Raw genomic sequence first — 144,179 nt, 5'->3', positions numbered from 1 at the left:
CACAGTCACCGAGAAATTAAATACAATTAAAAATCTTTTCCCATCTCACCGTACCCAATGTTAGTATTATACATTATGAAATGAACAGAAAACTGGGGACTCCTCCACGCGACTGAAGGGCCCCCTGCCGCCGAAATGCCGCCGAAGATCCAGACCGCTGCCGGGTGAGTACAAGCGCCGCAGCTCCCCCGCTTTGCCCCAGGCCCCCTGAATCCTCTGGGCGGCCCTGGGGGAGGTTGTACCATATCAGCATGGTTAAAGCACCAAAACTTTTTGTACACATACAAAGTTGTTCAGTCGGTGTAGGTCCAATATAGGTCTCCACCCCCCGCCTTTCTTTTGGGTTAGAAAGTAGTGGGAGTAGAATCCTTTTCCCCGATGTTGTGTTGGTACATGTTTGACTGTTTGACTAAGTGGAGAAGATGAGCCACCTCCACGCAGAGAAGGTGCTCGTGAGAGGGGTCCCTAAGAGGGACGGGAGAGGGGAAAGGGTGGGTGGGGGAGATAGGAAAGGGATGGAGTAACCTGACTGAGCTATTTCCAGGACCCAGCAGTCCTGCGTGATCTGTTGCCAGACATGGTGGAAAGCCTGGAGGCGGTAGCCAAATGGGCAAATAGGCGGCGGAGTCAAGGGGTGGTCGGGCAGACCCCAACCAGCACTTCAAAATTGTTTGTTACCTGATGGTGGGAAGTAGTTTGTTGCGCCTCATTTTGCCTGCACCTATGAGATCTGTTGTGGTTTTTCCCAGTGTCATACTGTCTGGACTGGGGTCGGTGATATTGTTGTGCTCTGGGCCTCTGATAAGGTTGATACCCTGGTCTCCTGGGGATGAATGGGTATATGCCCAATGTGTGCAAAGTGGCTCTAGAGTCTTTCATAGTGTTAAGGACTTCATCTTTTTTTGTTGTTGTTGTTGGAAAAGAGTTTATCTTTGTCAAAGGGGAGAACCTCCACTTTGGACTTCAAATCTTTGGGGATACCGGATGCCGAGAGCCAGGAAGAATGGCACATCACCACTGCAGTGGTGCGGGCTGCTGGATCAGCCATGTCCATGGACGCTTGTAGTGCCGTCCTAGACACCAATTGACCTTCGACGAGGACTAACTTGAAGTCCGCTCTCCTGTCCTCCGGTATGTGGGAGGCAAATCAAAGAGCTTGTTGTAGTTGTCATGGTCATAGCTTGCAAGGAGGGCATAATAATTTGCAATTCTAAATTGTAGAGTAGAACAGGATGAAAAACCTTGCGGTCTAGGAGGTCAAGGCTTTGAGGTCCTTGTCCTTTGGAGTGGGCCGGTAGTGTGGCTGCTTTGTTCTTTGCATTGCTGCTTCCACCAGAATAGAATTGGGTTGTGGGTGGGAAAATGAGAAATTGACGTCCCTCGTGGGCATGTGGAGGCATGAAGGTGACTTCTGAGGCTGATGGCGAGGCAGGACTATAATCTTAAGTCAAGGCTAATATAAAATCATTGAAACCAAAAGGGCCTGGTTCTTTGGCTGGAACTTGATCCAACTAATTTTTATTTTTGATAATATGTAACACAGTAGATGGTCCTTTTTCCCTCTTTCATACAACAATGTATTTTCTTAATAGGAAATTCAACTTTCTGCTGGTTTGCAGAACAGTCTGCATAAGCATTCTTCTTCATATCTATTCTTGAAGAAGAAGAATGAGAAAACATTGATCTCCTAATTGTTTGTCATATACAAGGTCACACTTTCAAAGTCCTGTCCAATAACTGAGCCATGGAAAATATGCATGTAAGTGAGTAAACTCCATGTATTCCCATGTGCACAGATACACAGAGAAATGTCATAGTTACACAAACGCATGTTTATGCTCACTCACAACTAAGGTATTTGATGGGTACTGTGCACATTGTGTGGCATATCCATTGCAGAGGCCATGAAACAATAGGCCCCCCAGACTACAACTTAGCTTGAGAATCCCCATTTATTTTAGGCTGGATAATCCCGAAAGAAACAACTGTGTCTTTTCCATGCTGCAAGAGACCCAGAAGGCTGTGGCTGCAGAGCAGGTCAAGTTGACCCATTTGAGAGTCACTGTGCCCTGCACAATAGACTTCCTTCTCACCAAAAAAATAAAAAATAAAAAAATAATTACCAACATTGCTGAGAAGGCCCTTTGGGTCAATGGGTGAGATATCTGCAGTGAGGATTCCTCAGTGGTGGAAATCACGTTCTCCATCAGCCAAATTCAGACCTGTTTCGAGTGCAGTTCTGTTGATTTCAATGGAGCGGCAAACTCTTTTACAGCAGTAATGAATCTGGCCAAATGTGTTGGTTTCTGTTTGCTAATTACAATTTGACTGAATTTAAAAATATATTGGAGAGCCTCCCTTCAGTAACTGATACCTGAATGATTTGTTTTGCTGGTAATAGTTTTATTGCATCTCTATTTACATTCAGAAATGTCATTACAGAACAACAACATTCCTATGTTGGGGCATTGTTTGGTTTGAAGGCAAGAAAATGATTAAAGGCCAGATGATGATCTGGGCTGAGTGGAAAGCACAGGAGCTGACGCGGAGCATGACACACTCTCGCCATGCAGCCTTGGTAGGCCCTGGGTCCAGGTATTAGAGGTTGGTGAGTGCTGTGCACCCACTACTCCCCATCATGGGGAACAGATCTTATTTACTGGGTTAGCTAAACATTTAGGGGTCAGTTCTTTGGACATGCGCACACACGCACTCTCCCAACAGCATCAACTGAAGCTAGCAGCTTCAGTACCACAAGCTATTCGTTCATGCTGACAACACAGGAGATAGCGCCCTCTCAGACAGTTTCAGGCCAGGCAAGTTTTCTGTACAATTAAAGTTTTATTTATTTCGTACATTTTAAATGTTTTGTTATAAACCCAGCGTTGCAAGCACATATTTCCAAGGTTCTTTTCTTTATTGTAGATCAACAAAATAAAACCCTCCAACACCCTTCAAAATCCGCTCTTCTGCTAGTAATGCTCAGCTCGATAACAGCTTCTTCTCCTCGCTCTCCCCTCCCACTGATCCCTTTCTAGTTGCTATAGTGCCACCATGTACTCCAGATCTTTACTCAAACCATCATTGTGCTTTTTAACACAGATCTTTTTGGTCAGCTCTCTCTCTCACTCCTATCCTATCCTATCTCCTAGAACTGGAAGGGACCTTGAAGGTCATTGAGTCCAGCCCCCTGCCTTCACTAGCAGGACCAAGTACTGATTTTGCCCCATATCCCTAAGTGGCCCCCTCAAGGATTGAACTCACAACCCTGGGTTTAGCAGACCAATGCTCAAACCACTGAGCTATCCCTCCCCCAGACACAGACACAGACGACTCTTACACAGACTCACGCAGACACAGACGACTCTTACACTTCTTTAGGTATGTTGGGTCAAATCTTGCCCTTAGCACAACGGGAATCCTGCAGAGACTGAAATTACACAATAGGGGAGTACGCCTACATCACTGTTGTCAAAGAAGTAGTTGAAGTCAGGGCCTCTTTCATCCCTAGGCTCTAGAGGCTGTAAGATAGGTTTCCCTCCTCTTCTGAGAGCTTGAACTACAAGCTTTTTTCTTGTCAAGGGGATCTGCAAAACAATATGAGTAGCATTAGATTGGAGCCAAACCACCTTAATCCCTATTAGGGTCACTGACTATGCAATGAGGTTTACGAAAGGCAGATCGTGCCAAACCAACCTGATCTCCTTCTTTGAGAAAGTAACAGACCTTCTAGATAAAGGAAATGCGGTGGATCTAATATACCTCGATTTTAGTAAAGCGTTTGATACTGTGCCGCATGAGGAATTATTGGTTAAATTGGAAAAAATGGGGATCGATATGAAAATCCAGAGGTGGATAAAGAACTGGTTAAAGGGTAGACTGCAGCGGGTAGTACTGAAAGGTGAACTGTCAGGTTGGAGGGAGGTCACCAGTGGGGTTGCTCTAGGTTCGGTTTTGGGTCCGATTTTATTTAATCTATTTATTACTGACCTCGGAACCGAATGTAGGAGTGGGCTGATAAAGTTTGCGGATGACACAAAGTTGGGAGGTATTGCCAATTCGGAGAAGGATCGGGATATTCTGCAGGGAGACTTGGATGACCTTGTAAATTGGAGTAATAGTAATAGGATGAGATTTAATAGTGAGAAGTGTAAGGTGATGCATTTAGGGATGACTAACAAGAATTTTAGTTATAAGCTGGGGACGCATAGGTTGGAAGTGACGGAGGAGGAGAAGGACCTCGGAGTCCTGGTTGATCGCAGGATGACTATGAGTCGGCAATGTGACGTGGCTGTGAAAAAAGCTAATGCGATCTTGGGATGCGTTAGGCGAGGTATTTCTAGTAGGGACAGGGAGGTGCTGCTTCCATTATACAAGGCGCTGGTGAGACCTCATTTGGAGTACTGTGTGCAGTTCTGGTCTCCTATGTTTAAAAAGGACGAACTCAAACTGGAACGGGTACAGAGAAGGGCCACTAGGATGATCCGAGAAATGGAAAACCTTTCCTATGAAAGGAGACTCGAGGAGCTCGGTTTGTTTAGCCTAACCAAAAGAAGGCTGAGGGGGGATATGATTGCTCTCTTTAAATATATCAGAGGGATAAATACCAGGGAGGGAGAGGAATTATTTCAGCTCAGTACTAATGTGGACACGAGAACGAATGGATATAAACTGGCCGTGGGGAAGTTTAGGCTTGAAATTAGACGAAGGTTTCTAACCGTCAGAGGGGTGAAATTTTGGAACAGCCTTCCGACGGAAACGGTGGGGGAAAAAGACCTCCCTGGCTTCAAGATTAGGCTAGATAAGTTCATGGAGGGAATGGTTTGATGGGATAACGTGATTTTAGTCAATTAGGCAATAACGTGCCATCGCTGGTAAAATGAGGGTCCGGCTGGAGATTTTTGCCTGTATGCTCGGGGTTCTACTGATCGCCATATTTGGGGTCGGGAAGGAATTTTCCTCCAGGGTAGATTGGCAGAGGCCCTGGAGGTTTTTCGCCTTCCTCCGCAGCATAGGGCAGGGGTCGCAAGCTGGAGGATTCTCTGCGACTTGAAGTCTTTAAATCACGATCTGGAGACTTCAACAGCTGAGTTAAGGGAAAGTGGGTGGGTCAGCTTTTGTGGCCTGCATCATGCGGGAGGTCAGACTAGATGACCACAATGGTCCCTTCTGACCTTAAAGTCTATGAGTCTATGAGTCTATGAGGTGAATGACGTGAATAATTACAAGACATTATGCTATAATGGTGCCAAAAACTATCGCTATGTGGACAAATAGTCCAGTTTAATAGCTGCATTTCACATCCTATGTGGAGGAAGAGAGAGGCTTCATAAAGCTCATTTACCACCATTCCACAACAGGGGTGAGCACTGGGAGATGCACCACATAGCTTGGTACCAGGACCACTGTCGTTAATGGGGAGAGGGCTTTGTAGGTGCATAAGTTTATTTGCTATAGCTTATACTTTGCCTCTAACAGTTCCTCAACTTCGTCCTCTTCCACTGAAATTATGAAAATTGTGGTCATCATTCTAACATTTGAAAGAAAAAAAAGACGTAAAATGATACATTTTTCCTTTTCTTAACATTTAGAACATTCTCTTCTTATGTTGCCCTATATCATTTCCAAGGTTTCTCTCTTGCATTGCTGAGTCCAAGGGCTCATGTAAGTGACATACAGATTGTCATGAACACAGCAGCCCTTACTTGAATGCTAAGTCTTGTCCCGGCACTGTTGTGCTATTTTCAATTAAACAAAAACAGTTCTTGCCAGAATTAGCAATTTATGGTCATGATGAAAGAATGACTAAGGGCTAGGAAGTGATTATTTGAAACAAAACTGAGCTAAAAAGGTTAATTTTGGTGGTGTCACATCATGGGCAAGTTTTGAAAACAGCTCTGCTCATTTAGACTTTCTTGGCCCCCTGTCGGTCTCTGTAGTTGATCAGGTATGTCCTTAAAGCATAGAAGTCCTTTTCATGTCAACAGTTTGGCCTAGAATTTTGTAGGGAAACTATTATGACCAGAATCAACACAAGAACAAAGTGCATGTCCCTTTCACAATTTAAATTTTGGCCAGTGTTAGAAAAGCAGCATAACTGTGTCTTATGAGGCTACAGATGTGTACGGGGAGACTTTGGCAAACCAGTAAACCTTCCCAGATACTTTGAAGAGGTTAGACTGGCAGAGGCACTCACAAGATATTCCTTGTGCATAGGAGAGTGTAAGGGCCATTTTGTGTCCAGCCCCTGCATAGATGAGGAGGCTGTTTGCACCCTCTGTACCTAACCCTGTTCCCTGATGTAAACACAAAGGGCAATGTTGGCAACTGACTAAGAGGGACTACTTGAGGTAGGGTTGTAGGACTGGACCCTATGAGCCTCAATTGAAGCTTGAAGTGCTTGAAACCACTATGGCTTATTGTTAAAAAGCAACCTAGTCAGCAGGCTGTAAAATGGCCATGCAGCTTGACCAAGGCAGGAGGGGAGGGGGTTTTGGGTGCCACAGAAAGGGCAGCTTGACCCCGCGTCCTTCCTGATAAGAATTGTGTTGAAGTTGCTGATACATGCGTTTTAAAAGAGTAGGATATGCCCCAGGAATGTCTATTGAGGTCTCAAGGCTGCAAGTTCTGGAAAAACCCACACCTGGTTAATCAATAATCAGAAGGAACCTCTTGCTTGAAACTGCTTACTTCACAAGGTTTCTTTAAGGGACATGTCATTCTATTACTAATGTATAAATAAGGGGACTCGTTTGGGGACTCTTTGGGACTGGTCTCTCCCTCTGGATGCATCTTGTGTTCCCCACTGGCAGACGGGCTGCCACTGTGCCACTCGAGAGCCACACTCAGCTTTGGTAATTATCAAGGGTTGGGGGTGTTTTACTAATCTTGTTGCGGACGTGTGTAAGTGCTGAGACTAAGTAAAGGTTTAGCTTTAAGTGAAAGCACTCTTGTGTTGTCCTGTTTGTGCCAGCCATCTATCGGTCGGATGGCCGTGTCTCCCCTGATTTATTTCCTGACACCTCCTCGCACAGAGTAAAAGTTACCAAGAGCTTTGGGTTGAAAGAACCCCGGGTAACAGATGTATGCTCAAAAGTACAACCCTATTCTAAGCCAACCCCAACAAGCCAATTCTTACCCAGAGTAGGAATAATCTGTAGAGAGAGGGAGGAGGGATATTTTTAGCCACGTATTAATATTCAAATCATGCCTTCATGCCCTTAGCTATGCTATGTTACACTCCTCTGAGGTTCAGAGACAGTTTACTGAGTAGTGTCTCAGCAATGTTTCAAAGGGCGTGTCTACACTGCATCTGCTAGTGAGCTTTCCAGCCCAGGTCCACAGACTTGTGCCAGTGGGCCTCATGCTAGTGCTCTAAAAATACACGTGTAGACCTCGCAGCTCAGGTTGGAGCTCAGGCTCTGCAACCTCAAAGCACTGTCTACAAAGCTATTTTTAGAGCACTAGCAGGAGCGCTACTAGCACAAGTCAGGAAGGCTCACTTCCAGATGCAGTGTAGACATGCCCAAAGGGGAGTCAGATACTATTCCGACATATTCAATGCTGCCCATATGTTTGCTGATAAATTCCTAGCTACAGTGTCAGACAGAGTTCTGGACCATCATATGCTTTCATATGTTTACCTAAACCTGATAATCATGCTTCTTGAGATTTTGGTCCAGCACTCCTTATACAGTCCTATTCCATCATACATCAGTTTTAAGCAAACTCCTCTTTCCTTAACATAGTGCTACAGACTAATGAACTACCTTTATATTCCTAGAGGAAGTGTGATAGTGAGGATAACAAACATTTTTTTTAAAGCGTCAATGATAAAATACTATGAGTGTATTACAAAACATGACACTCCACAGGGATGAAATACTGCTTTTTTTATTTTTTTAGAGAGCAAGTACAATAACGTTGCATTAACTTAATGCTATGTCATAGCTGTTACAGCTCTGATAGAAAAATAAACAGCTCACAGTACACTACTGTGTCAATTCATTAATAAATATAATCAAATAGAAGTTAGTAGTCAACTGAAATGAATAAGCAGCTACAAAAGTATACTAATTTAAACAAAATAGTCAGAACATTTTCAGACAAATTTAAGTAGTGATTCATTTAAAAAAAAAAATGTCATTTCAAGCTGGAAATGAACAATAAGAGTTACAAATCTATTAAAAACCTGCTTCCCTTTCTAAAATGTTCTATGTATCAAACTTTTTAAATCTAAAGAATTATTATATATCCACATACTTCTTTTTTTAATCAAAAGGCAGCACATTAAACATGAAGATAATCCCCACATTATATTAGTCATTTTATCACTACTTTGCTAAATTAGACACTTTAAAGTAGTTTTATTTTTTGAAAACAGTAGTAGTAAGTGTGAAATAGATCTTAGCACAGTGAATGTGTCTAAAACGAATGTGTTTGCAAACAGGAAAAAAAGGTAGGTAGCTGGGGTGAAGCTGTAGCACCAATGAAAACTCCCATTGGCTTGAAAGGGGACAGGATTTCAACTCACATCAACACATGCCAGACATTTTACTGATTTTTTCCTAACTACGTACCTTGTTTCAAGAGTGTGCAACAGAAAAATAAAACAAAGAGGAAATGGTAGCTAAAGAGGAATTTCTAAAGCAAAAGAACTTCCTGGACATTTATTTTCAGAAAGAATCATCTTGAACAACATTAAAATATACTGGGCTTTAATTCTAAACTAGCTTGCACTCTGTGCAACTGCACTGATTTGTCCCATTATATACAAATTATTCCTGCTAGGTAATTTTAACCCATTGCTGACATCAATGTACAGTACACTCAAATTTCCCTTGACTTCCATCAGAGTTCTGGGTATAGAGCAATAGCTAAAAACAGTAACAGTCTTCCTAACTACTGCTTCATTATTGTTTACCATATAAGTCTTATTTTTATATTTCAAATGCATGGCATAAACGCTACGGATACATTTAATTTCTAATTTGATTGGACAGTTTGTTGCATTCAGCATTGATTGATTGATAAATATAGTGCAATGAATCAATAAAATTTCTTGCTCCACACCTTGGCATTTCCAACTAAAAATCAAAGCGGATGTATCGTTCAGAAGTGCATTTTTCTAACTGTGAATTGTACTGCTTACTTAGGGCCTGCTCCAAAGCCCACTGACGCAGGGCCAGTGTAACCATTTAGGCGACCTAGGCGGTCGCCTAGGGCACTAGGATTTGGGGGGCGCCATTTTCTTCGGCAGCGACCGTGGCGGCCGGATCTTCGACCGCGGCGGCCGGATCTTCGGCCGCCCTGGTCGCCACCGGCATTTAGGCGGAGGGAGCTGGGGCAATGGAGCGTGGGGAGGGCTGCCTGCAGCGGGGGGGGAGGGGCGGCACGCAGGGGAACTCCCTGCCCCAGCTCACCCCTGCCCCGCCTCCTCCCGAGCATGCTGTTGCTGCTTCACTTCTCCCGCCTCCCAGGCTTGCGGCGCCTAAGCTGATTGGCACCGCAAGCCTGGGAGGCGGGAGTAGTGAAGCAGCCACGGCGTACTCGGGGAGGAGGTGGAGCAGGGGTGAGCTGCTTCACTTCTCCCGTCTCCCAGGCTTGCGGCGCCAATCAGCTTAGGCGCCGCAAGCCTGGGAGGTGGGAGAAATGAAGCAGCGACGGCGTGCTCAGGTAGGAGGCAGGGCAGGGGTGAGCTGGGGCGGGGGGGTGCCTCAGGGCGGGGGGTGGGGAGCTGCCGCGGGGGGGCGCCTCAGGGCGGAGGGGAGGAGCTGCCACATGGGGGGCACCTCAGGGTGGGGGCTTGGGAACTGGGGGGGGGGCGCAAGGTGGAAGTTTCACCTAGGGCGCGAAACATCCTTCCACCCGTCCTGCACTGATGTCAATGAAAAAATTCCCATTGACTTCAATGGGCTTCAATTGAGGCTCATAGTGTCCAGTCCTACAACCCTACCTCAAGTAGTCCCTCTTAGTCAGTTGCCAACATTGCCCTTTGTGTTTACATCAGGGAACAGGGTTAGGTACAGAGGGTGCAAACAGCCTCCTCATCTATGCAGGGGCTGGACACAAAATGGCCCTTACACTCTCCTATGCACAAGGAATATCTTGTGAGTGCCTCTGCCAGTCTAACCTCTTCAAAGTATCTGGGAAGGGCCATGGTTTCCTGTACTGACTAGCAGAACAGGTTGGGCGCAGAGGATGGATACTGTACTCTCTTCAAGAGTGCACTCAAACCTCGCTCCCCAAAGCTCTTGGATGCATTCTGCCTGCTTTAGACACTGTGCCTCTTCAAGCCCCTCCTAAGGCAGTACATTTCTGCACATCCCTCACCCCGAGCTGTGCCTTAAAGGGCATCATAAAACCCAACGTGGCTAGTTGGAAGAGTAGGTGTTGCCTGAAAGTAAGTTTCACAGGTTCACTGCCGTAGTTAACAACACATTCACAATCACACACATGTATGGGGAAAAAGAACTAATTCCCCAGTGTGCCTTGAGAAAGCAAGGGTATCATAATATTTTACCACCTACAGCAAATTATTTCTTCTAATACAAAACCATACTTTACATAGGAGATTTTTGAGCCATCACACTGAAAAAAAATTAATACAATTCAAATAACTGATTACATGTAAAGTATGGCTAGACAAATGTGGTTTCTTTTTAAGGTCCTCTTTAAACACCGCTTGTGAATATATGGGAGTATTTCAATCTGTCACAATGAAAATTCCACATACATCACGTGCACATTTTCTGAATGAACAAACCATTTCCCCATACTCATTTGTGACACTATAATAAATGTATTCATAGAGCTTGGAAGTAATTGACACTGAGTCATTGTAATTCTGTGAGTGTTATTAAAAGGCAGTGAGAGGTTTGTGGGTTTTCTTTAGGAGGTGGGTCAGAGTGGAGTTTTATTTAATACTAGCTGCTAATCTCTTGCTGCCTTGTTTTTAAATGATGAAAATGGGATTTAGACAACCTCTGGGAGGGGATGCAATCCAGCATCACTAACTCTGGTTATTGCTAGAACACCAGCTTTGCTTCCTGATTTATATACGTTAGTGCAGGGCTGATTCAAGCACATCCATGGCCCCCTGAGAATCACCTCAGGTTTATCCCCTCCTTCCGATGTAATAACTTTTTCCTCCTGCCTCTGGGATTATAATTAAAACTGTATGTTGCCTGAAATAAAAAGCTACTAGTTTGATAGCATAAATGGGCTGGCAGGGAGGCTGAGAGAAGGACAGCTGAGGGAAACGTACAAAAGCGCAGCATTGAGCAAGCTGTGGGTTTGAAGGTGCAGAGAAATGTTGTGGAGAGAAGGGAGGAAGCAGCAGGAGCACGAAGCAGCAGGCAGCTCTAAGTGGCAGGGCAGTGCCAGAATTGAGGGAAGGGAACTGCCACAATAAGACAACAGGTGCCGTCAGGTGTAGAGGGCAAAAGTGACAGGGGACCCAGAAGGAATCTTCTCACCTGAGCAGCAGGAGCCACTTGGGCAGAGGTTGGCTCAAATCACCAAGTTCTTGAGGTCAGCAGGTGACAGGAAGGTTGAGGAGGAGGAGGGTCACAGAAAACCCCAGTGAAGGCAGGAGGTGGGCAGCAGGTGAGGGGAAGTGCAAAGGAAGCCCTGGTCAGCGGTAGTGGATCAGCCTTGCAAAAGGGCCAGAGGAAGCCCCATTTGGGGACAGGAAAGCAGCTCCATGAAAAAGATGAGACCAGCTCAGGGGAATAACCTGCTGTGAAGGAGCAGAGCAGTATCCTCAAGGGGGGAGGGGCCCTAGATCAAGCCCAACCAGGGGCTGCAGACCCCTGTCAGAAAGGGTCTGGTAAAAGGCTCTGATTAGGAAGGAACAGCCACCAGGAGGGGGTGGGAAAACTCCTCAGCCAAGGGCTACAATAGGAGCATCATATAAGACACCTGGGAGGCAGGAGCCACAGCCTCTTCCTAGGTAGTATTTTAATGCCTTTCTCCTTGACCCCCTTTTTTTCCTCTTAAATCTTCCTTTTCATTTATATCCCAACAGTTGTGCACGTGTGGCTGGGCTGGTGCCCCAGTGCTGGGGAGTGGCAAAATCTAGCCAGAAGGGTTTTGAGTCTTCGAGATACAGCGAGAGGTTTAGCTCAGCTTGCTCACACTGTCCCTTTGCATGCAGTACAGAGAGGGGAAATGAGGAACAGGAGCAGAACACTTTCTCAAAGCCTTCCTGTGAGGGGTCCCTCCCACCCAGGGCCAGCTCCAGGCACCAGCGAAGGAAGCTGGTGCTTGGGGCAGCCAATGGAAAGGGGTGGCACGTCCGGGTCTTCGGCGGAAATTTGGCAGCGGGTTCCTCAGTCCCTCTCAGAGCGAAGGACCCACCGCCAAATTGTGGCCGAAAAGTGAAACCGGCGCGGTGGAGCTTTATCTTTTTTTTTTTTCCACTTTGCCGCTTGGGGCGGCAAAAAAGCTGGAGCCGGCCCTGCTCCCACCCCAGGTGCAGCCTGTCACCAGTGGGTCTGCAGCTTCTGACACATAGGTCTTGCAGGATCAGTACTAGACTAACAAAATAACCAGTTCTTTAAAGAAAGATTAACAATGTTGTTAGATGAGTTGAGGGTACAACTTGTCCTCACCCACAACCACTTCAGATTTGGGGACAACTTATACCTTCAAGTCAGTGGCACTGCTATGGGTACCTGCATGGCCCCACAGTATGCCAACATTTTTATGGCTGACTTAGAACGCTTCCTCAGCTCTCGTCCCCTAGTACCCCTCCTCTACTTGCGCTACATTGATGACATCTTCATCATATGGACCCACGGAAAGGAGGCCCTTGAAGAATTCCACCTGGACTTCAACAATTTCCACCCCACCATCAACCTCAGCCTGGACCAGTCCACACAAGAGATCCACTTCCTGGACACTACAGTGCAAATAAGTGATGGCCACATAAACACCACCCTATACCGGAAACCTACTGACCACTATACGTACCTACATGCCTCCAGCTTCCATCCAAGACACATCACACGATCCATTGTCTACAGCCAAGCCCTAAGATACAACCGAATTTGCTCCAACCCCTCAGACAGAGACAAACACCTACAAGATCTTTATCAAGCTTTCGTAAAACTACAATACCCACCTGGGGAAGTGAGGAAACAGATTGACAGAGCAAGACGGGTACCCAGAAATCACCTACTATAGGACAGACCCAACAAGGACAATAACAGAACAACACTGGCCATCACATACAGCCCCCAGCTAAAACCTCTCCAGCGCATTATCCACGATCTACAACCTATCCTGGAAAATGATCCCTCACTCTCACAGACCTTGGGAGGCAGGCCAGTCCTCGCTTACAGACAACCCCCCAACCTGAAGCAAATACTCACCAGCAACTACACACCACACCACAGAAACACCAACCCAGGAACCAATCCCTGTAGCAAACCTCGTTGCCTACTCTGTCCCCATATCTACTCTGGCGACACCATCAGAGGACCCAACCACATCAGCCACACCATCAAGGGCTCATTCACCTGCACATCCACTAATGTTATATATGCCATCATGTGCCAGCAATGCCCCTCTGCCATGTACATTGGCCAAACCGGACAGTCCCTCCGCAAAAGAATAAATGGACACAAATCGGACATCAGGAATGGTAACATACATAAGCCAGTAAGTGAACACTTCGATCTCCCTGGTCATTCTATTACAGATTTAAAAGTCACTATCATTGAACAAAAAAACTTCAGAAACAGACTTCAAAGAGAAACAGCAGAACTAAAATTCATTTGCAAATTCAACACCATTAATCTGGGCTTGAATAGGGACTGGGAGTGGCTGGCTCATTACAGAAGCAGCTTTTCCTCTCCTGGAATTGACACCTCCTCATCTATTATTGGGAGTGGACTACATCCACCCTGATTGAATTGGCACTGTCAACACTGGTTTTCCACTTGCGAAGTAACTCCCTGCTCTCCATGTGTCAGAATATAATGCCTGCATCTGTAACTTTCACTCTATGCATCCGAAGAAGTGAGGTTTTTACTCACGAAAGCTTATGCCCAAATAAATCTGTTAGTCTTTAAGGTGCCACCAGTCTCTTTGTTGTTACTTTTATACTTGACTTGCCAGATTTTATGCTCCGTTCTATTTTCCTCAGTAGGTGTTGACTTCCATTTTTTAAAAGATGTTTTTTTGTCTCTAACTGCCCCTTTTACTCTGTTGGTTAGCCATGGTGGCATGTTTTTGGTCCTCTTACTGGTTTTTTTTATTATTATTTGGGAGTTGTGATAAAATTCCTCCTCTACCTTGGTGGGTTCTGCGCTTTCTGGCAGATTTGTTCGCCTCAGAGGTTTTTGGCAGTCCTCGGTTTGGCTCCTTTTGTTAGTGGCACAAACCTTCTGTTCACATGGCTAACCTCATCACTGGCCAGCATGGGGAAAAGGATGAGAACAATCCCTCACAGTCTCTGCTGGCCCACCTAATGGGTCGGGGAACAGGCCAGAGACCTTCCCCTCTGGTGAGACCCACAGTCCACATCAACTCCTCGAATATCAAATAGGGAGTTGGGGGGTTGGGGAGAACCCAGGCCCGCCCTCTACTCCGGGTTCCAGCCCAGGGCCCTGTGGATTGCAGCGGTCTTTAGTGTCTCCTGTAACAGCTGCGTGACAGCTACAACTCCCTGGGCTACTTCCCCATGGCCTCCTCCCAACACCTTCTTTGTCCTCACCAACGGACATTCCTTCTGATGTCGGATAACACTTGTACTTCTCAGTCCTCCAGCAGTACGCCTACTCACTCTCAGCTTCTTGCTTCCAGCTCCTCACACACACCTCACTAACTGGAGTGAGAGCCTTTTTAAACCAGGTGTCCTGATTAGCCTTAATTAATTCTAGCCGCTTCCCGATTGGCTACAGGAGTCCTAATTAGCCTGCCTGCCTTAATTAGTTCTAGAAAGTTCCTGAGTGTTCTGGAATAGTCTCTGTTATCTTACTGAGGGAAAAGGGACCTGCTTAACCTGAAACTAATGTATCTACTTTCGACCACCCTCTTCTAGCCATCTGGCCTGACCCTGTCACAGAGTACACATGTAGTTTGAGTCTCTATTATGATGTTTTAAAGTTTTCATGAAGCTTGCAGGCATTTCATTCTTGTGATTGTTCCTTTTAATTTCCATTTAACTAGCCTCCTCATATTAGTATAGTCCCCTTTTTTAACTTAAATGTTACTGTGGTCGGTTTCTTTGGTATTTCTCCCTCTACGAGGATGTTCAATTTAATTATATTATGGTCGCTATTAATTGAGCAGTTCAGCTATATTCACCTTTTGGACCAGATTCTGTATTCTATTTAGGATTAAACCAAGAATTGCCTCTCCTCTTGTGGGTTCCAGGACTAATTGCTCCAAGAAGCTGTCATTAATGGTGTCTAGACATTTTATTTCTGCATCCCATCCTGAGGTGACATGTACCCAGTCAATATGGGGATAGTTGAAATCCCCCATTATAGTTATTGAGTTTTCTGTTTCTGTAGCCTCTCTAAGCTCCCTAAGCATTTCACAATCACCATCAAGATCAGGTGCTCGATAGTATATTCCTACTGCTATACTCTTATTCAAGCATGAAATTTCTATCCATAGAGATTCTATGGTAGTTTGATTCATTTAAGATTTTTACTATCATAGAATCATAGAACTGAAAGGGACCTCGAGAGGTCATCTAGTCCAGTCCCCTGCACTCAAGGCAGGACTAAGTATTATCTAAACCATCCCTGACAGGTGTTTAACTTACCTGTTCTTAAAAATCCCCAATGATGGAGATTCCACCACATCCCTAAGCAATTTATTCCAGTGCTTAACCACCATGACAGTTAGGAAGTTTTTCCTAATTTCCAACCTAAACCACCCTTGCTGCAATTTAAGCCCATTGCTTCTTGTCCTATCCTCAGAGGTTAAGAAGAACAATTTTTCTCCCTCCTCCTTGTAACAACCTTTTATGTACTTGAAAACTGTTATGTCCCCTCTCAGTCTTCTCTTTTCCAGACTAAACAAACCCAATTTTTTCAATCTTCCCTCATAGGTCATGTTTTCTAGACCTTTAATCATTTTTGTTGCTCTTCTGTGGACTTTCTCCAATTTGTCCACATCCTTCCTGAAATGTGGCGCCCAGAACTGGATACTCCAGTTGAGGCCTAATCAGCATGGAGTAGAGGGGAAGAATTACTTCTCGTGTCTTGCTTACAACACTCCTGCTAATACATCCCAGAATGATATTCGCTTTTTTGGCAACAGTGTTACACTGTTGACCGGGGCGGCTCTATGTATTTTGCTGCCCCAAGCACGGCAGTCAGGCAGCCTTCGGCGGCGCGCCTGCGGGAGATCCGCTGCTAACGCAGATTCGACGACATGCCTGTGGGAGGTCCACAGGTCCCACGGCTTCAGCATACCCGCTGCTGAATTACCGCCAAAGCCGCGGGACCGGCGGACCTCCTGCAGGCAAGCCGCCGAAGGCTCCCTGACTGCCACCCCCACAGTGACCGTCAGGCCGCCTCCCATGGCTTGCCGTCCCAGGCACGCGCTTGCTGCACTGGTGCCTGGAGCCGCCCCTGCTCTTGACTCATATTTAGCTTGTGGTCCACTATGACCCCCAGATCCCTTTCCACAGTACTCCTTCCTAGGAAGTCATTTCCCATTTTGCATGTTTGCAACTGATTGTTTCTTCCTAAATGGAGTACTTTGCATTTGTCCTTATTGAATTTCATCCTATTTATTTCAGACCATTTCTCCAGGTTGTCCAGATCATTTTGAATCCTATCCTCCAAAGCACTTGCAACCCCTCCCAGCTTGGTATCGTCCGCAAACTTTATAAGTCTACTCTCTATGCCATTATCTAAATCATTGATGAAGATATTGAATAGAACCGGACCCAGAACTGTTCCCTGCGGGACCCCACTTCTTATGCTCATCCAGCATGACTATGAACCACTGATAACTTCTCTCTGGGAATGGTTTTCCAACCAGTTATGCACCCACCTTGTAGTAGCTCCATCTAGGTTGTATTTCCCTAGTTTGTTTATGAGAAGTTCATGTGAGACAGTATCAAAAGCTTTACTAAAGTCAAGATATACCATGTCTACCACTTCCCCCCATCCACAAGGCTTGTTACCCTGTCAAAGAAAGCTAGGTTTGACATGATTTGTTGGTTGGTTTGACATGATTTGTTCTTGACAAATCCATGCTGACTGTTACTTATCACCATATTGTCATCTAGACATTTGATTGCTTTATTATTTGCTCCATTATCTTTTGAGGGAGTATCCCTGGCTCACTATCTCTCTGACCCATTTGTCTATGGTCGATGAAAACCATTCCTCCAGGAAATGGGGAATCCTGCCCCATAGCTTCAGTTCTGGGCAGATGTCTACAAGATCTTTCTCAAAGTAAATTTTGGGGGAGGAGAAAGGGCTGAGGTCCCTCCAGACTATCCCCTGGGCCTCTATTCCACCGTGTTCCTTTGGGGAATCTGTCATACCTTTGCTGGTACCTCTGTGAGGATGAGGCATGAAAGAAGCATCTTTGTCTGAAGGCTGGTCTATACGCTCTCCAGTGGGCACTTAGTGGGGCAGGGAGAGACTGTTTGGTTTGTGCCACATTGTCAGCCAGCAGCTTCTCCAGCTTTTCTCCAAAAAGGAGGAAGCCTGTAAACTCGGCCAAGCATAGGACCTCCTTAGAGTTAGTGTCCATCTTCGAGGGTCAGAGCCATAGCTGGCAGCTGGCTACATAGCTTGGGTAGAGAAACGTATTGCATCCATTGAAGCATTAGGTACAAATGCTGTTGCTAAGGAGACTTTTGTTAAAGTGGAGCCAGAGTCAGGGTGTTCTTTGTCCTTTAGGCTTGGAGCCCTTCCAGCCAGGAAAGGAGCTGCTCTTACAAAGCGGGTAGCTGCCAGGGACACTCAGAGGGTGGCCTCCGTCTTTCTATCCTTGGGATCCTTAGGGTAGAACTCCCTTCTGAGGGAATAACCATATCGCTGGCGAGGGATGCTACAGTGGCGCCAACCTAGGGTATTTTGTAGCTGTTTTTCAGCACCATTGCATCTATTATCCATGGCGTAACTTCTAATGTAGATCGAGAACAGGCATTTTTGTGTCACAAGGGTAGTTATTTTCCTAGTGTAGACAAGGTCTTTGAGAGAGATAAGATGAGTGAGATAATCGCTCTTATTGGACCATTTTCTGGTGGTGAAAGGGACAAGCTTTCGAGGTTACACAAACGTTACACAGAGATCTTCTTCCTCCTGAAGAAGAGCCCTGTCAAAGCTTAAAAGCTTGTCTCTCTCACCAAGAGAATTTGGTCCAATAAGATAGATTTTCTCGTCCCCCTTGCGTCTCTAACACTATGTCTCCACAGCAACTAGACACCCCCGGCTGGCCCACGCCAGCCAACTCTGGCTTGCAGGACACGGGCTTCGGGGCTGTTTCATTGCTGTGTGGACTGTGCTGAAGCCTGAGCTCTGGGACCGTCCCATCTCACAGGGTCCTAGAGCCCGAGCTCCAGCCCAAGCCCAGAAGTCTACACAGCAATGAAACATCTCCGCAGCCTGAGCCCTGCGATCCTGAGTCGGCTGACATGGGCCAGCTGAGGGTGTCTAGTTGCTGTGGAGACATATCCTAATATCCTGGGACCAACAGGGCTACAACAACACGGCGTACAAGGTCTTTGAGAGCACTTTCACTTCAAACTCTCCAGCAACAACAGGTGAATAGACCTTAACGATTCTGAAGAGTATTTTCATGGTTCCCCTAATTGGGAAAAGTCATATCCCATTAACATTTAAACAGGCCAGCTCTTGAGTGACAGTAATTTTCCTAACTACTGGTATGTCATAAGACCGAAAAGCTCTCCATTAGTCAGACATATTCACAATTATAAACACATAAGTAAAAAAGTCATTGGTACAATATATGTCTATTACAGCCAGGAATAGACAGATTATTTATCGCCTGTCATGGATTGTGTCACAGAATTTCATAAACTCGCTCAGAATTTAAATTGGACTCATAAAGCTAATCCCTGGAAAATAAAGACACACTGATTTAGCATTTCAGCTGAATTGAATAAACTCTTATTATTTTTTCATTTCCCTAAATTATAGCAAATCTGTTTTTAACAGGGAGAAAGTTTCTAAGGATCTGAGGGTTGCAAATGGTGATTCCAATGAAATTCTTCCTTATCCCCATAACGCCGTCACAAAGTAGCTTCTTTATGGAGTTATACAATCCTCGGCAGTTTTGAGATTGGTGTGAATAGGAGTTTTATAGACTGTAGAGGAGGTGAAACATTTGGGAAGGAAATGATGCTAAATGTTAAACTCAGCTACCACTCTGGAAATTGTTTGGCTGACAACCTGGTGACAGGTAATCCAAAAGTATAGCTATCAGGGGAATGGGGAACTTCAGCACCCATTGGGACTGTCCTACACTAATGCAAATAAGAATACAAGGACATTTATCTCCTAAACACCAGCAGAATTGGCATCTCCTACTATCAGTTTGTCTAAGTATTTATACTATGCTCCTCACCATGGCTGCAGTTTGAATTAGCATGTATCAGTGTAAATTTGATTCCTGACCCCAAAGAGCTAATCAAATTTGACAGCAATTTATGTTGAATTTACAGGTGAGTTGAATGGTTAATTATGTTATGGCTGCTCTCCAAAATCTTGGCGCACATTTGCTCTCTCAGGACTTCATACTTTAGCAATAACCCAGCATGCTTAGATAAGGACTGACCAGATGTCCCGATTTTATAGGGACAGTCCCGATTTGTGGGTCTTTTTCTTATATAGGCTCCTATTACCCCCCACCCTCTGTCCCACTTTTTCACATTTTCTGTCTGGTCATCCTAGCACTAACGTAACATAGATTGTGACATACATGTTTTATGCCCCTCCCCCTTCTTCAATGGGTTTGAGATGCCATTAGAGTCAGTGAGTAGATGTGGGCTGATGTTTTTTCCAGAATGCTGATGACAACCAGCATTGTGGGCCAGGCTCATGGCCACACTGGTTCAAACTGGCCACATTGGGCAGGGGAGGAATCCTCTTAAGTAGGGGAACCCTCTGGCCGTGCACCCCAGACAGCCTGCAAACTGGCCAAGATATGATCTAGTGCTGCAGAGCGGCAAAGATGCTGCCCAGTGTAGCAGCTGTGGCCAGGCAGAAGCGGGTGGGGCTAAAATGCCATTTTAGCCTACAGGTCCTCCGGCGTGGCTCCTGTGTCTTGTACCAGGTTGTTGACTGTTGGTTCCAGAATTGGCAGCTGCAAAGGTGGCTTAATACCACATTTGCCTCTTCACTGCTGGCCAGTATCTCGACCAGTTTGCAGGCTGTCTGGGCCTGTCTCTCCAGCTGATCTGGACTGGAAAATGCAAGTGGGTCCTTCAGTGGTGGGGTAAGACTGGAGTAAAAATGAGAGCAGGCTGGTGGGGGGTGATTATGGTGCATTGGGAGAAGCTATCAGAGAATATGGCTGATTATGGGACCCCCGACATGAGTGGGAGTGTTTGGCCATTTGTTAGCAAAGCTTGCAACACAGAGATCTGGTTAGATTTATGCAGTACAGCCCACATACTTGAACAGGCATTTGATTGTGTGGGGTTTCTTTTGGAAATCTGAAGAGGTAAAGAGTTTGTTCTGTTTTCTTGGTCACTGGCTGTTTTATGTCGTCTGGGATTTGCTTTTGTTGTGTTGTGTTCTATTGCGCTGGATTGTAATTATAATGGGAGACTGATATTGGTGTGTTTTATTATGTTTACACTGAAAATAAATAAATATTGGTTCTTTTAAGTAGTGGGGGTGTAGAATTGTGGAAGACAAAGTAAACCGACCCATGTTACCTTCATCATATTTGCCATTTTCCTGTTAAATTTCGTCCTTCGTAATACAAGTGAAGAGGCCAGATGTATACAGTGGGAGTGTAACAGGGTGCTGCCTAGGAGAAACAAGCCAGGCCCCTGTTAGCCCTGTTCCACAGGAAGAAGGGTATTAGTTGGGCTGGCTGAGGGGCCACACCTTAATTACCAGAGTGGATCCACCTGCAGGCCTGGGTAGCCAGCCTGCCCTATAAAGCTGGCTAAGAGACAGGAAGCAGGGGGAGACAGGAAAGGGAGGAGGGTGGGCTCTATATCCCTGCTGGCTGGGAAGTTAGTAGTCTCCCAGAGTGTTGGTCTCTGTAAATACCTGTAAATAATAGGTGGTGGGAATGGACACAAACAATAAAAGGACATGGGTGGCTGCACTTCCGTTGGTCTCTGACTGCATTTGTGGAGGGGCCGGTACTTCATCAGGGAGCAGACCAACACCCAAGCACAGCTCCTACAGCGGGTGGTGAGTCTTGCGGCGAGTGAGGGCAGCCGGGATCCGGGCTGGGGACTATGCAAGATGAGCCCGGCAGATGACCCAGATGCATTCTTGGGGTCATTTGAGTGGGTAGCCACGGGCGCCAGGTGGGAAAGGACAACCTGGGCCCTCCGGCTTGTGCCATACCTGGTGGGAGAGGCTCAAGCCACCTGTATGGTGCTGAGTGAAGAAAACGTCTGGGATTATGGGACAGTACGGGCCGCTATTCTAGACTGGGCGGGCCTATCAGCTGAACGCTACCGGCAGAAGCTGCGGGCTGCTTGCTGGACAGCGGCCGTGAGGCCCCACGCCTTTACCCAGAGGCTAATGGACTGGGCGACCCATTGGTTACGGCCCGAGACACGAACCACGGCGGAGATTATGGACAGTGTGGTCATGGAATAGTTGTTACAAAGCCTCCCCGAGACAATACGGGTCTGGGTGAGGCGGCACCAGCCGGAGACTGTAGAGGCTGTGGTCAGGTTAACCGAAGAGTATATAGAGGCCAAGGGACCCCGGAGGGAGGACCGGTCCTGGAGGGATAGGGAGCCGGGGAGGAGACTACCCGACCCGTCCTCCGGGGCGGCCCCAGGAAAAAGGGGCGAGCCCCGAGGGACACCCGACCGACCGGCCAGGCTTACCTGCTGGCAATGAGGCAAACTGGGACATACAAAATGGGACTGTCCAGAGATGGAGTGCGGGTGGGCCGAGTTTTGTGGGTGGACGCAGATAGCGGGGCAGAAGGGACGGAACCTGACCACTGTCCCTGTGAAAGTGGGAAGAAAACCCCATGCTGGCTTGCTGGATACAGCATCCGGCTGTACGCTTGTACAGCAGGCGTTGATAAAACTGCATTGGCTGGTCCGGGGGTCAAGAATGGCCCTGGGGTGTATACATGGGGACAAAAAGTTTTGCCAGGTGGCCCAGGTACCCGTGGAAGTGAAGGGCCGCTTCAGGTGGAAGCGAGTGGGAGTCCTGGAGCAGTTACCGTATCTAGTGGTGGTGGGCAGGGACTGAGGCTCACTACCAAGAAGGAAGAAAGGGGGTACCCCCAAAAGGGGGGCATGCCGCCCGAGCCAGGGCGCTGTTGGAATTGGGGACGGACCTAGATCCATCGAGGCAAATGAAACTCCTAGACAACCGAGCCCAGAGCGGGCAGGTCCATGGGAGGCCTGCCTGGGGGAACTCACGGGCTTAGGCCCCTCAGGGGAAGGGCCGGGCCCTGCCGAGGGCCCCGGGGAAACTGCACCTGTGGATGAGGTCCTGAACCCACATGAAGATGTGGGGGAAACTGAGGCAAGGAAGACCCCGCCGGATGAGGGGACAACTTTCTAACTCGTCCCTCAGGTATAGTAGCAGGGGTTGGGGCCCCTGCCGCCGTGTGATTGGTGTGATGATCTGTGGGCGGAGGCAGAATTAGGGGGCTGCCGTTACCTCCGCAGTGTACCTTCTGTGGGAAGAGGATAGAGTGAATGCTGGTGGAGGGGGCTGGGGCTCAACTGGTTCCGGGGGAAACCTTCCCCGCGGCAAGCCCCACCCCAAGTAAAAATAAAAAGCGAAAGGGCCGAAAGGCAGGTGGTCCAAGGGCAGCTGGACCGTATACCGCTTAAGGGGGGAGGGGTATAACAGGGTGTTGGCTAGGAGAAACAAGCCAGGCCCCTGTTAGCCCTGTTCCAGAGGAAGAAGGGTATTAGTTGGACTGGCTGAGGGGCCATGCCCTAATTACCAGAGTGGATCCACCTGCAGGCCTGGGTAGCCAGCCTGCCCTATAAAGCTGGCTAAGAGACAGGAAGCAGGGGGAGACAGGAAAGGGAGGAGGGTGAGCTCTAGATCCCTGCTGGCTGGGAAGTTAGTAGTCTCCCAGAATGTTGTAAATACCTGTAAATAATAGGTGGTGGGAATGGACACAAACAATAAAAGGACACAGGTGCTGCACTTCAGTTGGTCTCTGACTGTTTGTGGAGGGGCCGGGAGCAGGCACTGCTACAGGGAGGTTTTCCAGATTCATTTTTTAAGAAGTGAGGTTCAGCCACAGAGTCATGTCCTTTCTCCACACATAAGATCAGCATCATCACTGAACGCACACTCCAAGCATAGACTAAAATACACTAACTAGCAAGAGCTGGTTGTTCTGGCCCCAGAAACTTCTAATCCCACAATATTTTAAAGAATGATCTGATACTTGACACTTCCAGGCCTTTTATGTCAAAACAATTTTTCCAGCAATACAGACTTGATTGAATTTGGCTGGCTATTGCCACAGAAGAATGCACTGATGAACAACATTAAGCAACATGCCAAGAATGATGTACGTACAATCATCTTCCTGTATGTCATATGTAATGCTGATACCTTTCTCTAAGATGGCAAAATGATAGGACCACATGTCTAATGGATGTGGCAGCTCATATGTACTGTCGGTTGACCAAAGCAGAGCCCTTTTCTAAACCTTTAATGTCCAATTGTGCATGTCTCCTCAAATGTTTTGCCCAGCTCTATTCAAACAAGTTCAAAATTAACAGATTGGAAGCAGATTGAGCAGTGAAGCATTTTGGCCTCTGCTCTACATTATCTGTGTTGATGTGACTATGAGATCCCATTAACTAGCTACAGATGTTCTATAGTTCATATATTACATGGTCTTAAAATAAACTAAGTTTGGCAATCCTCTCTGTGTAATATTTGAATGATTTTCCACATTATTTATTATATGTTTCACCTTTACAGTAAACAGACTTAACAATTGGTTCCAGTGTAAAAACAAAGCCAGACAAAGGGACACATTTGATCCCAGTTTGGATAATGGGGAAATACTGTGAGAACAGCCATTGATTTCTCTATGACCAGAGGTGGAAAGTCACTTTCCTGCACACGTCACGGTGGTGCCAGCAGAAACTGACCAGCCCTTCCCAATGTGTCTACAGAGGCTCAATGCTCCATAGTGGGAGTAGCCCTTCCTGGTAGCTGCTGAGAAAAGCTGATTGGGGATGAGGATGAATGGGGAAGAGTGATCATATGTATTTTTAGGTTTCAGAGTAGCAGCCGTGTTAGTCTGTATCCTCAAAAATAACAGGAGTACTTGTGGCACCTTAGAGACTAACAAATTTATTAGAGCATAAGCTTTCGTGGGCTACCCCACGAAGTGGGTTGTAGCCCACGAAAGCTTATGCTCTAATAAATGTGTTAGTCTCTAAGGTGCCACAAGTACTCCTGTTATTTTCACATGTATTTTGGTGAGGTTGAGAGCAAAGTTTAAATGTTTTTATATTTTGTTTCCCTCATAGACCTAGAAGGAGGGAAACAAAGGAGCAAAAGACATTATAATTTTTAATTTCTGTCTGTCACAAGTAAGCAGAAGCATCTGAAAGTGTGAAATATTCCAAGCTCCTGTAAGGTGTAAATACTAAACAAAAACCAAAGGTGGTTTTGATTTTGTCCTTGGCAAACCAAAAGGTGAGTTTGCCAGAAGCAAACCCAAAACAGGGCTGCCCGAGTCTGTCTGTCTGTCTCTCTCATGACATATGTTCCTCAACTGTTGTTTTAAGCATGATGGTTGACTATATTAAGGGGAAAAAACTCTGATAATAAAATATTATAACAGAGCTGTGTAAACCACTATGACTATAGAAGGTTCGATCAACATTTCTAAAACTCCATTTAAAAAGCTGAAAAAAATGTTTAAATCTAACTTCATATGGTAACCCCACCCCAGTTTTTTGCTTAATGTCAACCATGTAAATAGTTATTTATCAGCTCCAAAAGGAGCCATCATGGTCACTGGGCCAATAATAATAATTTTTAAGTCTTTTTGAAATAGCCTTAATGATTTCAAAAGAACCAGTAAGTTCCGTTAGGTCAATAATACAGGTTTTAACAATAATTTATAAACAAACAGTTTGTGATCTATTTTGTCAATATATATTTCCATGAAAGGCTTGTAATCATTAATATAAAAGCAGTTTAAAATTAACCAACACGCCCCAAAGGATTTTACCAATAGGATTAAGTAATACTAAAGCTGTGACAAAAGGAAAAAATAAATGTCTCTTCTCTGTTTTTTACTACATGCCTGTGTTTTGAACCTGCAGACATCTCAGTAATGAGGTGCATCCTTAATATTACTTAGCTGTGGGTTGTGTGTGTATTTATATAAATAGATTAGTTTGTAACATTAATGTTAATGAGAAACTTGTGCATTTACAAGTGCATAGTAATGTCCTTCCTTTGCCAGCAGCTGGCTGTGAGTCCCTTGTTCCACTACTTTTCCATTATGAATCACTGCTATGACATCAGCGTTCTGGACGGTCGTCAAGCGGTGAGCAATAATAATGCAGGTTCGACCCTTCCTGGCATCGTCCAAGGCTTTCTGGACAATCTGCAGACAGATGCAGAGAAAAACTTATAACTTGGAGAATCTTCCCGTTCACCTTTGCCTTTATAGTTCACATTATCACTTGGGTGTTCCTCACTGGGGTTTAGGAGTCAGTACTTCCCATGCATGAAGGAGGCCTCAAACACAGGGGCCTGATATTCCAACCTTTATTTGTGTGAGTAATTCGACTGAAGTCATTGAGACTACTCTCATGAACAAAGGCTAGCAGAATGAGCTCCATAAGGATCTAGTTTGGACCAACATAAAACTTAGATTAACATGCAACACAACTAATTTGCAGAGGTGTAATGAATTGTCTGTGATATTGGCTGCTTACCAAATGTGTGTGTTATATTTGACATTGCATGCTGTCTGTTTCCAACTACATGCCAAATTTAGAGAAACTAACAACCTCTGACCTCCCTGCCATATGCACTTGTCCACGTGTTTGTCAGTCAGACATGCACAATACTTAGATCAGTTTGGAGAAAGCAGACCAGCCAAATACATAGACATGACTAAAACTTGCGTGTTCATTGATAGTACCAGCAATGCCAGATACTTCTTGTTGTCCATAAAAATCCAAAATTCAGGATCCTGACATCTGGCTCACAACTGGATGGCGGTTTGCATGGTGGCATTTCTCACTTCTACTGCACCCCCATCCAAATGAACAGTTTATTCGTCCCTATGGAGTCTCCCCCTCTCCTGGAGATGGTGGCTGCAGTGAGGAAGCTCAGCCAGCTCAGCAGCAGAGGACAGCTTAATTACTCTCTCTTCACTGCACAACATCTCCTGAGAGGTGGGAGGTGTTGCTGAAGCCTTTTTTCCAAGCCAGCTGCTCCTGCATGTCACCTCTTACCCTCTGAACGCAGGTGGATCAAAGGACTGGGAAGCGGACAGAGGCAGGACAACATTAAACTTCTTCATTGTTCCATTCTGTCCTGACAGCCAGCAGTTCTACTGGCAGAGTGGATCCCTCTCGGTCTCTGTAGCAACACCTGTTCACCCAGACAGAGCAGGAAATAGTGCAGAAAGAGACCCACTTTGCTGCTAGTGCTGCTGGCTGAAGGGAAGAGGACAGAGCTGGTGACTTGCCTTACAAGGCCTCCTCTAGTAGATCACAGTGTACTGTTTGAAGACACCTGTCTCAAACTCAAAGCTGCTAATTATGAATGGGATTTTCCAAAGTGCTCAGCATTGGCCTAACTGTGAACCCATTAAAAGTCCCATTGATTTCATAACTGACTTTGAAGGAACGGAGGCAGGCCCAAACTGAGGAGTTCTGAAAATCCCACTTTGTCTCCAGTCCCAAGTGTTGCTGACTACCATCAACTTCCAATTTAGACACCAGGAGTTGAAGGCACTCTACACCTTGCAAAAGCAGGCCGTAGACAGAGAGTGAGCTAAGGATTGTTCTGTGAAACTTTCAAAGTTGTATTGTAGATGGAGCGCCTGTGCTCTTGCAGTGAAGCGTTCGAACCCCGTAATTTTGTGTATATTATAAATGGTAGAATGCATATTACTAACCTTTTCACTTTCCGTGTCAAGAGCAGATGTGGCTTCATCCAGAAGCAGAACTGCTGGCTTACGAACTAGAGCACGAGCAATTGCTATTCTTTGTTTCTGACCTCCAGAAAGTTGTGCTCCTTTGTCACCCACTCGGGTATTATACTTCTGTATAAGTAAATATTCATTGTGAAGGAAAGTTAGAAACAGAAAGTTATATTTTTAATAGCAGATAATGTACTATATTAAGCATTTCCACCATGAAAGAAAAAAGAATAATGTAATGGTTTTTAATAAAAAATAAAATTTTATAAGATCTTATTAACTGTTTGAATCAAAATGCATATCTACAGCTACACGTATTGATAACTGCTCTGTAATGAAAATTCATTTCAGCATTAGAAAAAGACTAACTCCCAAGTGGTGCAACCACTGATGTGTCTAGTCAAAGACACCTGTACTTAAACATATAGATCTCAAGAGACTTTTATAATTTCAAGGCCCTAGAGACCCACACTCAGGAGGTGACCGTTTATTTCTTACACATCCAAAACTTTCTTCTAAGTACATTTTCAAAAACTAGGTGGTAATGAAAAAGAAATATTGTTTTTTTCAATTCCATGCAACTCTACAGGAAGCCCGATTTCTCTGGGCTTTTCCAAGGTCTTTCTCCACTTTGAGAACTAAGTCCATGGCAAACATGAAGGTTAAGATGTACTTGAAACATTTTACCTTTCAGATAAGACTAAAACTAGAGAAAGTTTCTGCCAAAAAAGAAAAAAGAATTGGCAAAGTTTATGAGGAAATGAAAATAAAGGTTTAGAATCGAATGTCTCTTTTATAGTTGTTATATAACATCACTGTGGTAGAGGAAAACAAGAAAACTGGAGCGCAGATTTTGCATTTGAATTAGCTAATTATGACTGCGTATGTGTTAATACATATTGCAAGTTACATTTTTAAACATCAGCTTCCTATTTTCCTCTTTGAGAATTGTAAACACAAAAAAATAAGCTTTAAAAAAAAAAAAAAAAAAAAAAGCATATTGTTTTGCATTAATGGGAGTTGCTTAGATAAGTCACAGTGAGTATTTACCCCACACTGAGACTGGAAAGACTTTTTCATTTACCTCTGGGAGATTTTCTATGAAGGTGTGAATATTTGCTGCTTTAGCTGCCTCTTCAACTTCCTCCTGACTGACAACCCTACTGTTGTCTCCGTACTGGATATTTTCAGCAATGCTGCAGTCAAACAAAATAGGCTCCTGTGACACAATACCCAATTTGGACCTTAACCATTGCAAATGCAAAGACTTGGTATCGAACCCATCTGCAAACTAGAAACAGAAAAAGGGAAAAATCATTCCCTGCAGATTGCAATACTCCTCCTCAGGTGTACAATGTAAATGTGAAACACCAATCTGTAAAAATCCTCTGACCTGTGTTAGAGTTACAGTAAAAGTAAAGTGGTTAGTGAACCACTTCTGATGAAATAATAGATGATCAGATCTTTCATCCAAACTTGAACTGAACCAAAACTCTGAAAATTCAAAAGAAGATCAGATAACCTTTTCTTCTCAGAAGTATTTTTTTGTGCACGTCTGCTCTGCTAGCTTCCGTAATAGATGTGGAATTGCCAATCTATAATGAGATGTGCCCACAGAATTTCCATCTTTACTGATGATGGCAGGTACCAGAGATCTCATGAGAAAGTCTGTTCATGAGCTTCTTAGACCTAGATGGTTGAAGAGCTCCAATAAGAATCCACATCTTTGGGCATTTATTCAAACGTCCTTTGACTCACCATCTCTAGGCTATTCTTCTTGGAGCTCTCATCATCATTAATAGGACTTGCATCAAAAGTCTCATCAAGTGATGAATTAGACCTCAAATTGTGTCATGTTAACATGACTACAGGACTAGTGGCAAGGGTTACATTATGGGAAGTATATTCTAATGTCCCCTCCAATATATCAAGTAAATCAACCAAGAGATGCCTTCCAGTGATCTAAAGCCAGGATGGGGAGTCAGAAGATCCAAAGTTCTACTCCCGGCTCTACCTTAAGGAAGTCCCAAGTCTTCTCTGCAGTACCCGGACCTGTAACAACACTTATCCACCTCAAAAGGGGTGTTGTGCGGATGATATAATGTTTGTAAAATACTTTGAAGAACAGTTCTATAAGCTCTTAGCGTTAACAGCTTCACAAATCTTTTCTTACCACTTGTCCTGCCATAGGGTCATAAAATCTCTCCAGCAGCTGAATGGATGTGCTTTTGCCACAACCACTGCTCCCCACCAAGGCTAGCGTCTGTCCTTTATTAACCTTCATGCTGAGTCCTTGCAAAACTTGAGCTTCTGGTCGTGTAGGGTATATAAAATGGATGTCCCTGAATTCAATGTTGCCATCAAACTGACTCTGGAAACGGTAGAAAATACAAATGTATGACAGAAGACCTGTCTATCTTGTACTGAAGCATCAAACACAACTCATTATGGTCATTTAAATGAAGGCGTGACAAGTCAGTTTATTATTGCTTAAATATGCAGTGCGATTGGATTGGTATCTTCTGTGTACGGGACCTCCTTCTTGAGTGGTTCTTTTCTGCATCTCTCTCTCATTTATATCATTCCTTTTCAGCCTGGTTCACAAGGACTATCATTACTTTAGGTAAGTAAACAACCCTAATACCTCTCTTTTATGTCATCATTGCATGTAATCCAGACACTATCATTGTGTGTGGAAAACATAGTTCCTGCCCCTGGGAGTTCACTCTCTAAATAGTGTCATTTAAACACATAGTACGCAGAATGAACATAGTACAAGGCGAACATCAGATCTCAGATTGGGTTAAACATTTTTACTTTGGTGGATTCTTCATAGTTTTCAAGGACAACTATGTTTTAAGTGTAGGTTTGAATAAGGAAAGGGTAGCTGATTGTCTCTTTTATGTAGGAAGGGAGCTCTGAGTATAAGAGGTAGCAAGGAAGAAGACTTGAAGACAAGGGTGAGTGAAGGAGATGTTAGGAGAGACTGTGGAAGCCTCCTCTGATGCCTGGGGGATGGGACAGCTCTAGGACCACAATACCAGCACTGCGAGTACAATGGGCTCTTACAGCACCTAGAGAACTGGACTTTCAAGGTTTAAACTCTTTGGGCCAAATCTTAGCTTCCCTGAAGTCAAAGGCAGCTGCTTCACTGGCATCAGGATTTGGCCCAGAGTGGTTTCACTTTCAATTAACATCTTTATCCGCAAGAAGATATTTCCCCTGGAGCATTAATAGTCTGGGCATGTGGAGCTGATTCAGGAAAGTAGTCAAGCACATGTGTGACTTAAAGTTGTGCACATGAATTACTGGCATGCTTACAGTATGTGCCTGAGTCCTTTTCTGAATCGAGGCCACTATCCAAAAGCTAGAATTCTAAAGCAATTTCAAGTTTCTGAAAGGCTGGTTCTGCTTGTAAAAGCATTTATGAAAAGCACTGAGAGACAATATGAAATGTATTCAGTTTACAAATACAAAGATGAGTTTCTAACTGTCAACACTGGACTTTGAGAGACAAGCTGGGTTCTTTCCATCTCACGTATAATCACCAGGAACAAAAGGTTCTGCAGGCCAAGTTACATCCTCATTAATACTTGTTCAACCCCTTTGACTTGAATGAGGTTACACAAATGTTGTATGCAATGTTGTTATAGCCATGTCTGGATATTAGAGAGTTAACGTGGGATATTAGAGAGTCAACGTGGGTGAAGTAATATCTTTTATTGGACCAACTTCTGTTGGTGAGAGAGACAAGCTTTTGAGCTTATACAGAACTGAAGAAGAGCTCTGTGTAAGCTTGACAGCTTGTCTCTCTCACCAACAGAATTTGTTTCAATGAAAGATATTAACTCACCCACCTTGACTCTCTGTTACACAGATGTAACCGACTGGAACTTAGCAAACAAGTCTGCTGATAATGCACAAGAAGGAATAGACTCTAACTCACTCTCCCCCACAGCTGCATAGTTTACAGGCCTAAAAAGCAGCGAAAACATACTTGTATTACTAAAGAAAGCAGTTATAACTCTGGGCTTGTCTTCACTACCAGGGAGATGGACACTGCTGCAACTGATTCAGCGGGTGTCGATAGCGGAGTGCTCTCTGATAGAGTCTGGTACTCCACCGGAACGAGAAGCGTAAGGTAAGTCGATGGGAGAGCATCTCCCGTCAACGCAGCACAATGAAGACACCGCGGTAAGTCGACCTCAGCTACATCGAACTCAATTACATTATTCACATAGCTGGAGTAGCGTAACTTAGGTCGACTTACCCCGGTAGTGTAGACAAGGCCTCAGAATACATCCAACGGACAGAACAGGTGAATGAAATGTCATTCTTCCAGTCATTTTTCAAAACAGAACCGCACTTAAAAGTATTCTATTAATTTCTCAAGCAAAAAGGTATTAAATGGCACTGGGCAAATATAAAATTATTAAGTTATTGCTGTTAAATTTTACCCTACCTGTCTGGTCCTGTCTTCTGTGACATTGCAAAAGGCAATTTAATAAGATTAATACAATTAAGGACAATACAGTACCACCAGGTTTGTTAGTTTCAAGGACTTTCTGAAGGGCCTTACCAGTTTTGTACCCTCTTCACTATAGCTGTCAATTAAGGGTTTCCGATCCAAAAGCTGAAAGATTCGTTGGGAAGAAACTTTAGCTTTGCCAAAATCTGGTGCCAAAGAAGTGGACTGCCCAACATTTATAACACCGTATAGAACTGAGAGGAAGGCTCTGAAAACCAAACACAAAACATCTTTCAGTTCGTCTAAAGAGAGACTTTTTTATTATTGTTCATAAATTACAAATATTGTTTTCCTTATTTAACACTATCTATAAATCTGAGAACTGTGACATTTTTACAACTTTATGGTTTAGAAAAATTACACACAAAGGATTAGAAACAGAGGTTTACAGCTACAAACATTTTTAGGGGTGACTTAGGCCTGGTCCACACTACGAGTTTAGGTCGACTTTAGCAGCATTAAATCGAATTAAGCCTGGACACGTCCACACGACGAAGCCCTTTTTTTCGACATCTTTATTAAGGGGACATTCAGAGGTGCCCGTTCCTGCTCGGCTGAACAGAAATGTTCCCCGCTGTTAGCCACGCGGTGGGGGGGAGGGGTGAAGTGATCATCCCAGAGAATTGGGTGTGGGGGCGGGGGGCGGGGTAGTTGGGTTTGTGCTGCATGTTAACTCGGAAACCGCAGCCCCTCCTTTTACATTGCAAACCCATTTTAAATGGCCAACCCAACGGGTCCTTGGTATGGGAAATGAGGGCGCTGCTGTTTGAAGGTTAAAAAAGCCAAAAGACTGTGGCTTACCATGGCTGCCTGCAAGCCGAATTCTGTTGCCTGGCACTGCGTGAGTGATCTCTCACACCAAACCGGCAGGCCCTCAATATAAGAGGAAAAATGCGACCTTGTAACGAAAGCACATGTGCTGTGTAATGTGAACAGCAAAATTTAATGTGAAAGAGTGTACCCATTGTTCTCTAAAATGTGTCTTTTTTTTAACTACCACTCCCTTCTCCTCCACCAGCTGCAAATGTTTCTCCTTCGCAGAGGCTAGTGAAGATTAGAAGGAGAAAATGGCGGTCTCGAGATATGTTCTCGGAGCTCCAGATGTCCTCCCACGCTGACAGAGCACAGCAGAATGCATGGAGGCAGTCAATGTCAGAGTGCAAAAAAGCACAATATGAATGAGAGGAGAGGTGGCGGGCTGAATCGCGGGCTGAAGACAGCAAGTGGTGGGCTGAAGAGGATAGGTGGCATCAGCTTGCTGACAGAAGGCAAGAGTCGATGCTCCGGCTGCTGGAGCATCAAACTGAAATGCTCCGGCTGCTGGAGCATCAAACTGAAATGCTCCAGCGTATGGTTGAGCTGCAGGAAAGTCATCAGGAGCAGAGACCGCCACTACAGCCCCTGTGTAACCAACAGCCCTCCTCCCCAAGTTCCATAGCCTCCTCACCCAGACGCCCAAGAACACGGTGGGGGGGCCTCCGGCTACCCAGCCACTCCATCCCCGATGGCTGGCCTTCAATAAGAGTTAAAGTTTTAAAGTTTTAAACTGCAGTGTATCCTTGTCCTTCCCTCCTCCCCCACCCCACCCAGCACTTCCCTCCTCCCCCACCCTTCCTGGGCTACCTTGGCAGTTATCCCCGTAGTTGTGTGATGAATTAATAAAGAATGCATGAATGTGAAGTAACAATGACTTTATTGCCTCTGCAAGCAGTGCTCGAAGGGGAGAGGGGAGGGTGGTTAGCTTACAGGGAAGTAGAGTGAACTGGGGGTGGGAGGGTTCATCAAGGAGAAACAAACAGAAGTTTCACACTGTAGCCTGGCCAGTCACAAAACTCGTGTTCAATGCTTCTCTGATGCGCACCGCGCCCTGCTGTACTCTTCTAACCGCCCTGGTGTCTGGCTGCGCGTAATCAGCGGCCAGGCAATTTGCCTCAACCTCCCACCCCGCCATAAATGTCTCCCCCTTACTCTCACAGATATTGTGGAGCGCACAGCAAGCAGCAATAACAATTGGAATATTGGCTTCGCTGAGGTGTATTCGAGTCAGTAAACTGCGCCAGCGCGCTTTTAAACGTCCAAATGCACATTCCACCACCATTCCGCACTTGCTCAGCCTATAGTTGAACAGGTCCTGACTCCTGTCCAGGCTGCCTGTGTACAGCTTCATGAGCCATGGCATTAAGGGGTAGGCTGGGTCCCCAAGGATCACGATAGGCATTTCAACATCCCCAACGGTTATTTTCTGGTCCGGGAAGAAAGTCCCTTCCTCCAGCTTTTGAAACAGACCAGAGTTCCTGAAGACGCGAGCATCATGTACCTTTCCCGGCCATCCCACGTTGATGTTAGTGAAATGTCCCTTGTGATCCACCAGGGCTTGCAGCAGCATTGAAAAGTACCCCTTGCGGTTTATGTACTCGGTGGCTTGGTGCTTCGGTGACAAGATAGGGATATGGGTTCCGTCTATCGCCCCACCACAGTTTGCCAATCCCATTGCATCAAAGCCATCCACTATGGCCTGCACGTTTCCCAGAGTCACTACCCTTGATATCAGCAGGTCTTTGATTGCGTTGGCTACTTGGATCACAGCAGCCCCCACAGTAGATTTGCCCACTCCAAATTGATTCCCGACTGACCGGTAGCTGTCTGGCGTTGCAAGCTTCCACAGGGCTATCGCCACTCGCTTCTCAACTGTGAGGGCTGCTCTCATCCTGGTATTCTGGCGCTTCAGGGCAGGGGAAAGCAAGTCACAAAGTTCCATGAAAGTGCCCTTACGCATGCGAAAGTTTCGCAGCCACTGGGAATCATCCCACACCTGCAACACGATGCGGTCCCACCAGTCTGTGCTTGTTTCCCAGGCCCAGAATCGGCATTCCACACCATGAACCTGCCCCAGTAACACCATGATTTGCACATTGCTGGGGCCTGTACTTTGTGAGAGGTCTATGTCCATGTCAATTTCCTCATCACTCTCGTCGCCGCGCTGCAATCGCTACAATCGCCTCCTCGCCTGGTTTTGCTTTGGCATGTTCTGGCTCTGCATATACTCCAGGACAATGCGCGTGGTGTTCATAGTGCTCATAATTGCCGCGGTGATCTGAGGGGGCTCCATGATCCCAGTGCTATGGCATCTGTGCTGAAAAAAGGAGCGAAACTATTGTCTGACGGAGGGAGGGAGGGAGGGAGGGAGGGAGGGAGGGGCGAGTGACGACATGGCTTACAGGTACAGGGAATTAAAATCAACAAAGGTGGCTGTGCATCAGGGAGAAACACAAACAACTGTCACACAGAATGGCCCCCCCAAACATTGAACTCAAAACCCTGGGTTTAGCAGGCCATTGATTTCACGGAGGGAGGGGGAAGCAAATGAATACAGAACAAATCTGGTCCATCTATTTTTTACATCTTAAGCTGGCAGCAGACGTTGCAGCATGACTGATAGCCATCGGCATCTTCTGGATGCTTGGCAGAAAATGATGTACTACTACTGCTAGCCATCATCGTCAAGACGGTTCAATAGGCCAGGAGACAAAACATGTCTGCCCAGGTGCCTCTGATTGAACTCACTGAGGAATACGACGATGACGGCTACCAGTCATACTGCACCGTCTACTGCCAAAAGGCAATTAGCTGCTGCTGTGTAGCAATGCAGTACCACGTCTGCCGGCACCCAGATGACATGGTGACAGTGAGCTGAGCTGAGCTGAGCGGGCTCCATGCTTGCCGTGGTATGTTGTCTGCACAGGTAACCCAGGTAAAAAGGCACGAATCGATTGTCTGCTGTTGCTCTGACGGAGGGGGAGAGGCCTGACAACATGTACCCAGATCCACCCACGACACTGTTTTTGCATCATCAGGCATTGGGATCTCAACCCAGAATTCCAATGGGCAGCGGAGACTGCGGGAACTGTGGGATAGCTACCCACAGTGCAACGCTCCAGAAGTCGACGCTAGCCTCAGTACTGTGGACGCGGTCCGCTGACTTAATGCACTTAGAGCATTTAATGTGGGGACACACACAATTGACTGTATAAAACCGATTTCTATAAAACCGGCTTCTATAAATTCGACCTAATTTTGTAGTGTAGACATATCCTAATGGTATGTAATTTCTCCACGCAGAAGCATTTCACAAAGCCCGTTGTCTGCAATGAAGTGTCAACAGTAAAAGTTTCTCCATAGTAAATAAACTGAGCCAGGCTCTATACATGCCAACACACCTGTTTCAAGCTTCCTCTCCCAGAAATAACTCTTCTGCCTGAATTGAACTCCTGACCAGATTCTAAACTGTTGGACCTCTTGCACTATTGCCTTAGTAACTAGACTTATACACAACTACCATGTGTTGAAATCACTGTCTTTGGACTGATGTGTACTCACATAAATACATTTTCAAAGTTTGTATAACAATTAGCAATGAGCCATGCCCCGAATCTGAAGATTGCTGCCTCAAGAAAGTAGGCTGCACATTGGGCTATTCCATAAGTAAGTCCATATAGGGGGGCTTTTGTTAGAGAGTCCCTGATAAAAAAAAAAAGATTTATGTTAAAGGAAAAAATTGTCATGAAATGCCAAGAACAGAGACTGGCCGGGAGAAGGTCAGACCTTTGGATTAGGGGTGGCAAACCATATACCTCAGTCACTCAAATAATAAATAATAATTAATAAAGCTGCATGCTAGGGGCTCCATGAAGGTGCCTCTGGAGAGAACTTATGGCAAATGAGACTCCTTCATCCCAACCAGCTGTTTGTTGGATAGGACCTTATGATAAAATTCCCTTTAATAGTCATAACATTTTAACACTTGAATGCTGGTTTCCAGAATAAATGTTTATGGATGGCCAAGGATCTGACACAAAGCAAATTGATAATTTCGATAAGTCTCTTATGATCTTTGAATGCTTGAATTTTTGGACAATTTGGATAAATGTAGTGGTCACCATAGAACAGTCAATGTGTACAACACAGCATAACTGAAGCACTGCAGATATTGCCTGTTCTGAGTACAGGAGGGGAAAAAGTAGCAACTCAGACACCCTGTACAGTGGTGACTTTTAAATGGTGACCAATGTTGTTGTGTGGGATGGTAAAACTGGTTCACCTTAATTATGTGCAGACCTTGCTGTGACAAAGAAACTGGCAAAATGATTTTTCAACAGAAAACGCAATTTCTGCATATTTGAAAATTTCCATTGGGAAAAAGGTAACAAAATATTTTATTCTGGGTTGGTTTGACCTGAATTGAAATATTTCTGCTTTGCATGCATAGCCATGTGACTCCGATAATGCATTATGCCAGTCAGTCAGAGGGGAGACCACATTGCATCATGGGAGATATACTCCAACCAGGGAGCCTGGCCCATAAGAGAGGCAATGTTCCAAAACAGGGAAATGCAGTTTGATGTTGAACTAGATAGAAACAAAAAGTTTCAGGTCAGTTAAAGAAAAGAAAATTAAATATTTCAATTATTTGGGAATATAAAAATATTTTGTTTGGAGAAAAAATGCAAAAATGGAATGATTTGCCATTTCTAAATTGAAATTTTTCTAAAAAACTTTTCTTTCCGTGAAAAAAAATTTATATATTTTCACATTTTGTCCCACTTCAGAGCAAAACAGAGGTGGAAATATTAGAATTTCCCACAGGATAGAAATTCAGATTTTCACTCATCTCTAGTGCTCATATATTTTTAAAATGTTTTTCAAAATAGTTTCTCTAAAAATCATAATATTGTGATACAATGATCTGAGAGGACTAGAGACAAGTGCTAAAGCTGAGAATCCCATTTCTCCAATGAAATATAGATTTTTTTTCTCATACTGATGGTTTATAGAATATTGAATCATAAAACTGTCATTGGCAGAGGACTATAATTTTCAATCCCTACTTTTACTTAAAGCATATTTAAGGGGAAAGAAACAAAATGGATGGTAGATCATTTCATTTAAATAAAATGGAGACTAGGAAAATGTCTGACATATTTGGATATTAGAAGTTAGCCCCTGCAGTGGTTAGCTTGTCGAGTGTGAATGAAAAGGCCAAAGGGGAAAAAGAAATGCACCTTATTTCAAGACCTGCAAGTCCTTACTTGTAGTTAAAGTCATAATATATGGTGACGTTATGTAGTAGAAAGTCTTTGCCACTTGATCCATGAAGCTCATTCTGCTGCAGTACTTGTGAAGCAAGTAAATATTCCATATTCATGTTAATAAAAACTTTATACCAGGTCATTACATTCTTTCTCACACACAAATATTACATCACACACAATAGCATCTAAGAATGTATTTTAAAGAAACAGAGTAAATACATTTTACCCTGCCAAAATCTTTTCAAATCATTTATATGTTTAATATTTTCAGTCTGAAAATGAATGTAATATGAATAAATCTTGAGTTGTTTTAAATTAAGAAAATATGTATTCATTGCTTTTAAAAAACAGCATTGTCTGAGAGCAAATCCTACCTGTATGGACCATTCAAACTTGCATTATATCTCTCATAGAATGCATCTTCACTAGTTAATGAAGCCACAGTTCTTATATTTTCAACCGCTTCCATTGAAATCTAAATCGGGAGACAAGACAGCTATGAAGTATTCTCTTATGTTTGAGTCTCCTCCTACCACAACGTAGTTAGCACATCTGTAGCACTTTTCATCTTTCGCTCTCCAAGTGTTTTTCTTTTAAAAAAAGGAGATTAAGTATCATTCACAGGGAAACTGAGGCACAACCATTAAATTATTTTCCTAAGGTCACACAGTGGTCTTTCTACTAAGCCAACATGGCTGCTGTGTGATTCCTAAGTACTCCTCCCCCCACCTGTACATTTTGTTGCACAGCAGCATTAGCTGGCACTATAGAAGCCATTAAAAGGTAAGAAGTTGCTCCTTGCTCTGAGTACACATATCCCAGGCAGCAGCTCACTGGAGGGCTGCATGCTACCTTGGTTATGCAGCTTGAGCGGCACATTGAGCTGGGTGAGCCCCACACTCCTACTACCCACCCCCAGTGGGGACTCCTGCTCCTGCTTCTGCCAGGCTTTCCCAGCCATGTGCCAGGCCCAGCCAGTCCACCCCCATCCAAACCAGGCCCTTCCCCCACACACTTTGGCCAACACTCCCACGGGGGTGACGTGTATCTTTGCTTTTCATTTTCTGGATTTCAGATGTTTGAATTTGCATATTCTTTAGCCCTCCTGATCCTGGCTTCATTGGAGGGCAAGGTGAGAGGCTCAGACACTCCAAGAAGAGCAGGGTCCCTAGATCCCAGCTCACATGGAGGAGCAGGGCTCCCCTAGATCCAAACACACACAGAAGGGGAGAATTCAGGGCTGACAGCCCACCCCCAAATCCTCAACTTCCTCTGCCACCCCTCACATTCCCCATCCTCTCCCCTCACACTCTCCCAATCCCCACCCTCCCCCTTATTTGAGCCCCTAACCCTTCTTCCCTCCCCCACCACCCATCCTCATTAATCCCCCTCCTCATGTGCCGGCTTCCTCCTTTCCCCAGGGGTGCTCAAACCCCCGCTCAGCTCCAGGCCCCACCCCCACTCCACCCAGTCCCCCAAAGCCCCACCCCATCCCGCCTCTTCCCACCCTGCTTATTCCCACCCAGTTCCTCCCCCTCCCCCAAGCGGACCTCATCCCCACTGCTTTCCCTTTCCCCACAGCATACCGCGGAACAGCAGATTGTGGTGGGCAGGAAGCGCTGGGAGGGAGAGGGAAGGAGTTGATCGGCGGGGCCACCGGTGGGTGGGAGGCACTGGGAGGGAAGGGATGGAGCTGGCTGCCAGTGGGTGCTAAGCATCCACCAATTTTTTTCCACCCACAGAGTCAGCACCTATGCCCCCATCCCTTGCTCTAGACCCCAAACAGCCCCTTCTTCCCACTTACTCTTACACGGCAATCACCCCTTGTAATTAATTTTCTTTTCAAACATAGTTTGAGAGCCTTCTTAATTATCAGCTGTGCTCAGATTCCATTTCTCCAAATTAAAACAAAAGTTTACATTTCATTTTCAGATTTCTGCTCAGGGTGAGCTTACAACTTCAAAGTTGCTAAAATCTGTGAACTTAATTTTTTCCCCCTGGAGGCTGTGGGGAACCCCATACTCAAATGACCCATCTTTGGATCACTCACCCTACCCTATGCTTTCATGACACATAGCAAATTTCAAGACAATCTGTGTAAACACACAGATTTTAGCATACTTAGTAGTCATCCTTTAAACAGGAAGGGCTTCCCCACCTTAGCTAGAGAAGAGCTGGTGCTCAGTTGACATGCTGTATAAAATTAGAAGGCCAGTGTAGCAGAGGTGCTCCACACATTCATCAGCATCATAATAGTCTCAGAGAGCTGTGAAATGGCCCATTCATTTCAATGAGATGTTCTCAGCTGAAAGTGAACACCCAGCCTGAATTCAGCCAGAATCTAGCTCTGAGTAGGGTGACCAGACAGCAAGTGTGAAAAATCGGGACGGGGTGGGGAGTAATAGGCACCTATATAAGACAAAGCCCCGAACATCAGGACAGTCCCTCTAAAATTGAGACACCTGGTCACCTAGCTCTGAGACATATGAACTGCATCATTCATGCCAGTGGATTTTTCCATTCCCCCTCCCCAAGACTGTAGAGTTTCTGACATGCCCATTCTCAGCTCCTCACCCCTCTCTCAGCAGTGTATTCTTGGGGCATACTCTGAGCATGCCTGTTCTAAGCTTCCCACTCAGAGCACCCGGATTTCCCTGATCCAAGCTCACATGGGGAGAGGTAGAGAGAGGGGGCCAGACTCCCTTAGAGGGACAAAGCACCCCAGATTCCAATTCATGTGAGGAGGTAGGGAGGGGGGCTTAGATGTCTCCAGAAAGCAATGCCTACTGCAGACCCTGGCTCACATGAGAGGGGGCATGGAAGGCAGATAGATCCCCACGGCTGGGCAAGGTAGCTTCAGAGCCTGGCAAACAGAGGGGGGTCAGGTGCAGGGCTCAGACACCCCCAGAGAGGCAAGCCCCCCCCCCCAATTTCCACCTCACATGCAGGGAGTGGACAGAGAAGCTAAGACTCCCCTAGAGAGCTAGGGGGTCCCCGAGATTCAAGCACACACACAAAAGGGACAGACGGGGAGAATGTGGAGCTGCCCCTATTCCCTCCAGACCCTCTGCAACAAACCCTCATGTCTGCTTCCCAGTATCCATTCCCCAAACCCAAACTCCTCTACCACCCGTTCCCATTTATCTCCCTCCCCATAATCCCCCCTCTTCTCTGTGCAGCCCCAAACCCCTCTCACCCTATTCCCTTAACTCCTCCATCCCCTAAAATGCTCCTCTCTTGCCAGCAAGCATTTGCACGCCTATATTTTAAAACAAAAATACTTTGATGACATTACACCCTCCTCCAAAATAAAAGCCTGATAGTAACAGATTTTAGCAACATGCCAGCCAAGCTTTCCCAGGTTTTCAGCAAAGGGGGGCCGTGAACTGTCACTAGCTGGGGGAGTTCAGGAACAAACACTTACTGTGCATCTCTTCAGTCTATCCAGCTGCTTTGACCATATTCTACCTGCAAATCCTTTGGGGTTCTTTTTACATACGTGCTCAGTGTAACTTGTGGATTGCTTGACCTTTACTCAAGAGCCTAAGTCGATGGCCAAACTCTTTTGCTGATAATGTTCTGAATCTTGCTTCCCCCAAAGGGCTAATGGATGCCATGCATTCTCTGGAGGTAACCCTCAAGTGAGTGAGACCCTTGTGCCAGGATTAGACCCGTGGTCTGATCTCTAGATGTGGGCAAAAAAACATTTCTAGAACGAACCTTTAGAAAAGCTGATTATTTGGTGGGAAATAACATCTTGTAAACCCCTTGGTCAAATGACCCCAAATTTGGATCACTACACGTATCTTGCACCCCCATAAGGTTCACCAATTTATAGTGGTGCACCTCAGGAGATGGTAGGGTAGGGTTAGTGACCCAAACTTGATATCTGTTGAGCCAGACGTTCTGGAGATATAAGCCCTAAAAACAGCCATTTTTAAAAAAAAGTTTCTAGGTGGTGGGTGTTTAAAAAAACCCAAAAATTTAGAGCTAGAACTCTAGATCTAGAATTCATAGGTAGATACTAAGGACTGGAAGATGAATCATAGACCACTGGATGGCTGTGAACTCACCCTTCAATTAACACTGCTAAAGATAAGTTAATTACAACACCCACCTAAGACAAAAGGAATTTTGAACTGAGTGGCTGGAGATTGCTACAATGTGAGAGTCATAGGAGGTAATTTCATTTTGGGAGAAATGCAATCAAAGCATTTGGGTGGAAAATTGGATGTGTAAACTTTCTTGGAATGAGGGTTGCCACTTGCCAAACCTCCAGGATTGTCCTGGAATTTCCCAGAATTAAAGTATCAGAGGAGTAGCTGTGTTAGTCTGTATCCACAAAGCCACCAGACTCCTCGTTGTTTTTCAGGAATTAAAGATTAATCTTTAAAGATTGTGTCATGTGAGGAAACCTCCAGGAATAGGTTCAACCAGAATTGGCAACCCTGCTGGGAGGGTGGATTGGGGTAACTAGGAATAGGTGGTAGGGGAGATAAGCGGTTCAGGTGATGGAGGCACGTGACCCCCCAGCTCTGCCAGTGCACCCCCAGCCGTGCACTGCAACCCATGTGCCCCCTTTGCCAATAAACTCAAGCCATCCTGCACCTCAACCTTCCTGCACCCCAACCCCCAGCTTCGTCTTGGCATCCTAACTCCCTGCATCCCACAGCTGTCTTTGCACCCCAACCCCTCATGCACCCCAACTTTCCTGCAGCCCCAGCCCTTCCAGTGTACCCCAACCTTCCTATACCCCACCTCTACCAGTGCACCTGACCCATTGCACCTCCCAGCTCTGTCAGTGCACCCCAACACTACAGGAAAGCTACTGGACGCACATTAATTGGAGGGTTCATGGCCGACCAGAAACCATTACAAGCTCTGACATCACACTGTTCTTGGAGATGGGGCACATCTATCGGAAAGGGGTCAGAGGATTTTTCTCTCAAACATAAAATTGTCGGTGTTTTGGAACACAAACCCTATCTGTGATTTCTCCACCAGCCTGCTACAAACTCCACCCTCTAGCCATTCTGAAACACGACCAGGAACACTATGCCACTGGAACACAGCTGTCCTTCACCCCAGGCACTGCATGTGAGTCAGATTAGAGGAGGGAGGAAGTGACAGCAATAGAAAAGTTAGTACACAGGGAGTGAAAACTTCAGGGAGAGGTGTTCCCTGCTTGCAACAGGGAGGCCTCTGTATGGTAGTGGGGACAGGGGAATGTAGTGAATGGGTCAGAGGCATGCTGGGGGAGGTGTGCTGAAGCAGGGCTGGTGAGGCACAGCTGATGAATGTGTGTGTCAGGGGGTGCAGCTGGCTCAGTATGCTAATTGTGGAACACTAGATGTACAACTACCTATATGGCCACTACCTCCTAACACCACCAGAGCTTTTCCTGTTTAAAAAAAAAACAAACACAAAAAACCTTGGAAATTCCATGGCAAAGAACGCTGTTAAATGCAGAGTTAAGGTTGCTTGTGGGTATGTCGTACCCCTGCAGAATGCTGTGTGGAACAAAACTCAAACTACTGAAAACCAGGAGATGCACAAGTAAGGTTGTGCATGCAAGCTTACCTCTGCCCTCTTTCCGCAGTGCCCAGTTAACACACATACCTTTGCTCTGCCAACCCCGCAGCCGCTGACATGTACAAGCTCTTCACGTCCTTTTAGAGCCCATTCACTGTCACCCACAGGATTCCATCTAACAATATTACAGGACAAGAAAAAAAAAATAAAAAAAAGGCTGCCCACCCCATGTTCCATCTGTTCCATGGAGCTGGCAGTAGCCAATGGGAATTATTTGCATATACTCCAGTTGCAATAAGGATGCTAGGTGTACCCACACTAAATGGTAGAGACGGTAGTTGGGCCTGCTTGGTAAGTGTGTTGGTGATGTGAGGACATGTGGAACACTCTGAGGTATGTGAGAGAGCACAGCAGAACTTCGGACAGGAGGAACTCTGTGTTTTCCACCCTCCGATGTCTGAACAAAGGGAGGAGCTAGGTATGTACCTTCAGAATCCTGTGTGCATCAGTACAGTGCAGAATCATTAGCAGGGCACAGGGGCTGTATTAGAAAGGGTATTTTCAGTAGCGAGCTGGCATATGAGCAATCTAAGCATTTATTATCTATGCACACTCCAGGCAAAGTGAGTGTGCTCAGTGGCAGATGGAGCTGTACTGAAGAGTGGAGGAAGTAGTTAGCTCTGCTTGGTAGGTGTGTTAGCGAGATCTATGGATGACTTGGAGATGTCTGACAGAGCTGTGACTGAGATATGAGGAGATCTGTGTGTGTGTGTGGAAAGGCACGAGGTGGATGTGTACCTTCAGGATGAAGTATGTCTCAGTTCTATGTGGAATTGTGTAGGTTATGTCAGTAACAGGGCACGGGGCTTTAATTATAAAGGATATTGTCAGCTGTGAGGTGGAATTTGAAAGGATTCTAATGCTTTCAGGATGGCTAAGTGAAAGTGTAGGTTGAGATGGTATCCTGTATGTAACAGTCGCCCTACACTTAAGCTGGGAGGTGCGAGTCCCAGCTCGCATAGATGTACCCACTGTGCATAGCTAGGGTGGCACGAGCAGTGGCTTGAGCTACCCGCATGAGTACAAACCCACCCAGACCCCCTGGGCACATACTACTTGTGAGGCTCGCCCAAGCCACCGTCCTGGCTACACTGCTCTTTTTAGTGCACTAGCTCAAGCAGAGGTAGCATGGGTATGTCTATGAGACCTGGGAATCACCTCCCAGCTGAGATGTACCATCAGGGCACGGGAGCTGTAAAAGGCTGTAAAGCGGTTCTCACATTGTACATGTATGATATTCTTTCTGGGGAGTTCGCGAAGTGTGACAGTGAAGTGGAACCTTCTGAATCTTTATAGTGCCACGGGCCAGTGAGAGTACATGCACAGTGAGGCATAGCTGAAAGAGGCTAGAGGGAAGCTAGCATGGTCAACCTTCCCCTACCCGTTTTTGTCCTTTCATAGTGTTAGATGGAATCCTGGGGGTGACATTGAATGGACTAGAGAAGAAAGTGAAGAGCTTGAATATTTCAGCAACTGTGGGGTCGGCAGAGTAAAGGTACGTGTGTTAACAGGGAGCACTGGGGAATTACTGAAAGAGGGCGGAGTTAAGGTTGCATCAGCAACCTTAACTGTGCAATTCCTGATGTTCAGAAGTTTGAGTTTTGCTCAACTCAAGGTTCTCCAAGGGGACGACATGCCACCAAGCAACCTTAACTTTGTGTTAAAATTCAATAGCAAAAAAATGATGTTAAGGCAATATGAGTAACTGTGTGGATTTTAAAGCAATAAGAAAAGTCATCCTCCCCCTTAACTAGAGTGGAGCTAGCATCCCACTATAATAGAATGTCTCTCTTTATCACTGTTTTATTTAATATATTTCAGAGTAATTTCTGTAGAAAATCATCACTGACAATGTTGTCCTTAAAACGATATAACATTATACCCATTTAGTTTATATTGGAGATCTTACTCTGCCGGCCTCTTCCAAAGCTTTTTGATCTTTTGATGCCTGACCAGCCACAGAGCTCAGTCGAATAGCACTTGCAGCAATAACGAAAGGAATGCAGGCCAGGATAAGCAAAGTTAATCGCCAGTCATATACAAAAGCAATAATGATGGCGGTCAGAAGGGTAGAGGCAGTCTTAGTGAACAAGCCAAGTCGGCTTCCAGTAGCCTATTAAAAGCAAAAGAGTCCAAAGTTAGAGTTAATTCCTAAGACACAAAATAGAGATCAAATGTATGAAATCATTGTTCACTCAGGATCAAATATTCAGAGGGAGAAGAATCGTAAATGTTGTGCATTTAAAATGGACAATTGTATATGCAAAAACCCATATGGACAATTACGTATGCAAATACCCCTAGCTGTGGGTGAGGTTCAGGAAGCCTGATGAAAATGTGGCCACATGGGCTCAATTCAACAAAAAATATCAGGGTCCTCCTGTGCCACAACAAGACACAGAAATCATGAAGAGCCAACAGCCTCTAATTTGGGGCATGTCAGTTATTGGGTGCCCAGCTTAAGGCACCTAGGGCCTGATTTTCATAGGTGCTGTATATCAGCTGGAGATAATGGAAGCTGCAGGTTCCTTTAATTAGGTACTTTGTTTTCAGCAGTGTTAGCAGCAGGAAATGAGCGTTCACACCAAAGAGCTCTTCTCTCCCTGAGGATCTGCACATCCATGTCATCAAGAAATGTAAAAGTGATAAATGGCACAAGGGATCTATGTAAACTGTGACAATACTCACGGCTCAGCTGAGAAAATAGTGGATTTTCCAGCTGGGGACCAAAGTGGAAAATGGGTGGGGCGGGGGGGGAGGAGGGAAATGATTCGATTAGCTCTGAAACAATAAAAAAAAATTTCTTTGGTCGAATAAAAAATAGTAATTTCAAATTGACCAAAACATTTTGGTTGACTAAAAACTCCTCCCGCCACACACACAATTTTTTTTTGATTGATTTGGCCATTTTGCAGTATTTTTCTTCTCTTTTTTATTTGGTCAAATTTGAAAATGAAATGCCATTTCAAAACAAAAGTAGAAATGGCATATGTTTAAATGGTCAAAATGAAACATTTAGACTTAAATCAAATCTCCCTTCCTATCTCTTTTGACTATTAGTCACATTTTACCTGAATTCATGAATAGATTTGGGGTCCCTAAAAATACATATTTCAGCAAAAATACCATTCACTGAAAACATGTTGGTCAGTTCTACTCATGCCTGCAGATGAAATGGAAAGTTCTGTGGAAACAATCCATCTTTCAAATATCGCACTGTGGACAAACCAAGAAAACCTTGGGTGGGAAGTATGAGTCTTTCTTTGCTAGCCAGAGGCTTTCCTGCTCTCAAGAGACTTGTGTTCAATAAAATTATAAAACCAAACCAATGCCAAGATGAATTATTGCCATGTACTCTAGGGGCTTATACATAAAGATCACTGTGAGACTTCAGCTAGCACAACATACTTAGTTACTTAGCAGTAGCCATGTTGGTTCCAGGTGATTAGAGATACAAGGTAGGTGAGGTAATATCTTTTATTGGCCCAGCTTCTCTTGGTGAAGAAGACCTAAAGAGCTCTGTGTAAGCTCGAACGCTTGCCTCTCTCACCAACAGAAGTTTGTACAATACAAGATATTACCTTACCCACCTTGTCTCTCACTCACTGATATTTCTTTGTTCTCCGGAGCAGGGGCTCTCACCCCTTTTCTTTCTGAGGTCCCCCCCCAACATGCTATAAAAACTTAATGGCCCATCTGTGCCACAATAACTGGTTTTCTGCATATAAAAGCCAGGGCCAGCATTATGGGGTAGCAAGCAGGGCAATTACTGGGGCTCCATGTCACAGGGCCCCCCACGAAGCTACATTGTTCAGGCTTTGGCTTCATCCCCATGTGGTGCGGCTCAGGGCCTTGGGCTTCAGCCCCATGAGGTGGGGCTTTGGCTTTCTGCCCTTGGCCCCAGCGACTCTAATGCTGGCCCTGCTTTGCGGACCCCCTGAAACCTGCTCGCAGCCGATTGAGAACCACTGCTCCGGAGAATGCAATGTTCTGATGTTCATTTTGATCTATTAAGCTTTTTTATAGTTTGGATCCCATGCACCTGTTTTACCTTGACAGCTGGGATGATGGACTTTGTCCTCAAGAATTAAGTTGCAGTTTTTAAAGATTCAAGTAATTGTACGTTTGGTCAAATATTTGATTGATTCCCACCCTGTGCTGGCCAGTAAAGAGGAGATGGGAGGGAGTATGAAATCTAGTGAGTCTGAGGATCTAATGAGTCTAGTGAATCCGGGAGTCGAGGAAGCATTTTTTTTATTTTGTTAAGACAATTGAAGTAGAAATTTAATTTTATTTTAAACTATTGAATAAATAAGGAAACTTATTACTCTTTGCTCATCAGTGAATTTATTTTAAAAAGAATGGCTGATGCGTCAGAATTTTTTTGATGGAGTCGTGGTGGGGAGGAAAGGGGAGATTGGCAAATTCTGCAGAATTTGCCACTGACCTGCAGGATTTTCAGTGGCTCCTATCCTACACCACTCCCCCAAGTCACACAGTCTCTCGTGCTTCTGCCATCACTGATACTCTGTATTAATGACAACTCACTTCACCCCATAAAGCCCACATAAACCGTCTTTCTGTGTATGAAATGCAGTGGACAGAGCTGGGAAGAAGAAATGTACCCATGTCAACATGAGTCCAGGGCATTGGCTGCAATGCAATTCTCCCACACTACAGCCCCTCCAAGCAACTGAAGTGGGGCTTTAGGGCCACTTCATACACTGAAGACTTTGCTCCATCATGCAGTTTAAGTGGTGCAGAAGTGCTTACACTGGCCCTTGGACATGGCTTACTTTTAGAGTTACTAAGGTGTTTACTTAGCCACTTACAGCAAGGAAATGGAAGGTGTACGAACATCTGCGGAAGCTTTAGAATCGTCACAAATTGGGACTAGTGAAACTGTTTCCGAGACGTTGATAGTGTGATATTTAAATGTGTCAGCCAGTCTCTAGAGTAGATTTACCAACTCGTTTTCCAAAATAACTTCATCGTCCCTTGCCAACACTGCAATTCACATTTGTAAGCAAAACATACAAACAAAAACAAACATACCCCTTTGACTTGTGAAGCATCTGTAGCTAGTCTGGTTAACAAAACCCCTATGGCGTTTTTAGGATCGTCGTACCACCCAATCTCCTGCAAAGGAATAGATGGTTCAGTTATTTTTGCTTTTGCAAATGAAATGTTCTTATCGTAACTCAGACTTGTCAGGGTCATTAGTACAATGTATGGACATTTAAAGCTTGACTAGCACGTGAGTGTGGGGAAGAGACAGAGCCAACATAAGCACTAAGATACTCACTCTTCTTTTGTGATGAATAACATTTGTCAGATAAACTGAAAACAATCTTAACATAAACTATTCTTACCCTCAGAACATTAAACTGTTAACAATCCAGCTGCTAACAACTTCAAAGATTTTAGAATTTAGAGTCAAGTACATGTCATGCACCATAATGACAGGTTTCAGAGTGGTAGCCGTGTTAGTCTGTATCAGCAAAAAGAACAAGGAGTACTTGTGGCACATGTACTCCTCGTTCTTTTTGCACCATAATGAGAGTCCCTTCCACGCCCATACCAACATCTGATAGGCACAGTGCTCCTCTCCTACACCTTTTATATTACACTGACTTCTGTAGAGCTATTCCTGATCGATATGGGTGCATGCGGGAGGAGAATCAGCTTTATTATCCTTAAAGGTAGTGGAAAAGAAGGAGAGGTTTGGGTTTTTTTGTAATTTTCCCTCTCCTCCCCTATCCTCTTAGAATGCTCCTGTGCATATGCAGAACCCTGTGATACCAAGTGCTACCAATGGGTGTGCAGGGTGCCTAATCGTTCACCCACAGAGAATCCTCTGCAAGGAACAAATAGAGGAGTGTCATTCCCAGGGATCCATCAGCAGGGAGTATACAAGGGCAGTCATGTTGCAACAGTATTATTGTAAATCATTCCTGATCCAGCTGGTCATCTTGACAAGAGAAACCACTCTAGAGAGCAAAGATAATGCTTTGAGAACATATACCTGTTATGATATGGTCCATTTGCTATGGAGTTTGATGCAAACAGACCTAAGCCTATTTATCTAAACATTTATATCATGACCATCAGGGTGAGATAGAGATTTAACTTCTGTTTTGTTAATCTTTGCAAATATACCAATGCATTCAGATACGTGCATGTTTTATACACTCTTCAGTATGGTCGATATTGAAAGAGATGGCATCAAAATTAGACAGCTCTCCTAGCAGCACTGAGTTAATCTGTACATGCTTTTGCTTTATTTTGTTTCGCATGTGTGCTCAGAGACTTGCCGCTTGTGCATTGTTAAAGTTTCACTAAAAGGATGGGTTCTCTTGAAGCTGTATTGGAGGGAGGCTCTACACAGGCTGCAGGGAACCAGGAATTTTGATGGTGTTATACAAACATCAGCCCACAAAAGCCATCTGGCTCACTTGGCAGGAGTGCTGCATATTTGCTCTGACCCAGAAACGTGGCCCATACCTGTTGAAGCAATGCTTTGAATGACAAAGATCGCAATCTCTTGGTCAGAACTTCTCCAGAATTTCCAAACATGAATCCCTGAGAAGGCAGAATGGGAAATAAAACAGTTGAACTGTATGTGCTGGGCTGTACAGTCATATTTAGAACAACCTGCTGTAAATGTGATGATATTTCAACCACTCAGCCACACAGTTTACACAGTGTTTTGAGATATAGTTTCACATGTTAGTTTAAAGCTGGTGAAAGGTACCACACACATTCCTGGAAACTGAAGTTTCCTCATACTGCCCCCCCCCCCCCCCCACGCTTTTGCAGCCAGCTGCAGAGGTCAGCAGTGGAGTCACCTTCCCTGCTTACTCATTCCTTAGCCTCACTACTCACTCTGCTATCTAACAGTGCCGACTGGGCCGGTGTTTTTTGTAACGTACACACCAATGTAGTGGAACTGGGCTGTGCCCAAACACATTCCCCCAAGGACACAGAACGGTCAGCAGCACCTTTCAGACATTGCTGCCCTGGGCTGCTTTGTAACTGGCAATCGGGAAGGGTAAGGCTCTGTATTCCATACCAGCCACTTGAGTCATTCAGTGGCTTGGCTCTGGAACAATTTTTAAGAAACATAGTGCATACAAAGTTGCATTATGTCCCCAACATAGCCTCTCAACGAGATCTGAAAATCTTGACCATAATGTATGTGACCAGATACTCAGCTTTGACTTTTCAATGTCGTGACGTTTACCTGGATTATGTGTGTTACTAAGCTGATCACTGCCAGTACAAGACACATTAGAGAAAGCAATGTGGTGGTTTTGCTCCTTTTTTCAGGATCTGTTTCTTGAAAAGCCTATGTAAGAAAAGCCAAAGTGACCACCAGTTACAATAGCTCAGGAAACACTGTAGAAACTATTGAACTTCACCTCCTCTCAGCTCTTCCCCGGGACCTGAACTCTGCCACCTCTCAGCTTTCTGCTGCTGGCCAGGAGGTCACTCCACCTCTCCCAGCTGACCTGCCTTGCATCAGCTGCTCCTTCTCCAACCCTCCACCAGACCCTCTCCTCATTTGCCTGGGAGCTGCAGTTCCACTAAACCCTGCCTCCAGGCTGCCACTTCAGCTCTTATCTGCCTTTCACTGAATGCTGTCACTCCGTCAGACCATCCACCTCCCCTCCAGCTGACTACAACACCTCTCTTCTCTTGCCTGAAGATAAAAGATTCCCTCAACATCTTGCTCCAACCATTCCCCTTGGCTGCTGCTCCAACTCCCAGCAGCTTCCAACAATCATATACTGGAATCCAAAGGAAGACTCCATTTCTTTCCTGCAATGATTCAGGAATTAAGGGGTTAATTATTCAGACGGTCCCATGGATGTCCCTGGTACTTACAACCATGTTGGAATGCAAGGTACCTTGAAGGAGTTTACTGTCCGAAGAGAATGGGTACAATGCAAAGAGTAGGGTCGGGTACAAGGCAGGGAATGTGCACAACAGTGGAGAGTGGTAAATGAAAACTGAGTTTGATAAGGGAACGTGATTTGCTTCACTGGAAAGGTGAAGTCATTCCAAATACGGGGCTGGAAAATAGGCAAGAAATCTCAAGTGGGGAGAGGAGATCAAGGGCTTGATCAAGTTCCTACTAAAGTCAATGGAAAGACTTGTAGAGTTCAGTGACAGTGGGAGTAGAAGGAGGCTCTAAGGCATCACTAGAGAGGACTAGCTGGAGGGTCGAGCTGGATTTAAAGTTCTGCATTTGTGCCTGGTTCGTTAGTTTACCATACAGTTCTGAACTTACCCCAATGATTTTTCCATATAGAACAGAAAATGCAGGGTGGATGCCACCAGAGAAGGCAGCAGCAATCACGCCAAAGAATATATGCAGCCACTCAGGTTTGTTCAGAGCCAGAATTCTGGAATAAGGCACAGCCGGGAGATTTTCCTCCTATATAAGAGATAAAATTCAACTGTTCCCTGAAAGTTGTGGAACATGACAATTTCCTCAGCTAGGGGGTAAATCAGTAAACTGTCCTAGCAACTGTTCACAGATAATTCGCCCCAGTCTCCAATGTACACACTGAATGAGCAAACATATTCAAGATTTGCCACTCTGTAATTTAAGGTCTTAAAACTGCAATTGCAAGTCAAAAAAATCTGCAGGCATAAATTTAACAAAAGGTTAACTGGGGGGTGGGTGGGATAGGGTCTATATAGTTCAGTGAAATATCAAATAGGGTCAGTGACCATGGATTGCAACTTTAACACATGAATCATTATAACGACCTAAAAGTCTCACTGTTCTGAGCACAAAGAGATCAGTCTAGTTCAGCCCCTGCTAAATGCTAGTGGGTTGGCAGTAATACAATTGGGTCTACTTATGTCAGTTAGTCTGTTTTGTCTTTTACAAAATACAGACTATCATTACCAGATGCAGGGAAAAGGCATATGAAACAGTGATTTAGGCTTCATCTCCCTTGAAAAATACATGGCAGCTCAGTTCAGCTTCACTGAACTATTCAAAATGTCCATACATTTGTTGAGGAAGTTGTGGAAAATGAAATGAAAACATAGGAACTGGTACAAATTATTAGATGAGGTTTTCAGCCAGTTGCGATGGCCTCGCCTGGTTATCTTTGCCTGTGTTTCAGAGACTGGAAAAGCCTGTCCACACTTCAACCATACAAGCCTGCTGAACTTTGTGACATCAAAAATTGCATGTCTTCCCATCTGATTTCTTCACTTTACTGCAAACAGTATGAATTCTGAAGCCATGTATCTTGCCATCTATTTCCTCTGACAAGGCCCAAATGCAACGGTTATGAATAGATAAAAAGTGTGTTCTGGACTTCTGGGCATTGTAAGAATGCATCCAGTCCTTATTGTTTGCATCGTGTTCTACCAGTAGACTGTACTATAATAAAAAAAGAGCTCCTAGAGCAGGGTTTCTTCACTGGTGGGTTGCGACCCAAAATCGGGTCATCTGAACGTGTTAAAGGATCACAGGGCTGGATGGGCTCAGCTCCCCTCTCTGGCTTTGTGACCAGGTGCACGTGGTCGCAATGCCACTCTCACAAATTTGGCCTGGTTGGCCCCCTCATCAGGGAGGCCAGGCCAAACCTGAGCAGTGCTGCAACTTCTGAGGTTGCAACACCTGGAGTAAGGAGCCAAGCCCAGCTAGCCCTGCGGGACAGGAGCTGGGAGAACAGCTGGTATCCCAATCTCTGGTAAACACTGGCTCCCTGATGTAACCCCCACCTCACAGCTGGGCAACACTCCCTCTTCCATAACCCTTGTCCTGCACCCCATTTTGGACCCCATGATGTAGCCTTCCCCCACAGCCAAGTGATCCTCCCTCTGTCATACCATGTATCCTGGCTCCCAGCCCCCTCACCTCCTTCACTCAACCTCTCACTGTAACCCTTGTACCCCAAATCCCCCCACTCCTTTACCCTCTTCTCTCCAGGGGCTGCATCACATGTCTGTGGTTTTTGGGGAGCTATCAGTTTGCCACCCCTCCCCTAGACCTGTCTGCCTCCATATCCTTCCCCCAGCCCCCAACTGCACCTCCACACCCCTCTGCCCCCATTTCCTTCCCCAGACCTTCCAACTTCTTCCTCATTACATCCCCAGAATCCCAGTCTCTCCATTTTACCTTCAGCCCTTATTCCTCTCCACCCCTTATTCTCCCCCCCCCCCCCCATGGGCTGTGTGTGTGGGAGGGTTGTGTGTTTTTGGAGGGGGTGTCTTGGTTTACCACCCCTCCCCCCAGTTGCTGGTGGGGGGAGTTCCCCAGCTATTTACATCTGGCTAGAACATCTGGAATCTTAGCTCTGAGGCCCACCAAGCCCCTGACGGATCCCTGCAAAGGGGGTGGAGGGAGGAGTATTGAGTCTAGGAGTGTCTCAGGAAGTCTCTGGGTCATAACAGACCATTACAAATAGGGTCTGAGCTGAGAAAGGTTGAGAAACAAACAGAAACATCTGGCAAGGTTAGGTACGTTATGGATTCTGAAATTGTATTCACTAATCAAACCTTTTATTATAGGAGAAATCCCAGCAAAACTCCCATTGATTTCAATGTCAGCAGGATTTCACCCTAAATTTATATTCTAGCTCTTTGCACTGGCAGATGATTCAAAAATGTTCTGTAGGTCTTCTACAACCAGCCTCATACAAGGATGTGAATAATTATACTGTGTGCAGTTCAAACTATATATATTCTGCAATAAAGTCCTTGCTTGGCCCCATGGCCAAGGTCTAATCCAGGGACCACTGAAATTCTTTTAATTGACTTCAATGAGTCCATTGAAGCAGGGCCTAAAACCTGAAGCCCTTACCTGGTTTTTATTCAGTTCTAACTCAGGCAAAATACCTTAACATGAAGGGGAATTTTGTCTGAATAAAAATAGAGTAAGGACCTCAGGAGCTGGCCCAATTGAAACAGAGAGAGAGGTGGTTGGAGAAAAAGGTAAACCTTTTCTATCGTTTTAATTTAGGCTGCATTTCAAAATAGAGTTTTGAACATTTTCTCTGTTTAGTATGTGACCAACACTATTATTAATTTTGATAATTTCCATTTATATAGCACCTTTCATCCCAAAGTGCTTTAAAAACTGGTATACATATCACAAGGATCGTCTCATCCACTGGTAAAATGCCATGTCTGTGTAAGTAGGTATAATTTAATTACTTGAGTAGGAACTTGGCCAGGACAGTGGCCTTAACACCGTAATCTTATGAAGTTTGACAAGAGGTTGAGAACTTGTTTGAACATCTTAATAAAAAGATAACAAGCATAAAGCTCCTTAACACCATATTGTGTATCAGGTTAATTTGGTCTCAAGAGGTCAGACTGATTTATTTAGACCTGTGTTCTCCCTGAAGATTCCCAATTCAAGTATTCACCCAGGTCAATGATGCATATGACAGGATCATAGCAAAGGTGACATGGCTTAAGGCCTTTTAAAAAAAGAAAACAGAATCACCTTTGTTCCTATTCTCACAAGCTATCACTAAACTTTAGGATTAAACTAAATTTTAACACTAACCTCTTTCTCCTTTGTTTTCTTCTTCTTTTCAGACGACTTTTTCTTAGAACAGGTCTTTCTGCTTTTATGCCTTCTGGATCCCTTAGGAATGCTTCCCATCTCAATGATTCCTGGTTCTTCAAAACCACCAACATCAGTTAGGTTCTCCATCCTGAGATCAACTAGATCCTCTTCCTCATAGTCTTCATCTTCTGACATCCCATTTTGAGTGTTTCCACCATGACCCTAGTGACAAGCAAAGAACAGTGATACACAGTCACAAGACACTCTGCAGCAAGGGGAAGGAACAGTATACTTGGTATGGAAACAAACAAAAACACTGGTTTCGTGGTCACTTTCACATTGTAATTTGTATAGGCCAAGTTCTCTGCCAGGATAAGTTGGTGCAGTTGCAACTTAAACCAGCAGAGAATTTGGCTCTGTATGTCCCCCCCCCCCCCGCTGCTATCTATATAGGTCAGTCAAATCTGGGATCTAACAGCTCTATGAGGTCATCCACCTCTTCTGCTCAGTTATGTTTTGACTCATTACTTTGGGTAAATGTGAAGCACTGCTACCGGTGAAAAACAACCACTTCCAACTCATAAAGAAGATTGAATGATCAACTTTCACTCAACTAGAAAACATGCAGAAACTGCAAAGCGAAAATGGCCCAGCTGTTTGAGTGCAGAACCTGCATGTGTCAGCAATAGTATCAGTGAGATCATAGGCGCCGACACTGTGGGTGCTCCGTGGCTCAAGCACCCACCCAAAAAAATAGGGGGTGTTCAGCTCTCCCATGGCTGGATAATGTTTTGTGGGCTCCTGGGCTGTGGCTCCGCCCCAAGGCCCCGCCCACCACTCCACCCCAGGGCCCCTCCCTTGATTGGCCTCTTCCTCCCTAAGGCCCCACCCGCACTCTACCCAGAGGTCCCATCCCTGCTCAGCCTCCCCCTCTCCCTCTCCCTCTGCCCCCCCTCCCCCCGAGTCCCTGCCCACAGGTCACACAGGAAGGGCACCCACCAGCGAATACAAAAATCAGCATCTGTGAGTGAGATATACAGATAATTTTCTGGAGTAGAGAGATGGCCAGTACATCTGAAGCATTTAGTCAGGAGTGCTCGACCACATCTCATTACCTGCTGCATCACAAGAGAATAGTAGACACCCTTCTGTGTCATGAGTTCATTGTGTGTTCCCTGTTCAACAACAACACCGTTGTGAAATCCAGCAATAATGTCAGCTGTCCGGATTGTGGAGAGCCGGTGAGCTATCACAATGGTGGTACGTCCAGCCCTAGCCTTACAGGGGGAAAAAAACCAAGAGATTTACTTTAAAATGTGGTGAAAAAAAAAAAATCTCTACCTAACAGCACAGCAATAGTGTGGAAAATACAAGCGTAAAAGCCCTTCTGACCCTTTATAGCTGATCATTATTTCCATGCATACTGTCTGATTTAACAGCCAAAGGACACTTCTGATTACAAAATTCACATTTATAGTAATGACAGGGAAAAGTGGATTAATTTTATAGGCTACTATGCAAGTACCAATTCCTATAGCTAAGGTTGCCTGACACTTCCAATTGTAAGATGCTTATAACTTTGCCAAGATTTAATTATTTGAGCTGAAACTTTCCATGCTGGTAAATGCCTCGGCTGTCTTTTTTTTTTTTTTTTTTAATTTCAGCAAAAATGGTTCAATGGTTTCTCAGAATGAGGTTAGAGAAAAAATAATGTTGTTTTGCACATATTAAAAAAATTCTTATAACTGTTTAATTGAGAAGCTTTATCACCTAAATGCTCGAGAGCAGGGACTTGAAATTTGGAGGAGATGGGCATGTCTCACTGGTTATCAGGGATGTGCCTTTTACCATTCCCATGAAAATCTGTCCACATGTGGCCGAGTTATGAGGCTCTGAAAATCTCAATTTGCATGTGTTCAGTAGAGACTTCTTAGAGCTCAACAGCTAAATTCCCCAAAGAGACAGTCTGAGCTCGCTGCTTTGTATGACAGGAGTGCACATGCGCCATCCCCACAGAGAGACTAAGCATGTTCCAGCTCAGGACTGTGGGGCCTGAGCAGGACTTTGCCTGCAATTTCTCCTCCCTATAGTCAGGGGGAGTTGTGGTTCCAGGCACAGGAAACAAGAGTAGGGAGAGCAAAATGAACAGTGATTATGGAAGGAATCAAAGTTATGCAGGAAACCCACCTTATTTGTTGCAGAAGTTGTAAGGTGTGTAGTGAATGAGGCAGAGAATTGCAGGAAAAGAAAGGATGGTCTCATTGTTATAGCAGTTGAATACTGCCCTGGAGAACTGGATTCTAGCCCTGTCTCTGCCACAGAGTTACTATGTAGGGTGACCAGACAGCAAGTGTGAAAAATCAGGACAAGGGGTGGGGGCAAATAGGAGTTATATAAGAAAAAGACCCAAAAATCATGACTAGCCCTATAAAATCGGGACATGTGGTCACCCTATTACTATGTGATGCTGGTACTAATTGTGTAGTCCTCATTTTCTGGATGCCTGACTTGAGGCAGTGGGGTCTGATTTGCAGAAGTGCTGAGCACTCACGGCTGCAACTGAAGTCAATGGGAGATGTACTTTTAACATATATAGCGCTGTATAATGCACAATTCTCTGAAATATTGAGTCCTGGGCAACGCAGATCATGCACCCAAAAGTAGTATGAACTTTCAACATTAACATCTCTGTGTCTCAGTTCCCCTTCTGTAATATGGGAGTAATACTACCACCTTACCTGTCGGGGGTGTTGTGAAGATAAATTCATTAGTGTTTATGAAGCACTCAGATACTAGAGTGATGAGAGGTATAAAAAAGCCCATAAGAAAGTTAATAATTTTGCTTTCAGAGCAGGGTTTGAATGGCATGGGGGCATACATTGAATGCTGAGGATAAAAAGAAATATTGACTAGCACTGAATGTTGAATAGCACCATCCTGTGCACTGAATGAAGCAGGGGCCCTGTGGAAGAAATAGTATGTGATTGTAGCAATGGGACTCACCCCTGCAGCGCCTCCTGCTGTCTCTTCTGGCAATTAGCTCATCCAGCCTCTCGAGCACCCTCTGCTGGCCGGTGTCCCGCTGCCGTTTGGCTCCATGTCCCTCCCTGGACTCTAGTGCCCCTTTCATCTCTCTCTCTCTCTCTCTCTCTCGGGGTCTCCCCTCCCCGGGGAACTCCCATCCCCTATCCCTACTTCACCTCAGTTGTAGGCTACTGCCAGTCACCAACTAGCTCCCGCGCCCTGGGGCAGACTGCAGTGTAAGCCACTCATCATAGGCAAGGTTGGGTCTGGACCTGCTGCCTCTCTCTGCAACCCAGTGCCTCTATGGAGCCTTGGATAACGCCCTGCAGCCTGGGGAGTTGCCAGCTTTGAGCTCCCCAGCCCCTCTGGCCTTTCCCCAGCCCTGCCTCACTCTAGGCACCATGAGCTTCCCAGCAGTCAGGCCCTTCTCTCTCTGAAGGCAGAGAGAGACTGCCTGGGCTCCTCGCTCGCAGCCTCTTATAGGGGTCAGCTGGGCTCTGTTTGGGGCGTGGCTGCAGCTCTGCCTGCTTCCCCCCCCAATCAGCCCAGTGGCTGCTTTCTCCTCCCACAGCCCTTTCCTAGGGCTGTTTTAAGGCCCTCAGGGCAGGAGCGGGTGTCCACCCTGCTACAGTGATCATGTAACCGAAGACTGTCCCCTAATGCAGACACACAAGGGTTTATTAATGCTGACCAAGCAACTTTAATTCGGTCATTCCCTAAATTTTGAGTGCTTGACTTTGGAATCTTAATGGTCTTTTCATGTAGTGTGTGTGTGTAATTCAGTATAAATAATGATATTATCTATGCAGAATATAAGGGCTCAGCACCCAAATACTACCCTCAATTACACCGTGCACTACCGCTGATATTAGGGTTGCCAACTCTGACTGAAGCTATTCCAGGAGATTTTTTTTCCCAACACGACAATGTCATTTTCTTAAAATATCCCATTAAAATCTCCTGGATTGCTTCCAATGGTCACTGGGAGATCGATGCCGATTCTGGGAGACTCCAAGCCAATCCTGGAGGGTTGCAAACCTAACGGATATCAGTGTGGTCAGATGGGTATAAGTGAAGGCAGAATTTAAGCCCATAGACTTAAAATTTATTGCAGATAAATGCTGGGGGCCATATAGTGCCCTTGAGCCATGCATAGAACTTATGCTATTCTGTGTTTACTATTACTGAGTACTAGTGGGAGGCCGGCTTTTTTATAGAGCTTATTTTTAGGATACACCACTGGTTATATACAAATACACATCAGAAACTTAAAGCAGTGCTGCAGCCCAGTCCTGTAGGCCTCACTCAGGCAAAGCTCCAGATTCTGTCTCCGACTCACCGTGTGTCCACTTGACCTGTCCGTGCCTCAGTTTCCTCATTTGCAAAATGGAGAAAATAATTCCTAAGTCCCAGCAGTGTTATGAAGATTATTAAAACATCTGTTTAGTGATTGGAGAAGACACAGTGCTGGATAAGCACAATGTATTTTTATTATTGCCCTGTAGAAATCCATACAATGCTGGCACCTTGCTTTGATAATGTAGGAGTTAAATTCCTGATGCCACATTCACAGTTTACCACCAGGCAAGCAATTGTGATGTGAGGCAGGATGTGGTGCAGGCCAGCATTAAAGAAGACGACTTCTGTCCACATGCAAATATCCTGGCAATCAGGAATGACGCTAACAGAAACAGAGCCTGTGATTGCTTTAGAGTTACCACCTGTCTGGGTTTTATCCAGACAGTCTGGCTTTTGGCTTCTGTGTCCAGGTGCGATTTAGGGTTTCCAGGTGCCCAGCTTTTGGTGACTTGGCAACCCTATGGCACCTGAACCAAAAGCTCAGTTACCGCAGGGCAGGGAGAGTGCCAGGTCATTAATGCGTACCAGCCTCTGCTCAGCCGGGCCACCTCCTACCTGCAGGCAAGCTCCTTGAGATGGTACAGCGAGCAATGGGGGGCGTGGGGAGAGGAGCGAGTGATGGAGGCAGGGCCTCTGGGAAAGAGGTGGAAGAGGGGGAGGGGCTTCAGGGGTGGCAACCCGAGATTGCTTAATGGAGTTTTGATTAAATATTACAGGGTCATAGCCTGACACCAAAATTTGAGCATGCATCCCTATTGATTTCAATGCCCTCCTTGAAACCAGTGGAGAGCTGTGCTTAAAAACGGATGGCATGCTATAGTCTTTAATGTCAAGCTTGCCATATGGTTGTTGTGCTTCTTAATATTGATTGATTGATAACTCTAGCAATAGGATTCCTACCTTATCAAGAGCTGCTTGCACAATAGATTCACTCTGAGTGTCCAGAGCAGACGTGGCTTCATCCAGCAGCAGAATCCTGGGATTCCTTGCCAGGGCACGGGCAATAGCAATTCGCTGTTTCTGCCCTCCACTCAACTGAGCTCCCCTTTCCCCCACCATGGTGTTAAATTTCTGAGAAAACAAGAGGAGCATAGAGATTGCAGAAGGGGTCAGTTGAAATCCTTTTACACCCCCACTCCCATCATATTGTTACCATCACAAAGAGAAATTCCCTCTTTTAAAAGTTTTATGATGGATACTCCAATAAACGCTTTAAGAATAATTACTTCTAAAAGAACTGTCTTGGCCAATTACATTCAGTGTTTTTGGTAAAAAAAATCTCTCATTGTCCATAGAAATTCCTTATCCACCCTATTAAAAAATGTTGCCACGTAACATACAGTTAGTATTGTAAATTAAGAACATTGTGGGCCAAATTGTAAATTGGAATAAATGACAAAACATTAGTGAAAAACTAGTGAAGCACCGTCTATTTGCACCAGCAGAGAATTTGGGCCACAAAAATTCAGAAGAACCGAGAGAGAGAGAGAGAGAGAGAGAGAGAGAGAGAGAGAGAGAGAGACCAAAGAATCCGTCATAGTTATAAGGTGCTCAAAAGTACATGAACTCACATCAGGCAGTCTGGATATAAAATCAAAAGCATTGGCTTCTTTAGCTGCTTTCTCAATTTCATAATCAGTAATACCCTCTCTGCCACAGCAAATGTTCTCAGCTATTGTTGTAGCAAACAAAATAGGCTCCTGGCTTACAAGGCCAATATGTTCTCTTAGCCACTTTATATTAAGTGTCCGAATATCTCGTCCATCTAAGGTAATCTGAGTGGAAAGGCATAAATGAAGAGTTTGAGGAAATGTATTATGTTTAAAATAATTAGTTGTTATAATGGTAAAATAATAATGATATAATAATTGACTTAAGTATTTGTTTAGCAGCTTCTCACATGGAATAAAGCAATAACATTTAAACAAAATGACCAGGAAAAATTAAAAATATATCTTCACGATCACCTCAGATTAGAAGAATGGAAGGAGCAGGATAAACAAAAAGGATATTGTCGGAGCAGTGTTTTATCATTGTACTTTGAGAATTAATGTATGATTTGATTTCATCCTGCCAGCCACCCTTTTTGAATAGCAGAAAGGAATGACAGACCAGAACAATCCTTATGATTGATTATGGTCACCCTTTTGTTTTAGGATAAGTTATAATGTCTACTATGGTTTCCTATATGTATTTCAAATTAGGCACTCTAGTTAAATATACATTTCTTTGTTTTAAGGTTTTAGTATGTAAGAGACAGGATCTTGTATTGTATCTATGTTAAGGAGATTAGAGGAATGTTGAGGGCCTAAAGCCCCAATGTGAATTGTTTTAGTTATAAGATTTAGCAAGGCTTGATTTACAACGTATTCTGCTGAATATAAAGTACTGCTGTCTCTATACCTTTGAAGGTTTCTGTAAGAGATTGTTTGTGTGAATGAGGAATGCATGCATCAGGAAAAGGTAAGGTGTGAAAGCTATCACAAATGTCCAGATGGTCAAGAAAAAGTGAGAGACTTGGAAAGACCAGGAGACAATCAGTAAACATCCATTGTATCTGATGCTAAACATGTTAACAGCATTGACGACCTCAAAGGTGAGGCAGGCACCACCGAAGGTGAGACAACAAATAGGAGATAACGATGGGAAGCCCGACAATAACCATCAAATGATAACAGCAGAAAACCCCAAGATTAACACCACTTAAGGACAGGATGACATTGCAAAATTCATGGACTCAAATGGGAATTTAGAACTATAAAGCTGGGGTGTTTTGTCATGGAACTCTGGGTTCAATCCTGCAAAGCCTCGGAGCACCGGATCGTGATCGACTGAGCCCAGCTCCACACTCGTGCTCAATTTAACTGGCTATTAAATTGACTCAAGCTACAACTAACTGGTAACTATCAACATAAACTGGCAGGAGTGTGTGTGTGTGTGTGTGTGTGTGTGTGTGTGTGTGTGTGTGTGTGTGTGTGTGTGTGTGTGTGTGTGTGTGTGTGTGTGTGACTAAAAAGCATATGCTAACTGTTGTATTTTCAATAAATGCAGTGTATTTGCCTTTTCTCCCTCAAAAGATCCCGTGTGCTTTGTATAGCATAACAATATCCTCAAATATTTAAATCCAAATTTTGACTTCCCTTAATATCAGTAAAGTCCTATCTAGGTTTTTACAATATTCTCATCATCATGGCATACAAGTAATGAAAAATCAGTTTCAGAATTTCGTTGGATGCTACGTATCTTTTGTTCTTTTAAGAATCCAATTTTGTGTAATGTCCTTTTAAAGTATAGGTGTAATCTAGTCAGGAAATTAATCTTCATCCTAGTAGCCAGGAATATCGACAGTTCATGCAAACTAACCTCTCCTTGGACTGGATCATAGAATCTCTGTAGCAGCTGAATAGCAGTACTTTTGCCACAGCCACTGGAGCCAACCAGAGCGATGGTCTTCCCCGATTGAACTTTCAGGTTCAGGCCCTTGAGAATCTGGAAATATAATCTTTATAGGTTAGTCCAGTAAATATAGAGCTACTTAAATAAATGGTTTGTTTAGAAAAAGATCTATTAAGATGCTTGGCATCATGATCAAGCCAATAATGAGAGGTCTGGTCTAACAGTGTATTGAACTCCCAGGCCTGCTTTCAGTCCTTTGTTCCAAACCTGGTTGGAAAGCACTTTGAAGATGACAAGAAAAAGGTTTTATTACTAATAACAATCTTGCTTTGTTCTCTTCTTATTCTATAAAGACTGCCCTAAGAAAAAACCTTTGGCTCTGAAAACAAAGTGGGTGTTTTAATATCCCCAATGGAATGAAGAGTCAGGGTTTGACAATCTCTAGAATTTACTAGGGAGGGATTAGTTATGGAGTAATGACACTTTTGTTGCTATGTTCACATTTAGGAACATTTTACCTCAGTCCGTTTATCCCATCTTATAAATGTCTAATATTATTAGTGGCCAAAATATTTGTCTCCTATGGGAACTCTTATGTATATTGACATTTAGGCTGATTTATGACTACACTTTTTTTTGCAATAGAAGATCAAAACAACAGTAATATTGTTCTCGTCTCCTTATACTATACCAGAAGAGCTCCAGTTTTCCAGTAAGCTGATAGCAGATAAGCTTTGGTGTTTGCTTGACCAAGCAAGAGCATCATTCTCCACCCCTTTAACATCATTTCTCATCACGACCATCCCATCTCTAACCTCCCTTTTTAGGTAAGGCAGGAAAGGGCATGTCAAGTTAACGCTGACAATAACTAGAATCTTCAGCTCTCTGTGACCCGGTTCATTCCAAATTTAGGTACGAAATGGAGATTGCCTTGATCTTGTATGTTGATCATCTTTGGCTGGTTATTGATGAGAACCAGGTATCCAGGATGATTCTTTTAGCTTTGCCAGCTACCTCTGATACCATTGATAATGAGCCACTGCTGACACAGGGTGAACTCTGGAAGGGATGGATGAAATCATTCTTGAATGGCTCCATCCCATTCCAGCCACAGGCCCAAAGGGTGGCTCATCCGGTCCAGAGTTTCTCTTGTGTAGAGTGATGTGGGATTCTGTCTTGTCACCCTCCTGCTCAAATTTGTATGCAAGACCATTAGGGGAAGACAGTGAGAAAGTACAGACTACACTGTCTTCAGTATTCAGATAACATAGCTCTAGGTCTCTGTTTCATCAGACCCAGCTGGGAGAAGTTGACTGGCTTAGCCAGCAAGTTACAGGGTGGGTTTGATGCAGGCAAGTCAGCTATGACTCACCTCAGAGATGACTGAGTTTATGCTTGTAGGTTGGAGGAACCCATCCGAAGAACTGGCACAGCTAACAGCAGCACACTCAAGTGAGTTTGTAACCTGTTGGATCCACAGCTGCTTTTGCACGCAGGAAGCAGTAATAGCTAATAGCATTTTGTTTGTCTTTTACACTTGGCCAGAAGGTTCTGAACTTTCAATTCTGGTACTGATGTCAATCCAGAAAGAAGTATTGGATTACTGCAAAGTACCATACATGAGACTGTACAACAAGATGACTCCCCTCACAAACTTCAGCTGGTGGAGAGTATGGCAGTCTGTTTCTTAGAGGGCATTATCTGTAGGGAGAATCTTACCTCCATGCTCTGTGATCTGCACTGGCTTCCATTTCATTGTCAGGAGTGATATAGAATAATGGCTTTAACCAATAGACCTTAAAATAGGTTGAGTCCTGGCTATCTCCAAGATTACCTCTCCCCACATGGGATGTCACAGCAGCTGAGATCTTCTGAAGCACTGACACAAACAGCTTTCTGGATTTAACCACATGAGGGCTGGAGGTGAGGCATTCTTGGTGAGAGAGCTTGAAAGAAGAATTTGCTTCTGATTCAATTCACCAGAGGCCAAATTTACTCACCTTCAGGTTATGCTGTAAGTCCCATTTGTTCTCCCTTGCTTTTTCCAGCAGGTGAAAATGAAGAAAAGGTGGATGATGGTGGTGAAGACAGAGCTTTAGTTTTGGAAGGACATTCATCCTGCATTATTGTTGTATTTTTATAACCAGTATAATAACATTTCACTCTCACATAGTACATTTCATCCATATATCTCAAAGCACTTTAAAGAGGAGGTCAGTATTACTATTCCCATTTTACAGATGGGGAAACTGAGGAAGAGAGAGGTGAAGTGACTTGCCAAGTGTTACTTTGCAGGACAATGGCAGAGCTGGGAATAGAATCCAATGTTCTTTCAACTAGACCATACATCCAGAGTACAGGATGGACATTTTATTTTAATTCATTTTTTTTAAACACATTAAATTGATAAAATATCAGTTTTCTTTTTGGTCACACAGATAATGGCAGCAGCTTTTCACTGCAAAGATTAATTTAATAAGAACACTTACTTTAACATCAGGTCTAGATGGGTAACAGAAATGGATGTTTTTGAATTTAATGTCTCCTTTGAGCTTGTCTGGTCTGTATCCTTCCTTGGCACTGCTATCTAGAAGACGGTGCTGGAGAGAGATTTTGAAAAGGTATTACACATTTTTGTGATTTTACAGTTGTGGCTTTTGATGGATAAGTTGTTTAGGACAGTAAAAGAAACACTGCAACACTACATAGCAGTTTAACTGATCAGTGGTTGCTGAATTTCACTCCAGAGGATTCTGCATATCAGTGAAATGCAATCCTTGTGTATACCCTGCAAAGCATTTTGGGATAGGGGACATGGGAAGAACAGGAGTAACTAGAATAATAAAACATCAACTATACCTTAAATCATCCATCTCCCAACATTTACAATGGGCCCAAATCCCTTAGCTCCCTCCCAACATCTGCCTAGGCAGAATGTGGGTTGAGAACTAGTTCTTGGAGGAATGATGCAGCCTGTAATTGTTGGTGGGCTTAAAATGCACAATCAAAATAAACAAACTGGGGATTTATTACAAAGTCTTCACCCCTAAAAAGATACCATCATCCTGAGGCTCCCTGGTCTGAAGTCCAATGGAAAATTAGCCTGGCGCTAAACAGCCTGACCTCCAGATCTCTGTTGGACTGACACTTTTCAATGACCCAGTAACCACCGGCAGAGTTCAAAACTTCTCTTTGAGTAGGAATGGGAAGATTAAAGGTGACCTCCTCGGCTCTCTCTGCTCCACTCCAAGACCAGCACAACCAAAAATAAAACCAAACCCTTTGTCTCTGAGTTCTGGTTTCCGATTGGTTCTGGTAGTAGCTTCCTGCTTGTTCTATCTCCATCCAGGACTCTGCCCTTATATAAATCGATGGTATGCCCACATTTTGAATACTGCGTACAGATGTGGTCTCCTCATCTCAAAAAAGATATACTGGCATTAGAAAAGTTTCAGAGAAGGGCAACTAAAATGATTAGGGGTTTGGAACAGGTCCCATATGAGGAGAGATTAAAGAGGCTAGGACTTTTCTGCTTGGAAAAGAGGAGACTAAGGGGGCATATGATAGAGGTATATAAAATCATGAGTGATGTGGAGAAAGTAGATAAGGAAAAGTTATTTACTTATTCCCATAATACAAGAACTAGGGGTCACCAAATGAAATTAATAGGCAGCAGGTTTAAAACAAATAAAAGGAAGTTCTTCTTCACTCAGCGCACAGTCAACTTGTGGAACTCCTTACCTGAGGAGGTTGTGAAGGCTAGGACTATAAAAGCGTCTAAAAGAGAACTGGATAAATTCATGGAGGTTAAGTCCATTAATGGCTATTAGCCAGGATGGGTAAGGAATGGTGTCCCTAGACTGTTTGTCAGAGGGTGGAGATGGATGGCAGGAGAGAGATCACTTGATCATTACCTGTTAGGTTCATTCCCTCTGGGGCACCTGGCATTGGCCACTGTCAGTAGACAGGATACTGGGCTAGATGGACGTTTGGTCTGACCCAGTACGGCCGTTCTTATGTTCTTATGTTCTTATGTATGTTCTAGGCAATCTGGGAAACAGAGTCCTGAGCCTCTGTAACCATTGTTGCTGTAGTCCGGGGCGAGTCCCCTAAAGACTTGCTTACTGTAATAGGTCAGGAACAACCAACTCCAGAGGTGGTTACACAGAGTTTGATCAGCCTTAATTTAGTTTCTCTGGGCAAAATTCCACACTTTGTTATATCCACACAACCTCACTGAAACCAATAGACATTTATGGCCATAACAGAAGACAAAACTCAGCCCTTTGTTCTAACCTAATATGAATGTGAGACTGCAGATATATAACAAACTGCTGTACAAAATTCTAAGAGTTAGTTACTGAAAGTGTGGCATCCCTCTTCCCCAGCAACAGTATTACCATAGCTTTCAACAGCACTGTTAATCTCCAAATCAAAAGCAGTTGAACTGAAATCATGTCTACTCCATATACTTGTGTTTTAAAGAGCAATGTAATTTCACTTAGCTCTTCACCACTTACTCTAATAAATAAATAAATAAATAACTAAGGGAATGACAAACCTAACAGGAAAGAGGGCCCCAATCTGTAAAGTTGAACTATAGATCTGAATTTCCCCCAAGTTTGCAATAAGCACATTTAGGGCTTTGGTTAAGGCTCGTGTCTTCTTAATATGAATAGAAATGTCATCTTATTTTTGTTTTCAGTGGTATGAGTCTATGGAGTTCATCCACTTTTTGAATTTTTTGAGAAATAAATCAGAAATTTCAGACTGCTAGAAAAGCAACATTAAGTACCTTACTGATAACCTTGTACACTTCATAGGCAGCACCTCGAGCATTGGCAACACTTTCTAAGTATGGGTAGCCCTGTCCGAGAAAGAATGCGCCACGGAGCAGAGAGAATAATACCTACAGGGAACAAAAACAGGAGCTAGCGTACAGTTGTTCCAGACCTGCAGTTTTCTTAGTGCTAAATGTCATGGTAATCCTGGTGGTTCTGTAAGAGCTTTTCCAGAAAAAATATAAAAAAAGAAAATCAAAACTAAAATTTCAGGCTGCATTTTCCAAGCTCCCCCAGTTTTTATTCTTTCGCTGGATTTGACACAGGAAGTGGTGAATGTAGCTATTGTGTGAAGCCATATGCCCTTTAACAGTTGGATTAGCTTTTTTTGTTGCTGCTGCTTTCACTAACTCCCATGAAGAGAATAAATAGTGAAATTAGCCATCTCTCCATCTCTTTGCAATATTAAAAACCTCAGTGTCCTCAAAGAGAGTTAATCCACAGTTTCCTGAGCCCCCAATCCTTCAAAGTGCATATTATGCACTGTGACTACTTCCACTGAAGTCAAGTTCTGATCAGAAGTCAATGGGGCTACTCACAGTGCATAAAGCACGTACCTAAGTCTTTGCAGGATCAGGGCCTTATTCCTTTCCAAAGGAAAAATAATCTAAAAGTATTGGTAAAGTACAATAATCCCTTGCAGGGATTTAAAAAAAATGAAAGATGGTCACATGGCTATGACACCGGCAGACCAGATGCCAGCTCATGCCAAAGCCCCAGACTTCACTGAATGCTTACAGATGCATAGCTGGAAGCCAGGCCAATTCACTTGTGTATTAGTATAGATCAAAGTGATTGTTAAATGTATCAGAATGTATTTGCTGTTTAAACTTCATGAAAACTAATGAGATGTTAATGCATTGTTTTAACTAATGCATTGTTTTCACTTATCTGGATCCCGTTATAATGCTGTAGCAAATATTCACATAGTGTATGCCCCTGTCAGTAAGTAACCCATTAAATGAGAAAGAAGCCTTGTGGAATGCAAATCAAGAACTTTAACAGAAAAGTGTTAATTTCAAAGCAAGTGGTCATTGTGTGTGATGATCGAAGGTCAAAGACTCCAAATGTATTCCTCACTCTCTGCCATCAAAGGAAAAGCCCACAGGGGTATTGAACCTGTCAGCTTGTTTTCTGTGGGAAGAAAACTATGAGTATGGATTCAGGGAAAAATCCTTCATCTCTACACTGTTTGGATTCTAACAGGGCAGAATAAATGAACATGGAGATAGAGATTCCATGAGTTATTCTGGGTCGCCCTGAGAGACTTTTGGGAAACCGGCAGATCACTACATCTCTGCTACCATTTGGAATTATAGACTGACTCATCTGTACATATATTTTATCTTCTTTAATCTCTCAATAACTCTTATTACCTTTTCTTAGCTAATAAACCTTTAGTTAGTTTACTATAGAATTGTCTACCAGCGTTGTCTTTGGTATAAAATCTAGGATACTAATTGATCTGGGGTAAGTGATTAGACTCTGGGACTGGAAGCAACCTGAATGTGGTGTGATTTTTGGTGTAAATGACCCTTTATCATGAAGTCAAGTTTGTCTGGGTGGCAAGATAGACTAGAGAGTCTGTCTGTGACTCCATGGTAAGACTGGTATAGTGATCCCGGAATTCACATTTGTTACTGGCTTGGTAAAATCTAATTATAGAACACACCACCAGTTTGGGGTGTCTGCCCTGTTTTCTGACAGCCTGCCCTGAGATAGGCATTCATGGTCGTGAACCACTCCAGACAGCATGACAGTGACCAAATGAGATATTTGTTTAGGAACTTTGAGGTCTTAAATATGTAGATTCAACATCTCTGTTGATTTATATTAAACATATTTTAACATTTAGTCTGATGGGTACTTTGTGCCTGAGTAGAAATTATAGATCTTTTTACGCGGTACTTAAACAACAAAGCATTTTCTCTAATTTATAGACCATTTTTAAAAAGTTTGCCTCAGCTAATCAGACTATACTGTGCTGTACTTACAATTAACACACATCCGAGGTCATAATTCTCTTTCTCCTCCACTGTGAGTTTGGTTCCATACCAAAATGCAAGAGCAAAGGCTCCAAATAAAATAAACTCTGTGAAACCCAAAGATGTGTAGGTGGTAACGGATTTTTTGACTCCAACTTTCCTAGCATTCTCTAGGTTAACATCATATCTGAAAACAGATGATAAAATGTTAAATTTGGTATTTACCCAGATGACATTCATTTCCCTAGCTTCCTTTCATGCTTCTAGGGTTTTCTGCCATAAAAATAAATTATCTAGATTCTTAGATCGTGTGAATCAACACAGCTTCATCAGAGGATCTGGCCCGTGGCTGTTCTGAGTGAATTATCAGGCACACAGATAAACATGATATGTTGGGGAACAGTCAACACAGCTTTTGTAAACGGAAATTGTGCCTCACCGATCTATTAAAATTCTTTGAGAGTTTCAGCAAGCATGGGGACAAGGGTGATCCAGTTGATATAGCGTACTTGGCCTTTCAGAAAACCTTTGACAAGGTCCCACACCAAAGGCTCTTAAGCAAAGACATGGGATAAGAGTGATAGGAAACAAAGGGTAGGAATAAATGGTCAGTTTTCGCAGCAGGGAGAGATAAATTACAGATCCTTTGGGGACCCTGCTCAGAGACCTGTGCTGTTCACATATTCATAAATTATATGAAAAAGAAGGTGAACAATGAGGTGGCAAAAATTGCAGATGATACAAAATTATTCAACATAGTTAAGTCCAGAGCTGACTGCAAAGAGTGACAAAGGCATCTCACAAAACTGGGTGACTGGGCAACAAAATGGCAGATGAAATTCTATGTTGATAAATCCAAAGTAATGCACATTGGAAAACAATCCCAACTATACATAAAAAACGACGGGGTCTAATTTAACTGCTACCACTTAAGAAAGAGATCTTGTAGACAACATGGACAATTCTCCAAAAACATTTGCTCAATGTGCAGCAGCTGTCAAAAAAGCTAACCGAATGTTAGGAACCATTAAGAAAGGGATAGCTAATAAGACAGAAAATATCATCATGCTACTGTGTAAATCCATGGTATGCCCACACCTCATATAATGTGTTCAGTTCTGGTTGCCCCATCTCAAATCAGATATATTAGAATTAGAAAAGGTACAGAGAAGGGCAACAAAAATTATTAGGGGTTTGGAACAACTTCCAGCTGAGGAGAGATTAAAAAGACTGGACTGTTCATCCTAGAAAAGAGATGACTAAGAGAGGATATGATAGAGGTCTAGAAAATGAATGAAGAGAAAGTGAATAGGAAACTGTTATTTATCCCTTCATGTAACATAAGAACCAGGGGTCACCCAATTAAATTAATAGGTAGTAGGTTTAAAACTTACAAAATGAAGTACTTCTTCACATAATGCAGTCAACAACTCTTTGCCAGGCCAAAAGTATAACTGGGTTCAAAAAAGAATTAGATAATCTCATGGAGGCTAGGTCCATCAATGGCTATTAGCCAAGATGGTCAGGGGTGGAACCCTATATGCTGTGGATGTCCCTAAACGTCTGAGTGCCAGAAATTGGGACTGGATGACGGGATGGATCACTCAAAAATTGTCCTGTTCTGTTCATTTACTCTGAAGTATCTGGCACTGGACACTGTCAGAAGACAGGATGCTGGACTAGATGGACCATTGGTCTGACCCAATGTGGCCATTCTTATGTAATATTGGAAAAATTGGCCCGAAATCAACAACATGAAATTCAATAAAGACAAGTGCAAAGTACTACAATTGGGAAGGAAAAATCAAATGCACAAATACAAAATGGAGAATAACTGGCTAGGTAGTAGTACTGCAGATCTGGGAATTCAAGTATATCACAAATTGAATATGAACCAACAACGTGATGTATTTGTGAAAAAAAGATAATATTCTGGGGTGCACTCAGGGGAGTGCCATTTAAGACATGGGAGGCAACTGTTCCACTCTACTTGTCTCTGGTGAGGCCTCTGCCAGAGTAGTGTATCGGTTTAGGAAAGGTGTGAACAAACTAGAGAAAGTCTAGAAGAGAGCAACAAAAATGATAAAAAGTTTAGAAAACCTGAGGAAAGGTTAAAAGAACTGGGCATGTTGGTCTTGAAAATTGAAGACTAAGCGGGGACCTGGCTAACAGTCTTCAAATATGCTAAGGAGTGTTACAAAGAGGATGGTGATCGGTTGCTCTCCATATCCACAGAAGACAGGACAAGAAATAATCAGGGTAATCTGCAGCAAGGGAGGTTTAGGTTAGATATTAGGAAAAACTGTCTAAATATTAGGATAGTTAAGTACTGGAATGTGTTACCAAGGAAGGTTGTGGAATTCCCATTATTGGAGGTGTTTAAGAACTGGTTAGACAAACACCTATCAGAGATGGCCTAGGTATACTTGACCCTGCCTCAGTGCAGGGGGCTGGAACTGATGATCTCTCAAGGTCCCTTCCAGCCCTACATTTCTAGGATTCTATGAATATCAGCTCTCAAATGTAAGAATTAGTGCTCACTCAATTGTTGAAGAAAAACTGCTTTAGATAAAACCAAACAAGTAAACAGAAGCCAGAATCCCCTTTGACTCCACAACCTGGCAGTAGTTCGCTCTTGCTGAACACTGTTGGAAGCCAGGAACTATTCTCATAAGCTAAGTTACCAAGATATATGCCAATAGCAAGCAATCAAATACAAATTAAGCACCATATTATGCTAGTTAACCCCTGTGAGACAAGGACAAAGATTAACAGTTAGTTAATGAAAAAAATCACTCTTTTTCCTTGCCATTCCTTTACAAGCTTATGGTTTTCCATCAATCAATAACAGCTTCTGTTCACTCATTAGCTATCTAATCCCCTTTAGCTTCTCAAGGGCATTACAGAAAGAACTGCTCAGCCCAGCCATGTTCTCAGAACGTTTCAGGAGGACGTACATATCATTTTATTGTTCAATGGCATGCTCAGAAGCTTTGTAGGAACCTCTCAACACATATGTACAAAAATGCCCTGACCAAAAGTGGGAAGCCCCAAAATGAATGGCACAGTTTGCGCAGTAGTGAAGGGATACTAAAATGATGTGTAATTAATTTTTTCCACATACACTATATATCATTGGTGCTGTTCAGATTAGATCAAGAAGAGGAATATTTGCAAAGCACTAAGCACACACTTAACTTTAAGCATGTGGGTAGCCCCCTTGAAGTCGATGACATAGGAAAGTGATAGGCAATTTTACCTAAGGTCATGATCCAGTAAAGCATGAGGTTAACTGTAAACACTTTAATCAATGATTTCAGTGGGAGTGTGCATGTGCTTAAAGTATTTGCAGAAGTGCTTTGTTGGACTGGAGCCTTAGAGAAGATTGCATTTTCTATAGCTTCAGCTTCCAAATTCAACTTCAGGTTAGTGTCAGGGGGAAATTGGGCCTTACAATGCCCCTCCATAATGTAGGTCAATTGAGTGATTGCAAATATTCATGGATGACAGAAAACATCTCCTTCCATATGCTCATATTTATCTTCATCTGAACTTCTCAGCTGTCTGGGGGATAAACTGACAGATCATCTTTGATTTTTTTAAAATAACCACATCACTTTCCCAAATATTATGTACAATCAATATTCGTTAAAAAAACTCACTTTGATAATGCCTTCATCTGTCCATTGAAAGCAACAACTGTTCTGATAGCAGTCAAAATTTCTTCCGCCACAGCTCCTGCTCTAGCATAAGCAGTCAGCTCTTTTGTAGTGAACGATGCCAGGAACTGGAAAATTCAGAGGGTGGGGGGAGGGGAAAGTATTTTATTGCAATCTATTTAAGTGGTGTAAATTATGTACAGATACAAAGGATGATCAAGCACTTAGGGAAGAGCCTAGAATTTAGGAGACCTGGGTTCAAGTCCCCACTCCAACACAGTTTTCCTGGGCAACTTCGGGTAAGTAACTTCTTTCCGTGTTTCACTTCTTCATGTGTAACATGGGAATCCCCTATCTTGCATGGTGTTGTGAGGCTAAATACAATGAAGATTGTGGGGCACTCAGAAACTATAGTAATGGAGGCCATGTAAATAACTTAGCTATCTTAATTATAGGTCACAATCCTGTTTCTTCCTCCACCATTTTCAGTGGTTGGGGGGGGGGAAAGAAAACAAAATACAACCTATAAATGGAAACACTTTATCAATTTTTCTGTGCATTACAAGCAATATCTACTAATGCGGGCACAGTTGATGAATGCTGATCATCCTCTTCCCATGTGGTGAGTGGTGGTGACTGGAAGCAGTCCAGGCCTCCATGGCATGCCAATGCCTGCCTGCTGATGCTCTTTGTAGACAGAGCTCTGCAAATTTTGGGGCAGGAGCCAGTGGAGTAGGAGAAGGGCTGCTCTCCATGCTCTCCAAACTTTGGGGTCATGTTGCTTTGGGGTTCACTCCCTCTCAATCTGTTTTTAGAAGTAGAATTCTTATTTGTTTTTCCCCAGCACTTACGATTGATCCAACTGCTACTGCTGCAAAAAGGAGAGGGCTAACTGACAAAATCACCAAAGTCAGTTTCCACCCATAGACGAATCCTATAACAATCGCTGTCAGAAACGTGGCAAAGAATTGTACAAATATACAGAACTTGTCTCCGATGCCTTCATGGATGGTGTTAATGTCACTGTTAATTAAAAAAAGAGATTTGTTAACTTTGATGACTGCCTCCTCCTCACAAATTTTTCTGTTTTGCTGGAGAAAAGCTTGTCAGAAGTTTAACTGTTCAAATCATTGGGCAGTAGGAATTTTGGACATGGATACTGAACAGCTCTTTGTGGGGCTAGGAACTAGCAGATCACAACTCATTTTCTGTGATGTAACCTCTAGATAGACTTCTGCCATTGCTACCCCTGCTCATTCACACGTGACCCAATTCATTTATGCAATATCCAAAAGGAATAATCCACACAAAAACAAAAATTCACCCCCAAAATCTTTACATTACTTTTTCCTCAAAGTTTCCCTATGTATTCTATCTTCTTCAATTTTGTTATTAGATTTTAAGATCTTTGAGGCAAGGAATATTTCCATTTTGCATTCTATACAGTGACAAGCACAGTGTTAGTAAATTATTATTTGCAAAACCATTGTGTGTCACACTAATTTTCTCTTGCTAGTTACATATGTGGGAGCTAGGATTGGTGAAATTCAAGCCTCTCTCATTCCCTTCAGGATTCACATCTTACGAAAACTGGGCATATCCCTCCCTGCAAAAACTTAAATCTGGAGAAACTCTTCATACCCTGATCATACCTTCCTCTGAATCCCTGCACAAGAGACCTGATCCAAAGATTCCTAATGATTTTAACTGGTTTTGGATCAGGTTCAAAATGATAACATAGTGCCCATAACTATGAGTGCAGTTTCATTTCATACAGTGTCAGAGGTTTCAGTGTTTGTAAACTAGCTGGAGACAGCAGAGCTGTTTATCTACAGTAGTTTGCAAAATAGCTCATAGACACTACAAAGCCAATGTCAGAGGAGTAAGATATTGCATTTCACAGGATAAGTCCTCGCAATGGAAATGTCACTGAAACTCTGAAAATGAAGTGAAAAATGATAATGAATCCGTCCCTCAGATAGCAGTAATATTTTGGGTCTTAGTTAAAAAGGTTTCCTGGAAAATCCCTGTAGCTAATTCTATAAAGGTAAACATCAGACTTCTTTTTGGCTCATGTTCCGGATGCATAGATAAATAGAGCCTTCTCACTCCGTCAGTCGGGTGTTCAACGTTCCAATCTGGCTGGTATCAAACCAAGCCATCTCCTGGTGAAGTATTGCGAAAAAGAACTTTTGTCGGATTCTTGCTGTCTGTCTTGCAGCTGAGGTCAAAAATGTCCAGACTTGGATGGTGCTCAGTATCACTACAGCAAAGCCAATACCCACATAGTCGTAGGCAAACCTGTAGTAAAACAGTAAAAGTCCATAAGGTCAATTGCATCTTGCAAGACAAGTTAGACACATCAGGTCACGTTCAACCCTGCTGAAGCCAATGGGATGTAATTCAGGGCCAAATTTGGCTTACAGCCTAATGGACAAAAAAATATAGAAACTACACTGTGCTATTCTTATGAAAATAATTGCAGAGGTTCTTACCTGGTCATTTCAGCTTCTATATCCAAACCTGGAATTGCTGGACAAGTAGAGCTACGATTCATCACAGCTGAAAGATTAACTGTAACAAAGAAAAATATTCAGTTTTATTAGAACAGGCATAAAACAAATCATGGCGGTTTTAGGCCATAATCTTATGGGTGTTTTGTAGGACACTACACTCCCTGCAACTGCTCTGTAGATTTATAACTTTCATGGTGGCCATCATCCTTCCAGTGGAGGATCAAACAGGGCAAACTTCTGAGTCAGCTCAGAGGGTTACTGTAGAGTGATGTCACGGATTTAGCTCACTACGTCAAAGGGCACTGGTCAGATCATAGCTTCATCTGATCTGACCGTCTGATTCCAACAGTGGCCAATATCTTATTTTTCAGAAGTTGATAACTCCCCCTTCTACCTCACACAAGGCAAAATTCATCCATACAGACACCACAAGTCTGACTTTTATGCACCACTTAGGTTCCACTCAAAACTGGGCCCAAGTTGGGTCCAAGTGGTGGCTCAGCCTTTTGGTGGCTGTCTGCAAAAAGGTAAATTTCACTAATAAGGCACCTAACCAAAGGTGCAAAACTGTTCAGACCAGGGAGAAATGGGAGACCCCTTCCAGGTGTCAGCACATATATTTTAGGGTAAGTTATGATTGCCCTTATCATAAGCTTAGCTCTTATAAAGGCAAAGTAGTATTAATGGTCCTATTTTGTTGTTTTAAAAATCCAATCACAGAACTTGATTTGGTGACCTCCTGGGACAGTGCATTCCATGGATTAACTATACGCTATAGAAAGTAGTAAATTGTTTTACAGTTACCAAATGTACTGCTCTGTAATTTATCAAGTGTCTATATTGCTACTGTACTATACAGCAAGGTAAAAAGGAAGGACTGCTCAGAATTTGGGGGAGGGATAACTCAGTGGTTTGAGCATTGGCCTGCTAAACCCAGGGTGGTAAATTCAATCCTTGAGGTGACCACTTAGGTCTGGGGCAAAATCAGTACTTGGTCCTGCTAACGAAGGCAGGGGGCTGGACTCAATAACCTTTCAGGGTCCCTTCCAGTTCTATGAGATAGGTATATCTCCATATATTATATTATTTAATTCACTATGCTCTTCATGGCCTTTAACACCACAGCAGCACTCCATCCTGAACCTCTGCCAATCCAGTAAATAAGAGATCCTAACAAATATTTTCAGAAGTTGAACAAACTTTATTTACCTGAAGACAAATTTACTGCTTGGCCAATCGTCACAAATCTGTTTGTCATCTCTCCAGAGACAACGATAATAAGTGGCAGCCCTGTTCCATTTGCAACAGCTGCAATCAAACCTATTATCATCAAAATGATATCCAGCCAATCGGCATACCCAAACTACATAAATATAAAGAAAAAGGTATTAATTGAAGGTTGACAAATTCACATAATTGTGACAATATCCTACTAAGACACATAGAATAGGATTTGTTTTTACATAGCACCATTCGCGATTTGGGTATCCCAAAACACTTAATGAAGCAATGAATTGGATACTGTGAAGGCAAACACAACACTTGGGATGCACTTTGAAAAAGCTTACACAGAGTTTTAGGCCAGTTTTTATTGAGGGACTTCGGACATGTTGGTAGGATGAATCCCCTAATCTGCAGAAAAAAAACGAATCTATCTTACATTTCTCACAAAGTGATAACATCACCTGTGCAACTCACTGCCTCTCTGTGTGCATTCTACTACATCACATATTTACTCAGTCCATTTAAAATGTAAACAAGAACAGGTAGTTGACAAACATTTGGCTGCTGCCTACCAATAGAAACGGGTATGTAGCAGTTATCACATTTAAGAAAAACACAGCATTTGTTTCCCTGGATAATTCATGAGACATTATGCACGAATGGTAAAATTATCTCCAGTTGAGAGAGCCAGGGCAAGGCCCTACTTACTGCACATGCTTCACTTCAGTCCTTAACATGGGTGAATTTCACTCCGCCATGGTGCTAGTGCTGAAACATCGTCAAGCACTGGCCGTTAGCTGTGGGGGGAACTTTGCACAACAGGCCATATTTTTAAAGAGGGAAGCCTGAGATCAACGCACAAAAATGGCTGTGCGGCAATACTAAGTTTTGCACAGACCTCTTTCCTCCCTTTCGAAATGCAGTATTGTGGTTGCACATTAGTCTGTCACCATAACGTACAACAGGCAAAGAAAAGGAACAATGAGAAATAAAAATCAAACCAATAAACTATGCACTAACCAATTTCAAAACGCCAACCATCTTTTCCTTTGATTTCTCATTTTTCTTTCTAAAGATATTAATGCAAAATTAATCCAGGCCCTTTCTTGAAAGGCAGGGCAAGAAATTTAACAACGTATTAAGATCAAGGAACCCCTACTTTTTCTTGTTCTTTTTTAACTCATCATTTTGCTCAGGTTTTTCATCATGTTGGAAAGTAGGATTGCCATAGCCATTCCTTGCAGATTCTGTGGAGGGGAAAGTAGGTTTTGCTTTCACAAATGGTAAGGTCTTTTAAGTCAGCTTCTTATGAAGCACATTAAATCCCTTTCTGAATTATCGGAGCACCAAAACAGTTGATTTTTTTAAAGCAGGAAAACTACATTTTTTCTCATGCTCTTGAAACAGCTCAGTGACTTTCAATTTTTTTCTCCCCAAAGATAACACCCAAGCTGAGAACAAACATCATTTTCAGCCCAAAAAACTAATTTTAAGGGAAGTTATTAAAGACTAACTTGGGCCTCAGTCTTGCAAAAACTGAGGGTATGCCTAAGTGTATGTCTACACTAGAAGTGCTACAGGGGCACAGCTGAAGCTATACTCTCTGTAGCATATACACTTACTGCAATGATGGAAGGGATTAGTGAATCCACCTGCTAGGTTGATGGAAGAGTTCTTCTGTCAACCTAATGGTGTCTACATTGGGGCTTAGGTCGGCTTATCTATGTTTCGCAAGAGGATGAACTTTTCACACCTCTGAGAAATGTAGTTAGGGGGACCTAACTTTTAGGTGTAGACCAGGCCTTTGTCTTTGCAGGATTGGGGCCTTAGAGTGGAACAGGCATTTTATTATTTGTCAGTATTTCAGTAGTACCTACAGCCCTCAACCCTACTGTGCTATGGCTGTATAAACACAAGCAAAAAAAGAGGATCTCCACCCAAAAGAGTTTATAATCAATGAATAAGATGAGAAATAACAAGTGGATGAAAGAAACAGGCAGAGGAATCAGAACAGAATAGTGAGGTGACTGTGAACTATAGGATAAAAGATGGTCACAACACACCAGCTGTCTATCCTATCTCAACCTGAACTATAACTACTGTGTTTTCTATCACTAGTTTTTAGAACACCTTTGTAGAGACTTACAGGACAGTATTATGTTTATTTTGATTATAGAACAATTCAAATACAGTTAACTGGTTCCTGACTCACATAATGGAGCATTTGCATGCTTAGGCCCCATTGCTGATGCATGTAAATAACTTTAGGCATGTGAGCAGGCACATTGAAACTCAATGGGACTTTTCATGTGCATAAATGCTCGCAGGATGGGAGCCTTAGTTATTGTTAAGCTGGAGTGCCACACTAGGGTCACTTAAGTTGGTAGAAAGGCCACACAGACCTACGCCCAGCCAGTGCTGTGATTAAGTTAAAAGAGAATACATGTATTCAGGGCTAGCTAAGAATATTTTCTGAATGCTGTTTCCTCCACATAGATTCCCCAAAAAGGGTCCATACTCGCTGGGTAAAGACACCACAGAAGAAAGCTTAATAGCCAGAGTAGCATGATTTGTGGAGGACGATGGGAGGGCTGATCTGTTTTTCCATAGAAATCCCTCATGGCTACCAGACAAGATTCAAAATGTGGCTTAGTTTCGTGGCAATGGAGTACATCCTTCCAACAACTAGCCTAACATTCAAAAGAAGAAACAACTAACCGAAAAACTTACTAGGATCAAGTGGTTCCTTTTCTGTGTAATTCATGAAATCATCCTTCATTGTGTTATTCTGTTGTATGGTTATTAGACTTGCAGAAGTAAATCACTTTGGGTAAAATCTGCATACACAAGGAAACAGCACAACCTTTCAGAGACAATAGCCATTCAAAGAGTTCACATTAAGATATGTTTGTTTCTTTATTGTTTCCTTTCAACAACTTTTCCTAGGGAAGAAAAAATATTTATCATTACATACTACTTTTACATCAGGGTAAATTACTTTTCTAAAGAACTATGTTCATTTTTAAAAATTAGGACAACAATGCGGCCTGCTTCCTGGGGGTACTCAGGGCTGTGGCCACCTGCCCTTAGCACGAGAAAGCCTTGTCTGTGCCTGATGGGGGTCAACTCCCCAACTCCAGTGACCACAGGCAACACAAGCACTCCCCTCTAGGCCTAGGCAGGCCCTGCTGTCTCTTTACAGGTTAGCGATAGGCACATTCCAACCCTTGAGCTCTCCGAGCATTTCCCTGGAGTGTGAAGCCCCTGCTCCACTGCAAACTCACAGTATTTACAGATTTGCTGTTTGGAAAGGAACAAAACACCCCAGCTTACCAGTTCCAGCTCAGATCACCTCTTTGCTTAACACACGGCACTTAGATACATTTATAGTGAAAACGAGCAAAAGTTTATTTAACAAAATAGAGATGTAACCCCCCTTTCAGTGCTGGTTTAGAACCTGAATGCAGTGCAAACAGGAGCGGGGTACCTCACAGTTTTTGGACAGTTCCAAAGTTTTGGTCACTCTGGGCTCATTTTACTGTGCTGCTGGTAGGTTCCTGACTCCCCCTACTCGTATGCTAAAGGATCTAGCTACTTGGCCGTGCTTCCAGTGAAACAAGGGATAACCACACTAAGGCTGTGGCTACAGCACTTGAACTCACAAATAATTCAAACTCACACAAGCAAACACATTAAAAACAATAACTATAAACTTTATGTAAGGACGTGACCAAATAGAAATAGACAATCAGTGAAAATATTAAATGATTAAAATGATTAGAGATCAAGAATGCTTTGTAATTACTATAGGCTCTGCCAAGCGGCATGGTAGGTCACATGACCACACACTCTCTCAATGTTCCTAAACAAAAGTGTCTCTTCCCACACCCACACCCAGTTCTGTCTCTCCCCCACATCTCAGGTGGTGCATGTGGAGACATGTTGCAGGCCGGTAAGGAGATGCTGTTAGAAACACACCTTATTATACTGGGAATTGGCAGTGCAGGTCTTGATGATACAAGTAGATGAAAATCCTTCCGCAGATGCAATGTGCCTTCATGGTGTTGCTGGCACAGAGGTGCCCGAGGCAAAGCAACAGGGGTTCGTTGCCCGGCGTGCTTCGCGCCAATAAACACACCGGGGTGGAGAAACAATCAAAGGTTATTTGAGATCTCAAAGTGGTGCAAGGAGACAGGCAAATCTCAAATCGAGCACACAGAACAAAGCAGCTTCTCTCTTCTTATACTTTACAATTAAGCCCCCCCTTCTCTCCCTCTGTATCACCCCCCCCACACACACTCCCCCTCCCTTCTCTACCGAAGACATGTTTATACATTTAAGCCGTTAAATCATTCTAGGGCTATAAATCTAGCTTGTTAGTAACATTCCTCTAAACAATCATTGGGTCTTATTTACTCTAGTTTACTATGTTTGCATGTTTCCTCCAGCTAGAAACATGCAAACCTCATCATTATTGCTTAGGACCTGGTTATAAGCAAGGTCGTAATAGGTAACTGACTATTTACACATTCCAATTCCTGTCCTTGGCTTTTAAGGCCGCTTAGAGCTAAACATGGAAGAACAGAGTTTAAACATGGAAGAACTCTGGTTCATATATAGGCCTAATGACGTCATCAATGGTGCAAAATTACAACCTAACTGCCCATATAACTCTAAGGGCTTGGCTACACTTGCAAATTAGAGCACATGAAAGCAGCCACGGGTGCCCTCGCTCACTACCTGTCCACACTGGCAAGGCACGTAGAGCGCTCTGACTCCGCAGCTAGAGCGCTCCTGGTACTCCACCTCGGTGAGTGGAATAACGTTTGATGCACCCCCGCTGGAGCGCTGCGGCGCCAGTGTGAACGGGGTGTTGCATTACTGCTCTCTGATCGGCCTCCGGAAATGTCCCATAATCCCCTTAAGTCAAGTGGCTACTCTTGTCATTGTTTTGGAATCACTGCAGAAATGCGTATATGCCCTTTCAAAGCTCCGTTTCTGACAGCCCGGTATGCTTATCTGCTTCGAGACAAAGCAACCATTACTGTGGAATGCTGGGGGGGGGGGGGAAGGGGTGGTGTCTGCTGCTGTCTGAACTTACAAGACAGCATGCCCCAAAAACCCACTCTCTCCCCCCACATACATACAACACACTCCCTGTCATACTCCACCCTGCCCCCATTTGAAAAGCATGTTGCAGTCACTTGCATGCTGGGATAGCTGCCCATAATGCACCGCTCCCAATGCTGCAAATGTGGCCACGCCAGTGTGCTTGAAGCTGTCAGTGTGGACAGACTGCAGCACTTTCCCTACTGCGCTCTCCGAAGGCTGGTTTAACTCAAAGCGCTCTACATCTGCAAGTGTAGCCATGACCTAATACAGGATACCCCCTCCGGTTCCATTTCTGGCTGAGTGGTCAGGAGACTGATTCAGGAAAGCAGGTCCTGCCTAGGGATCACTGGAAATGGATTAACCGCCCACTCCCTTCTGACAGTGCTGACAGTCTTTAAAGCTTGGAACCCATGGGTTCTAAAATCCCGGATCTGGTGTGAGCTGGCTGCATGCCAGGCAGGCTGGAAGCAGTGAATGGCAGGAGAGACAGGCTATCTCCTCCGGTTGCTGGCAGGCAGCGACAGGAGGATTGTCCCCTCCTGGGGCTTTTCTGCAGGCTGGGGTTACAAGTTAGGCCAGTTGCTGGGCCTGGAAGTGCTGTGCTGGCAGACTGCAGGCAGACCTGCTCTCCCCTCTGCTTCCCAATTGGTCTCTCCCACATGGCGGGAAAGCCAAGCTATTCATAGCCTTCCTCCTGCTTTCCCAGGCCTCCAGGACTTCCAGGGGGATTTAAAGGGCCAGGAGCTCCCGGCCGCCCCGCTACCGCCCCGGGCCCTTTAAATCACTGCCCAAGCCCTGCTGCCGGAGCTCTGGGGTACATCTGCTGAAGCCACTGCCCTTCACCCTGCCCTTTTTAGCTGTAAGATTCTGCGGTCTGCTTTTGACAGGGGTTAAAAAATGGCAAAGGGGGCGAATGGGAGGAGGGGGGTGGCCAGGGTGTGAGCAGGGGGTGGAAATGTACTGGTCGGGGGGTCAAGCAGCTGGAGGCAGCATTAGGAGAGGGGCTAAAGGGAAAATCAGGGATGGGGGGGGGAGGAGGCGGAGTTAAGCCCAGGCCTGAGGCTCTGGCAGAGGGTGTCACAGGGCAAAACCCGACACAGGCAGGGGCAGAGGGGGAAGCAGTTACACCAGTGGCATTGCGACACCCGTGTTTGCAAAAATGGTGGGGGGTAAAGGGGCTTTTTTTATTTCCCCTCTCACAGACAGCACCTCTCAGCATCGGCTTCCCAGGGCTGGGTTCTTAAAGGCACAGGCATCCCAATGCCTAGTCAATGCAACTCCTCTTTGTCTGATCTAACCTACTGAGGCTATGTCTACACTACAAAGTTCAAAGCGCTGCTGCGGGTGCCAATGCTCCTGGTAATCCACCTCGATGAGGGGATTAGCTCCGAGCACTGGGAGCCGAGCCTGTCCACACTAGCGCTTTAAAGCGCTCAAACTTGCTGCGCTTGGTGTGTGTGTGTGTGGGGGGGGGGGGGTTGTGTGTGTGATTTTTCACACCCCTGAGCCAGCAAGTTAGAGCGCTTTAACTTGCCAGCGTAGTATCTGATTGCATAGAGTCTCCTAGCAGTTGTCTTATCTGTTGCTGGGATTCCCTGAATTCCCTGAATTTTTAAATGTAATTTTTTCTTCTCATTTTAGAGCTGACTGAATTTCTGGCCTAGTGTCAAAACTTTGTTTTGAGTCAATCCACCAATGGGGATTGCATTTTTGCAACTGTTATTTTGCCTCTCAGTCTAGCCCTTAGTGTTTTTCCGCATGCCATTGTGTACAACTTGATTCTCAAATATTCAATAAAGGCAGTATATTATCTCCTATAACGACTTTCTCCCTGGAAAAAAATCTATTGTAATTACTGCCATCATGGGTCAGACCAATAGTCCGCCTAATCAAGTATCCTGTCTTGTGACAGTGGCCAATGCCAGGTGCTAATTTGGGAACGATCAGACCAGGCAATGACTCACTGAACCATCCCATTGTCCACTCCCAGCATCAGGGCTGGAGCAACCCATTAGGCGACCTAGGGCGCCACAATTTGGGGGGCGGTGACCGCGGCGGTAATTCGGCGGCGGGACCTTCCACCCCCTCTGTGGGGGGGCAGCATTTTGGGGCGGGACCTTCTGCCCCCTAGGGCGGCAGAAAAGCTGGCGGCGCTCCTGCCCAGCATGAGTTATACACCCTCGAGTCAAGAAATTTTAATAAATAAATGATTTTTTTTATGTGCCTCTTTGTTCTTAAGCCTGTAGGGTGCAGTAAGACCAGTTCCAATGCCTTGAGTTTAAACACCTGAATTAATCTTAGTCTACCCTCATAGAATTCCTGTTACCTCTCCCAAACATTTAATATACCTAAGGCCATACCTTCACTTTAAATGTGGGTTAACTCAACTTATGTCAGCATAGAGTCACTACGTCACTTGTGTGCATGCCTCCTGGACTCCTTGTCTCAGCAGTCAGGGTACTCACCAGAAGCACTTGTATAGAGTCAGAGTGAGGTGCACCATGAATAGATATCCCACTGTATTTTGGGAAGCTTTGTTTTGGCAGTGTATGCTGGGTACCAAACAGGTCAGACAGGGGTGGTTGTGGCCATGGGATCCAACTTCTTATAATGCATTGTTAACCATCCACTAATTTTATATGTATCCCATACATAAATGTATACATAATGTTTACACCTTTTTTTCTAAACCCACTATCCTGCCTGGCCCTCCTCACTGTCTGCCATCTCACACAGAATGATGGAACTTGCATGGCTCTGCACTATTGTCATGAGCGTTTGCACCCAAAGGTGCATGCTCCTTTACTGTTTGCAGATCAGCAAACATACATGTGGGGTGTGACATTATACTCTACATTCTTTATGAAAATATGCTTATGATATGGATATGACAGAGCTAATATATACTTTATGCAAGATGGCTGATGTGGGATATCATTGCAAAACTGAAGACCTATTGACTGTGTTTATCCAACCTGTATGCATGTAACATTTATCTCTGTATTTCAAAAGTTGTCTCTGTATTTCAAATGAAGTAAAAATGTTAAGTGAATCAGCATGTTCCATAGAATCTCTGTGGATAGTAATTTCATGCTGTAATAAGAATATAACATGAGGGATCTATTATCGACCACCTGACCAGAACAGTGATAGTGACAATGAAATGCTGAGGGAGATTAGAGAGGCGATCAAAATTAAGAACTAAATAATAATGGGGGGTTTCAATTATTCCCATATTGACTGGGAACATGTCACCTCAGGACGAAATGCAGAGACAACATTTCTCGATACTTTAAAGGACTGCTTCTTGGAGCAGCTGGTACAGGAACGCACAAGGGGAGAGGCAATTCTCAATTTAGTCCTGAGTGGAGCGCAGGATATGGTCCAAGACATAACTATAACAGGACCTCGTGGAAATAGTGACCATAATATAATAACTTTTAACATTCCTGTGGTGGGAAGAACACCGCAACAGCCCACCACTGTGGCATTTAATTTCAGAAAGGGGAACTATGCAAAAATGAGGGGGTTAGTTAAACAGAAATTAAAAGGTACAGTGACTAGAGTGAAATCCCTGCAAGCTGCATGGACACTTTTCAAAAGACACCATAATAGAGGCCCAACTGAAATGTATACCCCAAATTAAAAAACACGGTAAAAGAACTAAAAAAGAGCCACCGTGGCTTAACAACCATGTAAAAGAAGCAGTGAGAGATAAAAAAGCAACTTTTAAAAAGTGGAAGTCAATTCTAGTGAGGTAAATAGAAAGGAGCATAAACACTGCCAAATTAAGTGTAAAAATGTAATAAGAAAAGCCAAAAAGGAGTTTGAAGAACAGCTAGCCAAAAACTCAAAAGGTAATAACAAAATGTCTTAAGTACATCAGAAGCAGGAAGACTGCTAAACAACCGATGGGGCCCCTGGACGATTGAGATACAAAAGGAGCACTTAAAGACGATAAAGTAATTGCGGAGAAACTAAATGTATTCTTTGCTTCAGTCTTCACAGCTGAGGATGTTAGGGAGATTCCCAAACCTGAGCCAGCTTTTGTAGGTGACAAATCTGAGGAATTGTCACAGACTGAGGTGTCACTAGAGGAGGTTTTGGAATTAATTGATAAACTTAACAATAACAAGTCACTAGGACCAAATGGCATTGACCCAAGAGTTCTGAAAGAACTCAAATGTGAAATTGCAGAACTACTAACTATGGTTTGTAACCTGTCCTTTAAATCAGCGTCTGTACCCAATGACAGGAAGATAGCTAATGTAACGCCAATATTTAAAAAGAGGTGATCCTGGCAATTACAGACCGGTAAGTCTAACATCAGTACCGGGCAAATTAGTTGAAACAAACAACAAATTAGTTGAAATTAATGGGCAGCAGGTTTAAAACAAATAAAAGGAAGTTCTTCTTCACACTGTGCACAATAAACTTGTGGAACTCCTTGCCTGAGGAGGTTGTGAAGGCTAGGCCTATAACAGGGTTTAAAAGAGAACTGGATAAATTCATGGAGGTTAAGTCCATTAATGGCTATTAGCCAGGATGGATAAGGAACGGTGTCCCTAGCCTCTGTTTGTCAGAGGGTGGTGATGGACGTCATGAGAGATATCACTTGATCATTACCTGTTAGGTTCACTCCCTCTGGGGCACCTGGCATTGGCCACTGTCAGTAGACAGGATACTGGGCTGGATGGACCTTTGGTCTGACCCAGTACGGCCATTCTTATGTTCTTATGCTCTGTTAGATGAGGCCAGACAATGTTAGTGGCTTATTGAAGGAATGCACAAACACATAAAGATTACCCCAGGAACTGTGTGCAATAGGAACCTCTGAATGATAGTGCTATACAAAGGCCAACGGATGTAGCTAACTGCTACAGAGAGCAGTCTCACGTACCTACGGTGTGAGAAACTGCTATCTGTAGGAATTAGCTTCATCAGATTGCAGTGTTACAGAGGGTCTTCCAGGACCTTCTCATAAACAAACTATGGAAATGCAACCTAGATGGAGCTAAAATAAGATGGGTGCAAAACTAGTTGGAAAACAGTTCCGACAGTAGTTATCAGTGATTCACAGGCTGAAGGGGGTGAGTCAGGCTGAAAGGGCATAGCAAATGGGTCTAAGGATCAGTTCTGGATAAGTTTCTATTCAAAATCTGAATCAGTGATTGAGATAATGGCATAGAGAGTACAATTATTAAGTTTGTGAATGATAACAAGCTGCACACATACTAAATGGGAAATGACTTCCTAGGAAGGACGACTGCGGAAAGGGGTCTGGGGGTAATAGTGGACCACAAGCTGGATATGAGTACTGTGGAAAGGGATCTATTCCAAAAAACAGAACATCACTCTGGGATATCCACTCTACTCTGCGCTGATTAGGTCTCAACTGTAGTAAAAATTGGAGAGTCCAGAGAAGGGGGGGAAAAATAAGGTCTAGAAAACAGGACCTAGGAGGGAAGCAGCATCTTTTTATAAAAGCTGTTTCTTACAATCTATACGTATAAATAACTGCTACAGATAGCACATTTCTACACGTAGCAATTTCACATACATTATAGTGCAAGAAACTGCTACCTGTAGGCATTTGCTACATCAGGTAGCAGTTTACTACAATAGCAGTTCCTTATAATCCATTAGCCAGGGCCGGCTCCAGGCACCAGCCGAGCAAGCTGGTGCTTGGGGCCGCAGATTGTTCCAGGCGGCATTCCGCCCAATCCTAGGGCAGCACGGCCACTTCTTTTTTGTTTGTTTGTTTGTTGTGCCGCTCTGGCCACCCTGTAGGGGGCGGCGGCGGGGAGGACTGGAGCACCCTGCAGCAAGCCCGGCAGTTCGTCCTTCCCTCCCAGACTACCGGAGCGGCGCGGCGCCTCCTGGCAGGCGGCACACTGGTCGGGTCGCGTGGTAGCGCCCCGCTGAAGCCCTGGCTGCCCCCCTTCTCTCTCCCCCTCCCGCTAGCCGGGGCACGTCTGCAGCGCAGGGAGTCCCCCTGCACCTGTGCCAGGGCCGGCTCTAGGATTTTTGCCGCCCAAAGCAAAACCAATTTTGGCTGCCCCCCACCGTTTTTTAATTACCCCCACCCCCGGCCCCACCTCAACTCCACCCCTTCCCCAAATCCCCAGCCCTGCCTCCTCCCTGCAGGCTCTCAAGCCTGGGAGGGGGAGCAGCGGCGCGCGAAACAAGTGTTTCGCGCGCCGCGGCTGCTCGGGATCTCCCCCTCCCTCCCAGGTTTGAGAGCCTGGGAGGGAGGGGGAGACTCCGAGTGGCAGCGGAGGTGAGCTAGGGCGGCTGGGGCACATTTTTAGGGGCGGCATTCTGCTACCTGTAGGCATCTGCTACATCAGGTATCAGTTTACTACAATAGCAGTTTCTTATAACCCATTACCTATCTGTAACTGCTACCAGTAACACAGTCCTACCCAGAGCAGTTTAATACACTACACCTGTCTGGTCCCGGACAGGATCGGACCCGGTTACTTTCACCTCCGTCCCCCGCAGTGGCCACGATCCCTTTGCTTTCAGTCCCAGCGGCCAGGGCTCCCTTGGTGCGTGTCACTCCGATCTGCCACTGGCCATGGAGCGCGCAGCCCCCAGAGACGCGGCCCCGATCCTGCCGGGGAAGGTGCCCTGCTGCCCGCGTGCGGCGGCCGGGGAGCGCCGCTGAGCCCCCGTGGGAGGAGAGCGAGTAGCGCGGAGGGGCTGGGCGAGGGGTTTGCTCGGACACGCCGCTGGCGCCAGAGCGCCTGGAGCTTCCCCATCGCTCAGCCCTGGGCCGACCCCAGGCGGCCTCCTGCCCGGGGCGGGGGGGTGTGACTGTGGAGGCAGCTAGGTAAAGCCTGTCTCGGGGGATGGGAGAGATTCCTCAGCAGGAGACTGTCCCCGTCCCAGCGGTTCTGAGCCTCACCTGCCCGCTGCTCCCTGCGCTGCTCCCAGAGCGGGTGTGACTGCGGAGTGCCCACACCTGCCTTCACTCCCTAACCAAGGCAGACTCCCCGCTGTGGTGTGTCCCAGACGCTGCTCTTCCTAAACCTCAGTGCCCGCTTTACCCTGCCCCTTATAAACAGCAGGCTGCTTCCCGCCGCCCAGTTTTCAGCTACCTTGTTTCCCTTCCTCCACGTACCGAAGGATCAGGTTTCAAGGTAATGCTCTGGGCCCCCTTTGCACATCTCCTATCAGTGATTCCTTCCCCACAGTTACCCCCCCCCCCGCCCAAAAGAAGAAAACCATTTCTGGTGAAGACATGCCGCTGCGTGAATCAGAAATAGGTAAAAGGACTAAAGCCTCCAATTGTGGTTCGTTCCTGCTTAAATGAGTTTAAATGTCAACTAAAAAGTTCTGAGAATTGATTCAGAAAAACACCCCAAAGCTCAGATTCTTCACCACACTTGTAGGGACGTCTATCAGTCACTAGGGGAAAACTTATGCAGACCTTAGGGTACCCTGTGGCTCCCCACCCCTTTCCACTGTGCAAAAACAAAATCCCATAATTATCTTCCCATCCATCTGGGTGCTGATATCATCCTCATCATGCTGGAATCTGAGTGCCCAAGGCTTTTGGAAAGTCAGGGAAACCAGTGGTAGTTTTGCCTGATTAAGGTGTTCAGGCCTGGGCACTGGGTGATGATTCTTCTTTTCATTCCCCCCCTCCCCCCCCAAGGTTCAGGGTAAAATGATACAATTCCCTTTGAAAGAAAAGGCAACGTTTCCCATCGCTTTCTTCACCCCCCCCCCCACCCCCCACCACCATTACCTTTTACTTTACTGCTGGACTTCGATATTGCTCAAAACCCTACGCCTCAAGTCTGTTTATTTCTAGGGCCCCACGCTCTCATTACCATTACATTATTTTTTTTATGCTAGGCATTGTACAAAACACATTGTGACAGGGACTGACTCTTCCTAAGAGTGGCTCCATAGCTCAGATGTCTGTGTCTGTAGATTAGCAGGGGGGAAAGGTGAGAAGCACAAATACATGATTGTCCCAAGCCCCAAACTGTGTTAATCCCAATGGAGTCAATGGAATTTTTGCCATTTCAGTGGGAACAGGAACAACTCCTGCATCCGCACTAGGAGCGTTTTGCCGGTGTAGTATACTGGGATAGCTTTACTGGCAAAGGCTTTTCAAGAGTAGACCTGGCCATCGGTTTAGCTGTGCTCATGGTTGAACTCAGATACCATAGCAATGAATGCCATATAAGAATATAAGCAGAATTAAATAGGGAAGTCTTGACCAAAAGTTTGAAGCTGCTAAGCACCCACAACTCTTATTTGAAATATCGAGGAGTTGTTGGGTGCTTGGCACATCAGAAAATTAGGCCATTTTACTATTACAGTAGAACCTTGATTTTATGACCACCAATCTGACGAACAACCAGTTACAGGAATCATTTCCTCCCCCCCCCCCCCCCCCCGCGACTGGGGGGAGGAAGTAGAAAATCACAGCATGAATGTGATCCAATCAGGGCCGGCTCCAGGCACCAGCTTGCCAAGCAGGTGCTTGGGGCAGCCACTCGGGAGAGAGGCGGCACGTCCAGCTATTCGGCGGATGGTCCCTCACTCCCGCTCGGAGCGAAGGACCTCCCACCGAATTGCTGCCGCATATCGCGATCGCGTTTTTTTGTTGTTGTTTTTTTTTTCGCCGCTTGGGGCGGCAAAAACCCTGGAGCCGGCCCTGGATCCGATGAAGAACACGTTGACATCCCTTCACATTTTGAGGCCTTCTTCAGTGTGTTGGAAAATGTTTTGCTGTGGTTTGAAGGACAAGAAGAAAGTGATGCAGTGCACCATGCTGCAACTCACACTGTACCTACTGTCAGTTCGAGATATTCAATTTTATGAACTTTTCAATGTTATGAACTCCTCAGTCCCCAATTAGTTTGTAAAACAGAGGTTCTGCTCTTTTTGTGTGTAGAAGCCCCAGCCAAGACTGGAGCCACATTGTTCTAAGCATTGTAAATACACGTTGTTCAGCATTATCAAAATGCTTTTCCCCAAAAAATAAAATGTTGTCAAGGTTGACACAGTCCCACAGAAAGTTTAGATTTTGATGAAATAGAACATTTTCCCATCATAAAATGCCATCTGAAAATTTTTGACCAGCTGTTATGTTAATAAGCAACTTTAAAAAGTAAAAACCAGGGAAGCAAAGGGAAAGTGAGAGGAGGAGAAAGGGAAGAGTTGGCAAATAATTCCTGCAGTAACCCGGTGAGATATAAGGGCCCCACTTATCACTTGGTAGAAGACCAGGGAAAGTCAAAGCAAATTGCATTATTTTTTTAAACCTCCTTTATAAGTAAAAGATGACCACAATTATTTAAAAGTTGAACAGAACTGATAGTAGTGGACTGAAATAAATGCGATGGTAACTAGAACGGACATAAGCTTATAAATACAGCTTCAGTATTTAACTGTTGTGGAAGAAACAAACTTTATTTTTAGGTTGGAAGCAATAAAATTAGAGACAGCTTTATTTAGGACATGCAATTGTAAGGGAAGAACATAGCTGACAGAGAGCATTTTTGTTTTAGTTTTTTTAAAGTACAAGCAATATTACACAAGCATTTATATATTTTAGTGGCATGTATTAATTAAAAACATTTGTAGTTTGTTTATGTTATGTTTTGCTTATTTTTGTATTTTGTATTTTTGTTTTTAAATATAGCTATTTTAAGGCTGGGTCACATTGATTATTTTGCTGTTTTTATTTTCTTTTGATGTGAGCTTTGCTTTTATAGGTTCTGCGATATTAGGCTAAGACTTAGCTTAATAGTTGCTTTGTTTTTGATACTTAAATGGCAACTTAACACCCCCCCCCTTTTTTTTTTTGCTTTTACACTCCCCCTTTTGTGCTTTTTTTAGCATAGCTAAACATTTTTAAATTTTTAATTGCATTAAGCTTTGTATTTTTGTTTTTAGCTTAGGAGGATTAGAATTAGCCTTATAAGTTTTAACTGGCTATAACAATAATGCATGATTAGTATGAACATGAAAGGCATTTTTGTTATTACATTTATTACAACAACAATACCATATTTTTAGACTAAATAAAAGCAATACACCCATTAATGTTTTTATTGTAATAATATGCTGGGGTTGTTTTACTGCCTTAGTTATATAGCACATTACATTATAATTAGTACATAAAGTAAACACTTTTTAGGCTGTATGAAAAGCATGTTTTTTAATTTAATATATATTTTGAAGCACATGGATTTGACCCTGCAAGTTCGAAATTTTTTGAACCTTTGGTAGGAGTAAGCACAAATTTTGAAATTGGTTAGATATTAAAGTGGTTCAATTAAAAGAATTTGATACCTAAGGTTTGATTGTAGGACTTGTTTGCAGGCCAATAAATAATGTGATTTTTTGCGGTTATGGTGAAATTTTTTAGATATTATGGTGAATTATTTAATTTTACATGCATTTTTTTTATGGGCTTGGCAGGATTTGGTATGTGGGAGCCTACACCTCTCCTATTGGCCCATATGCTTGGAAGGAAGGAGCACTGCGAGTACTTGCACATTTATTTAGAACTAAGGGCAGAAATAATATGTAATTTACCAACTGTAGCTTGCACTTGGGTTAGCTGTCCTTTAGTAATAAGACCAGTGGCTTTTTTTAGTTGCTTTAATTTTTTATTATGTTGTTGGTCCTTAAGAATATTTCAAATTGCTGCTGCACTATTTGCACCATTTTATACGTGGTTAGCTAAGCCTTTTTTTTTTTAGAGGAGACCTGGGCTTTTTGCTGTGCTAGCCAAATAGCAGCCCCTTTGAGCGATTTAGATACATGAAAGTGATTTGAAAGCTGGATAGGGGCAGGGTAAATTTTACAGTTTTTAATGTGGCATTAATTATTGTTATTTGATATTTTAGTATATTTTTTGGGGGGATAGCATTATATTATATTTATTGTTTAAATATTTTTAGGTACTTTTGAGAGGCATTAACATTAATAGCATAGGAAGGGGTATTTTGTAATATGGTACAGGTTAAATTATTAGTTACTGGGATTATTTTAGTCCATGTAAAATTTTTAGTAGCAGAACATACTCTTTGAGTATGAGTTTGATTATTTATTAATTGGGTAACCAAAACAATAAGGACTTTTTTTTAATATACTATACACTTTTTGTTTGGCCATTCTATTAACCCCATTATAAAACTTTAATTTTAAATTTTTGAAGCTTATTTGTAGTGATGTTATATATTTTTATTTGTTTTGATTAGTTTTTTTTATTTAATTGTTTGCTTATATGGGATATTTTGAACTTTAAAAATAATTTTTGCAAACAATATTTAAATAAATTACTAAAGTGTGAAGGCTTTGGCCATTGGGTTTTATTAGATATATGGCATTGTTTGTATTTGGATGTATTACAGGGGTAATAGTGTAATGGAGGAGATGGCGGGGGTAGTGGCAACAAGGTGCCTTTGGTATTTGTTATTTAAAATTTAATTAGGGAGGGCAATACATGCTGAAGGTACTTATTTAAAAACACAGGGCGCAGCCTGTAGAATAAACCCCAAAATTTAATTAATACCACATTCCTAAGCATGGGTTTTACAAGGGTTTTTTTTTGCCGGTGTATATATATATATATTTTTTAGGGTTAGTTAATAATATTTTTTGGAGTTAGGAATTTTTGGAATTTGGCAATTTTAGCAGAGCGAGTATTTTTTTTTTTTTTTTTTTAAGCAATTGTGGCTTAGCATTATACAGGGGAGAGGTTACCAGCACATTACCCTGTAGTGCTTTGGTTTTTGTAGCAAATACTGAATTCAGGTTAGCTTTGTCAGTGGACAAGGGAGAGGTTACTAGCACATTACCTTGTTTTTCTCTTTTGCTGTTTAGGAGGAAAAGAAATACTAGAAGGAGAGACAGGCTGATTAATAGTAGGAGTGGAATTATTTTGAGGCGGAGGGTTTTTTTTTGCAGTGAGAAACATGGGTCCAGGCAGTTAGTTTTTGGCACTTTACAGCGGTGTTGGTAGTTAGCAGGACTTGGTAAGGGCCTTTTTAGCATGGAGCCAAAGCAGTTTTTTGTTGGTAGACCTTTACATAGATGCAATTTTTTGGTTTTAAGGAGTGGCAGGGCTGGTAGGGTTTCTGGGTAGCGGTTTTTTTATTTCTGAGAAAAGAAACCTAACACATTTTATTAATGCTTGGCAGTGTTTTGCAGATTTTACAGCTGCTTGGGCATATTTAAGTCCCTTTTTTTTTTTTTTTGGTTAGCCAATTTTTAGCTGTGAGCAGCGTCTTTGAACAGGGCCAGCATTTTATTTTTGGGGGGGAAGCTTTTTGTTTGTTTGTTTGTTTGTTTGTTTGTTTGGGGGGGGTTGGCTTTTTTTAATTTATAGGACATTTTTACTACGATGCATCAGGTTTTTTTCTCTCCTTTTTTTTTTTTTTTTTTTTTAACCTGAGGGCGTCATCACAACGCCTTTGTCCGGACTGAACACACTTGTGTTCTTTTTTGAGGGCGTTACCAGAACCCCTCAACTCAATAGGTCTGACCTAAGCCACACATTGGCTTACCCTGGGGCAACAACACATTTCCCAGTCCCGCATACGCATATTACTGACCTTACATGGGGCAACCAATTCCCCGATACTGTTCTGCGTCTGATCTTGTTGCATAAGCAAAAGTTCGCATGGCGTGAGCCCAAAGGGACAGACGGCCCCACGGTCAGTCCTCCTCTGACACCCCAGCAGAGATTTCAAAAGGTCTCTTGACGCCTGGGGTTCGAAGGGGAACAGTCCGTAGTAGTGGTCACTGCCTCAGCCGGGGGTAGCCATCCGAGTCACACGGCACCAAATATTGTGGAAGAAACAAACTTTACTTTTAGGTTGGAAGCAATAAAATTACAGACAGCTCCAGTGGCCGGGACCCAACTTTTTCCTACCCGGTGCCCTGGCCTCAGTGATACCCGTGGTCAGCTCCTGCCACCGCTCCTCCTTGCGCCCCTTCTACCAGACCGCAAGCTTGTCCTATGCCTATATCCCCAGCTCTATCAACATCTAGAGCTCCTGAACGCCCTCCTGAAGACGTGGGCTATGAACCCTTCCTGGTTTTACCAGCTCCTGCCTCGCCATCAGCCGCAGAAGTCACCCTCATGCCTCCACCTCCACAAAACATGGATGACTTTAAGCAATTCCAGGAACTTTTTAAGAGAATGGCACTTAGACAGGACATCACTTTGGAGGAAGTCCAGGAGACACAACATAGGCTTCTCAAAATCCTCCAACCCTCTGCACCTTCAAAGATAGCACTACCCATCAACAAAGCTCTCCTAGAACCAGCTGGTACTCTCTGGCAGACCCCTGCCTCCATTCCACCAACATGCAAGAAAGCTGAACATAAATACTACATGCCCGTGAGGGACGTAGATTTCTCATTTTTCCACCCACAACCCAATTCTATTCTGGCAAATGCAGCGATGCAGAGAACAAAGCAGCCACACTACCGGCCCACTCCGCAGGACAAGGACCTCAAACCCTTAACCTCCTGGACCGCAAGGTTTATACCTCTTCTACTCTACAATTTAGAATTGCAAAGTATTCTGCCCTCCTTGCAAGCTATGACCATGACAACTACAACAAGCTCTTTGATTTGCCTCCCACATACCAGAGGACAGGAGAGTGGACTTCAAGTTAATCTTCGTCGAAGGTGAATTGGTGTCTAGGACTGCAGTACAAGCGTCCATGGGCATGGCTGATCCAGCAGCCTGCACCACTGCAGTGGTGATGCGCCGGTCTTCCTGGCTCTCGGCATCCGGTATCCCCAAAGATTTGCAGTCCAAAGTGGAGGATCTCCCCTTTGACAAAGATAATCTCTTTTCCAAAAAAAAAAAAAAAAAAAAGCTGAAGCCCTTCACACTATGAAGGACTCTAGAGCCACTTTCGCACACTGGGCATATACCCATTCATCCCCAGGAGACCACAGTATCAACCTTATCAGAGGCCCAGCGCACAACAATATCACCGACCCCAGTCCAGACCGTATGACACTGGGAAAAACCACAACAGACCTCATAGGCACAGGCAAAACCAGGCGCAACAAACTACTTCCCACCATCGGATAACAAACAATTTGGAAGTGCTGCTCGGGGGTCTGCTCGACCACCTTGACTCCGCCGCCTATTTGCCCATTTGGCTACCGCCTCCAGGCTTTCCACCATGTCTGGCAACAGATCACGCAGGACCGCTGGGTCCTGGAAATAGCTCTGTCAGGTTACTCCATCCCTTTCCTATCTCCCCCACCCACCCTTTCCCCTTCCCCGTCCCTCTTAGGGACCCCTCTCACGAGCACCTTCTCTGCATGGAGGTGGCTCATCTTCTCCACCTAGGTGCAGTCAAACATGTACCGACGCAACATCGGGGAAAAGGATTCTACTCCCACTACTTTCTAACCCAAAAGAAAGGCGGGGGGTGGAGACCTATATTGGACCTACACCGACTGAACAAGTTTGTACGTTTACAAAAATTCAAGATGGTCACGTTGGACACAATAATACCCTTGCTGGAACAAGTGGACTGGTTCACAGCCCTCGCCCTACAAGACGCCTATTTGCATATATCCATTCATCCAACCCAGCAGACATAGTTTCTGCATAACACTGACTCCGCCACCGAACGTACTGGCCTCCCTACATTGGTGGACAAAACCAGAGAACCTATGCGTGCGTGTTCCCTTCCATCCACACTCCGCAGTACTCATGCTGACCATGGATGCTTCCCAGATAGATTTCAGAGCGCACTTAGGCAACCACAAGGCACGGAGCCGCTGGTCCCTATCAGAGACAGTCTGCACATCGATCTCCTAGAACTCAGAGCACAATCTCACTTCCTATGCACAGCAGCCAGTAAACTATGGAATTGGTGCATACAAGATCACATAAACGTCACCGCTTCCTACCTGCCCGCGTGTCACAACACTACCGCCAACACACTCAGCAGACACTTCTCCGAGGAACACGAATGGGAATTACATCCCACGATATTCCGACAGCTCTCTTCCCACTGGGGCACTCCGTCTATAGACCTGTTTGCCATTCCTCAAAACTGCAAATGCCATCTACTTTGCTCCAGAGCGGGACTCGGAAACGCATCTCTAGGGGATGAGTTCCTCATTCCTTGGAACAGCTCCCTCATGTACGCTTTTCCACCGATTCCCTCATACACAGGGTTCTACGCAACATCACAGAGGACAAGGCCCGGGTCATATTTATTGCCCCAGCTTGGCCCAAGCAGACATGCTATTCTTACCTGCTACGCATGTCCATCCGTCCTCCCCAGACTCTCCCCAACAGACCAGGTCACCTCTCCCAGAACTGTCATTGGCTTCTTCACCCGCAGCTCTGGAAACTCCATCTGATGGAGTGGTTCCTTCATGGGTTCAATCCCACAAATTAGCTTGCTCGGAACAGGTCCAACACATCCTCCTGCACAGTAGAAGGGACTCCACTTCTAACACTTACCTGCAAAAGTGGAAATGCTTCTCCATCTGGTGCTTCCACAGATGCCTAATACCCCAGACTGCAACCCTCGCTGACTATCTTTTCAAACTAAAACAGGACGGGCTTTCGCTCACGTCTATCAGAGTACACCTCGCGGCCCATACCATTTTCCATGACACTCTGGACAGCTATTCACTTTCACCCACCCCACCATCAAACGCTTCTTCACGGGCCTGCAAAATCTCTACCCTGAGATTCATTCACCAGTAGCCTCCTGGAGTCTCTACCTAGTTCTCCGCACTCTTATGAAACCCACTTTCGAGGCTCTAGCCACCTCATCCCTGCTCCACATGTCCATGAAAGTGGCTTTCTTGGTTGCCATAATGTCAACAAGAAGGGTTGGTGAAATAAGTGCCCTGATGGCCGACCCTCCTACACCATTTTCTCTAAACACAAGCTTACTATACGAACCCACCCCAAATTCCTCCCCAAGGTGGTGTCTACCTTCCACCTTAACCAGTCAATACACTTACCTGTATTCCATCCCAAGCCTCACACAACTCCACAGGAAGCTGCATTACATACCCTCAATGTCTGACAGGCTCTTGCATTCTATCTTGACAGAACTAAACCATTTCATAAATCCCCTAGGCTATTTTTTTCTACTACCAAGAGATCAAAGGGTGACAGTATCTCTAAGCAAAGACTCTCCAAGTGGATCTCAGTCTGCATCAGATGCTGCTATCAGACCCAGAATGTTCAACCACCAGCGGGTGTTAGGACTCATTTTACTAGAGCAATGTCAACATCCATTGCCTTCCTCCACAACGTACCTGTTACAGACATATGCAAGGCGGCCACGTGGACAACTGACCACACATTTGCCAAACATTATGCTATCACGGGATACCATGGAAGACACCATAGTTGGCCATATGGTACTGTCTACCGTTGTCCCTCACACAACTCCAAAATCCCACCAGCCATAGTGGGTACTGCTTCACATTCACCTAGAGTGGAGCACCCACAGGGACAGCACTCGAAGAAGAAGAGAAAGTTACTCACCCGGCAGTAACTGAGCTTCTTCGAGATGCTCCCCTCTACTTTGGAGCACTAGTATGATTTCTCCACGGTAGAGAAGGAACTGAGGAGAGTGCGGAACTCACACGCTCAGGAAGATTCCAACGAGACGGGAGATACCAACTGAGTGCGTGCGTCCCGACCAGGCACTGCTACCGAAGATCTCCGATCAACAGCGCCGGGACACACCGTCATCTAGAGTGGAGCACCCACTGGGACACACATCTCAAAGAACCTCAGTTACTGCAAGGTGAGTACCTTTCTCTTTCTAACTTGAATTTGTCTGCACTTTTTAGTGGTGTAATGCCATCAGCATTAGATGGGGGAGGTTGTACCATATCAGCATGGTTAAAGCACCAAAACTTTCTAGTGTAGACAAGGCCTAAAAAAGTAAATTTTCTCCTCTATCTGTGCTTAAATCTGCATATACCAATGGGAGAATTTAAAAATCAAACTTTACAATCAGAATGACATTATTTTAACTATTTTTATTTGACTTGTCTATGTCTTGCTCAATTTTTATGCAAGCAAAGTCGTGTGTATGTGTTACATTAAAAGAACATGTTTTAATGTTCTGATGGGGGGAGGGATAGCTCAGTGGTTTGAGCATTGGCCTGCTAAACCCAGGGTTGTGAGTTCAATCCTTGAGGGGGCCATTTAGAGATCTGCAGCAAAAATCTGTCTGGGGATTGGTCCTACTTTGAGCAGAGGGTTAGACTAGGTGATTTCCTGAGGTCCCTTCCAACCTTGGTATTCTATGGTTTTATATATATATAGCTAGCAAGTTCTAAACCCAAAGCACTTTTACAAATTATAAGCCAAATTCTGCTCTTTGTGACATTGTTAATTTATAGCAGTGGTTTACAACCTTTTTTCATTTGCAGACCTCTAAACAATTTCAAATGGAGGTGTAGACCCCTCTGGAAATATTAGACATAGTCTTCGGACCCACAGGGGTCTGCAGACAACAGGTTGGAAACCACTGATCTATAGCAACACTGTTGTCTTCAGCTGAGTTGTGCCTGGATATAATACCTGTGTCAGGGTTTTTTTGTTTGGGATTTTTTTTGTTTGTTTTCATTTTTTGGTTTATTTTAACAAAAATTATTTCACCCCTACTCAAATGCAGATGTTTATATATTGGACTGCAACAGCTGTTTATGCATAATAACACTACACAACACTTCAGGACAGGATGATATGAAGAATGGCTTATCCAGTTGAAACTGCAGATGGAATTTAAGTAGCTAGAATGTAATTACACATAGTGAAATGTAGGGAGTACACTGGGCGTAACAACTCTGATGTTGAGAAAACAGATATTGACTCTTTAATGAGCACAAGTGGTAAGGGCCATAGCTTTTCATCTCATCAGCACAGTGTCCCCTCCTGCTCCGCTAGTGGGACATTTTGTGCAATAGTACTGACTCAAAGGGAAGAATGCCACCTACATTAACGTCACTTCCTACTGAATGATGGGTTTTCTTGGTGGCTTCTCATTGAGGTGTTAAACAGGACCGACCCCATTAAGATCTGGGGAGGTCATAATCCAGGATGGTATGGCTGCAGGCCATAACTAACATGCACTGAGCAGACTCGGAAAAAACAGTTTAGTTTTCCATGTAGAAACCTTGGATCAGACACAATAGAAACCAGAACTGCGTATGTGTTGCCCAAGGTCCTAGAAAAGTGATTTCCCCCCCACCCCCCCAGGGCTTCTGCAACATTGCTTGAACTATTGTAGTGTAGAAGTAACATCTTGCTTATTGAAATGGAATTGTAGGGGGCAAACCCTTCTCTCATAAAATTCAGAGGTGAAAGCAACTGCACCTGTGTAATTGGGAGGAAGTGTTGGGCCTTTAGTTGCTGACTAATGGTTTATTAAAAAAAAATCATTCTGGCAGAGAAAAGTATAAGTACAAGAAAATTTAATCCATTGTACAACATTTTACTCTATTTAATCATCAAATTACAGGGTAAAATGTACCTTTAATATCAAACATAAAACTCCAACACAGGAGTTCTATAAACTGTGTAAAACACAGCACCACTTACAGTAGCGTTAAACAAAGAGGCACTCAGATACAACAGCAGTGACGGTGGTATAATTCCCTCAACAGACAAACAGAACATGAAGTGGATATATTTTACAAAATTAATATTGTTTGTTTTAAAGTGAGCGGCTGATGGACAATTTAAACTGAAACTGGACTAATTTTAACTCCATATTTTGAAAAAAGTAAAGAACTCAGTGAATGACATATGTCAATGCAGTACAGTGGAGGAGTCCTCAGTTTACTGTTTATTTAATAATGTATAATACTAACACTGGGTACGGTGAGATGGGAAAAGATTTTTAACTGTATTTAATTTCTCGGTGACTGCGTTTTACTTAGGGATTTATTTGTTCATTTAAACTCCGTTTGACAAATAGGGAGAGGAAATTTTATGACAAAGGAAGAAGCTAGGAGTCCAAAATTAGTGCACAAGCTGAACATATCCTGGAAATGTGTATTATTAGCCCGATTTGTATATGAAGTTGAACCTTCCTCTTTGTATTTTAAAATGAATTGGACCAAATTTCCAAACATGGATGCAATGGCCACACCTGCCAAAAATTGCTCCTGCACATACTCCTGGGTAGCTAGAGTAGGTGTGTGATCCCATGGACTGCATGTGCAAATGTGGGATTTGGGCAGGTGCCAAGTTTATTTCCTTTTCATGGCCACATTTTAAAGGGTGAGGCCCACATTCCATCTTTGGACATTTGATTCACTACAATAAGCCATCAGACCATGGCATTTGCTTTATTGAATTACTTGATATGGGGACATGATAGAATTCAAGATCGCAGGTGAAATTTCTGGTCTTGTGATGAAAGCAGGGCCGACGAGGGGGGGGAGGGGAAACCGGTACAAATTACCGGGGCCCGGCGGTCCAGAAGGGGGCCCAGGGCCTAGCTTCCCCCCATCTTGTCGGCCCTGTTTAGCCGGTCCACCCTTGCTGGGGGGCCCGAAAAAATTCCGGGCCCGGCTTCCCCGGCTTCTCCCCCCCATCTCGTCAGCCCTTTTTAGTCGGTATGCCTTTGCTGGGGGGCCCAAAAATTTTTTTTTCACCAGGGCCCGAACCCGCTCTCGGTGGCCCTGGATGAAAGTTCTCAGAAATAGAATCCTTTTCACAAACTGTTTGCTGAAAAAAGAGTTTCTCCTTTTAAAGCCCCAATCCTGCAATTGGGTGCAGAGGTGTGCCCAGTCCGTGCCATCAGTTATTGGATCCAGGACTAATTTTTGTTTTTGGGAACGCAACATTCTTTGTATTGATGAGGTGCATCTCCTAAAGTCATCTAACACTTTATATTATAACTAAAGATGGAGAGTGTTATCCCAGCTCCCATTAAAGTCAATGGCATATCTCTCATTGACTTGCAATGAACTCAGGATTTCACCCAAGATTTATAATGGGCTTAATTCAGCACAGGAGCCTGAATGGTGTAGCCATATTAGGGGGAAGCTCATATAAGGGGTAACTGTGGACACTAAGTTCATTTGCTGGATAATTAGAATGTTCACTTGCTGTACTGGCACATTGAGAGAGATGATAAGCCCCAAATATATTGCTCAATATTCGTGTTTTGTAAAATATGCCAGTAAGTTTATTTCTTAGACAACAGTAGGAAAAAGAAAACCTGCAATTCATTTCCCCTGGCAACGTAGAGAGTGGAGTCAGTGAAAACCTTAACTCTTTGAATAGTTAATAATTGTGACTGTTTAAAAAGATAAACACTTAAAGATTAAAGTTAAAGGGCAGAATCATAACAGCATTGCTCCAGTGCTATATCAGTGTGAATTCCATTGATAAATAGGGGTCTACTTAAATTTCAGAGAAATCCCACATTTTTCATGGGTTGGGGTCACAGCATAAATAGCAAATTTTTGTGGATGTGTAACATGTCCATGAAATTTGTAATTTATGCCATAACCAAGCCACAAAAACGTGTGATTTCTCAGCTGCATTTCTCAAACTGGGGGCCCCAACCCAAAAGGGGGTCACAGGTCTACTAGGGGGTAGTGGTACTGCCACCCTTACTTCTATGCTGCTGCTGTCAGCGGTGCTCCCTTCAGAGCTAGGTGCCTGCCCATCAGCCACTGATCTCCACTTTGCCTTCAGAGCTGGCAGCCAAAGGCCAGATTTCATGGGGGAGACCAAATGTCACAGTCTGTGACATGATTTTCACAGCCGTAAATTTGGTTGACCCCTATTTATAAAGCTGGAGTAATGCCGTGGTGAATCAGGCCCAAAATGTATGTATGTAAGGAGCTGGCTGTAAGTAACCATGCGCTTTAATTCACGCTAAGGAATCGGTTGCAGATTGTGGCATCAGCGAAGCCCTGAGACTAAATTAGTATATTTATTCTGTATCAACTATTATCTTCTCAATTGTTGTACAAGTACTGTAAATCAACACATTGATTTATACAGTGACCCAGTGACACTGCAAAGTTGCAACATCATCCTCTACAATGCATTGGATCTGTGCCACCCGAGGAGTACTACTACTTTAGAGTAATCAGCCACTAGCCAGCACTGCCAGCTTCAGGTTCAATTTGTGCCAGTGGAGCAGGGAAATTGCAAGAAATTGATTTTTTTTTGAGAGAGAGAGAGAAATGTATTTTCTTTTTAAATTGATTCTATGCCTTTAAAGATGAGCATTGTTTTATGAACTGAATATAGAATCAGACTGTAAATTGTAAACTCGCAGGAAATATCTATAATGAAGTATGGCCAATATGCCCTTTTTAACAGCATCAACTAGTGCAGCAATTGTTGTATTCTAATCATATCAGTATTTCTATTAAAAAGGACTGTTTTCATGATGACAAGCTATTACTTAACAGTGGTGTCTTGGATCTGTGAAGGAATATATGGAAGAATTTAACATGGGCTTTTTCAGTTCTATCCAGTGGTTTCAAATCTCAAGGGAATACTCCTTTCCTCATTAAGGAATCGCTGCTCCCAGGGCCAGCTCCAGGCACCAGCCTAGCAAGCAGATGCCTGGGGCGGCCATTGAAGAGGGGGGCGGCATGTCCGGCCGTTCAGCGGCAATTCGGTGGCGGGGCTGTCACTCTCTCTCGGAGTGAAGGACCTGCCGCCGAATTGCCGCCGTAGAATGAAGTGGCGATAGAGCTGCCGCCGCTTGCGATCGCGGCTTTTTTCTTTTTTTTTTCTGCTTGGGGCGGCAAAAACTCTAGAGCCGGCCCTGCCTCCTCCACACTTGAATTGGTCAGATATTCATATAACTACTATTTATTCATCTGTTTCTGAATTATGCCTATTAAAAATCTGCTTTGTTACAGCTTGGGAGACTCTGGGATTCTAAACTGGCCATGTACCATTGTTTCCACAGGTAAACTCCGAGTTATTCTCAATCTCCATAGTTGCTTTGTGTTTTTACAACTTCATGGTTATATTTATTTCTGTTCCTTTTTAAGGGCCTGTCTGGGATTCTAGGTGCCTTACAAATTTTAAAACCAATCAATTTAAAGTCATAAACACTTAGGCCTGGTCTACACTATGCTTTTATGTCGAATTTAGCGCCGTTACATCGAATTAACCCTGCACCCGTTCACACCACGAAGCTATTTAGTTCGACATAGAGCTCTCTTAAATTCGACTTCTGTACTCCTCCCCAACGAGAGGAGTAGCGCTAAATTCGAAATGGCCATATCGAATTAGGCTAGGTGTGGATGGAAATCGACGCTAATAGGTCCGGGAGCTATCCCACAGTGCACCACTGTGTTGATGCTCTGGACAGCAGTCCGAGCTCGGATGCTCTGACCAGCCACACAAGAAAAGCCCCGGGAAAATTTGAATTCTTTTTCCTGTCTGGGCAGTTTGAATCTCATTTCCTGTTTGGACATCGTGGCGAGCTCAGCAGCACTGGCAACGATGCAGAGCTCTCCAGCAGAGATGGCCGTGCAATCCCAGAATAGAAAGAGGGCCCCAGCATGGACTGATCGGGAAGTCTTGGATCTCATCGCTGTGTGGGGCGATGAGTCCGTGCTTTCCGAGCTGCGCTCCAAAAGAAGGAATGCAAAGATCTATGAGAAGATCTCTAAAGCCATGGCAGAGAGAGGATACAGCTGGGATGCAACGCAGTGCCGCGTGAAAATCAAGGAGCTGAGACAAGGCTACCAAAAAACCAAAGAGGCAAACGGACGCTCTGGATCCCAGCCCCACACATCCCGTTTCTACGAGGCACTGCATTCCATCCTAGGTGCGGCCGCCACCACTACCCCACCACTGACCGTGGACTCTGAGGATGGGATATTGTCCGCAGCCGGTTCCTCGTCGGAAATGTTAGCGGACGGGGAAGATGAGGAAGGAGATGAGGAGGACGAGGCAGTCGACAGCGCTTGCACCGCTGATTTCCCCGACAGCCAGGAGCTCTTCATCACCCTTACCGAGATCACCTACCAACCGTCCCCATCCGTTACCCCGGACACAGAATCAGGGGAAGGATCAAGCAGTAAGTGCTTTAAACATCTAAACATTTATTTTTAACAGAACTGGAATATTTATAATATTAACAATGGGTTTTTCATTAAGTGATTTAAACATATAAACTTTTATTTTTAACAGAACTGGAATATTTATAATATTAACAATGGGTTTTTCATGATTTCTTTGCCTTAGGCGCTTAACTATTTAGTCCCAACTATTTAAAAAAAATCTAACAATGTCCGGATTTTCATGATTCTGCTGCCCAAGACGCTCCACTCTGTAGTCCCTGCCAGTACAGCTACACCAAAATCCGGTCTATATGTCCGGGGATTGACACGAAATCCTCATGGGAGATCTCAACGTAGCTCTCCTGGAGGTAATGTTCAAGCCTGTGCATCAGGTTCCTTGGCAGAGCGATCTTATTGGGTCCTCCATGGTACGAGACGTTTCCGCGCCAGGAGTCAATCAAGTACTCAGGGATCATTGCACAGCAGAGCATGGCGGCATACGGCCCTGGTTTTTGCATGCTTTCCCTAAGCATCCGTTCCCTGTCGCTCTCCGAGATCCTCATCAGGGTGATGTCGCTCATGATGCCCTGCTTTGAATTAGGGGGGGGAATGTTAGTATTGGGACTGCTTTACAGCCACGCGGTGGAGGCGGGAGAGGGGCAGCATACAGGGATCTTTCCCTGGGACAGCCGCGAGGGGGTGGGACAGGGGCAGAGCTCATGCTGCCCTGATTGCTGCCAGCAGAGACTGGCATTGCTTTCAATGCGAAAGGAGCCCAGTGCTACTATTAAAGTTTTAAGCAGCCACAAGTCTACGGCTTACCATGTTTGCCTGCTACACAAGTTCAGGTGTCCTGCCCCGCTTCTCAGATAGCCACTGCAAGACCCCAGGCACTGAAGGCGAGGGCCGAAAATTCGACCTTGTCCTGAGTGTGCATGTGAGAAGTGCAGTGCATGGTCTTGTTCACAGAGAAAGACTATGTTCTTTGTTCACAACTTCATTTATCTGTCTCAGGAATTCATTGCCTTTTTCCCATTCCCACAGACACATCTGCGACTGTCTCCCAACCCAGCCTGGCATCACACTCCCAGAGGCTAGCGCAGATTAGGCGGAGGAAGAAGAAGACGCGTGAGGACATGTTCTCAGAACTAATGGACTGCTCCAGAGCCCAGGCAGCCCAGCAGACACAGTGGAGGGAGAACTTGTCCCAAATGCACCGAGCAATCATGGAACGGGAGGAGAGGTGGCATCAGGAAGACCAGCAGGCGACTCAAACGCTGCTTGGACTAATGAGGGAGCAAACGGACACGCTCCGGCGCCTTGTGGATGTTCTGCAAGACCGGAGGCAGGAGGACAGAGCCCCGCTGCAGTCTATCTCTAACTGCCCTCCCCCGCGACCAAGTCCCACACCCCCCTCACCCAAAGTCCAAAGAAGGAGGGGCGGCAAGGGCCGTTAAAACTTTCAGTCAACCCCTGCAGACTGCTCTAGCACTAGAAGGCTCTCATTCCCCAAAATTTGAAAAGTCCTTTCCTACCTACCTCACACAAGCCCCCGTCCAAGTTTCACCCCCCCCCCCCCCCCGTTTCATGTGTGGTTCATAATAAAATATTAGTTTCTGTTAATTACTGTTTCCATGATTTTCTTTTGGAGGAGACTCTGTCTGAAGGGGGGGAAGGTGCTTGGTAATTGGACAGGACAGTCACCTTTAGCAGGGTACAGAGGCGGGGGCAGGTCCAGCATCAGGACACATACACAGTGCAGTCACCAGTTACCCTGGTCAGTCTGGGAGGTGGTTTTCATGTTCTGGGGGGGGGGGGGGTTGATCTGTGATTTTGTGGCGGGGGAGGGCAGTTACAGATCTACACAGACCAGAGTTCCTGAACACCCTAGCGTCATGAACCTTGCCAGGCCATCCAATGTAGATATTGGTAAAACGTCCCCGATGGTCCACCAGTGCTTGCAGCACCATGGAAAAGTAGCCCTTCCGGTTGATGTACTGGCTGGCCTGGTGGTCCGGTCCCAGGATAGGGATGTGAGTCCCATCTATAGCCCCACCGCAGTTTGGGAATCCCATCGCGGCGAAGCCATCTATGATGACCTCCACGTTTCCCAGGGTCACTACCTTTGAGAGCAGTACCTTGACGATTGCCTTGGCTACTTGCATGACAACAACCCCCACGGTAGATTTGCCCACACCAAAGTGGTTCGCGACTGACCGGTAGCTGTCCGGCGTTGCAAGCTTCCAGAGGGCTATGGCCACTCGCTTCTGGACAGTCAGGGCTGCTCGCATCCGGGTGTCCTTGCACTTCAGGGCAGGGGACAGCAACTCACAAAGTTCGAGGAAAGTCCCCTTCCGCATGCGAAAGTTTCGCAGCCACTGGGATTCATCCCAGACCTGAAGCACTATGCGGTCCCACCAGTCCGTGCTTGTTTCCAGGGCCCAGAATCGCCGTTCCACAATATCCACAAGACCCATTGCCACCGTGATGTCCTGGGCGCTGGGTCTCGTGGTTTCTGACAGCTCTGTGCTACTCTCCGACTTCAGGCCCTCACGGCGGTGCCGTAGCCTCCTCTCCTGATTTCTCTGCATCTGCCTCAGGGAAAGGTGTATGATAAGCTGCGAGGCGTTGAGAACGGCCACAACTGCAGCGATGGTCACAGCGGGATCCATGCTCGCAGTGCTGTGGCGTCCGCGCTGTCACTGATCAGAAAAGTGCGCGAACTGATTTCCCGCCGGCGCTTTCAGGGAGGGAGGGAGGGCGGTAGTGACGGACGGATGACGACAGTTACCCAAAAGCACCCTCGACACATTTTTTTACCCAGAAGGCATTGGGGGCTCGACCCAGAATTCCAATGGGCAGCGGGGACTGCGGGAACTGTGGGATAGCTGCCCACAGTGCACCGCTTCCAATGTCGACGCTTGCCCCGTTAGTGTGGACTCACAAAGTCGAATTACTGTCCTTAGTGTGGACACACACGTTCGACTTTGTAATATCGATTCCACATATTCGATTTAAGTGAAATCGAACTACTCTCGTAGTGTAGACATACCCTTAGACTCCACTTCTGTGCCTTGTTTTGTGTGAGGAGACACCTGTTCTCATGCACCTTACTGAAGTCAGCAATACACCCATTAGATACAACTTCCAACAGCAGGGCCTGACGGCAAAATTCACCCTTGTGTGGAGCTTCAACACAAGGACTGTGCCCCTCTTTAGTTACACTTAAAACTGAGATCTTATGTGAGATTTGTGGTGCATAGAAATTGTGCTACAGAGGGATGAATTGTCACCCTTATAGAATTTTCCATTCCCAATAACACAATAGCCCACCAGATTGTAGTAGCCTATAATCTAAACCCTCCATACCACTGCATATGTAAAATTGATTTCACATCTTTCTTACTTTTTTAAAAAAAAGGAACCACAGCAGGGCGGGGCGCTGGAAAAATTTGTACAGTGGGGATACTGAAAGCCACTGAACCAAACTGTAATCCCTGTGTATGATAGAAATTACTTCAAGCCGGGAGGCTGAGGTAGCACCCCCAGCACTCCTTGTTCCAGCACCTATGCAGCTAGATACAATAGTTTGTGTTGTGTATTGCTTAATAAATAATGTCCTGGAAACACGAGGAGCCAAATCGTAGTCCCAGTAAGCTCAACTGTGAAATTCCCATTGACTTCAATGAGAGCAGAATTAGGTCCTATGAATTTTAATATATATTTTTTTTAATAAACAGGCCAAATTTCATTCTGTTAAACTTCTGTATTGCCACTGAAGACTTACCTGCCTTTGTTTCTGCCTTTGTTCACTCCCTTGAAGTGAATGAAGTTGCACGGGTGTAAATGAAAGCAGAGTTCTGCCATTTGTCTATTGCTCAAATAATTGATTTTTTTTTATTTGTTAAAATCAGTAGTTTTTGCAGAATGTTATATACTTATGGATTCAAACAACTGTGCTTCTTCCTTGCTGTACCTTGTTGGATTTGCATTTACATTTATTACATTGTTTTTAAGAGAAGTAGTTCAAATTGAGCCTGTTCATGTTATTTGTTCAAGTTATTTATTCAGTAAAAGAAAAACTGTTTTAGCATTATTTAAGTAGAGCAATTGTTCCATCCACTGGCTGGCTAGATGAACTCATTTGAACTGTTTTAGTGTGATCATTCAGGTAGTTTCTTATTTAAGGATAGATTTAATTAACATGGATTTTTTAAAGTAAATGACTACAATGTGACGAGAGTAAGAGACTGGATGGTGTGGATGTGCAAGAACCCACTCAATGCATTTTCTAAAAATAGATATTTGAGAAAGAAAAATGTGAATAAGATGAATATTTCTATGGACTGTGCTGGTGCTGTCACATGCTTGAGAAATTCCAGGCTTGAGAAATTCAATATAATAGCCACCCTCTTCTGTATATAGACATTAATGACACAATACACAGTAAGAGGCACCACTCCATGAGTCAATGTTTGGAGAAAGAGTGCACCATTACAAGGATGGTAGATTGCCAAATTGTGGATCATGTATTACTCAACACCAAAAGTGCCCAAACCAGCCCTGTTTCATAGTGCAATACACTGTGTATGGTAAGTTCGGAAATATGCAAAGTTACAATACAAGTAAAGGGCTATATTGTTGCTGCTCCTGCAAGAGAGTTTGCAGGGTAGAGAAGGATGCAAGGAGCCTTTTCCCATCCCTCTGCACTTCTGCTTGGGCTTGTCACAGGCCTTGTGCTCCCCAGGTTCAAGTACAAAGACTACCTAAAGGGACTGGAAAGGCGTGGAAGCAAGAGAGAGCAGAGCGCCCATCGTAAGGCATATGTTGCACCCTGTTTTGCAGCTCCCACTCTGATGTGTGCTCCCGCAGAGGAATTCTGACTGAATCAGCCATATCAACTCTTAGAAACACCACTATCATGGAGTCACGGTTCTCTTTCTCCACACAGCCCTAACATGGACCATGGCTTAATGAATCATGATATTGTCTGTAAAGAATTAAATGTTTCCCTGGGAATTGGATATGTATTTTCTGTATGACAAGGGATAATAACTGCACAGTCAGCAGCTGAGAGTTTCTATGAAATCTCCTGTTAACATTGTAGTTTGATAATGCCCCTGAAAGGCTTGACCTGCTGTGTGTTCTCACTGTCTGGGTTAATTTGCAGGTTGATAGGAAAGAATAGTTGACCCAGTTGTAACTTTCTTCTTATGGAAACAGTATATGTCTCTTGAGGGGAAGTACTTTGAGCTACTCAAAATTATATCTTGGCCTAAATTTTTTATAAATGGCTAGTTAGTTGGGTTGCTTGGGATTTTTGGTGTCCAATTTAAGACACCTTAATATGGCTTTGTTTTCAGATGGTGGGAGCTCAGCCCTTTTTCAAAATCAGGCCCCTCCAAGACATGTCACTTTGGACACACAAAAAGTAAGGCCTCCAAAATCACTAGTCATTTATTAGAATGTAGTCTTAGATGCCCGGGTCCCCCTAAAAATATCCCCATCTGTAAAACAGCTTTGGTATGTGTCATTATATTGTAGCACTGAGGCTGAAAAAGGCACTTTTATTATTAACCTTTATTTTCAGACACTGCCAACTTTCATGAAAAAAATCCATTGCCCTGAAATCTCATATTTGGTCTCAAGCTGAGGGTGAAATTTTTGATAAATTTAGTAACCTTACATTGGTTTATTTTTGAGTTCTTCTTTCAAGGAAAGACTAATTTTTCATGCTTAAAAACTTATTTGTCCTTAGATAACTCAAAAATTGCACAATTGTTTTTTTGTTTGTATTTCATTCAATTCAATTTTTTCTCAGTTCTTATTGTTTTCCTTATTGTTGAAGACCAAGGCTTGTTAAAAACACGTAAGCTTGGCCTGGACCTAGTTCCCACTGATAAAATGTAATGAGGAGAAGTTAAGGTTGATTGGAGCCACCTGTTCTTGGTCCCCAAGGGAAATCAAGTCCTGGTTAGCTGACAAGAGCTTCTCAATCAAGGTTCCACTTAACTCCTCATTAATGCAATTCCGTTTGGGAAAAGGTACATTGACAACTTTAAGGTTAATGATAAAACTTTCATTGACTTCACTAGGAGTAGGACCCAGGGCCTCTGCGATATCTGGCAAGCTGTTTAGAGCTGGATCTTGGATTAACCTTTGTGAGGTCCTTTGAAGCAGGAAAGTGCTAATAGGTATTCTTATACTGCACTCCAACCACATTATTATCTGCAGTGCAAGTCTCTGCTGGGTATCCTATAAGTGTACAACAGATAGAACCCACAAGTGAAGTCAATGGGACTTCTGCAAGCAGATACATAACAGAGATCAGATCTTTGGTATGAATCTGTAAGGGCTATCTTTTCAAAGGCAGGCATCTAAGCTGTTCTAACAAATGTGTGTAAATGTGAAATATTGGGCCTGCATCAATGCTTGCATAAATTTTTCATGGTGCAACTTAAGTAATAATAAGCATACCTCACTCTTTCTTTATGTTGGGTACCCCTACCTCCACCCACATATTTAATTTGTCATCCCATCATGAGTTTTTTGCCTTATTTCGACTGCATACTCCTCATAGAGCTTTGTACTTGGCAGCAAAACTCCACACATATCTATGGTGCTATACACATAATTTAAAAAAATAAGTTTAATCTTCTACACAAAATGGGGAAAATGAGGGACATTTAATCAAATCATTGAGCAGCTTGTTGTTCATGATATTTCCAGTTGAAACCTGGTTTTAGGCATAGGAAATCACACACAGGAAAAAAAGGTTGGTTGGCACCAGACACAGTTAGGATTCTCGGCAATGAGGGTGGCATGTGTTCTGTTTAGAGGGCTTTGAAATTATTAGAAACTTTCTCCATTTGGTGCTGTATCTGACATAGGACATGGGGCTGATTGGAACAGAGGTAGGAGATGTAGGTGGCATTCCAGGCTTCCTTCCAGAAGACCTCAACATGAGGGATTGGAAAGGCTCTGCTCTAGTTCTGTAAATATTTTTTTTTACTTTTGCCTTATTTTAACATAGTGAAGATACATGGGTTGGAGTGTAAAATCCAGGACTGCTGGCAGCTGTGCTCTTCTAATAATTCATTAGATTCTGCCTAGATCTGGAAGGGGTGGGGGCAAGAGAGCATCACTTGGTCCTTTTGTCTGCTCTTAAAAGGCTCTATGCGATCTCTAGAGCAAATACACATCAATCACCCACATTCCAAATTTCCTTCTGAGGATAAATTCATTAGTGTTTGGAAGGCAGTCAGGCCCAGATACTCAAAGGTATTTAGGTGCCTAATTCCCATTGAAATCAGCAGTAAAATATCTTTGAGAATCTGGGCTTCAGTAACAACACTAATGAGACTGTAAAAGTACTAAACTAGCTAGCTGTCACAGTAGCACGTAGTTAGATAGGAATAAAAATAAAATTCTAGATTGTAAAGATTGAAAACCACGTACCAGGGTACATAAAAGTATACATGGCAGAGATGTGGTGTCACTCATTTTCAGGTAGGTAGAATATAATCACCTTAGTATTTGGCAAGAAAAGACATCACTGTTAGCAAAACCTCTATGCTTGAAAGAAATATCATGGATTTTACAGGAAAGCAGGTTATCCTTTATTTGGATGAGTATAAAAAGTCCTAGTTTGTCTTAATTTTGTGCCCTGCCCAAGTAAATTTTAATAAATATTTTGGGTATACTATAAAATATTAAACTTCACACTCTCACACCTGGGAAGTATTTGAAATAACTAATTGAATGTGAGGAACGTGTTGCTATTTAGACTAGTAAGCCTGACTAATCCATATCCTACTTAAATGTCTCTAATTTATAATGTCCATTCTTACTTGTCCATAAATAATTTTCTTTGAACTGGTTTGCATGTAATTTGCACCCACATTCTCCCCATTTTTGTTTAACATTTATTTAACTATTCCTTTGTGCCACTGAAATTTGAAGATATGTTGTTAAACCTCGCAACAGAATTCTGTCACGCCTACTGACAATACACCAGTCTTTCCTGAGATGTCATTTATTATGTTAGTGCCAAATATACTATGTGCTGTACAACACAGAGAGAAAGACATTGTCCCTTCTCTGAGGAGCATAAAATATAATATAAGAACAGACACCATGTATAGGATAACAAACAGTAGAAGTGAATGGGCAAGGAAAGATGAGGATTACAACAATAAGATCACACAGGTACTCCATTTAGTTACATGAAGATCTTGGTGTTTCAATTCAAAGGTGGCTTTTAAAGACAATATTCAGTATTTGTTATAATTGACTCATGTATTGGGGGATCATTCTTTCATTGTTCATTTACAAAACCTTTTCAGTTCACCCTTAAAAGGCCCCGGGTGCCCCAACTGTGCTGACTGGGAAGGAAAGAGACATTGCCTAAAATTAAAATAAAATGCCTGTGTTTGAAAAAGGGATGGTAGTGAAGTCATCAGAATCGCATTCATCTCAAGTTGTCTAGAATCAACCCAAATCAAATGGGCAAAGTATGAGAAACTGTATTTAGTATTATGTGAAGCATGCTTTATCTTAGAGAAATAATGGTTTAGATTTTAAAATAATATATATTGTTATATTAACACATATTGAATCCTATGGATTTAGTTAACAGTTAATTAAGGCCCCAGAATTAATTCCCCTTTAAGTCTGGGCATCTTTCCATTGGTTTTGATGGGAGTTGGATTGGGTCCCAAAAGAAGGTATGTTTTCAGAGTGAGCTTTAAATGAAGGAAACTGGATTGCTGGTGTTATGACTTCTGACTTTCTGCCTAACATAATATTTCTCCAGTTAACACTCCTGCTCAGTAAATACCATGAGATAGATTTTCAAAAGCAGCTAAAGGATTTAGAAGCCCAGTTGCTTTTGAATATCTCCTTCACAGCTTTATTAACCAGGAGTAACTGTGTGGGACTTTGAATAGAACTTAGGCTCCTGCATTGCTTGTGTTTGAAAATTTTACCAAGTTCCAGTGGAACTTGAGTTCCTAAATTTCCTATTTTTTGAAAATCTCCCCATGTAGTTTAGTGAGCACCTAGGTGAGCAGGAACCCAGCTATCCCCAAGAGGTGGTGGGACTGGTTGCAGAGAGGGGGCAAGGCTGGGACAACCAGAAAATACTCAGCATCTGGACGTCTTCACTCATACCTTGGACAGTGTCTGGGTGGCCTTCTAACATCATCCCCATGAGCAACAATGGCTCTGTGTGATTTATGAGATGGCAAGGCCTACTAAGCTTAGTTTCTAACCATTGCAGCCTGGCTGCCCCAGGTATTGAATGGGGCTGGGGGAAAAGATTAGGTAGGTTGATGGAGTGATTTAGGTGAAAATCAGAGGCAAGTTTTATAGGGACCCAGGGTATGAAAGAAGGATGGAACACCACATTCTGTGGTCAGCAATGACATCACAGATCTCACAGATTCTCTAAACTGATATGTTTATTAAGAATTATTTATTCAGTGAGACATGGTACAGGGAGTATGCTCTGTTCCCTGGTAGGAAGTATGGTCAAGCAGTTAGGGCATTAGCCTGGACCTCTACAGACAGGGATTCAATTCTCTGCTCCACCAGAAACTTCCTGTCTCACCTTGGGCAAGTCACTTGGTCTCCCTGTGCTGCTGTTCCCCCTCTGTAAAATATAGATGACAGCACTTCCCTACCTCACAGGTGCATTGTGAGGATAAATGAATTAGACTCATAGACTTTAAGGCTAGAGGGACACATCATGATCATCTAATATGACCCCCTGCATACTACAGGCCACAGAACCTCACTCACCCATTCCTGTAATAGACCCCGAACCTCTGCTCAGTTACTGAAGTCTTCAAATCATAATTTAAAGACTTCAAGTTACAGAAAATTCACCATTTACACTAGTTTAAACCTGCAAGTGACCCATGTCTCAGGCTGCAGAGGAAGGCAAAAAACCGTAGGATCTCTGCCAATCTGATCCAGGGGAGAATTCCTTCCTGACCCCAAATATGGCCATCAGTTAGACCCTGAGCATGTGGGCAAGACCCAGCAGCCAGACACCTGGGAAAGAATTCTCTGTAGTAACTCAGAGCTCTCCCCATCTAGTGTCCCATCACTAGCCGTTGGAGATATTTGCCGCTAGCAGTCACAAATTGGCTACATGCCATTGTAGGCAGTCTCATACTATCCCCATTAAAGACTATGAGGTGAGCAGATGTAATGGTACATTGTATGTACCTTAGATTGTGACAATGGCTCAGTAGTTCTGCGTATGAGTGAAAGGAAAGCAATGTTGCTGTCCCACATTTCTAACTGGCTGTAGCCAAAAGCCTTTCAAAGCAACTACAGGCTGGAGTTGAAGAACAATGGCAATCATTGGAGGCAGCATATCTCATTGGCTTTATGTAATGTATTGAGTCTACAGGTCTCACCCATTGAAGTTTCTCCTTCTTTTTTTGCCTTTCTAGAGCCAGCTGTCCTTGCAGACAAAACTCTCAGAGATGTAAATGCAAGAAAATTCCTATCAGTTAGAGAGCTTGATTCACTCTTGTATCAGTCCAGTTTACACAGATCTAACCCAGTAAAGCATATTGAGACCTGTGCTCCATGGTATTTTATATGTATTTGCTACAAAACTGCACCATGTGGAGATATCCTCTGCCCCTACACTCCCACCACCACCCCCCCCGACCCCCCACAGCGGAAGGCAGAACAGTTGAGTCTGACCCTTCAGGAGAATTATCTTTACCTGGCTGAAATGATTTATCTTTTGGCCTGCCACACCACAGTGTCTAGATAAAGTGCCATGTAAAACGTTGTCTATAGTGTTCTGTCTGTAGTGTCATGTTGTCAGTAGTGTTGTCTCTATTGTTTCCTGGCTCTGACTGCGATGCAGCATAGTGTTTGCAAAACACTATGAAACCAATTGCTCTTGGAAATGCATTGCTCTAACAGTCTGTGTGGTGAATGCCAATGGTATGATGCCTACGGTAGCTGTGTCTCCTTAGGCACAAGTAATGACTGTGCACATGAATAGAGACCCTTATTCACAGAACTTTAAAAGCTGATGGTAAGGGCATGACTATTTGAAGATGACAGCACATTTACCCTTCGCTGGAATATTTTATTTACATTTCCTCGCTGGAGCTGTGCCTATCTGATGTTACTTCATTTTTGGTCACCATTTAAGGGTACAGTAACATAATTTTTCCTCCTTTGTAGTACAGTAACTGCTCGCTTAACATTGTAGTTATGTTCCTGAAAAATGCGACTTAAGCGAAACGATGTTAAGCGAATCCAATTTCCCCATAAGAATTAATGTAAATAGGGGGGGTTAGGTTCCAGCGAAATTTTTTTCACCAGACAAAAAGCTATATATTATATAGATATACACACACTATATGTTTTAAACAAACAATTTAATACTGTTCACAGCTATGATGATTGTGAAGCTTGGTTGAGGTAGTGAAGTTAGAGGGTGGAAGAGGGAGGGATATTTCCCAGGGAATGCCTTGCTTCTAAATGAAGAACTAGCACTCGGCTGAGCCCTCAAGGGTTAACACATTGTTGTTAATGTAGCCTCTCACACAAGGCAACATGAACAGGAGGGAGGGGAGACAGCATTGCAGACAGAGACAGAAACACACCTAGTGTGTGGGAGAGAGAGAGAGATGCACACTGCCCCTTTAAGTAAGCTGACCCACTCTTAAGTGCATTGTCTTTTTAAGTGGATCAGGAAGTTGAGACAGCAGCTTCTGCCCCAAGCTCTCGCTGTCTCTCTCCGTCTGTGTCCCCTCCCTGCTTTATATGGAGAAGGGGTAAGTGGGGTGCAGGAGCAGGGGGGAGGGGGAAACCCTGACAGCCCCCTCCTTTCCCCTCCTGCAAGGCAAGCAGGAGTCTCTGGGAGCAGCTCCAAGGCAGAGGGCAGGAGCAGCACATGGCAGTGGGGGGCAGGGACAGCTGAACTGCTGATTGCTAGCCTGCTGGGTGCTGCAGCACAGGGAACTTAAGGGAGCGGGGAGCTGATAGCGGGGCTGCTGGTCCACCCTGGTTCCAAGCCCCCACCAGCTAGCTGCAACGGGCTGCTCTTCCTGCAAGCTGTGGACAAAGCAGGCGGCTGCCAAACGACGTTAGAAGGGAGCATTGCACAACTTTAAATGAACATGTTCCCTAATTGATCAGCCACATAACAATGAAACAACGTTAACCGGGACGACTTTAAGTGAGGAGTTACTGTATTGTAGTTCCATTTCTCATTATGTTTTCCAAGTTAGTCGCTTAGGTCAAAGAGTCCATTAGCTAATTTTCAGCATTTATAAGTCCGCTTTTTGAAACAAGGGGGTAGATTAACAAGTCTTCAGTATTATGTTTAATAAAAAAAATATGGTGGATGCAGCTAAAAGTCCCCTTCCAGTTCCAATTAAGTTAAAGTGATTAGAAAAAAAATTGGGAACTGGATTTTTTTTCCAAGTTCTTTTTAGTGTTTGTTTATCTAGAAATATTTCAGTCTCAATTATTGTACCTAATAGACTCCTCATTTCTCATTACGATAACCAGGGAGGGAGGCAACGCTACTAGACAAACAAATTTACATTAAGGGTAGTCATGGAAAGTGTTCACATTATTCACAACTGCCCTGACATAACTCAGCCATAATCTCATGCTCGATGACCTACTTCAGGAAGTTTTATATCAGTATTTCTAAGTATTTCTAAAACTGATTGATGATTCTCCACCTCCGGTGTTGATAGCATATAGTTTGACAGAAAAGAGGAAGGGCTAAGCAAACAAACTACAGAGCATTAAAAACATGTGTAATCTTAAAGTAAATAACCTTTCATACACTATACAAAGCGTAACCATTTGTTGGTTTGCTGGTATGATAAAGAGACAATACAAATTTCCAACCGGCATCCCTTCTCTGATAACAATATTAGACCTCTTATGCTTTAGAAATTGGATTGGAGGTCTTTTCATACAATGAAATATTGAGCGCACCAACTGTTCTGCCCTTGGTATTTCATGTTTGCTCTGCCTGGCACTGTTGGTATTTCATGTTAAGGATTTTATAATTAAAGGTATGCCCACCCTCAGTCATAGCAGGGCTAATAAGCAAAAAGAGATTTATCATTCCTCTCTTCACCCCGGTCCACTCCAGGTGGTGGGGGAGATAGTTGCAGGTGGGTGTACCCCAGTCGTAAAAGTGCCGGGCAATAAAAAAAAAAAAACCTTAAAAATCCCCACTCCAAGCGAAAAAAAAAAAAAAAATCCTCGGTGCATACACCCTCAGCCGTAGCATAACTAAGCATAAAAGAACTTAGGGTTTCTCGCTCTGCCCGGGAAGGGTTTTGTATTTGGTGTATGGACCCTTGGTGGTAGTAGGCCAAGTAATACAGGGGAAGGCTTAGCATTTCTCCCTCTGGCCCAGGCTGGGTTAACATTGTAAGCCCCGGTGCCGGCGTGGGCAATGTAAAATCTCAAGTAACTAAAAAAACCTTAAAAGTTGTACTAACGAATTGTGACAACATGTTCAGGAAACAGAAGGGTACAACTGCGGAATCGAAAGTCCCGCAGTCGTGGGTGATGGCGTCAACAATATGTTCAAAGCTGGATGGACGGGCATTAGGGAGCGCAGACACGGGAGTCCTGCTGCATGGCCCGCTGGTGTCACGGGAGGCTGGTGGACTTGATGCCCATGCCATGGAAGGGGCGACAAGAAGGGACGGGACTCTGTTGCCTCTTTCAAAGGGGGGGGTAAGAACCTCACCAACAGGGCCGGCTCCAGGCACCAGCCTAGCAAGCAGCTACCTGGGGCGGCCAATGAAGAGGGGGCCGGCACGTCCGGCCGTTCGGCGGCAATTCAGCGGCGGAGTATAGGACCTGCCGCCAAATTGCCACCAATCGTGATCCCGGCTCTCTCTCTCTCTGTGTGTGTGTGTGTGTGTGTGTGTGTGTGTGTGTGTGTGTGTGTGTGTGTGTGTGTGTGTGTGTGTGCGCGCGCTTGGGGCGGCAAAAATGCTAGAGCCGGCCCTGCTCACCAAGGTGGGATACAATCCCTGGGGTTCTGTGGCAAAGCTTCAAAAAAGCGTGTATACTTGGCAAAATTTGTTAAACCTGTATTCCAAATATGAAAGGCAGAAGGGTAAAAACTTAGGGGCAGCTATGGGATTGATATAAACTGCAGTGGCCATGTGGTACCAAATGTTGTCAAAATAAAAAAAAAAAGTTGGAGAAAAGGGAAGAAGTGTGTACCCGGCAGCTGGTAAAAATTAAACCACTAAAATTGCAAATTACTAACCAGGCGGTAACCCAAGGCGGCAACCCAATGTGCCTATGAAAAGGGACGGTTCAACAACAACAACAACAACTGGCCCCAAACAAGCAGGCAGGCAACAAATAATTTAAAAAAAAAAAAAACAGGTTGGAAGCCCTGAGGGCATAGTGGCAGGAGTAAGGAAAGGAGTAAGTGCAGACATGGAAAATTCAAATCCCTAAAATAGTACTTAAAATGGTAAAATCTAAGTTAGGTAAGGTATCATTTTAAAAAATAAGCAAGTAATTATAAAAAAAAAGTAAAAAGTGAACTCTGCAAAGGCTAAAAAAAAATAAGCAGTTAAACTTTGTAAAAATATTTTTTTTAAAGTGTTATAAAAAAAATTCTTGGTTTCTTTGCAGCCATTCTGAAGAAAAATGGGCCCTTTTTCAAAAAAAAAAAAAAAAAAAAAAAGTCTGTAAATAATCCAGGCAAAAAAACTATCCAACTAAAATCATTTAACTATAAACAATGTAGTCAAATTTGCTAAAAAATATATAAGGGGGTTCTATTAAAACTTAACTGCCCCAAATATATATATATAAATGTAATCTATATACATCTATATAAAAACAAAGCAGTGTAAAAAAATTTGCATTTTCCCCAGAACATGTGCACTGTATATTGTAGAAGGGGTTAAAAAAAAATGCAAACATACCATGCTACGTAATTAAAATCCTATTAGGGCTCCAAAGAAAGCCACAATAGGTTGTGTTTTCTTTTTCAAAATTTTGTATGTTTTAAAAGCAAAAGTAAAAAGTAATCAAAACTCTGGTAAAAGTTAATTGTATCCCTTTTAAAACAAAGTCTCTAAGCTGCTAATGGCTTTGAATCCAAAAGCAAGGCAAAAAGCGTCTGGGTTAATGCAAATTACCTAACTAATAAAGGTAAAAACCATTAAAACCTGGCCTGCTTATAAAACAAACATAAAAAATATGGGGGTAATTCCTCTGTTTTGCCTGCAATCAGCAAGGGTATTTATAAGAAAAAAAAATATTTTAAGAAATAATCTGCCACCATCAAAGGGGTAAAAATATGTTCTTTTTGTCATTCAAAAAAATAAAAAAAAGCTAATACCAGCTATAAATCAACCCCAAATACCATAAATCTATGGTCACAATAAAAATTGTGTTTTGTGTTTTATCTTGTGGTGTTTGTCTTGTTGCTAGCACTATTGTGTATTAAAAAAAAATACTGCAAAAAAAAAAAAATCCTCAGGTAGTGAACACCATATTAGGGGAAATTGGTTTTAAAGCAAAAACTATAAATACTGTATACCTAAAGGTAATTAAAAATAAATTAAGCTCTCTGTCCCAGCTACAAAACAGCCTAATACAAAAACAAATAAAAATAATAAAAAAATACTGCTATAGTTATAAAATGTACTAAAATGCAAATACTTGCTTTGTCCGCCTTAAAACACAAAATGTTTTGGGTAATATCAAAAAATACTAAGGTTTTAATACACTTGCTAAAGCAAAAAAAAAAAATCACTGTTTAATACTTATCAATACAAATAAATGCACTATGTTTCTAGGATAATAAGGCCAAACCTTTTAATTAAAAAAATTGTTATTAAAAATGCACACCAACAAGCTCTAAAAGCAAAAATATAAAAAGTTAGCCCACTCCTTATATGGCACATAAAATCCTTCTGGCTACCCTAAACCTCGAGCCAGTGGGCTGGGGAGGGAGGGAAGCTATTGAACACCAGAGGTTGTACCAAGTACAAGTTCCTCATGTGGTGGCCTGAAGCGAAATGAAAGGCCCTTTGATGGGCAATAGCAAGTATTAATCCCTAAATGCAATATCATTGTTGTAACCTCCTAAATCAAGCAAACAACATCCATAACGGAAGCCAGGGTGGGCTGTAACAGGACAACTAATGGCTTAAAAAGTTTTTGTATGTGTCTCAGTTTCCCCAATAGGTTCATTTACGTTGTCCCTTTTCTTTCCCTTTTGCTTTGTTAACAGAACAGGTAGCAATAGCGAAAACCCAGGAACACACCAAACAAAAGTGGTAAAACTGCTCTTGCTGCTTCAAGCCTGCAAAATCCTTCATTTGGTTATACAATGTATATATGGTGGCATATTTTTATAAAATTCCTTGGGTTTCTGATGATTTTGTCCTCCTTTGTTAATTTTACCATTATCCAAAATTGGCCATGGTAAAAAAAAAAAAAAAAAAAAAAAAAAAAAGGTCTATTGTCCATTGGTAAGGGGGCAGTTGTGGCGTGTCATCCTGGAAGTGTGGCACCGCGTATTACCTGGGCATTTTCCCAGAGGTGGCCCCCTGCTGAGAGCCCCAGGTCCCCTGGCCCTGTATCTCCCTCCCCAATTGAGTCCCAGACAGAGTTAACCCCAAAAAACTCTATACCCTGCAAAACAGCACCGCCCGAAACAATATTGCGTCCCATCTCCCTTTAAGCCCCCCTCCCAAAAAGTTTGTTTCCACCTGGAAACAGTGGCCCCTACCTTTAAAAAAATTAATCTCTATCCATACTGCCAGCGCTTGTGGTTCCACTAAAAAAAAAAAAAAAAAAAAAAAAAAAAAAAAAAATCTAAAAGCAATGGCTCAAGTAAAGCACCGATGGGAGGATACGTGGGGAGGTTTTCAATGTCACAAAAAAGTTCAGTATTAACAGCTGGCATTGGGATGTGGTTGCAGTGTTGGTCCCCGGATGGTGTAGGGTTCGACCTAACCCCTGGAGTTCCAAATGTTAGTATATCACCCACTCATCCACACACACATCCCGCCAATGACACAGCTAAGCGGTATATGCTGATGACATATTCTGACTATCAGCACATATGAATTGCAAAGGGCAACACCTGGCAGCTATAGCCTATACCACCTACCCCCAGGGTGCCCCTTGATTTGCTGTTACTCTCTCAGGTGCAAAATTTTTTGGTACATTGGCCCGCAACATTTCTAACTATATTGTGTTTAATTTTTCATGGATTACACCCAAAGATTTTCTCCCACTGATGCATGTGCGGGAGCAACTCGCCGTATTCCAGACAAATGCCTCCTCCTTTATAGTGTTGCAGCACACCTTCAATGTGGAGAAAGCTGCCTTTGCCACCGCCATTCGGATGGGGCATCTATGTCAACAAGGGAATGTGTTATGCTATGTTACTAATAAAGCCAGAAGCCATTACTGGCTTGTGTATGCAATTGTTGCTGCCCTAATAATTTTGTTTGGGTTATATTCCTGCTCATGTAGGAGGCCAACAGTAACACTGGCTATGGTGTCGAAGGGAGGGCGGAAACCTAAGTGGTGACCCCTCAAAACAGAATGTTGATTTGGGTTCAAGGGGGGGAATGTCACAATAAAATTCTCCCCCCATGGGGTCCTCTGGGTAAGCACCAGGATTGTATATTGCTAATGCTTTTATATGCATTGGAAAGGATTTTGGGAAGGATTGGAGGTGTGAGTGTGGAGTGAAAGATTCCTTTGCAGGTTGCAAGGGGCCGAAGTGCTGTGGAGCGAGACGGGACGCCAATTCCGTAAGTCGCGGAGGTCCCCCTTCTTCGGCAATAAGGCGAGCACGGCTCGCCTGCACGAAAGAGGGAGGACCCCGCTCCGCAAGGCCTCGGCCCAGACGGTGACTAGGTCTGGGCCAAGGACGTCCCAGAACACGCGGTAGAACTCCACGGTCAGCCCGTCCATGCCCGGAGATTTATTGGTGGGCATGCGGCAGAGGGCTTCCGAGAACTCGGCCAGAGAGAGAGGTAACTTTAGCCGGTCCCAGTTGCCCCTGCTGACCGTTGGGAGTCCGTCCCAGAGCATTCTGCAAGCGGTAGGGTCGGTCGGATCCGGGGACAAAAGGTGTGCGTAGAAGGCCCTGGCCCTCTCGCACATCTCCACCAGATCCGTGAAGGGGGTGCCGTCCTCTGCCAGGAGGCAGGTGACGTGCCTCTTGGCCCCCCTCCTTTTCTCCAGGGCGTAGAAGAAGCGGTAGCCACGATCCATCTCCCGAAGGAGGCGGATGCGGGATCGAACAAAAGCACCCCGGGCCCGATGATCGTCGAGGGCCCGGAGCTCCTCCCGCTTCTCCCGGCACGCTCCACAAAGGGATGGATCCTCAGGGCTGGCGGCCAGACGCCTCTCTAGCTCTAAGACCTCCCGTTCCAACTGCTCTATCGCCGCATCCCTCCGTCGGCTGGCGCCCCGGGTGTAGTCGCGGCAGAAGAGCTGGGCGCACACCTTTCCTAGGTCCCACCATCGCCGCGCCGAGGGAAAGGCACGCCGCTGCCCTCGCCAGACCAGCCAGAACTCCCGGAAGGACGCCACGAAGCCCACATCCTCCAGCAAACTATTGTTAAAGTGCCAATAGGCCGGCCCCGGCCTCCCCGCACAGAGAGAGGCCGTCACGGTGACTAGATGGTGATCCGAAAAAGGGGTCGGCCGGACGTCGGAGGAGTGGGCCCGTGAAAGATGGAAGCGTGACAAGTAAATGCGGTCCAACCGGGAGTGGCACGACCGATGGGCTTCCACCCAGACATAGGTGAACGTGGAGACATCGTCCGGGTGGTGGCCGCGCCAGACGTCCACCAGGGAGTGATGTTCCACAATCTCCCGGAGGACGTCCGCGGCGGCCGGGCACTGCTCGGTCCCCGAGCGGTCCCGCTCCTCGAGGGTAGCATTGAAGTCCCCGCCCAGGACCAGGCACTCACGAGGATCCAAGGAGCCGAGGAAGGCGGACGCCTGCTGATAAAAAGGCAACCGCTCCGGGCCCGATGTCGGGGCATAGACGTTGACAAGGTTGATCACAAGCCCCTCCATGCGGACCCAGAGGTGCAGCAGGCAGCCCGGCACAACCTCGGCAACCCCCAGCACCTCGGGCCATAGGTTGGGGGAGAACAGGGTAGCCACTCCAGCCGTATGAACTGTGAGATGGCTAAAATAGACCCTGTCCCCCCCACTCCAGCCGCCAGCTGTCTTCGGCGGCCGGATCCGTGTGGGTCTCCTGCAGGAAAACCACAGAGTACCCCCCTTCCCGAAGGAAGGAGAGCACCTGGCACCTGCGGAGACCCACCCTACAGCCCCGGGTGTTCAATGTTGCAAAAGTGATAGGTGGCATGAGGAGGGCTGGGGGGGGGATCCTCGTCGGCAGGGACGCTCACGGCCCCCATTGGGCCACGCAGCAAACCGTGACCCACCCCGAAGGTGAGCAAGGAGTCACGGAAGCTGCGGATCCGCTGGTAAGCTGCGGCACCCTGCTTCCCGGTCCTTTTACCCTCCCCCATGAGGGCCCTCGCGGCACGGAGGATCTGGTGGAAATCCCCCCATCGCTGGAGAGCGAGCGGCACCTTATTGCGGGAGCCACGGACGTCTTCTAAAAACTCCCGCAGCTCTTCTCTAAGCGTATGGGGGAGCTGCAGAGTCCCAGAGGCAGGAGCAGAGGCAGACGGTAAAATGGGCTGTGGGGGTGGTGGAGGGGGCAACGGTGGTGGTGGCGGTTGGGGGGGGACACAGATGGACCAGGGGGCAGGCTCCACGCCACACCCCCTGTGTCCCCACAAACACAGTCTAGACCCCCACCACTAGAGCACAGTTTGAAAATTACTCAGTCCTGAATGGCCCCCTCCACAGTGGTCTCCAGAGTCTTGTGCGCTCCCCCAGCAGCTGATGGTCTATGTAGTCCTCTTCCTCTTCCTCCAGGCTCCAGCAGCTCCCCAGAACACACGCAGCAGCGGCAGCTGCAGTAGCTCCAGCAACCCTGGCAACCAGACAGGAAAGACCCCCCACAGGTGGTAGTGGTGATGGTGAAGGTGGGGTCCTGGCTTCTCCCTCCAGAGATGGTGGGGAGGGGGGGCTGGCCAGCAAGGCCCCTCGCTAAGTAGCAGTGGTAGCAGCAGCAGTAGTCCACGGAAGGAGCTCTAGCCAGCAGCAGCCCAGGGAAGGAAGGGTGAAGGAGCTCCAGCTAGCAGGGCAACTGGAGAGGAGAAGGAGGAAGAGCTCCAGCCAGCAGGGCAGCCAGAGGACACTAAGCACTCTCTGTACCTATTGGGTTCTGGGAAGTGGGCGGGCAAAGCCCGCCCACAGCTAAAGGATCCTCCCCCCAGCCTAAGGGGAGGATCCACAGGACCTAAAACCCAAATGATTACGGGGGACAACTAATGTAAAAACAGGGACAGGAGTGCAATTAAAGGGTCAAAAGCAGCACTCTCTGTAGAAGAGTGGCTAGCCTGCTTCTGCCGGGAAGGGCTTAACACACCCCTGGCAGAAGGCTGCAGCTCTAAAAACACTGGCTAATTGGGGGAAGTGGCTGCAGCTGGGCCACGCCCCAATCAGCCTTCAGCTGGCCTGTATAAAGGGGCTGGGAGCTAGGAGCTCAGCAATCTCTCTCTGCCTTCAGAGGGAGAAGGGCCTGGTTGTAGCAAGGTTGAGATGGAGTACCTGGGTGGAGCATGGCTGGGGAAAGGCTGAGGAGCTGGGGGCTCTAGCCTGGAAAGCCCCAGGCTGTGGCCTAGTAGAAGGCCAAGGGGTACTGGGGATTGCAAAGGATAGCCCAGGGTTAGGTCAAGATAGCAGGTCCAAACCCTCCTTGCCTGTGATGAGTGGCCTATACTGCAGTCAGCCCCAGGGAGCGGGGGCTAGTTGGTGACTGGCAGTGGCCTTATTCTGAGGTGAGGTAGGGATAGTGGGTGGGGGTTCCCCAGGGCTGGGAGACCCTAGTACTGAGGGGTGTACTGCCAGCGGGCAGCACCCCAGATACAAGGGTACTGGGGTCTGGGAGGGACATGGGGGGCCAGAGGACAGGTGGACTACTGGCCTGCAGAGGGTGCTCTGGAGGCTGGATTGAGCTAATTCCCAGAAGTCACCAGCAGGAGGTGCTGCAGGGGTGAGTCTGCTCCTCTACAGCATGAATATTTGAAGATGACACTTACTCTTCGTTGGAATATTTCATTTTCATTTCCTCGCTAGAGCTGTGCCTATCTGATGTTACTTCATTTTTGCTCACCATTTGATGTCACAGTAACATCATTTTTCATCCTTTTTAGTATTGTAGTTCCATTTCTCTTTATGTTTTCCATGTTAGTCACTTGGGTCTAATAGTCCATTAGCTAACAGGATTTATAAATCAGCTTTTTGAAACAAGGGGGTAGTTTAGCAAGTCTTCAGTATTATGTTTAATAAAAAATAATATGGTGGATGCAGCTAAAATTCCCTTTCCAGTTCCAATTAAGTTAAAGTGATTAGGAAAAAAAGGGAAAAAAATCCAGCTCCCAAAGTTTTTTATTGTTTATCTAGAAATATTTCAGTCTCAATTACTGTACCTAATGTATTCCTCGTTTCTCATTACAATAATCTGGGAGGGAGGCAACGCTACTAGACAAACAAATTTACATTAAGGTAGTCATCAAAAGTGTTTACATCATTCACAACTGACCTGACATAACTCAGCCATAATGTCATGCTCTATCTACTTCAAGAAGTTTTATATAAGTATTTCTAAAACTGATTGATGATTCTCCTCCTCCTGTGTTGATACTATATAGTTTGACAGAAAATAGGAAGGGCTAAGCAAACAAACTACAGAGCATTAAAAACATGTGTAATCTTATAGTAAATAACCTTTCATATGCTATACAAGGTGTAACCTTTTGTTGGTTTGCTGGTATGGTATAGAGACAGTAAAAGTTTTCAACAGGCATCCCTTCTCTGACAACAATATTAGACTCTTATGCTTTAGAAAGTGGATTGGAGGTCTGTTTTCATACGATGAAATATTGAGCGCACCAACTGTTCTGCCCTTGGTATTTCATGTTTGCTCTGCCCGGCACTGTTGGTATTTCATATTAAGGATTTTATAATTAAAGGTATGCCCACCCTCAGTCGTTGCAGGGCTAAAAAACAAAAAGTGGTTTAGCATTCCTCTCTTCACCCTGGTCCACTCTGGGCGGTGGGGGACATAGTTGCAGGTGGATATACCCCCAGTCGTAATAGGGTGGGGCAATTAAAATAAAAACATAAAAATCCCAGCTCCAAGCAAAAAAAAAAAAAAATCCTTGGTAAAGAAGAACTTGGAGTTTCTCGCTCTGCCCAGGAAGGGTTTTATATTTGGTGTATGGACCCTCGGTGGTGGTAGGCTGAGTAATACAGGGGAAGGCTTAGCGTTTCTCCCTCTGGCGCAGGCTGGGTTAACATTGTAAGCCCCGGTGCCAGTGTGGGCAGCGTAAAATCTCAAGTAACTAAAAAACCCTTAAAAGTTGTACTAACGAATTGTGACAACATGTTCAGGAAACAGAAGGGTAAAACTGCGGACTCGGAAGTCCCGCAGTCGTGGGTAATGGCATCAACAATGGGTTCAAGGCTGGACGGATGGGCATTAGGGAGCTCGGACACAGGAGTCCCGCTGCCTGGCCCGCTGGTGTCACAGGAGGCTGGTGGACTTGATGCCCGTGCCATGGAAGGGGCGACAAGAAGGGACGTGACTCTGTTGCCTCTTTCAAAGGGGGGGGGTAAGAACCTCACCAAGGTGGGATACAATCCCTGGGGTTCCGTGGCAAAGCTTCAAAAAAGCGTGCATACTTGGCAAAATTAGTTAAACCTGTATGCCAAGTATGAGCGACAGAAGGGTAAAAACTTAGGGGCAGCTATGGGATTGATGTAAACTGCAGTGGCTATGTGGTACCAAATGTTGTCAAAATAAAAAAAAAAAGTTGGGGAAAAGGGCAGAAGTGTGTACTCGGCAGCTAGTAAAAATTAAGCAACTAAAAGAGCAAATTACTAACCAGGCAGCAACCCAAGCCTGTGCTCATGAAAAGGGATAGTTCAACAACACAAAATTGGCCCCAAACAAGCAGGCAGGCAACAACAACAACAAATTAAAAACAGGTTGGAAGCCCTGAGGGCATAGTGGCAGGAGTAAGGAAAGGAGTAAGTGCAGACATGGAAAATTCAAATCCCTAAAATAGTACTTAAAATGGTAAAATCTAAGTTAAGTAAGGTATCATTTTAAAAAATAAGCAAGTAATTATTAAAAAAAGTAATAAGTGAACTCTGCAAAGGCTAAAAAAAATAAGCAGTGAAAATTTGTAAAAATATTTTTTAAAAGGTGTTATAAAAAAAATTCTTGGTTTCTTTGCAGCCATTTTGAAGAAAAATGAGCCCTTTTCCCAAAAAAGTGTCTAAATAATCCAGACAAAAACTATCCAACTAAAGTCATTTAACTATAAACAATTTAGTCAGATTTGCTAAAAAAAATAAGGGGGGTTCTATTAAAACTTAATTGCCCCAAATATATATAAAAAATGTAATCTATATACAGGTATATAAAAACAAAACAGTGCAAAAAAAATGTGCATTTACCCCAGAACATGTGCAGTGTATATTGTAGAAGGGGTAAAAAAAAATTGCAAACATACCATGCTACATAATTAAAATCCTATTCGGGCTCCAAAGAAAGCCACAATAGGTTGTGTTTTCTTTTTCAAATTTTTGTAGGTTTTAAAAGCAAAAGTTAAAAGTAATCAGAACTCTGGTTAAAGTTAATGGTATCCCTTTTAAAACAAACTCTCTAAGCTGCTAATGGCTTTGAATCCAAAAGCAAGCCAAAAAGCGTCTGGGATAATGCAAATTGCCTAACTAATAAAGGTAAAAACCATTAAAACCTGGCCTGCCTATAAAACAAACCCAAAAAAATATGGGGGTAATTCCTCTGTTTTGCTTGCAATCAGCACGGGTATTTATAAATATATATATATATATATTAAACAATAATCTGCCACCCTCCAAGAGGTAAAAACATGTTTTTTGTCTTTCAAAAAAATCAAAAAAGCTAATACCAGCAAAAAAGCAACCCAAAATACCATAAATCTATGGTCACAATAAAAATTGTTTTGTGTTCTATGTTTTGTCTTGTGGTGTTTGTCTTGTTGCTAGCACTATTGTGTAATTAAAAAATAAAAATACTGCAAAAAAACATCCTCAGGTAGTAAACACCATATTAGGGGAAATTGGTTTTAAAGCAAAAATTATAAATACTGTATACCTAAAGGTAATTAAAAATAAATTAAGCTCTCTGTCCCAGCTACAAAACAGCCTAATACAAAAACAAATAAAAATAAAAAAACATACTGCTATAGCTATAAAATGTACTAAAATGGAAATACTTGCTTTGTCCACCTTAAAACACACAATGTTTTGGGTAATATCAAAAAATACTAAGGTTTTAATATACTTGCTAAAGCAAAAAAAAAAAAAAAAATCACTAATACTTATCAATACAAATAAATGTAGTGTGTTTCTAGCATAGTAAGGCCAAACCTTCTAATTTTAAAAAAAAAGTTATTAAAAACGCATAACCAACAAGCTCTAAAAGCAAAACTATTAAGTTAGCCCACTCCTTATGTGGTACATAAAATCCTTCTGGCTACCCCAGACCTCAAGCCAGTGGGCTGCGGAGGGAGGGAGGGAAGCTATTGAACACCAGAGGTTGTACCAAGTAAACTCCTCAAAAGTGGGTGTGCTTGTCCTTGCCTGTTGCTCCAAAGCCCTGTAGTAAAAACATTTTACTAAAATCCTGTATATAAAATAAATTAAAGAATAAAACCAAATTACTGTATAATGGGCAATGTGTATGTGTTAATTACTAAAAAAAGTTAGTTAGCAACCCGCTAGTAAACAAATGTAAATGTAATGTAGATACTGTAACAATAATCACATTTACTGTTTGCCACAACCAAAAAAGTCTCAGCTTTTTTTTTAACTGGGCAAAGCTATGTAAAACCCGCAAAGCCGTAAAGGCCGCTTTAAATTAAAAAAAGGCCAAGTGTAAAAAAATCATTGTTAAAAACATCTAAAAATGGCAAATTAAAAACAAAGTAACGTTGCAAAAGCTAAAAAAGGCAGCCCACACTCTGAACACTAAGAGGGTGGGTCCGTACCCCATTGTAAATCGCATCTCCCCAGTAGTGTACAAACTTCAGCTACCAGGTAAACTAAAATGGGCACATGCCAATCAGCTCAAAACATATGCTTCTCCCTAGGTTTCCGGTCATGGCGTCGTGGGCCTCGGTTGTGGACCTGCCATCTGCCTGGACTATCCTGGCCTCCATCTGCTCATGGGATTATCTGGATAATTATAATTATGAGGAGGGAAAGTACCTCCAAAGCCTCTCCCTGGTTCAAGCAAGTGATGGGGCCCAAGCCACAGTGTGGCATAAGGCTGGAGGGGAGGAGCCATAAAAGCAATGCATAGTCCAAATAAACACAGCAGGGCCACAGCAAAATACCTGGTGGGTGGCCCCGGACCCTCCCATGGACGCCCAAGGGGCAGACCCTGTTCCTCATGTGGTGGCCTGAAGCGAAATAAAAGGCCCTTAGGCAGGCAATAGCAAGTATTAATCCCTAAATGCAATATCATTGTTGTAACCTCCTAAACCAGGCAAACAACATCCATAACGGAAGCCAGGGTGGGCTGTAACGGGACAACTAATGGCTTAAAAAGTTTTTGTGTGTGTCTCAGTTTCCCCAATAGGTGCATTTACATTGTCCTTTTTCTTTCCTTTGCTTTGTTAACAGAACAGGCAGTAATAGCGAAAGACCAGGAACACCCCAAACAAAAGTCGTAAAACTGCTCCTGCTGCTTCAAGCCTTCAAAATCCTTTATTGTATTACAATGTATATATGGTGGCATATTTTTATAAAATTCCTTGGGTTTCCGTTGATTTTGTCCTCCTTTGTTTTACCATTATCCAAAATTGGCCATGGTATAAAAGAAGGTCTATTGTCCATTGGCAAGGGGGCAATTGCAGCGTATCATCCTGGAAGTGTGGCACCATGTATTACCTGGGCAACACCTGGCAGCTATGGCCTATAAAGCCCCCTCAAATAATGTTTATATAAAAAAAAAAAAAAAAAGCAATGCCAGGCCGCTTTTATGAGGTGGGTCAACACATCTGCTGAAAAGGGGAGGCATCGGGATATTCCCCCACTAAGGCACATATGTTTACCAATACCTCTGCGTGTGTCTGAAGGACCACCTACCCCAGGGTGCCCCTTGATTTGCTGTTACACTCTCAGGTGCAACATTTTTCCATGCATTGGCCCACAATTATGCCAAGTAAGGTTAATATTTCTAACTATATTGTGTTTAATTTTTCATGGATTACGCCCAATGTTTTTCTCCCATTGACGCACGTCCAGGAGCAACTCACCATATTCCAGATAAATGCCTCCTCCTTTACAGAGTTGCAGCACATCTTCAATGTGGAGAAAGCCGCCTTTGCCACCGCCATTCGGATGGGGCATCTATGTCAAGAAGGGAATGTGTTATGCTATGTTACTAATAAAGCCAGAAGCCATTACTGGCTTGTGTATGCAATTGTTGCTGCCCTAATAATTTTGTTTGGGTTATATTGCTGCTTGTGCAGGAGGCCAACGGTAACACTGGCCACGGTGTCGAAGGGAGGGTGGAAACCTAAGTGGTGACCCCTCAATACAGAATGTTGATTCAGGGTCAAGGGGGGGAATGTCACAATAAAACTGCCCCCAGGGGGTCCCCTGGGTAAGCACCAGCACTGTATATTGCTAATGCTTTTACATGCATTGGAAAGGATTTTGGGAAGGTTTGGAGGTGTGAGTGTGGAGTGAAAGATTCCTTTGCAGGTTGCGAGAGGTCGAAGGGGGAGGAAGGAACGGGTTAACTTGATTCAGCTAGGCTCAAAGATAAGGAGTGAAATTGCCGCTCAAGGCCAATGCACACAAACAAGCTCCCTGCTGCCAAACAGCCAAAAACCTGTGGGAAAGGACAACTGAACAAAACAGACCTGTAAAACAAGAAAGATTGCAAAGGCCAGTGAGTTAAAAAACAACAGTCTTGTGTCCCTGAAGCCAGTGTGTTTTGGGGAACCTAAGGGAGCCACAGAAGTCCGGTTTGGACTGGTACAGAAAGCACGGGAGACGAGGATCCCTGGACGAAAACACCCCTGGAAAAACCCAGGGCTTAATCCAAGAGCTGAAGCAAGTCGGAGATCAACAGCGGACCCTGGATGGCCTGTGCACAGATCAGAACTCTCGTCCACCCTTCTCCCTCTTCTTATGTTACACCCGGGCTTGGCCAGCCTTGGGTTGTGTGTGCGAGTATGAAAGCGGGTGAGGGCTTGGGCACTAATGCTTTCTTCCTTCCTTTGAGTGACCTGGGAAAAACCCAGCACTCACCGCTGTTATTTAATTAATAAAGCTTTAAAATTAGTCACTTAGTGTGCTCCTTCATCTCCTCCCCTAACTGTCCTGCAGCCTCAGCCTAATCACTTGACAACTCAGAGTGGTAACATAAATCTGTCACAATATGGGGAACACTTTAGAGTTCTCTACAATTTACGCTCCCATAGAATGGACTGTGGTATCATGTAGACAAGCGCTGAGATTTCTTCCCACTCATTTTTATGTATTGTGGATGCAGGGCCGTCCTTAGGATTTATGGAGCCCTACACAGTATTATTAAACCAGTGCCCCTCTGCCTGACGTCAGCCCGGGCTCATAGCCCAGTGCGGGGGTGGACGAGACATCAAAGGATAGTGAGCTGCCCAGCCCACCTCAGGGTGGTGGGGAGTCACAGTTCCCCGCAGAGACCCCTGTACCCTCTCCCTCATGCAGAATGAACATGCAGAAGGTACCTAATTAAAAGCACTAAACTTGGGAATAAAAAATGTCAGTCACAGGTTTTTTGATATGCCCTGAAATTTGTCAGACATTTATTTGCAAAAACTTTGTAGTAAGGGCGAGTCAGCTGTCTTCCTGAATACAATATTAAATATTATGGAATACATGATGCAGCTCTTCTCTGCTTTACATTTTCTTAATCAGTATTTCTAACCTGATTTTATATTTTAAATGTACTCTTAAGCCTTCATAAAGTAATCATTCCAGATTATTATATATTCAACTCCATAAAGACATTATTTTAAATTAATCAGTCACAGAGGTTTAGTGTGTTCATATGAATGTTCATTGCTTTTAGAAAAAGGGAACACTAATTTACTTTGTGTGATCTCCCTAACAATAGACATGTTTATGAAATTTCACCAACTTTAAAAAATAAGTTTCCAAAGATTTTAGCCATAACAAAGGATTTTATATCTTACTAAGGTACTGATTTTGCTGGAGGGTTCTCTTAAAACTAGTTCATCAGATAGTCAGAAGAAAGGAAAGGGAAACTTTGTCCAGCTATCTGGAAGGAAAGGGGTGTTGTCCCTTTAAGGGCTCTCTTCAACTGTGTGTGGGGGAGGAGGGAGGTGAAGGGGAAAAGGGATGGACAGAGAGGACTCTGGAAGCAAGGTTTTTTTACTATAGTAATTAAAATGTGTATTTTACATAAGGGTGGTCTTTTGAAGGATTTATTTTAAAAACTGTGTCTGAAGATCCAAACATTTAAGGCTAAAGATGATTGTGCATCTAAAAATCTATGCAAGGATTTTTTAGAGATGTGATTTTATAATCTTCACCAACTCACTAATGAAATATTTTGAAAGCAAATTTTAAACTAAGGTCCTGTAGACTAACATGTTCTGAGTAAATATTACAGTAATGCACAACTGTTTTTGTCAGTAAATTCAGAAACTGACAGTATATACCTGGGGGTTGGCAAATGCCTGTTAAAGAGCCATTCAAGGGGTAATGAAGCCATTTAACAGTTTCAATGTTGTGCTAATAGGTCTGGCAGGCTGGAGGCTTTTTCACTTTTAACTTACTGGATCCAGCTCTGGAGTAAGAGTCCCCAGGCTGCAGCAGCCAGCTGTGGGAGCCTGCAGGAAGGGTCAGAATAGGGATAGGAAAGCTGGAAGGGTGGACACTAAGACCCAGTGGTGCCCCAAATTTTCAGGTGCCCTATGCAGCTGCGTATTTTGTGTATGCCTAAGGACGACCCTGTGTGGATGCTTTGATGGTAGGTCTGAAGTGGGGCCGGTTCTGTATCTAAAATCAGTTGGGAACATGATTCTCTCTCTGCCTGCATTTTTCTACTTTTTCTAGTCGTGTTCATAAACAGGGTTAGTGTTCATTCTGCATGTTCTTTTAACATCCCAGAAGCTCCCATTTTTTGGTTAGTATAACATTGCAGTACTCAGTGATGCAGTAAGGTTTCCTTGAAGCCCTTGTGTTTAACATCAAGCAGACTCATTGTGCACTTCTGTGTCTTCAAAAGCCCCAAATGGTACATGCTGTCAGTATTTAAAGATTCTCTACATGATAAAACAAATAAGAAATACCCCTTTATAGACGCTAACCTGCAAATCTTCTGCATAAGGAAGTACCATTGAGTACAATAGGAGTTGAATCCACAGGTTTTGCAGAATCTGCATACATTTTAAAGATGGAGTTTAGTTTGGTTTCCTTTTATGGTAAGAGGATAACTGAGAAAACTCTCACATTCCTAAGTCAATCATAATGTCTCTTCTCATCACATACTCCATCCATAGGTGCTGACTCCATGGGTGCTCTGTGTCTGGAGCACCCAACGGGAAAAATTGGTGGGTGCTCTGCACCCACTGGCAACTCCCCGCCCATCTGCCCCAGCTCGTCTCCGCCTCCTCCCCTGAGTGCGCCTTCCCCACTTCTCCCCATAGCTCTCAGCGCTTGCCACCGCAAAACAGCAGTTTCGTGGCGTCAAGCTCTGAGAGGGAGGCGGGAGGAGGAGGAATACGGTGCGCTCAGGGAAGAGGCGGGGCCGGGACAGGGATTTGGGGAAGGGGTCCAATAGGGGCAGGGAGGGGGCAGAGTTAGGGCGGGAACTTTGGGGAAGGGATTGGAATGGGGTGGGACAGGAGGAAGCAGGGCAGGGGTGGAGTCGGGGCGGGGCCAGGGGCAAGGAGGGGGCCAAGCACCCACCAACACTGGGAAAAGTTGGCACCTATGGGGGAGGGGAAAGTTGAAGCATAGTCACAAAATGCTGACTGCTAAATTCAGATGACAGCACTTAAGCAATGAGTATATCAGCTGTATAGCTCCCTGTAGTGGGGCTGCTGCCCCCACTCCCTGAATTTGAGCTGCAGTGGGCCTGCGCAGACAGGGAGCCAATCAGGGAAGGCCTTATAGGGAGCCAATCAGGGCCCAGATTGGAGGCAGCCAATCAGGGCCAGGCTCAGCCCTATAAGAAGGCTGCTCAGGACAGGAGCAGGTAGTCTGTCCCAGGTCTTTGACGGGAGAAGGTCTGTCTCCAGGCTGGGAGTCTAGCACCCGGGACAGCGCAGTGCTGGGCAGGCCTGGGACAGCAGAGGGTAACTCCAGCCCGGAATCTGTCAGGCTGCAGGACCTGAAGGGAAGGGCCTAGCTGGTGCGAGGGGCCGAAGGGGAAGCGGCCCAGGGACGTGGACAGATGGAGGGAGAGAAGGAGGGCAGGATGGCTGCCACTATAGGGTCCCTGGGTTGGGACCCAGAGTAGTGGGGGGGCTTGAGTCCCCCCTTGCCTTGCAACTGGCCGACGGAGCAGCCATCTAGAGCTGCACCAATCCCCTTCCAAGAAGGGAGTGACTTTGAGGGTGCAGCTGGCCACATGGGCGAGGACGCAGAGAGGCAGCTGATTGATCCCCCCCCCCCGGAATGGGGCGAGGATGGACTAAGGGGCACTGCCGGAGGGCAGTGGCTCAAAGAGGACACCTCGAGCTTGGGAGCAATGCGGGTCCGGACACGCCAACTGAGGGCAAGATGACGGATGGGACACCACCAGGAGGGGGCGCTCCACTGGACAGAGCTAATTCCCCCAGACAACCAGTAGGAGGCGCCAGGTGGTGAGTCCCAACCCCGTCACAGGTGGTGGAGAATGTGAGCATAGCGGTCCTCCCCTGACACAAGGGGAAGAGCAAAGGACTAGGCAGTTTGTGCCACAGCGAGAGACTAAGACAGACAAAATGGTGGAGAACAAAGACTTATACTGGAGGACTTGGGTGGCTTGGCTTGCCGAGCAGCAGAGAGAGATGCTCTGACTGCTGCGGGGGTGGGCACCCAGACCGTATAGGAGACCAGGTGCCAAGAGCGAGAGACCAGGTGCCAAGAGCGAGAGGCCAGGGCCTGGGCTCAAGAAATGTTACGCCTGTGGGCGAAAGGGTCACTTCAGGCAGGAGTGTCCCTACTGGGAGGGAGCAGAGAGGCCCCACCCAGACAAGGTGCCCCCTGGGAGGGTAACAGGGGGGCCCCCAGCTTGTTGCCCCTGTGGGGAGCAGGGACACCTAAAGAGAGAGTGCCCCTACAGGGCTCCCAAGGCCCGGGCCAGCCCAGAGGAAAGGGCTAGGGCCCAAATAAGTAGAGATAGGGCCGTGGCAGGGGGAAGGCACCGAGGGTGCTTCCACTGCCACACCAAGGGCCACATAAAAAGGCATTGCCCCCTGAGGCAGAAAGGGGGAGTGCCTGAAGCCAAGGCTCGGTCTGGGACTAGCTGCCAGGAAGGGGTAGTCCAGGCTGAGGCCCCCAAAAAGAAGGGGGCTGGGGCAGGAAGTCCCCACCTTAAAAAGGGAACCCGCATAGGGGCCGAGAGGGCCGATGTGGGAACCCAAACGGATGTGGGAACCCACGTAGGACCAGGGAGGTGTACGGTGGGGACCCAGACAATGGAGGAAGGAGGCAGGTTGCTCCAGTTAGTAGAGGACCTGCGCTTTGAAAGAGATTCCTGAGGGCCCAGCTGCGAGGAGCACGGGGCGCTAGGGAATCCCCCCTGAGAGGGTTCTTAAGGGGGATGGTGTGTAGTGGGGCAGCTGCCCCACTCCCTGAATTTGGGCTGCAGCAGGCCAGTGGGCCTGCGCAGACAGGGAGCCAATCAGGGAAGGCCTTATAGGGAGCCAATCAGGGCCCAGATTGGAGGCAGCCAATCAGGGCCAGGCTCAGCCCTATAAGAAGGCTGCTCAGGACAGGAGCAGGCAGTCTGTCCCAGGCCTTCGACAGGGGAAGGTCTGTCTCCAGGCTGGGAGACTAGCACCCGGGACAGAGCAGTGCTGGGCAGGCCCAGGGGAGCAGAGGGTAACTCCAGCCCAGAGTCTGTCAGGCTGCAGGTCCTGAAGGGAAGGGCCTAGCCAGTGCGAGGGGCCGAAGGGGAAGCGGCCCAGGGACGTGGACAGATGGAGGGAAAGAAGGAGGGCAGGACGGCTGCCACTAGAGGGTCCCTGGGTCCCCCCTTTCCCCCTTGCCTTGCACCTGGCCAATGGAGCGGCCATCTAGAGCTGCACCAACCACCTCCCAAAAAGGGAGTGACTTTGAGGGTGCAGCTGGCCACATTGGCCAGGAAGCAGAGAGGCAGCTGATTGATCTCCCCTCCCCCCCACCCAGAAGGGGGCGAGGATGGACTAAGGGGCACTGCCGGAGGGCAGTGGCTCGAAGAGGATGCCGTGAGCTTGGGAGCAACGCGGGTCCGGACACGCCAGCCAAGGGCGAGATGACAGACGGCACACCACCAGGAGGGGGCGCTCCACTGGACAGAGCTAATTCCCCCAGACAACCAGTAGGAGGTGCCAGGTGGTGAGTCCCAACCCCGTTACACTCCCTTTGCTCCAAGAATGTCTCCTACCAATAATAATGGACCTAACATGGGCAATACCTTGTTGAGAATTGGCCCTTCATTAATCCATGCTGTAGGAATCTAAAATTGATTGCATAGGGTAGAAGGCCAATAGTTAATTATTTTCACATTCCTGAGTCACCCAAAATTGAAAAGGAAATATTATACATTATTACATATTAGAAGCAAGAGGAAGACCTAGGATAGGCCCATTACTCAGTGAGGAGGGGAAAACAGTAACAAAAAATGTGCTAAATGACTCTTTTTGTTTCGGTTTTCACCAAAAAGGTTAGTAACGATGAGACATCTAACATAGTGAATGCCAGTGAAAATGAGGTAGGATCAGAGGCTAAAATAGGGAAAGAAAAAGTTAAAAATTACTGAGACAAGTTAGATGTCTTCAAGTCACAAGGCCCTGATGAAATACACCCTAGAATACTCAAGGAGCTGACTGAGGAGATATCAGAGACATTCGCGATTATCTTTGAAAAGTCATGGAAGACGGGAGAGAGTCTAGAGGACTGGAAAAGGGCAAATATAGTGCAATCTATAAAAAAAGAAATGACAGCCCAGGGAATTAATTTCAGTACCCAGAAAGATGATAGAGCAAATAATTAAGCAATCAATTGCAAACACCTAGAAGATAAAGGGTGATATGTACCCGTCAGCATGGATTTGTCAAGGACAAATTGTGTCAAACCAATTAAATAGATTTCTTTGACAGGGTAACAAGTCTTGTGGATAGGGAGTAAGCGGTAGATGTGGTATGCCTTTACTTTAGTGTTTTGATACTGTCTTGCATGACCTAGATGGAGCTACTATAAGGTGGGTGCATAACTGGTTGCAAAATCGTTCCCAGAGAGTAGGTATCAGTGGTTCACAGTGAAGCTGGAAGGGCATAACGAGTGGGGTCCTGCAGTGATCAGTTCTGAGTCTGGTTCTGTTCAATAGCTTCATCAATGATTTAGATAATGGCATAGAGAGTACACTTATAAAGTTTGCGGCTGATACCAAGCTGGGAGGGGTTGCAAGTGCTTTGGAGGAGAGGATTATAATTCAAAATTATCTGGACAAACTGGAGAAATGGTCTGAAATAAATAGGATGAAATTCAATAAGGACAAATGCAAAGTACTCCACTTAGGAAGGAACAATTAGTTGCACACATACAAAATCGGAAATGACTGGCTCGGAAGGAGTACTGTGGAAAGAGATATGGGGGTCATAGTGAATTGCAAGCTAAATAGGAGCCAACAGTGGTGCAAAAAAAGCAAACATAATTCTGGGTTGTACTAGTAGGAGTGTTGTAAGCAAGACACGAGAAGTAACTCTTCAGCTCTACTCCATGCTGATTAGGAACTGGAGTATTGTATCCAGGAAAGTATTCTTTTCAGGCAAGATGTGGACAAATTGGAGAAACTCCAGAGAAGAGGAACAAAAATGATTAAAGGTCTAGAAAACATGACCTATGAGGGAAGATTGAAAAAAATGGGTTTGTTTAATCTGGAGAAGAAAAGAATGGGCGGGGGGAAGGACATAACAGTTTTCAAGTACATAAAAGGTTGTTACAAGAAGGGAGGAAAATTGTTCTCCTTCTCCTCAGGATAGGAGAAGAAGAAATGGGCTTAAATTGCACAAGGGAAATTTAGGTTGGACATTAGGAAAAACTTCCTGTCGGGTAGTTAAGCACTAGAATAAATTACCTGGGGAGGAGTCTCCCTCAGTGGAGATTTTTAAGAGCAGGTTAGACAAACACCTGTCAGGGAGGGTCTAGATAATACTTAGTCCTGTCATGAGTGCAGGGGACTGGACTAAATGACCTCTGGAGGTCCCTTCCATTCCTATGATTCTATGATTATTATGTACCTGGGGAATTGAGGTGTGTGTGGTGGCACTATGTTAAAGACTAAATTTATTGATAAGATATTGGATTGGATTGTAACTCCAGTGGATGAACTGGAGTTCTTGAATTCAAGTCAGAAAACTTGTCAATTTTCTTTTTAGCCACGAAATACATACATTTTTTTAAAAAAGTATTGAATCTTGGATGCCTGTGAAGAGAAAAATGTGTTGTCTGAAAAGGAACTGATGAAGTCTCTGTGCTTATCAAAAGTAATTTTTAAAATGAGGGAAACTAAATGTATCAAGCCTTGATCTTTCTGGTCTTGTTTAACTTAGCCAGCAGCACTTACTGTCTAGAAATCTCATCACTTTGGAGGTGTTTTGATTGTCAAGTGGTTAGACAGCTCTGCTAGGGTAGACCCAGGAAACTACAAGAAACACAGACACAAGACACTTAGACATTTTGGGAAAGGAACTTAATGTCACTTGGGGTATGTCTACACTACGAGAGTATTTCGATTTTACTTAAATCGAATATGTGGAATCGATATTACAAATTCAAATGTGTGTATCCACACTAAGGACAGTAATTTGACTTTGTGAGTCCACACTAACGGGGCAAGCGTCGACATTGGAAGCGGTGCACTGTGGGCAGCTATCCCACAGTTCCCACAGTCCTGGCTGCCCATTGGAATTCTGGGTCGAGCCCCCAATGCCTGCTGGGGGGAAAAAATGTGTCGAGGGTGGTTTTGGGTAACTGTCGTCATCCAACCGTCACTCCCGCCCTCACTCCCTGAAAGCGCCGACGGGAAATCAGTTCGCGCACTTTTCTGGTGAGTGACAGAGCGGACGCCACAGCACTGTGAGCATGGAGCCCGCTGCGATCATCGCTGCAGTTATGGCCGTTGTCAACACCTCGCACCTTATCATCCACCTTCCTCAGAGGCAGATGCTGAGAAATCGGGCGAGGAGGCTACGGCAGCGCGGTGAGGACATGAAGTCTGAGAGTGGCACAGACCTGTCACAAAGCACGGGACCCCGTGCCGTGAACATCATGGTGGCAATGGGTCATGTTGATGCTGTGGAACGGCAATTCTGGGCCCGGGAAACAAGCACGGACGGGTGGGACCACATAGTTCTGCAGGTCTGGGATGAATCACAGTGGCTGCGAAACTTTCGCATGCGGAAGGGAACTTTCCTGGAACTTTGTGAGTTGCTGTCCCCTGCCCTGAAGCGCAAGGACACCCGGATGTGAGCAGCCCTGACTGTCCAGAAGCGAGTGGCCATAGCCCTCTGGAAGCTTGCAACGTCAGACAGATACCGGTCAGTCACGAACCACTTTGGCGTGGGCAAATCTACTGTGGGGGTTGTTGTGATGCAAGTAGCCATCGCAATTCTTGAGCTACTGCTCTCAAAGGTAGTGACCCTTGGAAACGTTCAGGTCATCATAGATGGCTTCGCCACGATGGGATTCCCAAACTGCGGTGGGGCCATAGATGTGACTCACATCCCTATTCTGGGACCGGACCACCAGGCCAGCCAGTACACTAACCGAAAGGGCTACTTTTCAATGGTGCTGCAAGCACTGGTGGACCATAGGGGACGTTTTACAAACATCAACATCGGATGGCCGGGCAAGGTTCATGATGCTCGTGTTTTCAGGAACTCTGGTCTGTTTAGACGGCTGCAGGAAGGTATTTACTTCCCGGACCACAAAATAACTGTTGGGGATGTGGAGATGCCTATAGTGATCCTCGGGGACCCAGCCTACCCGCTCATGCCCTGGCTCATGAAGCCCTATACAGGCACCCTGGACAGTGAAAAAGAACTCTTCAACTACCGGCTGAGCAAGTGCAGAATGGTGGTGGAATGTGCTTTTGGACGTCTCAAGGGGAGATGGAGAAGCTTACTGACTCGCTCTGATCTCAGCGAAACCGATATCCCCATTGTTATTGCAGCTTGCTGTGTGCTCCACAATCTCTGAGAGCAAGGGGGAGACCTTTATGGCGGGGTGGGAGGTTGAGGCAAATAGCCTGGCTGCTGATTACGCCCAGACAGCCGGGCGATTAGAAGAGCCCAGCGGGACGCGCTGTGCATCCAGGAGGCTTTGAAAGCTAGGTTCCTCAGTGAGCAGGGTAACCTGTGACTATTAAGTTTGTTTACAGAGAAGCTGAACCTGCCCCCATTTCTTTACCCAGTTAATGTTCACTCTCCTCTCCAGTTACATACCCCGTTCACCCCGTTCCCCCCCTTCCAACACATGTTTAAAAATAAAATAACTGGAAATTTGTTCATTAACACCGTTTTCTTTATTACGGTTTTTCGCAGTAAAGTGTTGAAACTGGGATGCAGGCTGTGGTGGGGAGCGGGTGTAGTGTAGTGATGCAAAGGACGCTTCTAAACTCGAGGAATGACAGGCTCCGCACTGATGGACTGGTTGTTTCAACGGAGCCTGCCACCCCTCCTGTTCGGGACTCTGTGTGTGGGGGCTATGTGACTTTGTGGCAGGGGGAGGACGGTTACAGATCCCCTGCTGTGTGGCTCTGTGATCCAGGATAAGGACCGCTGCATAAGATCTCTAACCGCCCTCCCCCGCCACAAAGTCACATAGCCCCCCACACACAGAACATGAAAACCACCTCCCAGAATGACCAGGGTGCCTAGTGACTGCAATGTGTGTGTGACCTGCTGCTGAACCTGCCCCCGTGTCTGTACCCTGGTAAAGGTGACTGTCCTCTCCAATTACCAACCCCCTTCCCCCCCTTCAAACACACTCTCCTCTAAAAGAACATGATGGAAACAGTAATTCACAGAAACGTGTTTTTTATTAGCAACAACACCGTTAGAGGATAAAACTGGGACGGGGGCTTGGGTGAGGCGGGAAGGAAAGGACTTATCAAATTTTGGGGAATGACAGCCTTCTGCTACTTGAGCAGTCTGCAGGGGTGGAGTGAGAGTTTTCACGGACTCTGCCGCCCCTCCTTCTTGGGACTTTGGGTGAGGGGGGTATGGGACTTTGTGGCGAGGGAGGGCGGTTACAGACTGCAGCGGGGCTCTGTCCTCCTGCCTCTGGTCCTGCAGAACATCCACAAGGCGCCGGAGCATGTCCGTTTGCTCCCTCATTAGTCCAAGCAGCGTTTGAGTCGCCTGCTGGTTTTCCTGAGGCCACCTCTCCTCCCGTTTGCTGTGTGCTCACTGGTATTGCGACATGTTCTCCCTCCACTGGGTCTGCTGGGCCGCCTCGGCTCAGGAGCAGGGCCGGCTTTAGGCCGATTCAGCCGGTTCGGCTGAATTGGGCCCCGCGCCAAGAGGGCCCCGTGCTGCAGCTCTCCACCCCGCCCCCAGCTCACTTCCCCTCCTCCCCTCCCCTGAACGCTCTGCCCCCTCCCCTTCTATGATTCGCGGGAAGTCTGAAAAGGAGCAGGGGCGGGCCGGCAGCACAAGGTAAACTGGGGTGGTGGGGGCGCGAGAAGGGCTCCGGGGAGGCGCCGCCTGTTCCCGCCGAGCACGCAGGCCCGGCTCAGGTCTGGCCCGGCCCCCGCGGCGCGGCTCGGGTCAGGTCTGGCCCGGTCGGCTCTGGTCGGCTCCGGCTCGTCCCGGCCCCCGCGGCGCTGCTCGGGTCCAGCCGGGCCCCGGCGCGGCCCGCGCGGCGCCGGCCCGGTCCGGCCCCCACGGCGCGGCTCCGGCCCGGCCCGGTCCCCGCGGCGCGGCCCTGCTTCGGCGCGGCTCGGGTCCGGCCCGGACCCCGCGGCGCAGCTCCGGGTCGGACCCAAGCCCGGCAACCCCGGCCAGAGCGCGGCTCGATTCCTTGCAGCTAGCCCCGCCCCCAGGAATCAGGCCCCGCTCTTGCTAAAGCCGGCCCTGCTCAGGAGCAGCCCATAAGTTCTGAGAACATGTCGTCCCGTGTCCTTTTCTTTCTGCGCCTAATCTGCGCCAGCCTCTGGGAGGGTGATGCCAGGGTAGGTCAGGAGACAGTCGCAGCTGTGGGATGGGAAAAAGGGAGTGAATTCCTCAGAAAGATAATTTTTTTTTGTGAACAAAGAACATAGTCTTTCTCTGTGAACAAGACCATGCACAGCACCTATCACATGCGCACTCAGGACAAGGTCGAATTTTCAGCCTTCGCATTCAGTGCCTGGGGTCTTGCAGTGCAGATCAGACAAGCGGGGCAGGACAGCGGAATTTGGGTAGCAGGGTGACATGGTAAGCTGTAGACTTGTGGCTGCTTAAAACTTAAATTATAGCACTGCCCTTCTTTCACATTCAAAGCAATGCTCCTAGCGTTGGCCAGTTCCT

General features: G+C 44.7%; 1 protein-coding gene across 1 annotated transcript; it reads right to left on the bottom strand.

Moving 5' to 3' along the window:
• Positions 1 to 25,566: 25,566 nt before the first annotated feature.
• Positions 25,567 to 131,798, bottom strand: LOC135873813 (ATP-dependent translocase ABCB1-like). Its single transcript, XM_065398428.1, has 28 exons — positions 131,718 to 131,798; positions 124,713 to 124,928; positions 123,043 to 123,486; positions 77,059 to 77,212; positions 75,829 to 75,844; positions 75,443 to 75,634; positions 74,185 to 74,356; positions 73,337 to 73,461; positions 69,684 to 69,861; positions 67,644 to 67,757; positions 65,338 to 65,448; positions 62,816 to 62,941; positions 61,024 to 61,227; positions 60,353 to 60,523; positions 56,167 to 56,346; positions 55,067 to 55,291; positions 51,799 to 51,964; positions 50,768 to 50,856; positions 50,029 to 50,106; positions 48,580 to 48,663; positions 45,434 to 45,637; positions 38,307 to 38,407; positions 36,221 to 36,361; positions 31,895 to 32,051; positions 29,489 to 29,686; positions 28,400 to 28,606; positions 27,292 to 27,438; positions 25,567 to 25,764 (listed from the first exon to the last, which is right to left on the bottom strand). Exons 1-28 carry the CDS (start codon positions 131,796 to 131,798, stop codon positions 25,567 to 25,569), a joined length of 4,479 nt encoding a protein of 1,492 aa, XP_065254500.1.
• Between the last annotated feature and the right edge of the window lie 12,381 nt (positions 131,799 to 144,179).

This window comes from Emys orbicularis, chromosome 2 (assembly GCF_028017835.1).
Source record: "Emys orbicularis isolate rEmyOrb1 chromosome 2, rEmyOrb1.hap1, whole genome shotgun sequence".
Taxonomy (NCBI): Eukaryota; Metazoa; Chordata; order Testudines; family Emydidae; genus Emys; species Emys orbicularis.
This window is presented reverse-complemented; position numbering and strand designations above follow the sequence as displayed.

Excerpts from the sequence above, each read along its gene's own strand:
- LOC135873813 (XM_065398428.1), bottom strand. The coding sequence starts at position 131,798 with ATGGCGGTGGCAAAGGCGGCTTTCTCCACATTGAAGATGTGCTGCAAC. Across the intron at positions 61,228-62,815 it reads ATGATCCAGTCCAAGGAGAG|ATTACCTTAGATGGACGAGA; the intron begins GTTAGTTTGCAT and ends CTTTCCACTCAG. Across the intron at positions 29,687-31,894 it reads GTGAAGAGGGTACAAAACTG|AGTCAGTTTGATGGCAACAT; the intron begins GTAAGGCCCTTC and ends TACCGTTTCCAG.